Here is a 144,179-nt window from a genome sequence, read left to right as displayed (position 1 = left end):
TCTCTAACTCTCTCTCTTGCAAAATTATTGTTCATGCCAAGTTTATTAAATATATGGTTATGTTGCTACCGCTAAATAAGTTCACCCTCTATGTTCTCGAGGTAGTCTCATGAAAATGCTCACTCTAATTCTCTTAATTCCATTGTTCTCAAAGTTCTTAGGCCATTTCTATTACATAATGTTTGATGACCATTCAGGTGAGGCCATGTGTCATTTCATTTCCAACCTTATCAATAATGTCCTCTCATAGATTTCACTAGAGGGAAGCCCCGAACATCTCTTCTTGCTCACTCCTCATGCTCATGACCACATGGCCCGCTTAAGTTCACACACTCGTTTCAATAAAAGTCGCATGTCATGTTTCACTTTAAAGTTACAATGCTTGCATATCACATAAGTTTAATAATTATTCATTTCTCTCTCTCTCTCTCTCTCTCTCTCTCTCTCTCTCTCTCTCTCTCTCTCTCTCTCTCTCTCTCTCTCTCTCTCTCTCTCTCTCTCTCTTCAAAAACACATAAGAATATTCACGTATCAGGTATTAAGATGTTGCAAAGAGGAAACTTGACTCCTCATACATAAACCACATTTCATTCGTCTACGAAAAACCCATATCTTGGTGAATGCGAGGAATGCAAGCCTCTCTCACCACACTACGATCAAATATGAGTCTCTTAACCAGTCAACCGGTCGGTTATGTAGGTGCATCAAAAGTCCAATGGACGATCCAATTGACAGCCACGCCGAACGGACATTGGTCGTATATGTGTGTGACCCCCTTTATCTGACCACATTCGATCAACCACTTTTTAACCGATCGCAAACTTCATTGTTCGGGAGAGAGAGAGAGAGAGAGAGAGAGAGAGAGAGAGAGAGAGAGAGAGAGAGAGAGAGAGAGAGAGAGAGAGAGAGAGAGAGAGAGAGAGAGAGAGAGAGAGGCTCTCCACTCTCACCTTATTCATAAAAAAAGACCAATGGAAACATGCTCTATCGGAATAAATCTAAAACAATAAGACCTCACTGTTCACAAAAAGTGTTTCTCTATTTGTCCTAGAGCCCGCTACTAAATCAAACTGGCTTATTGAGAAGAGAAAAATTTTTGCTTAAAATTTGGAAAAAAATAGTTTTATTTTGCAAAAATACTTGTTTTATATGCAAAATTGTCAAATAGGAATTGGTGTAAAATGAGTTTTTGGATGTCTTGAGAAATAAAATTTCTCGAACACTACAAAACCTACCCTACTGCTACTACTTTCGCATTCCCTCAACTAGTCTTGCTTGGTGGCCTTTGCCGTACATAATCTGACAGATTTTGGAGCGAAGCTGGTTACTTAACTAGTTGGTTGTGATTGTTGTCGCCTTGGGTTTTGTTGTGGTGACATGAGAAAATGAGTAGAACCTATTGATAGACACCAATAATAGCTCAGCTTGGGAAGAAGCAAGTTGTGTCCCAGAGTGCTCCATATAAGACAAAGAGCTACTAAAGGGGTAATTGAATCGAGCAAAAGGGTTGCAACTTAACGTACTTTGTAATTATTTACAGATTGCACCATACAACCTAGTAATATGGACCATTTAGTCTCTAAATCGTGGAACCATCTTTGAGACACCCATCTTATTCTCAATCAAGCATAGTCAATTAACAGACTATAAAAAATGAACTACACTACAGACCTGATCGTGTACGAATGTCATCCAATTGTGCAAGCCGGCGAACAATGTTTGAATCAAGCTACAAAAAAGCAATGTGAATAGTTAAACATATCGTCATGCAGAGGTGCCATACAAAAGTATGGTGGAGAGTTGGCATTGTGGTCTCTCCAAAAATTATAAGACACGGAAGCCGTGCCCTGCCCCGTAGCGTTTATGTGTTGCGCCAAGCAAACACATAGTCATGGGGTGCTGGATACAAATAACGAACCTTGTAGTGTTGTCGAGTTGAAGTCGCGTGCAATTGAAACGTCCGCTGTTGTGAATATATGTCCTCCCTGTCAGACACAAAACACACGTTAAGACAAATAGAAAAGATGCAGGATATAGATTAAACTTAAAGAGAAGCAGAGCTAACTTTATAGTCTACATCATAGACGTATTAGACTCCTACGTAGTGCGAGAAGTGCCCTAGCTTTGCATCCTAAAACCAATGAGCCAGAGCTTCGTGGCCCAGTCCTTGTTGGGCATATCCCGCAATCAGTGCATTTCAAGAGACGACATTTTAGACATATAGGTCAACCAAGGGAGTGTCATATGTCTTCGAGGGGATTTGACATACGGCCAAAGCACTGCGAAGATTAATGAGGCCTTTCCCTCGAGCCCCCCACTAGAAATCTCCTTGTGTTTAATTTTTCCATGTATGTGTGTTAGGGTGGTAGAAGGTGACCTCCTCGTACTGTGGGACCAACAATGTGCTTGGTTGGCTTTTAGCTGGAGAACAAATACAGCCTTCAGGAGAACGAAAGCGCTTCAATAAGGTCTCCTATGGCAAATTCGCAATGGTGATGGAGCAAGGGGGCATCATCATGTATGCCTCCACACCGGTCCCTTGTCTTACAAGGTGGTGAGCTTCTCATCCATATACGAGAACAACATGGCAATTGTCTCTATCCACTACCCTTCTCGCTGCACGGGCATCATCTTGACATACAACAGTGAAGGGGGAGTTCAATAGAAGTGCAACAAAAGAACGCCTGAATGCTACAACTCCTTCAACATTTATGTAGGATCCAACAACAACAACATTGACATTTTCTTCAGGCTCAATTAGAATAGGAACTTTTGCTGTATGCATTGCCAACAGTCTCATAACATTGGCAAAAACATGTGTTGAACGGACCTGCGAAGGCAATGAGTTTTGGTGATTCGACTCCACATTAGGCCAAATGATCATGGATTGAAATCCGATATCTTCTGTTTCAGTAGCACTAGAACGGACCTCTGCCATGGGTAGACCGCACGAAATATATGATCTTTGAGAGTGCTCATCACGTTGGCAAGCATCCGAAGTACCTTCCAGCTTGATGATCTGCGAAATATAAGCAGGGTTTGAAAGGTCTCTGGTACTCTTTTCCGCTTTTGCCCGGCTTGTTGCTGTTGCACGGGCAAAGTACGTGGAAAAGAATTGATGTGAATCTTGATCAGAATTAGGCATGGGGACCTGTTGCATATCATTTCCATGGACATTGAAGGATGGCCGAGGGCACAGGATTGTTGAATTTGCATGAGCTATACTTGGAGTGGCATAATGCTGGCCATAACTAGTTGTGCCTGTAAAAACAAGCTGAGTAAGGTAGTTGAAGTTGGACATACGGTTCAGTTGGTCACTGGGTCTTGTTGCACATAAAGCTGCTTAACATTGCTACTGGGGGAAGGCGCAGGTAGGCTTATAATTAGGTATCGATGCTTCAGTACAAAAGAAGGCCACAAACAAACCTGTAGACAAAGCACTGAGCTGCTTCGGGGAACCTACGAACTGCTTGTGGAGAGCAATCGAGCAATGTAGACTGCTTTTTTTATTTTATTCACTTGGTAGCTTTTCATGCACAATTTTATTTATTTAGAGCTTTTTATTGCAGCGATGTTTTCTAAAATTTAAATCTGCTGCCACGTGGTGGCTTTTGCTTTCAGATACTGGTGAAAGAGCCTTGGGCTCACCAAGTAAAGAAGGCATTGGATAAGAGGTTAAATAATGAAATCAAGAAGATTCCTCATTAAGAGTCTAAAGGATCCACATCACAGGCTTGGCGGACGAGATCATGAGATCAAGCCCTTGCCTGCTCAACGCAAGTGCAAGACGAGAGAGAACGAGCCTCCTCGTATGAGCAGGCATACCAAATCGAGGAGCGAGTGAGGCAGAGAGAAGTTAGCGAGGACACAGAGAGCATGAGACAACGAGGTATGGCGGAGGAGAGCGTACGTTCGAATAGAGAGAGAGAGAGAGAGAGAGAGAGAGAGAGAGAGGGACCTGGAGGTCCCCAACTTGGAAGCTTGAAAGGAAACCTGTTATCTCAAAGATTTCACCCGTGAAGTCCGCGCTCTCCAACCCAGTCTCGCCTCCTCTTCTCTCTTCTGTCCTCTCTTTTCTTCCTCCTGGCCTACCTCTTCCGCAAACACATAGAAAAAAACATACACACACAACACTGACACAGCCTTGCAATACCCAGTCCGTGGGAAACATGGAGAGAGAGAGAGAGAGAGAGAGAGAGAGAGAGATGCTCTTTAATTACAGTTTAAAGGATTCTATGGTTCAGTATGTGTGTGTATTAGGTAAGAGGCAGATGTGGTGGGGATAATATAAACTTCTTTCTCGTATCTTCTTTTCGACCACTTCCTCTGGTTGGAAGGACTTTGATGTCAATCTCCGAGTGTTCTTGGGCTCCTCGCTCTAGCGAAAAAGATGGCTTTCTTGTAGTTATTGCAAACTTTGCTTGCTTTGCGAACAACGGAGATAGGCAAGTCTCCGCTAATCCACATTCTATGCTTGTACTGGTATTTTTGTTACGCTCATTTGTTTTTCTTTCTTTCTTTTTCAGCTTCCAGAAGGCAGCGGAGAATGCTTGTCTGAAGTTGACAAACTTAGTTGAGTACTTAGCAAGACGTCGGGATCTCATGTTTTTACTGGCTGTGTTTGAGGAAGATATGTTGGTTTTTCGTCACATTGGTCGCTTCCCGCCAAAGCGTATGTACTTGGATAATGGAGCACCTAATGTGCTGAGGCTAGGAAATCCCACTCTTTGTGAGTCTTTGTTTGTATGGACGAGGTAAGAGAGAGAGAAGAAGAAGAAATGTAATGAAATGTTATATTAACGTATTCTGAATGCCAAACGATCTATGAGATAAAACAAAGTTTCATCATGGTGTGACATAAAAGTTAGCATAAAAAAAATGTAACTAAGATTGCTAAACCATTAGAAAGATAATTTTTAGTTAGTTGCCTAAAATATCCTTTAATTAGCTGCCTCGGAAATGTTTTGAGATATAATAAAGTGGTGTGAGATACAACATGGATGTACATAGACAGAGAAGTAGTAGAGGGGATAGTCGGGAGATCCCTCATTAATCAAAAGCAGAAATACTCTCGCATGGGTGGATGAAGCTCTTCTCGCTGACGCAAATGACACATCTTGGCCTCAATTGAAACATTAGAAATGGGTCAACTTCAATCTTGAGTTGATGAGATAAATTGTGTATATGGCCAATCATTCATACTCATTGGCGATGACATGCCATCTTACATAAGCACCACTTTAATACTACTACCACATTATCGCGTTGTACTTGAAAAGACTTAGTGCAATTCTTGCGAAATGAGAACTGGCTTTGTAGTAAGCTTTCTCCTTGAGGATCTGGAAAAGCCTTTCTTTGTCGCTCTCACCAGAGTGATTCACCACACCTTGACGGATCAAATAATGCGAAGGAGCTGCTACCTGAGTAAAGAATTTGATGAATATGTGATAGTAAGGTCACAATCCAAGAAACGCGCGAATCTCATAAAGATTAATTTATTCCGACCAGTCTTTAACCGCTTGAATCCTAGCAAGATCCATCCCGACTCCATCTTTAGAAGCAATATGCCTAAGAAAATGAATTTCTTTCATAAAGAACTTGCTATTTCTACCATTAATAACCAGTCTTACTCGTCGAAGAGTCTCAAAAACCATCTAAATGCTCCGAATGTACCACCTAAGACTTGGAAAAGATAATCCTATTGTCAAAGAAAAGCTCCACACAATGTTGAAGAGGCCGAAAGATCCTAATCATCATATGATCAACTTAAGCAGGAACATTAGTTAGACGAAAAAGCATTACCAGAAACTTGTAGAGACCCAAGGATGTTTTGAAAGTAGTTTTAGGCACATCGGCTGGAACGCCCCCAAACGACTTTGCCTGCTTGGAGGGGTCTTTGTGTGTTTTGCGTTCCTTGAGGTGAGCCATGACTCACGTTGAGTTGTGTTGCGTTGCGTTGAGACTTGCGTTGTGGCTCGGGTTCGCCGTCTCTCGACCCGTGTCTTGTTCCGTCCGTTCGTCCTTTTGCGCCATTTGTTGCGTCCGTTCTGGGGGGCTGACACGGCCTTGGCCAACCGCCGCCGTTCCTTAGCCCCGCGTTGGGTCGGGTCCTCAGGCGCCCAAGGGTCATAGCGTTCCCCCCTCTCCGAACCGTTTATTGGGTAGGGAAGGCCTAACGTGCCTAAGTCGGGTCGGCCCCGAGGTGCCCCGAGGCTAGCCTAGGCGTCTTCTCCTTAGATACATTCGAATCTGGTGATAACCACTGTTTAAGTATATACGGTTGAAAATAGTTCATCCTTGCAACTTGTCAAGAACATCATCGATGCGAGGGATTGGAAACTTTTTCTTTACAATGATCTTGTTAAGTACCTTGTAATCAATATATACATGTCAAGACCTATCCTTTTTTTGGACAAGCAACATAAGGGAAGAGAAAGGAGAAGAAATCGAGTAAATCAATTCCTTTTGTAGCAACTCATTCACGTGTCATACTCTTTTCTTGTTTGGGTGCACTTACACCGTAGGGGGGGTTGTTAGGGCAGTACTTTCTGGAATCAAATCAATGGGATAATTCTCAAGATGCTCGGATGGCAACTCATTTAGTAAAGCTTCATAAAAACAATTGGCAAACTCATTCAAAATTCACGTCGTTGCTTTTCTAATGTATTCAAGCTAGAAGACTCAGACTCTTCCTTCTCCTTTACAAAGATCAAGCAAGCAGAAATAAGGAAGAGCTAAAGCTAATACAAGAGGCATTGACTTGCCTCTGAGCTTTACAATTTGATTACCCCTATTATCTACAGTAATCTTGCTGTTGAACGCATCGAAAATAGCCTTGTGATTCTAAAACTAGGACATGCCAAACCGCATGTCACAACCTTGAAGAGGCTTGATGAAGATCCTCATGGCTCACATAGCCTTGGAATGAAGCGGAAGCTTTCTAATGAAAAGAGTTACCACGTATTGTCCATAGAAGTCGAATAGGTAGCCTAATTCTTTTGTCTTGATCTCCAACTTCTGAACAATCTCCAAAGTAATCAACTTGGCCCATGCCCGAGGATCAAAGAAGATCAATCCCTGATGGTCTCTAGCCATGATCGGTGTAACTCAATGTTGCCCTTCGCATCTCTTGAGCCAAGAGTGTCTGGTACTAGCACGCGGGCTGAAGGGAAAGATTTGCTCATAGATGAATTGTGGTTCTGATTCGAATTTGGAGCAGCTCAAGTGCGCTTAGGACGCTCAAAGTGACGACGCCCTATTATTTCACATTCAAAGCATTGACTTGCAGCCATGATTGCCTTGCGCTCTGTAAAACTGTTATCTTGTGGTAGGAGTGTCTCCCTTGCATTTATTTCGATTGTTATTTTGATTCCAATTTTGATCCTGAGTCGAGGTCGATGGAGTAGAACTGTAGCACGCAGCTAACCACCTTCGGCACAAATGTACACGTAGGTCTGTCCTCAAGTTCATCCAGATGCTTCATGGTTTGTGCCATCTTGGATTGCATAGCAAAAGTCTCTTATGCAATGTCCATCAATTGATGAATAGTGCGAACTTGGAATTTGATATACAATGCTTCTACAACGTCTTTGGCAAGCTCGTCACAAGTCGTTCAGCTTGCTTCTTCAAAGTGACAGTGCGAAAAGAAGTCATCGGCAACTGTGCCTTCCAGAACCTGGAAATCTATATCAAACATCCTCGATAAGGGAGCGTATTCGAAGCAGCTGCTAGAGCCGCCTTGAAGGCAGAAGTCGTAAAAATTGCTTCACAGTTCCTCTTAAAATTCACCCAGGTCCTTTGTTGAATGCCGTTGTTCATAAGACCGTTCCACCAAGATTGCACATAGCCTTTCAAGGAAGTAGAGACTTTGCGGGTCTTCGAGAAATTCCCATTATTAAAGGCAGAATCAAACTTTTGAATAAAAGCTAACGTTTTCTTGTTCTTGCCACCATGAACAGTTTCATATTTCATCGATTGGTCTCCCTCCTTGTAATCATTAAGAGGTCCATGTGGAGGAAGATAATCATAGGTTGGAGCAACAAAAGTTCTTGTGTATCCAATGTGTCCACTATGCTCCACCCCATGCCCAGTCGAACTACCCATGGGAAGTGTTAGGGATGAGTGCCACATTCCACACCATCTACATGGGAATCCCCTCTACCTCTATGCATGCCTAGATATGCCTACACTAGATATGACCCACATGCACGACGACATCACTGATTATGCAGAGAGGAGATGCTCTCTCTAGCTCTATATAAGAGCACATTTGTAGCCACTACCATCATGTAGTTTTTGCATTAATCCAAACTTGTCTTGTATCATGACTTGTTATCTTTGTTAAGTCCTAATATATTAATTAAGCCATCAACGCCACGCTCACGCTACCGCCATAAAACATACATCTGGTTGTTACGTCCCGAGACATTAGGATGGGTGCCTGCAGTTATGTCCGGCCAGTGTGAACATGGCCCTTGGTTATGAAGTCCTATATTTAGGACTTGAGTCTCATTTGTGTGTGTTCTGTGCTGCCCCCGCTCTTGCTTGTGTGCTGTCTGTACCACCGTCCTACAGCCCGCTGCCTACGCGTTGTAGCTGTCACAAGACGGGCACCACGTGCCAATAGAAAAGAACAGACTGAACAAACTTTTAGCACTTCAATAACAACTGAACTGAGAGAGAGAGAGAGAGAGAGAGAGAGAGAGAGAGAGACGACACGCGACACGGAGTGGCGGAATTTCCCCCCAGAGAGTATTGACCCCAAACGTTGGCGCCCCTTTCAGTATTTCTTTATATTGCATCAACACAGTACAAGCCGGTGTCATGAGTTTTTTGGAGCAAGGGATTGCGCATATGTACATACACATGCATGGTGCATCAAATAAAGGATTGCCTATTTTCCAAAGCAAGGTGGTTGCGTGGGGCCCACATGTGTACAGGTAGGACAGCATCTACATAGTGCATCGATTTTAACTATTACCAGTACCAGTGTGCTTTTTCTATAATAATGAGGAGTTGGTAGTGGCGTCGAGAGGTCGAATGGGGTCAATATTTGCACGTGGATGAGTACGGACACAACGTGGGTGTTTTCTTGTGATAATTATGCAGAAAGGTCATCATGAGGACCATATTTTGGGGCCACTTCACGTGGTTGCGGGATGCATTATTGGAAAAAGCTGAGTGCTAGGTGTGCGGATGGATGCAGCAGGGTGACAACTATGAATTGCGGGGTCAGTTTTGGCATGTTCGGGGTCCGTTTGAGGTCATCTAAAAGGCCAAGGGTGCCCAAGTAATAAAGCTAAGTGTGGAAACTGAAAAAACAGAGAGAAGAGCATAAAAAATGTGGAGAGAAGAGGAGGAACAGCCGCAACTGTGTTTTTGCTCATTTTGGAGCCTGTTTTGGCCGTAAACTGCTCATCTGAGGTCGGATTGGAGCACTTTGACATTGTAGACTGGGGTTTTGGGCCGTTCCGGACGCGATGGCGTTGTCCATTTTGCCAAATTCCTCACTGTTTTTCTGCTTTTTTGGCTGTGTAAGTTTCTCCTATGAGCGAAGCTTCTGCTCCAATTTGTGATTGTATCTGGTACATTTTACCCATATTGTGTGAGCTATTTGTTCCATTGGTGTTGGCCCAAGCTCTATTGTATCTAAACATCAGAAGTTCTCCTCTTCTGAGCTGATGTTTTTGGGTGTGTGTGTGTGTGTGTGTCTCTCTCTCTGTGTGGAGTGGGTGAACGGGTAGTCTCTCTCCTCTCACTCCATCGGTGTGTTCCCTGTCTCGGCCAGGTGGGTTGTGTAAGACGAGTGGTGTCCCATAGTGTGTGTGTGTGTGTGTATCATCCCAAGAGTGTGTGTCGGGTCATTATAGAGGCGTTGTGTGTGTTTTCATCCCGCTCACATTCTTTTGGCGCCCCCACGGAGGATCTTCTTCGAGTACCTTCAGCTTCGAGATTCGAGGTTACAGGTTACAGGTACAGGTACAAGTGATTCACACAGGTACAGGTAGCTGGAGTATAGTGATACACTAGCAGTGGAAGTCACTTGCAGTTGCCGTGGGTATGCATCATTTGGCGCCTGCTTGAGCGCATTGTCTGCTGGTATTGTACGTTACTTGTGGAAACTGCCATTGTACGCCTTTGCGGAGCCATACTTGGTTGTATTTGGTAGTCCCAACCATTTCTGAGACTTGGTCTGGAAGATAGTCATTTCTGAGACTTGACTATACGAGATTTGCATAAGCCTTCGTGTGAGGGTCGATAGCGTGAGGTTTTATTGAGCTGGGGGATTCTCAAATGTGGAGATCCTTTCGGTGATACAGGTAGCTGGAGCACCCTTTTCGTGACCTCGCCATAGGCTATGTACTAGTGATTTCTACTTGATGCTCGGGTTCTATTGTTGGCAGTTTATGCATACATATACAGTCTATATTTTGGGTTCACACTGCTCTACTTATGGGGAAGCTCTGTCAAAATTTTTCCAAGTTATGATGGCTGGTTTTTTGGTCTTTTGAGCCATTTATGTTGTTATGTTGCTGAAATTTTGGCAAAATCAGAGGATAAGGCAGGTGTGCTTTCTTGGGAGCTGCATGGTTGGATTTAATGGATGATCAAAATGGCCCTCAATTCACTCCTTTTCATTTAACTCAGAGAATCCAGATAAATGTTCATGTGTCCAGGAAGATCTTTTTCTAGCAGCGCATAGTCTTTATGTTCGGACCAAGAAGATTAAGAGAGATCTTGGAATGTCCTTTGCCTGTTGTAATTCCGATGATTAACTATGAAAACTCATTTAATGTACATGTGTTTGTCCTTATCTAAAGTTGAGCTCCATTGAAGTTTCTGGGAATTGAGTCAGTCAAAAGTTTTGGGTTCTTGCACGTGTGTTCGAAGGGGTTCTCAAAGCATTGAAACTTGGGTAGCCATGGCTTTCTCTTATCCGGAATTTCATGGAAGAAGTGATGAAGATGTGGAAGACTTTTTAGAAAAGATGGAGGTTGTGTGCATTAGCAACCAGATTCATGATTCGGCACAGATGTTACGTCTTCTCCAAATTTGTTTGAAGAGTGATGCACGAGTTTGGTCCAAAGCATTTGAAGAGGAGTTGCATGTGGCTGATCCACCTGTAAGGTTGAGTTGGGATAATCTACGGCATGGGTTGGAAGTGGAGTTTGTGAAGATAGCAAATCCTGATAAAGTGTGGCAAGAAGTACAAGGTCTGGTGCAAAAGGAAGGTGAGCCAGTAGATGCGTACATACGTAAGTTTTCATTGGCATGGGAGCGGATATGCAAGGCCTTAGCACCACAGGTACCTCCGCCTGACATGATGAAGAAGGATAGGTTCTTGGCTGGTCTTTGGGAGAATATACGTTGGAGAGTGGAGCTAAAGAAGCCTAGGACATATGAAGATACACTAGAGGTAGCAAGGAACAAAGAGTGGAAGCTGAGGAAAATGAGCCAGCTAGGGGTGGAGTCGTTGCCCATGAGGTCTGAATTTCAGCCTATGGACTCTTTACAAGGTCGCATGCCAGGGGTTCATCATGAACCAGTGGTTCCTGTTACTACTCAGGTTATGCCAACAGTGGTCACTACATCTGTGCAAGATGATGGGCTAAGGCAAGACATGAGGCAAGTGGTAGATTTAATGAAGAATCTCAACCTAAACATGCTAGGACAAGTGGGAAATAATTGAGGTCGAGGGAGGTTTGCAAATCAACCAGGAGGTGAAGAAAGACCTAGGAATGGTGTTGTACAAAGCCAGGGTTGTCCACGTTCGACGTACGGGACATTCCGTACGTTCCGTACGACTCGTACGTTCCGTACATGAGTCGTCCGTTTTTGTTTTTTTTTTTTGTGGGAATGTTTTGCATCTCGACTGCATTTGAACAAGAGCCCAATGGTTGCATTGACTCAAACCACCATGACCTATGTGCGACGAGGCTTGGGTAGCGGATCTACTATGGCCGCCACCACTTTGGAGATCATGATTCTTCTTTCTTCGGACATTTCCGTTTCCAATGTCCATGGAGAGATCTTTCATGTTCTAACTTGTAAGACTTAAGTTACAAGTATTTAGTACTAAGCAGTGTTAGAAAAAAGCCGGGGTCTAGTGTATTTTAACCGGTTGAAATTATAAAATCCCGGTTAGATTTTGAGCTTGCCTCTAAGAAAACCGGCAAATTTACACAAGTTTTAGTGTAATTACCGGCAAAAGCTTCAAATTTTGACCTGAAAACTCAAGTTTTCCCTTATTTTGATCGGTTAGGAAAAATGTTTGTTTCTAGCCCTGGTACTAAGTACTAAGGTCGATGTCATGACTCATATGATCTATCATGTGTAAGACGCATGATTTTTTTTTGCATCATACGTTACGTCACCGTACGTCTAATTTTTTTTAGTTCGATTAGTACCGCACGTCTTCGTACGTGTACCCGTCGTACGTGACCGTACGTGTCAACTATGTACAAAGAAATGGTAGGTTCTGGAGGCAGACGCCCACATGTTATAATTGTGGAGAGTTAGGGCCACATCAGCCCGCAATGTGATAAGCCACCAAGGATGGGGGGAGACATGTATCCATTGCCAAGACAAGTGCTAACTAGGTCGAATGATTATGGCATCGAAATTAAGGGAGAAGAAGCAACCAGTGGATTAATCCAGGAGGAAAAGGGAAAGACAAAAGTGATAAGTGCAGTTACCTTGGAGAAGGCATCAAAGCTAGAGGATACATTAGTGATGTCTATTGGGAAGAGGACCACAGAGGAAAAGGAAGGAAGAAGTGCCCCAGGTCCTAGTAAGAAGAAGGGAAAGAGCCATGAAGGCGAGGATGTCGAGGCTAAGAGGAAAAGGAGGGCTCGTCGCAAGTTTCATATTTCAGATTTTCCACTAGGGGATGGGCAATTAAGCTATGATTTAAAGGAAGGTCTCACGAGTAGGAAAGCCGATGTTACTTTTGGGCAGCTTATAGAGATGGTGCCTAAGCTAAAGCGACAATGGAAGAGGATGGTTAACCCAATGGAGAAAGAGCCAGAGAGAGGTTCAGTAAAGGTGTTGGCAATGGACGAGCTACCAGACATTTGTCAAATAGTAGATGTGTGGCACAAAAGAAAAAATTTGGGACAAGGTTATGTGGATGGTGGAGCCCAAATATGCGTCATAACACACTCATGCGTTGAGAAGATGGGTCTCAGAGTGACTGGGGTGTCAGGTTTCCGTATTAGATTGGCAAACCATCAAAAAGTAAAATGTTTGGGTGTTGTAAAGAGCTTAGAAGTGGAAGCATATGATGCAAAGGCAGTGGTTGATTTTCATGTGATGCCAGCGGGGTTGGGAGCATATCCTATTATACTGGGCAGACCATGGTTACGTGTAGTGGGAGCTGTTCAAGATTGGCGACGTGGTACGATTAGCCTCTATGGAAAGATAGGTGCCAAGAAACTTTATAATATGGACACAAGGAAACGGTTGGAGGAGCTTTATGAAGATGAGGATGAGTCTAGTGATGAAGACTATTCCACAGTGACTGATGAGGACAGTGATAGCACTACCAGCAGTGATGAGGATGCTGATGTTGCATTTCTTTTGATGGACAAAGGAATCCAGGAGTCTGGTTTAGTTGCAATTGCGAATGAGGTTGAAGATGAAAGTGAAGGGCCTTATGAAGTGATTGAAGGGCTAATGCAAACCAAGGTTGAATTGTCAAAGAAGCAGGAATTGATGACACAAATGATCAGTGGAGACCTCTCAACTATGGAGAAGGAGATATATTTGCAAATGCTGGCTAGTTTTCCTGATTTTTTCATTACTTCATATGAAGAGATCAAAGGGTTCAAAGGAGAAGAGATGCATATAGAGTTGAAAGAGGGTGCTAAGCCAGTGCGGAAAAGGCTAAGACGGATGGGTCAAGAGTAGATGGAAGCCTTGCGAGAAGAGGTAGACAAGTTATTGAAGGTAGGGTTCATAGTCCCAGTGGAGACCACAGAATGGGTGAGTCCAGTAGTAGTCAGTCCAAAGAAGGATGGGAAGTGGAGAATTTGTGTAGATTTTAAGCCCTTAAATGCAACCACTAAGAAGAACCCATATCCTCTTCCATTCATCGATCAGATCTTGGCTTCAGTGGCAGGTTATGAGAGGTACAGTGTGTGTGATGGTTTTTCAGGCTATTTTCAATTGAAGATTGCTCTTAAAGACCGCACAAAAACAACTTTTATTACGCCATGGGGCTACTATTGCTACACAGTATTGCCATTTGGTTTGTCAAATGGACCATCTTTCTATCAAGAGAGAGCAAATTGGGTGTTGGAACCATTCATTGGTAATTGTGTTAAAGCTTTTATGGACGACTTCTGTGTCTACAGCAGTAGGGCTGAACACCATGAGAAGTTGCAGATGGTATTAGCTCGATATGATGAATGTGGAGGACAACTAAATCCAAAGAAATGTCATCTAGCACAGCCAAGGGTGAAGTTATTGGGCCACATGGTGTCAGAAAATGGCATTGAGGCTAATCCAGACAAGGTTAAGTCTATTATTCTTCTTCCATCACCTACGAGTACAAAGCAATTGGCAACCTTTATACACAAAGTGAAGTACATGGCGCAATTTATTCCATTGTCTTCGCAGCTCCTTTATCCATTACAACAAGTGGCAAAGCATGATCCATTGCAATGGGATGACAAGTGCGAAGAAGTGTTTCAAGAGGTGAAAGAGGTGTTAGGGGGGTAGTCAGCCATGCAGGCTCTTGATTGGGAGAAAGTGTTTTATGTAAATCCATCAGCAGGGGATGATGCCATTGGAGCCATGCTATTGCAAAAGGGGAAGGGCAGCCATTATATGAGGCCGGTGTATTGTGCAAGCCGAGTGAAGTTGGTAGCAGAGAGAAAATTCTCGGAAGTAGAGCTAGTGATGGCCAATGTAATATTTGCTTGTCAACGATTTCGTCATTACTTGCTACCACGACCTTTTGTTTTCTTGACAAGTTATGCCTTTTTGCCACAGTTAATTAATGGCACTAACATGTCAAATGTGGTCAAGAAGTGGGTAATTGAGATGCAAGAGTTTGATTTCTCTTTTCTAGTGGAAGACAGTACAAGAGCTACCCTAGCTGATTTGCTGACTTATAAGGAGAATCCCCTCCTTGTTAAGGAAGATGTGGTGAGAAAGGTAGTTGAAGAAGTGCCACAGATCAGCAATGCACATGTTTTGTTCTTTGATGGCTCATACAGAAAGAGCCATGGTGCGGCTTCAGGGGGTATAGCACTTTATGATCCAGAGGGGAAGCTAGTATGCAAGAGAGGGTTCAAATTGGATGCTCATAGTAACAATGAGGCTGAATATGCTACTTTGGAAGCCGGATTACACATTTGTTTGAAGCATGGGGTTAGAAGGTTGAGCATAAAAGGTGATGCCTTGTTAGTGGTGAAGCAAGTGCTGAGTGTGTGGAAGAGCAAGAACAGCTCATTGAAGGAAATGTGTTTCAGAATTAAAGGCATGTTAAAAAATTTTGAGGCATGGAGCGGCAGACACATTGAACGTGCTCTAAATGGAGAGGCACATGAAGCAGCTCAAAGCATGATTGGGAAGCTATTTGTGTTGAGGACCACTTTACCTCTTATAATGGCCGGGAAAGTTTGGCTCAAGAAGAGGAGTTTTTGCTAACAGGAATCATTTTGAAAGACATTCAGAAGTCTAAGAAGTATGGCTTTGTGCGTAGAGCATACAGGTACAAATTGATTGGTGATGTCTTATACATGAAAGGGGCTGATCTTGTGCTGAGACGTGTACCTTGGCGGGAGGAGCTTTATAGAGTGTTGGAAGAGAATCACGAAGGCGCATGTGGCGGCCATTTTGCTCTAAAGATCACCTTGCATAAGATCTTGCATGAGGGGTATGTCTGGCCTAGTTTGCACAAGGATGTTCACCATTAGTGTAGGTCTTACAATAGGTGTCAAGCATTTGGGAAAAGTGTCACAAAACGGGAGCGTACACGAGCACTTAGAAAATCTGAAAATTATAATTCTTTGAAAACATGAGAGAAGGGAGAAGATCGACACAGTATTGGGGACCAGAAGATGGGCTGGTCCCCCCCCCGTAAAGAGTATTCTTTTATTCAGGGAGAATTCTTATGCAAGCACGAGAACCCGAGGAAACCCCTCTGTTCTGTAATCTTAGACCCGAAGGTCGTGCTTTCCCGTAAAGGGCTTGGGCACAAGGCCGTTCCTTCCCGTAAGGGACTTAGGCGCGAAGCCGTGCTTTCCCGTAAGGGACTTAGGCGTGAAGCCGTACTTTCTCGTAAGTGACTTAGGCGTGAAACCGTACTTTCCTGTAAGGGACTTAGGCGTGAAGCCGTACTTCCCGTGAAGGGCCTTCCCGTAAGACGGGAGATTCCTGCAAAACAAACCACACAAACACGCGACAACAATTCGTATGGCAAATCCACAATAGATACCTGTCGCTCTTGCGCGGGAAAAAAAAGCGACTTTCGTGCTTCGTAGTCTCGCGATCTCTTGCGGCAGAGTCTTCTCTTGCTGACGTTGGTACCCCCTTTGAGTGAGGGCATGTGGTGCTTTTATAGCTCCCTGGCCACGGCACGAATAGTTTCTCTTGTAGAGATCGCGGCCGTTTTTTTGTTTTTTTGTGCGCTATTCTACCCGAAATAGGGAGAGAGAATTCGTTGGCTGGTTTGTTGCTTTATCTTCTAAGTGGCTACCCACTTATTAAGTGGACGGCCGACATATTTTAAAATTGGTCTGAACCTGCCCAAAAACTCAATAAAACCTTATAAGTTAAAACCAATGCATTTCACAACACTTCCCAGGCGTCCCTGGATGCAACCACATGCACGAATGCAATGCAAACATAGATTCCTCGCGAGAAAGTGTCTGCCTTCCCGCGATTGTTCTTGCTTTTCGTAAAAAGCTTCATTGAACCCATCTTTATTCTTGTGCTTGCGTTCTTACGCGTATTTTCTTACTCAATTCGGATTTCCTCCTTAGCCTACGGGATGCCCCCTTACTGATGCACCGGTCACCCATCATGTGACGCATCAAGGGCACTCGTAACCCGGCCCTTTCCACCAAACTTATGGAAACTCCTTCGCGATGTTTACCGTCACCCATCAAATGACACATCAGAGTTGTCCGTTCTTGATGGCAGTTCTTGTAGCTACAATCTTTTAACAGTTCTTAGTGCACACAATAAAATATCCTAAAAAAGAGATTAATCATTAAAAGTAAGAAAATAGTCCAATTAGCAACATCCCTCTGGCTTCTAAACAGTTGACCTCAACTGTAGTGCTTGGACATATACCTCCAGTATCTCGGGATAAGCTGCTAATTCCTCCTTCATCATCCACTGAGCATCTAGATTCGAATAGTTCATAAACTTAACCAAATACTTCCGTGTTATCTTTCCGGATTTGAGAGACCGCTCCTAATGACTTACTATCTGCTCCGGTTGGAGTATTTCTTCCGTTTCCTCAACCTCAGGAGGTTCCTCAGCACTAGGCTGGCTTGGAGGCAGTCCCACATACGGCCGGAGTAAATTGACATGGAAAGCATTATGGATCTTCCAATTAGGCGGTAGCGCTAATCGGAACGTGACATCATTTACTCGCTAGGTGATCTTAAACGGCCCATAATAACGGATAGAAAGTTTTACCACCTTCCCCTTATGAGACGCTTGTTTCTTAAGTCTTCCCTTCTCAAACTTGAGTAAGACTAACTGTCCGACTGTTAAGTCTAGATTCCTTCTGTGCTTGTCTACAGCTTTCTTATGCTTTTCCTGGGAGCGTAGAATAGCTCTCCTAACTTGCCCGTAGGCTGTGTCCAAAGCCCGGACAAATTTGTCAGCTGCGAAAATCTTATCCTTAGTTAAAAGGATAGGTGGAAGCAAAGGCTTACCATAAAGTATCTCAAAAGGTGCTTTCCCCATCGATGAGTGTATGGTATTGTTATACGCATACTCGACAAGAGGCAAATATTTCTCCCAGTCAGATTGCCGGTCTGACACATAAGCTTTTAACATATCCAATACTGTGGAATTGGCTATCTCACTTTGCCCGTCCGTTTGAGGATGGTAGGCAGATGAAAAATTCAGCTTTGTACCAAGATTATCCATCAAGGCACGCCAAAAATTTCCTATCATGCAAGGATCTCGATCGCTCACAATAGACTTAAGCATTCCATGATGCTTAAAGATCTGTGCTAGAAAAACCCTAGCCATATGATATGCTTTGATCATTTTCTTGACTGGTATAAAGTGTGCTTGCTTGCTAAACCGGTCCACAATGGTCCAGATCGCATCATTTCCAGTCTGAGTTCTAGGGAGGTCCATGATGAAGTCCATGGCAATACTTTCCCAAGGTTCATTAGGCACAGGCAATGGTTGTAGTAACCCAGGCGTCTTATGCCGATCATACTTCACTTTTTGGCAAACCAAACATTCCCTGACATACTTATCAATGTCTGCTTTAAGGCTAGGCCAAAAGAAATATCTTTCCATTGCTAAGGTCGTAGGGAGAATACCCCGATGACCCGCATAAGGCGAAGCGTGTGCTTAATCCAAGATCTTCTTTCTTAATGGTTCCGCCACACATATGGCCTGATGGTGGTAGAGATAACCGTCCCGGATGGAATAGGGAAACTCATTCTCTCCATGATGTAGCTTTCCCCAAATGGTGGAGAAGTCTGGATCATTCGGATACAAATCCGGTAGTGCTTCTAATTCTTGGAGATACACCGAAGTGATAGCGTTCACCCTTAGCCGCCTAGACAATGCGTCTGCAACTACATTCTTACTCCCAGCCGTGTGAAGGATCTGGAAGTGAAACATAGACAAAAAGTTTGCCCATCTCATGTGCTTTCCTTTGCGTAAGAAAATACCGCAAACTCTGGTGATCAGTCTTGATCACAAAATCCGCTCCTAGAAGATAGTGCTTCCAGTTGGATAAGGCGTGAATCACAGCCGTGAGTTCCTTTTCGTAGATTGATGCATGCAACTCTGCATCCTTAAGCCGTCTGCTTTCGTAGGCCACTGCATGGCCTTCCTGGTTCAACACTGCTCCGATGCAATCGCCTGTAGCATTGCAGTGAACCTGAAATGGTTTCCTTAAGTCAGGCACTATCAAAATAGGTCCATGGCTTAGCAAGTACTTGAGCCGATCAAAAGCTCCTTGTTGTCTCGATCCCCATCTGAAAGGAATCTTCTTCTTTGTCAAATCATGAAGTGGTCCTGCTACATTAGAAAATCCTCGGATAAACCTTCGATAATATGAACATAATCCCATAAAGCTACGTACATCATGTACCGTAGTGGGAATAGGCCAATCTTCTACCACTCGGATCTTGGCAGGATCCATACTCACTTGATTGTGAGAGACTATATGGCCGAGATAGTGTATCTCTGAGAGAAAGAACTCACTCTTCTTTGCATTCACATGCAACTCATGCTTTCGCAATTCTTGAAACACTAAGTCTAAGTGCTTCCGATGTTCCTCTTCTGACTTAGAGAAGATGAGTATGTCATCAAAGAATACTCCCGTAAAAGCTCGATACGGGCTGAAAATGCGGTCCATCATGCGATTGAATGTCGCAGGAGCATTGGTCAAGCCGAAAGGCATTACCAAAAATTCATATAGTCCAAAGGTTGTGCGGAAAGCAGTCTTATGGACATCCTCAGGGGCGATCCGTATCTGATGATACCCACTCTTTAAGTCTATGCAACTAAAGACACTGGCACCCTGCAACTTATCAAGTATATCATCAATCCGAGGGATCGGAAAGCGATTCTTGATTGTGATCTTGTTTAAAGACCGGTAGTCTATGCACATTCGAAACGTGCCATATTTCTTTTGCACCAGTAGAACTAGAGAGCAGTAGGGTGAAGCACTTGGCCGTACTAACCCTTTCTCTAGAAGCTCGTTGACTTGCTTCAAAATTTCCTCTTGCTGAGCAAGACTTACCCGATAAGGGGGTTGATTGGGAGGCCAGCTACCCGGTATGAGATCTATGCGGTGATCTTCCGGGCGTACCGGAGGGAGTTTATCAGGAAGTGTTTTCGTGAAACAATCCTTGTACTTTTCAATAAATTGAAGACACTTAATTTCCAGACTAGAGAGAGAGTCCCTACTAGTTTTATCCTTTGCAAAAATCAAGTAAGCAGAAACACACTTCTTCATTTCTTTCTTAATGGAGATATGGCTTGCGATTGGGAATTGCCAATCTCCTGCATCAGCATGATCTTTATTTTCTTACCCCCATGATCAAAAGTGAGGGTCTTTTCCACATAATCGGGAATAGGTGTCGTGTGAAAGTGCCATGGCATACCCAAGATGATATCACATCCCTCGATGGGTGCCATCAAAAATGATTCGCGGTCCTTGTACTCGCCAATCCGAAGATTGAGCTATCCTTGCACGGGAGTTGCATTGGTTGTCAACCCCTCGAATGCCGATCCGGATGTAGCCGGTGTGCCAAGCTGAGCCGGTGTGAGGCACAATCGTTCCGCAGTATCCAGGGAGATGAAGTTATCCGTGGATCCTGGATCATAAAGAATCAGTACTCGCTGGTTGTTCAAAGACCCCCAGCCCTTCAGAAGTTGACGCTTCCCTTTCTTAGATTCTGTGTTTCCTTGAACATCTGGAATTTAGTTCGAGCTTGGTAGTGCGGGTTCCTTCCTTGCTTTCTCTTGCCTCGTAGAGGCTTGCTCTTGCCGTTGCTGCTTTAGCGGGCAATCAGGTTTCATATGTCCTTTCTCGCCACAGTAGAAGCATCTTCCTTCTTCTCTGAAAGTTTGAAGTTGAGTAGGAGAAAGATACTTAGTTCGCTTGCCAGTGCCCTCTGGCTTCTAAGAATGATCATCGTCTCTAGATGGAGGACGTTTTCTTCCTTGGCCCCCATGGTCATCATAGACCCCTCTTTGCCTTGCACAGTAAGTGCTATGCTCCATCTTTCTGGGCATCCCAGTTGAGTGCAAATCCTCAGCAATGATTGCTGACTCTATCATCCTTTGAAGAGTATCATGCGGATACACCTTCATACTCTTTCGAAGCTGCAGTTGGAGACCCGCTTCGAACTTTCTTTTCTTTTCCTCGTCGGCAATCTTCATGAAGGGAGTGACCTTCAAAAGAATCGACCAATACTTGTCCACATAAGTCGTTACTCTTTCATGTTCCTTCTAGGCAAGCCAATCCCATTCCTTCCGTATGTCCTGCTCAAAGTCAGGCGGAAGAAATTGTTCATAAAATTCAGATTTGAAGCTCTCCCAAGTTCTGGCCCGAGAACCTTCCAGAATCTTGGCTAACCACCAATTACTTCCCGTTTCCTTGAGGTGCATCCCCACATGGCGTAATTTGGATTTTTCTGTGAACTGCCCATTGGTAAAGGCGACTTCCAATTGTCTGATGAAGGACAGTGCTTTGGAGATGTCTCTCCGTCCATTGTAGGTTTCGAACTTGATGTCTTTGTCGCCCGATTTGAAGACTCTCATGCGATGTTGAGACTTGCGACCATGCTTCTTGAATCGAGGCTTATCTTTAGGTTGATGAAGAGTAGTAGTAGTAGCGGCTTCCTCCTTCTGACGCGATGATCAAGAAGTAGAAGTATAATCAGGAGAGTAAGATGGAGATGAGATAGAGATGTTCTTGCTCTCGTCTAGCAAAGAGAGCGCTTTTTCCTGGCCTTTCCTTGAAGTAGGCCTTTCATTCCGATCCGAAGATCCTTTGAGCACCTCGGCACGTTCTTCTTCTCTTGCCTCCTGTGGTCTCACGCCAACAGTGTTGTCTGGATGCTTGGCTGCATCAGTTCCATTCGTTTTCTTCATTCCGCCCAAAAGCTTTTGGACGTCCGACAACAGTAAAATTTGTTGAAACTCCGCAAGCTGAGCTTGCACTTGTTGAAGTTCCTCTTCAACGCTTCTCCCTTGGCTCGACATGGTTCTTCCCGTTCTTCCCGGAATCGTCCTTCTTTGCAGAGAAAGAGAGGAGTCCGAGCTTTGATACCACTGTCACAAAACGAGAGCGTGCACGAGCACTTAGAAAATCTGAAAATTATAATTCTTTGAAAACATGAGAGAAGGGAGAAGATCGACACAGTATTGGGGACCAGAAGATGGGCTGGTCCCCCCCCCCCCGTAAAGAGTATTCTTTTATTCAGGGAGAATTCTTATACAAGCACGAGAACCCAAGGAAACCCCTCCCTTCTGTAATCTTAGACCCAAAGGTCGTGCTTTCCCGTAAAGGGCTTGGGCACAAGGCCGTTCCTTCCCGTAAGGGACTTAGGCGCGAAGCCGTGCTTTCCCGTAAGGACTTAGGCGTGAAGCCGTACTTTCCCGTAAGGGACTTAGGCGTGAAGTTGTACTTCCCGTGAAGGGCCTTCCCGTAAGACGGGAGATTCCTGCAAAACAAACCACACAAACACGCGACAACAATTCGTATGGAGAATCCACAATAGATACCTGTCGCTCTTGCGCGGGGAAAAAAAGCGACTTCCGTGCTTCGTAGTCTCGCGATCTCTTGCGGCAGAGTCTTCTCTTGCTGACGTTGGTACCCCCTTGAGTGAGGGCATGTGGTGCTTTTATAGCTCCCTGGCCACGGCACGAATAGCTGCTCGCGTAGAGATCGCAGCCGTTTTTTTTTTTTTTTGCGTTGCTCTACCCGAAATAGGGAGAGAGAATTCGCTGGCTGGTTTTGTTGCTTTATCTTCTAAGTGGCTGCCCACTTATTAAGTGGGCGGCCGGCATATTTTAAAATTGGTCTGAACTTGCCCAAAAACTCAATAAAACCTTATAAGTTAAAACCAATGCATTTCACAACACTTCCCAGGCGTCCTTGGATGCAACCACACGCACGAATGCGATGCAAACATAGATTCCTCGCGGGAAAGCGTCTGCCTTCCCGCGATTGTTCCTGCTTTTCGTAAAAAGCTTCATTGAACCCATCTTTATTCTTGTGCTTGCGTTCTTACGCGTATTTTCTTACTCAGTTCGGATTTCCTCCTTAGCCTACGGGATGCCCCCTTACTGATGCACCCGTCACCCATCATGTGACGCATCAGGGGCACTCGTAACCCGACCCTTTCCACCGAACTCACGGAAACTCCTTCGCGATGTTTACCGTCACCCATCAAATGACACATCAGAGTTGTCCGTTCTTGATGGCAGTTCCTGTAGCTACAATCTTTTAGCAGTTCTTAGTGCACACAATAAAATATCCTAAAAAAGAGATTAATCATTAAAAATAAGAAAATAGTCCAATTAGCAACAACAAGAGTGTTGAAGCCAGAGCTACGAAAAACCATTATGGCGTTTGATGTGTTTGAAAAGTGGGGGATTGATTCAATTGGCCCATTACCTATCACAAGCAGGGGCAAAAGCTATATTTTGACTGTAGTGGACTATCTCTCTAGATGGGCAGAGGCTATAGCAGTAAAACAGATCACTGCAAAGGATGTGGCAAAATTTGTGTATGATGAAATATGTTGCAAGTTTGGGGTGCCACTGGAGCTACTTTCAGATAAAGGGCCAAGATTTAGAGCTAAACTGCTAGACTTCTTATGCGCGAAGATGAAGATTAGGCACAAGCATACCACTCCTTATTACCCACAGTGTAATGGCTTAAATGAAAGATTCAATGGTGAGTTGGTGCAAATTCTTTTGAAAGTGACAGAGCACCAAGGAAAGAATTGGGATTTGGAATTGCCTAGTGCATTATGGGCTTACCGTACGTCGGTGAAGACAGGTACAGGGTTTACTCCATTTCATTTGGTATATGGAAAGGAAGCACTATTGCCTGTGGAGGTAGAGTTGCCTGCAGTAAAGATGTTAGAGAAGTTTCTTGGGTCGCCTAGTGATGCATTCAAAGAGAGGCTCTTACAGCTACAAGAGGTTCAACTGGATAGGATGAGTGCATTAGAACATTATGGGCAGATGCAGGATAAGGCTTTGGCAAAGATAAATGAAAAGGTCAAAAGTAAGGGTATCAAGAATCATGACTTAATTTTGCGCTACAATAGTAAGCTGGACAACACCTTCCAAAAGAAGTTTCAAATTAAGTGGGAAGGCCTTTTCAAGGTAGTGGAGTGTTTTCCGAATGGTGCTTATCAGCTGGCTAACTTGGATGGGATTCCGCATAAGTCAAGGGTCAATGGATTGCGTCTTAAATTATATCATGCCAGGTCAATGATGGTCGAGCAAGCTGAGCTATCTGTGGATCAAGCACTGTTGGTGAAGGATGAGGAGACTTGTGATGTTGCGAGTCTCATATCGCTTTTTGCTGCTGTTGATCATGAATGATCTAGCAGGCTAGGGGATGGGCAAATTATGTCAAGAGTTTTTTGGAGCAAGGGATTGCACATATCTACATACACATGCATGGTGCATCGAATAAAGGATTGCCCATTTTCCAAAGCCAGGTGGTTGCGTGGGGCCCACATGTGTACAGGTAGGACAGCATGTACATAGTGCATCGATTTTAACTATTACGAGTACCAGTGTGTTTTTTCTATAATAATGAGGAGTTGGTAGCGCGTAAAACTTCTCGAGGAAGCTATCCACGGGCCAACGACATGAGGTGAGCAAGTGCGTTAGATGGAATCTAGTGGCGTCGAGAGGTCGAATGGGGTCAATATTTGCACGTGGATGAGTACGGACACAACGTGGGTGTTTTCTTGTGATAATTATGCAGAAAGGTCATCATGAGGACCATATTTTGGGGCCACTTCACGTGGTTGCGGGATGCATTATTGGAAAAAGCTGAGTGCCAGGTGTGCGGCTGGATGCAGCAGGGTGACAACTATGAATTGCGGGGTCAGTTTTGGCATGTTCGGGGTCCGTTTGAGGTCATCTAAAAGGCCAAGGGTGCCCAAGTAATAAAGCTAAGTGTGGAAACTGAAAAAACAGAGAGAAGAGCATAAAAAATGTGGAGAGAAGAGGAGGAACAGCCGCAACTGTGTTTTTGCTCATTTTGGAGCCTGTTTTGGCCGTAAACTGCTCATGTGAGGTCGGATTGGAGCACTTTGACATTGTAGACTGGGGTTTTGGGCCGTTCCGGACGCGATGGCGTTGTCCATTTTGCCAAATTCCTCACTGTTTTTCTGCTTTTTTGGCTGTGTAAGTTTCTCCTATGAGCGAAGCTTCTGCTCCAATTTGTGATTGTATCTGGTACATTTTACCCATATTGTGTGAGCTATTTGTTCCATTGGTGTTGGCCCAAGCTCTATTGTATCTAAACATCAGAAGTTCTCCTCTTTTGAGCTGAGGTTTTTGGGTGTGTGTGTGTGTGTCTCTTTGTGTGGAGTGGATAAACGAGTAGTCTCTCTCCTCTCACTCCATCGGTGTGTTCCCTGTCTCGGCCAGGTGGGTTGTGTAAGCCGAGTGGTGCCCCATAGTTGTGTGTGTATCATCCCAAGAGTGTGTGTCGGGTCATTATAGAGGCGTTGTTTGTGTTTTCATCCCGCTCACACCGGTACTCCAAACTCTGCACCTTCTCCAGGAAGCATGCTAGAGAATGAGCCCTAACCTCATATTTAAAGGCCCTAGGCCCCAAAAGCAGTTTACAGTGAAAAGCCTTCAAACTCAAAAGCATCTAGTGCAAAAGCAATGCCAAAAAGTTGCCTATTGGAAATACTCTTAGCATGACAAAGAAGCTACAACAATGACAAAAACCAAAATCCAGCCTTCAACTGTGAGTTTGTGGATGCAAATTTCAGCTCTCTCTCTCTCTCTCTCTCTCTCTCTCTCTCTCTCTCTCTCTCTCTCTCTCTCTCTCTCTCTCTCTCTCTCTCTCTCTCTCTCTCTCTCTCTCTCTTTCACACACACACACACACACACACACCGGATTTGAGATATCTACTTCACTATTGTGTGCTCGATTCAAGCTCTAAAGCTCCTCCCTTCAAGCTTTTTGCACAGCCTGCAAAAACTCTACACAATGTACAATGTTTCCTTCACCTAAGGCTTCAAGTCTTAGCTCATTTTGAAGCTCATGCTCACACTGGGAAGGAAGACACCGCCGTGTCTTTGATACCACTTGTAGAGTGTGCAGTGCGTGGGAGAAAAAGAGCAGACACCGAGTGTTGGTGGATCTCAATGTGAGGATTACAATACCTCACTATTCCTTATTGTTTTATATTACCAAAAAATAGGATAAGGATAGAACAGTCAGTATGATGGGTGTCCGGCTAGTTGGCCTGAATCCTTAAACCCTCTAGGCATACATCACCTTACCTTGTAGGCATACAAACATTTAGGCTACAATAACTGGATTCTTTCTACTTTGGATGAGCTTGGTGGAAAATTGTTCATAAACATGGACCCATAGTCCTCATCTTTGACTTTTGACTCAATTCTTGTAACACGACAGTCATGCTTTGGTAAATGTTGTTTCGCACTTTACATGAATGTTGTTGTAAATTTTGGAGTTATTTCTTTGTTCCTTGCATTGTTGGCCTTTTCTTGACGGTTGTGTTGCTTCTTTTTATGACATTATTTGTCAAGTTTGACTTTGATCGTTCTTGTTGCAAAACTTGTGCAAATTGTGTGAAATGCATGTGTAACATGAAGGATTTCTTACCAATGTGGCCAACAAGTAGTGTGTAATGGAAATTGCCTATGACCTTTGAGAGTAGTGGTTTGTAAATTAGGTGAAGCACTTTAGAGAGATTCTTTATGACCATAGCGGTTGACGGTAGCAACATAAACATGGTACTTAGTTAACTTGGCATGAACAATACTTTTGCAAGAGAGAGAGTTTAGAGAACATGACAATAGTTGAGGATCGGATTCATATGGAGCCGGTCCCCCCTCCAATAGGCATTTGTATTATAGTTTCTCCCATCAAAAGAGACTTGGTACAATACAATATTTGTGTTCCTTGTAACCTAGGTGATGCAGTGAAGATGGAAAGCTTCATGCATCACAAGCATAACATAAACTTGAAGAAAGCATTAACTATCCCAAGCCTCAGTCCCAAGGCCTCAAACACCTTCGAAGGTGGAGAGAGCTAGCGGGGAATGAGGATAGGGAAGAGGAAGAAGAAACATTCCATAGGAGAAAGAAGTAGTTCCTCACTTATCATTACTCTTCTTGCTAGCATACATAATAGCATAGTGATGAAGATGGAGAAGATGGCACGCTTAAGCATTGAAGCATGACTCTTGGTTGGATTTGCATTCCATAGCCAAGAGTGTTGGTGTAGGCTTTCACTCTCACAAGCTTGGAGAGGGAGGTGGTGTTCCTCAACTTTCACCAAGTGAGGATGGGTTTGCAAATGAGTGTGTGTGTGGAGTATATCCCCCTAGCACCCCCCCTCCTTGCTTTGGGAGAGTGCTGACCTTTCTACATGTTGCAAGCTCATTGGACCCCTCTCCCCCTAGCCAATCACATGCAGCATGCAATCAAGTACATGGGTAGTATTTTGACAAGTGTCCTCCTTACCCCTTAGAGAGAGAGAACTTGAAAATATCGAGATATTTGTTAGATGGAATTAGAAGCTCATTGGGAGCTCATTGGACCCCTCTTTAGCCCAACCAATAGCATTCAAGCACACCATGTGGTTAAGCTTAGTGAGAGTCTGGCATGTGTCCCATGTGCTCTTTTAGAATTTCCCTAACTTTGAGATTTTTATGCATAGGAAGTTTCTCAAGCAACTTCCTCATTAAGTGTGTAGGTTCTCTTTTTGACTCAAGCATCTTACCTCCCACGCATAGGAAGCTTCTCAAGCAACTTCCTCATTAAATGTGACAAGTACATTAGTCATAAAGCATGACAAGCACCTTCGGTGGAGTTCCCACCTCAAGCACAGCCCTAGCTTGCCTAAGTTTAGGTCGGGTTCCCACCTCAAACACAGCCCTAGCTTGCTTAAGTTTAGGTCAGGTTCCCACCTCAAGCTCAGCCCTAGTTTGCTTAAAGTCAAAGGACTTTTAACACTAACCATTGGAGGTCTTTAATGAAGCTAACCCTAAGGTCTTTTAAGCTTCATTAGTTAACCTTGCTCTTTGACAGACCATCTCTCATTTGGGCCCCTTTACCATTGGCCCCGTGTTGAGATAGATCCGTAAGCACATGTCTATATTCTAATCCTTGTTCCCGTTTATTATCCCATATTAAATGATCAGTTTAATATGAGAAAATAATTTGGGTTGGTTAGATATTAGATATTTAATGACATTACCTCTCTCTTGAAATCATAGTCGTCCTCGACTATGAGGTAAAAGAGATAAATTCATAGTCATTAGTCAATTTGTCTTAGCGGGTAGAGGATCCCTTTTTACCCTACGACATCATTCCAAGATGGATGACTAATCCATTTGGTGCTTGGGAGACATAGCTACCACAAGCATGTCTGCTCTTTAGTCCATTTCATCCTCCCAAGTAGAGTGACAAATTCTACCTGGTGTTTGAGAGACGTCATCATCCCAAACATGATTCTTAGTATGCATACCACCTTAATTTTTGCACAACAAAGAGAGAATTAGTCTTATAAGACAAAAACATTGATCGCTTAAAAGAAACATGTACGTTTGGTTACTCTAATGTAGCATTGTAAGTGTTAACAAGGTTCGTATTATCCTTAAGCTGGATTCCTTGCATCCATATAGCATCTTCAAAAGGATAATTTTTGAACTTAATAAGATACCGTCGGATAATCTTACCATGTCGTAGTACCTTGTCTTCATGTCGAAGGATAGCTTCGGGTTATAGTGCCTCTTCTTGATCTTCAATTTCGGGAGGGTCTTCAATAATTGGTTCATTTGGAGGTTCTCCTTTGTAGAGCTTGAGTAGGCTCACATGAAAAGCATTGTGTATGAGCCAATGGTTAGGTAACTTGAGTTTATAAGCCACCTCATTGATTGGCTTCAAAATTTGAAAAGGGCCATAGTATCTTTTTGCTAGTTTAGCATAATACTTTTGATGGCCCGTAGGACTTTTTCCCGTTGTTTGCCTCAATCGAGCCTTAGGAAACTTAAGTAAGACCCAGTCATTTTCTTTGAACCTTAAGGCCCTGCTGTGCTTGTGAACAGCCTTTTGCCTTAGTTGGGAGATGGATATAGCCTCCTTAATCGTTTGAAAAGATGTTTTCAGGTCACGGCTATACTCATCGGCAGCGAAGATCTTCCCATGTACTTTAAGTAGCAAGGGACTTTTAGGTCTTCCCTCTATGATTGCAAAAGGTGCTTTTCCCGTAGAAGTATGGATAGTATTATTATACGCATACTCTACAAGAGGTAAGTACTTTTCCCATTGTGAGCGTTGATCTACTTCTGTAACATAGGTCTTTAGTAGATCAAGAATCGTAAGATTGGCTATCTCACTTTGGCCATCTGTTTGTTGCTGATAGACCGAAGAGAAATTCAATCTTGTACCTAGATTTTTAGAGAGATCTTTCCAAAAATTAATGGTCATTCTAGGATCTCTATTTGACACGATGGATGTTGGCAATCCATGGTATTTGAAAATCTGTGATATAAAGAGAGTTGCCATTTGGTGTGCCTTAATAGTCTTCTTGACATGGATAAAGTGTGCTTGCTTGCTAAACTTGTCGCCTATTGTCCATATTCCCATATTCCCATGGATAGATTTTGGTAATCCAAAGATAAAATCCATGGATATACTCTCCCATGGTGAATTAGGAATTGGCAATAGCTGGAGTAATCCAGGTTGCTTCCCTCTATCATACTTGGTCTTTTGGCATGCTACACATTTTGAAACATACTCTTGTATGTTCATTTTCATGGTAGGCCAATAAAAGTACGTCTCTACTCCTCGAAGAGTAGGTTGAATGCCTCTATGCCCCGCATAGGGAGGAGCATGGGATTCATACATGACTTTCTCACGAAGGGAGTGGGTAACACATAGCCTATTGCCATGGAGAAGATAACCATCCTGCAAGGTGAATGGTTCCTCTTTCTTCCCCAAAGCAAGGGTTGGCATTATGTCTTTAAAGTCAGGGTCAGTAGCATACTCATCTATCATAGAAGATAGATCATTGTGAGTTGCTATTGACACAACATTAAATTTTGGTCATCGTGAAAGTGCATCAGCCACTTGATTGTGCTTACCAGCAATGTGAGCAATGTGGAAATTAAATTGTGAAAAAAAAATTGCCCACCTCATTTGTTTGTTGGAAAGCTTTGTTTGCGTCATGAAGTACTTGAGACTTTGATGGTCCATTTGTACGATGAACCTATACTCATCGGCGGCGAAGATCTTCCCATGTACTTTGAGTAGCAAGGGACTTTTAGGTCTTCCCTCTATGATCTTGAAAGGTGCTTTCCCCGTAGAAGTATAAACAGTATTATTGTAGGCATACTCTACTAGAGGTAAATACTTTTCCTATTGTGAGCGTTGATCTACTTCGGTAACATAAGTCTTGAGTAGATCGAGTATCATAAGATTGGCTATCTCACTTTGGCCATCCGTTTGTGGGTGATAGGCCGAAGAGAAATTCAATCTTGTTCCTAGATTTTCAAAGAGACCTTTCCAAAAATTACTGGTCATTCTAGGATCTCTATCTGACACGATGGATGTGGGTAATCCATGGTGCTTGAAAATCTGAGATATGAAGAGAGTTTCCATTTGATGTGCCTTAATAGTCTTTTTGATAGGAATAAAATGTGCTTGCTTGCTAAACCTGTCGACTATTGTCCATATTCCTGTATTCCCATGGATAGACTTGGGTAATCCAAAGATGAAATCCATGGATATACTCTCCCATGGTGAATTTGGAATAGGCAATGGCTGGAGTAATCCAGGTTGCTTCCCTCTATCATACTTGGTCTTTTGGCATACTACACACTTTGAAACATACTCTTGTATGTCCACTTTCATGGTAGGCCAATAGAAATACGTCTCTACTCCTCGGAGAGTAGGTTGAATACCTCTATGCCCTACATATGGAGGAGCATGGGATTCATACATAACTTTCTCACGAAGGGAATGGGTAACACATAGCCTATTGCCGTGGAGAAGATAACCATCCTGCAAGGTGAATGGTTCCTCTTTCTTCCCCAAAGCAAGGGTTGACATTATGTCTCTAAAGTCAGGGTCAGTAGCATACTCATCTATCATAGAGGATAGATCATTGTGAGTAGCTATAGACACCGCATTAACTTTTGGTCGTCGTGAAAGTGCATCGGCAACTTGATTGTGCTTACCAGCTATGTGAGCAATATGGAAATTAAATTGCGAAAGAAAATTTGCCCACCTCATTTGTTTGTAGGAAAGCTTGGTTTGCGTCATGAAATACTTGAGACTTTGGTGGTCAGTTCGTAGGATAAATGGAGTCCCCAATAGGTAGTGCTTCCATGTATCTAGGGCATATAGAACAGCTAAAAGCTCTTTCTCATAAATGCCCAAGACTCGTTCATCACTATTGAGCCTTCGGCTCTCATATGCTATGGCATGCCCTTCTTGAAGCAAAACCGCTCCAAGGCAATCATCCAAGCATTACATTGGACCTCAAATAGCTTTGAGAGATCCCATAAGTTGAGAAATAAGTTTCTCTTTAAACTTTTTAGAAGTATTTTTCTCTCTTTGCGGTCCATGTATACTTAACGTTCTTTTTTGTTAAGTCATGTATTGGACCTGCTATAAGCATGGATTTTTCCTATGAAGCATCTTTAGTATGCACTCATACCTTTAGAGCTTTGTAACTCATGTAGATTCCTTGGATTATGTCATCTTTTATTACCTCTACTTTTTGTGGATCCATAGAAATACCACCTTTAGAGATAATGTGACCTAATTATTGAATCTCTCTCGAAACTTACCAGTCCATGTTATTGCCTTTTTGAACTCCTCTTGTGGAGCTTGTAAAGCTCAATAAGGAGGCTTATTAGGCAATGAGCTTCATGGTAAAAGCTCGATTGTATGACCATTGTCCCCTCTATGTGGAGATAGCTCACGGGGGTATCATCATTAAAAACATTTTGGAATCCATTTAGGAATTTAAACAATTCTAATTCCTCTTTATTTCCGTTTTTATTTATTTATTTATTTATTTATTTAATAATATTGTTATTGGTTGAAAACATTAAATTCATTTATAGACTTTCTAACAAAAATCATGTATATGAAAATATAAATTTTCATTAACTTGTGAAAGCATGCATATTTACAAGGGATAGGATACTACCCGACTCATAAACATGTATGTACATATCTCTAGCATAGGAAAAACAAAAGCCTTTTTCTATAAGCATCCTCTTTTGGAGTTTCAACATAGAAACTCAAGGTGGCTTGTTGCGTGCATTTCTTTGGGGACAAGCACGATAGACATGCCCTTGTTGTCCACACTTGTAGCATTTGTTATCCTTACGATAACACTCTAGCTCTATTTCAGAGACTTTATTCTTACCTTTATAGACTCCTTTCTCCTTAGCTTTGTTATCGGTGTTGTTAGAGTTGCCTTTGGAGGAAGTTTGAGCATTAGTCCTCCCTCTAGGCTCATTTTGATCCTTCACCTCCATGGGTTTAGAGTTTTTCTTAACCCCTTGTTGGGAATCGATTTGAGAGGCGACCATAGTATGGTGTATGACCGCCGATATGGTATTAGGTCTTTGTGAGTTAATATACTCGGCCTTCTCTTCAGAAATACCCGCACATAATTGTTGCTCTTGCTCCCCAAAGTCTATCTTTTTGTAGATAGTGGCTTTGAGAAATAAATCCCAAAACTTATCTACATACTTTTGGATAGACTCGTAGGGAGAGAGTTTAAGTTTTGCCATTCTGTGAGGACATTTTCTTGAGCGTTGCTTGCCAGAAACTGTTTTATGATGGAGGCTCTTAAAGCCTTCCATGTCTTTGGAGCTTTTCTTTGGGCTCGTAGGCTATCCCACCATTGTCGTGCGGAACTTTGGTAATGCATAGATACTTGACACAGTTTAGAGGACTCTGTGAAGCCCTCATCACCAAAGGCCGCATCAAGTTGTTGGATGAAGGCCAAGACCTTGTCCATAGCACGAAAGGTGCCAGCATAGGCAAGGAAAGTGGTGTTCTTCCCTCCCTCTTTGAACTTCTTTAGCTTCTTGGACCTTCTCCATACCGGATAGAACTTGCGATGGCCTTTCCTCTTGGGCTCTTTGAGAGAAGAGCCGCTACCTTCATTGGAATATGAGGAAGTTGATGAAAATTGAGAAGAGGGTGACCTCTTTCTCTCCTTTTCCTTTATTTGGTACCTCTCTTCCCTTTTGTGATAACGAGGAGGAGGACTTTGCAGTGATCTTTCCCTCTTGGGGGAAGTTGGAGATCGTTGAGGTTGCCGTCTTCTTGGAGCCATATCTTTGGAAGTATTGGAAGACTCACTTCCTTCTCCTCCTCTTGGTGAAGGCTCTAAAGTAGAGACTTTATCTTTCTTCTTGGATGGAGGTAAGCCCGCTAGTAAACATTTAAGCACTTCGTATGGGTTCTCCTCTTCTCTCACCGTAGAGAGCCCTCTCTTGGAAATCTCATGAAGAGACTTCTCAAGTGCTCTCTCTTTTGGGGGAGTTTGGAGAATCCCATAACTATGAAGTTGTTGGAAAACTTCACCTTGTAGGAATGGGTTTTCCGTAGCTTGTTGCAGCTTAGAAACAAGACATTTGATAAACATGGGAGCATCATCATTAGCACCTTCATGTGCAAAATCAAAGCTATCAATGTTCATTCTACTCTCTTTATTATTGTCAGCCATGTTAACAAAATTTATGTTTATACTTAGTGTATGCTTTGGCAATACAAAACCTTAGTTGCCACTCTTCTTAGCCTTTGAAAATCGGCTCTTAAGTATCTACACCCACGGCTCAAAGTGGTTAATTATAGAGAGTAGAGGAGTAGGTCTAACATAGCAGAGTTGCCAAGGGCTAGCTCCTTTCGGACTTCTTATGGCTCAATAATGGTAAAGCCGTAGGCAAGTCTAAAAAGACTCCATTATTAAGTCCAAAGCTTCCGAGGTGTGCACCATCCCCCAAATAGTGGGCTTAACAAAACCGATATTAGATCCCAGTTCCACTTACTCTATTATAATTAACAACATCAACCATTTATAGGCTACTTAAGGACCTCTCTTCTTAAGCAAGAAAAGAGAAACCAAATGCTCTGATACCAATGTAATGGAATTTGCCTATTCAATGTGAGAGTAGCGGAATTTAATGAGAGTGCTTTCAAGAAATGATTTTGTGAGCATAGAGGGTTGACATAATTGAAGATAGCAACATAATCATAGCAATTAGTTAACTTGGCATAGACAATACTTTTGCAAGAGAGAGAACTTAGAGAACATGACAACAGTTGAGGACCGGATTTATGTGGAGCCGGTCCCCCCCTCCAATAGGCATTTGTATTATGATTTCTCCCATAAAGAGAGACTTGTTACAATACATTCTTTGTGTTCCTTGTGACCTAGGTGATGCCATGAAGATGGAAGGCTTCATGCATCACAAACATAACATAAACTTGAAGAAAGCTTTAACTATCCCAAGACCTCAAACACCTTCGAAGGTGGAGAGAGCTAGCAGGGAATGAGGGTAGGGAAGAGGAAGAAGAAACATTTCGTAGGAGAAAGAATTAGTTCCTCACTTATCATACTCTTGTTGCTAGCATACATAATAGCATAGTAATGAAGAAGAAGGAGATGGCAAGATTAAGCATTGAAGCATGGCTCTTGGTTGGATTTGCACTCCATAGCCAAGAGTGTTGGTGTAGGCTCTCAACCTCTACTTGCTTGGAGAAGGAGAGGGAGCTCTTGCACTTTGCATAGTACACAATGAGAGTGTTTGTGAGTGTGTGTGGGTAAGTATACCCCCTAAGCACCCCCCTAGCTTGCTTGGGTCGACCCCCCCTTGTAGCTCATGCTTGAAGCTCATTGGACCCCTCCAGGCCTAGCCAATCACAAGCAGGAGCCATTACAAGCAACAGGGGTAGCCTTGGGACAAGTGTCCCCCTTTCCCCTTTGAGAGAGAGGACTTGATAAATGCAAAATCAATTAATTAAATATCCTAAATTATCATTGGACCCCTTGGGTGGCCAACCAATAGGCTTCAGGCACACCATGAGGGCAACATGAGGAGGAACTTGACAAGTGTCCTTGCTGCCTCTTCAAGCTGGGGTTTCCCTTGTGTGTGTGTGTGTGTGTGTGTGTGTGTGTGTGTGTGTGTGTGTGTGTGTGTGTGTGTGTGTGTGTGTGTGTGTGTGTGTGTGTGTTCTCTCTCATCCCCCCCCTTGTAGGCTCGCCCCCCTCCTTGTAGGGATCTTTTTGACTTTGGATGAGCAAGCCCCTTAGTCATCAAGCATGACAAAGCACTTGAACTAGGGGGTGTTCCCACAAGCATCTCAGGCAAGCATCTCAAGGCACCTCAAGCACCTTAATCATATAGCAAGTCAAGCACCTCAAGCATGGAGCCAGTCAAGCACCTCAAGCATCTTAATCAAGCACCTCAAGCATGTCAAGCACCTCAAGCACGACAAGCACCTCAAGCAGGACAAGCACCTCGAGCTTAGGCTGGGTTCCCACCTCAAGCTCAGCCCTAGCTTGCTTAAGGTCAAAGGACTTTTACACACATTATTGGAGGTCTTCAATGAAGCTAACCCTAAGGTCTTATGCTCCATTGGTTAGCCTTGCTCTTTGATAGACCATCTCTCATTTGGGCCCCTTAACCATTGGCCCCGTGTTGAGATAGATCTATAAGCACATGTCTATATCTTAACCCTTGTTCCCGTGTATTCTCCCACATTAAGTGATCAGTTTAATATGAGAAAATCATTTGGGTTGGATAGATATTAATTTTTATGACAATTATAAATAAAAGATCGAAGGAAAAAATGGGGGGTTGGGGATGGGAATAAGGTTGGCAGAGAGCATGAAGGATATTGTATTGAAGAGTGCATGTGCGCAGATGCGTGCATGCACAATGTGGTGTGCGTGCAGGAAGGGGAAGGCGAGAGTAGACAGTGTATGGGTGGAGCAAAACTCAACATATGAGTTGCCCCGTATTCTTTGTATATGTACACAAGAATAAGGTGTCAGTGGGTGTGCGTGCATAGCCTGGGTGGCCAGACAAGGCACAAATGCATGTATCCCAACAATCTCTCACTTAAATACAAATGTGCTGATAAGTGGGTCCTACTAGCTCAACTACTAGTATGTACAAGAAAACAAGTGAGAGACTCTCTCAATATACGCCCACTGGCTCGCTCAATTCATCTACATGCAACCGTATCGGCTTTGGTGGTAGGCGAGCGTATGTACCCGCGCTAGAGCTTGCATGTAAATCCCACAAACTACTATGTGTGGTTTGCAAAACTCCACTATGTATCATGCTAGTGTCAATCATCATACCACTGACAGTCCCTGCTGCAAATGCTCCCACTACAGTTGCTAGTTTGAGCCTCGACACTAACAAGTCGTACATAAGACTAGCTGTCACAAATGAATGTGTCCTGGAGGACCATCTCCCCCTCATCCATAGGGACACAATGTGTGCATCCTGATATCACCTCATCGGCCTCTAGCATGAGCATATAAAAGAAACTCGATATCTGTCATCTTGGCATGTACCTCTAGGGAGCACACCCGCTCTACCTCTATCTGCACACACTCGAATGATGCTTGTTGTGTCTCACTGGAGCAATCCCGCTCCACCTTTTGCCGCTACAGAGTCCACTGACATGTCCTGCACAACTAAATGCTCTGTCTACTGAGCATACTGGAGCTCACTCGCGAAGGAGACGCATCTGGTCGCTCGCTCCTCACATTTCATGGTAGTAATGGAGACTATACCATCTTGCACCTGAGAAACTTGCAGTGGGTATACAATGTATGACTTAACACCTCATGGAATGACTAGGCTACCCAACTACATTTGGAAAGACAACTCTCGAAGCAATACCTGACATCCACTGTCTCTCAGCATCTCACTGAGATCAAGCTCTACGTGATCCTAGGAACATAACGCACATGTGTAAGCGTATAAGATGCACCACTGGTAGTAACAGACATATATCTCCTGCACCCTCTATGTCATACACCGAACTATCAGCCAAATGAACACGACCATAACTCCCACTAGCAAATATGTTGAACCAGTCATGGCATGGTGTAACATTTAATGGCCTAGTAACTTTTGTGTAGCGGCAAATAGCATGAACATATTGAGCATTTTATTAGAATAGCTTCCTAATGAGAATAACAAGAGTGCTTGGGTGGAGAGAGCAACAAAAAGTATAACACCTAGATAGATAGCATGAACAATACTTCAAAAGAGAAAGAAATTAAGCAATTGACAACAATTGAGGACCGGATTTGCATGGAGTCGGTCCCCCCTCCAAAACACTTATCAAACACAACATCAATTCCCTCACGGTCTCAGACCCAAGACCTCACACACCTTTGAAGATGGTGAGAGCTAGCGGGGTATGAGAGTAGATTGAGAGGAAGAAGGAGTATTCTTACGAGAAAGATGTACATCTCCTCACATAATCACTCATATTAGCATAGCTTAGCTTAGTAATTAGCATGGTAGAGGAGATGAGCATGCATTGAAGCTTGGCTCTTGGTTGGATTTGCATCACAAAGCCAAGAGTTGTTGGTGTAGGCATCCCTTCTTACAAGCTTGGAGTAGGTGGTAAGCTTTCCATTAAAGCTTGAGAAGGAGAGAGAGTCTTCTTTGCTTCACACATGAGATTGTGTGAGCGTGTGTGTGATAATGGCTTGCAAAAATCAACCCCCTCTCTCTTTTGGTCGACCCCCCTTGCTAATTACTCATGCTACAACCCTATTGGACCTCCTCAGCCTCAGCCAATGGAAATTAAGCAGCATAAGTGATAGCCTTCTGACACGTGTCCCCCTTTCCCCTTTTGTGAGAGCTTTAGGTAATTATTAAATGCAACTGAACTCTCATTGGACCCCTTTGCCTCATGGCCAATAGGAATCATCAGGCAAGCCATTGGGTTGCTGAATGCTCATTGGTCCCCTTGGGAGACTGTCTACTAGTCTTCTAGAGAGCTTAATTCCTATTTGTTCTTTTATTAAGTGTTTTTAAATTAATTAAACTAGATTTACTCTAGCCTAATTCTCATTGGTCCACCTCCATGGCCATCCAATAGGACTTGAGTACACTTTGTGGGCATCTGGCCTAGGGAGCTAACATGTGTCCCTCTTTCCCCTTGTGTACAAATGAAGCTTGTGAGTGTGTGTGGGTGTTTCTCTCTCATCCCCTACTTCTTGGGCTCGCCCCCTCCTACGTAGGGTTTGACAAAGACTTTTTGGGACACACTCAAAACATCCAATTCCCCTAATGTTTGACCTTTGGACCCAACCTTTGAATTTTGGAACCTTAGCATTTTGGAAGTCTTAATGGGTTGAGCCTTAGGGTCTTTTGAGCCCATTGTTGCATAGCTCTTTTGTAGATGGCCCCCCCTTTGGATCCCTATTTTCCCTCCTTTGGATCCCTACCGCGGCTGGTCTGCTAGCTTAACCAATATTCTAGCTTTTTTCTCCCCTGGCACTTTCTCGTATTAAATGATCAGTTTCACATGAGAAAATAATTTAGGAGAATTAGATATTGATTATTATGACATTACCTCTCTCTTGAAACCATAGTCATCCTCAACTATGGGGTAGAGAAGATAAAGCATATTCATTAGTCCTTTTCGTAGCGGGTAGAGGATCCCTATGTTACCCTACGACATCGTTCCAGAATAGATGACTAGTCCATTTGGTGCTTGAGAGCCTAAGCTGCTGCATGCATGTCTGCACATTAGTCATCAGTCTTCCATAGTAGAGTGACAAGCTCTACTTGGTGTTCGAGAGATGTCGTCTCTGCAAACTTGATCTAAGCATGCATACTACTTCATTTTTGTGCACAATAAAGAAAAAGAGAGTCTTATAAGACAAAAACTTTGTTCATTTTAAACATTTGTACGTTTGCTTACTCTAGGGAAGCACTGTAAGCATTGACAAGGTTTAGGTTATCCTTTAATTGTATGCCTTGCATCCATCTAGCATCTTCAAAAGGATAATTCTTAAACTTAATAAGATATTGTCAGATAGTCTTACCGCCTCTTAGTACCTTGTCTTCATGTCGGAGAATGGACTCAGGCTGCAACACCTCTTCTTGGTCCTCGATCTCCGGTGGGTCTTCAATAGTTGGTTCTTGAGGTGGCTCTCCTTTGTAAGGCTTTAGTAAGCTCACATGGAAAGCATTGTGTATGAGCCAATGACTGGGCAACTTGAGTTGATAGGCCATCTCATTAATTGGCCTAAGAATCTGGAAGGGGCCATAGTACCTTTTTGCTAACTTAGCATAGTACTTTTGGTGTCCCGTAGGATTCTTGCCTGTTGTGTGCCTTAATCGAGCCTTGGGAAATTTTAATAAGACCCAATCATTTTCTTTAAAGGCTTGGGCTCTTCTGTGCTTGTCAGCAGTAGCCTTTTGCCTTTGCTATGAGATAGAGATAGCATCCTTAATCTTTTGGAAAGATTATTATAGGTCTTGGCTATACTCATCTACAGCGAAGATCTTCCCGTGTACCTTAAGTAGCAAGGGACTTTTTGATCTTTCCTCTATTATCTCAAAAGGTGCTTTTCCCGTGGAAGTATGTACAGTGTTATTGTAGGCATACTCCACTAAGGGTAAGTACTTCTCCCATTGGGACCTTTGATCTACTTCCGTTACATAGGCTTTTAGTAGATCAAGAATTGTTAGGTTAGCTATTTCACTTTGGCCATCCGTTTGCGGGTGATAGGCCGAAAAGAAATTTAGCCTTGTCCCTAAATTTTCAAAGAGACCCTTCCATAAGTCACTGGTCATTCTATGATCTCTATCTGACACTATGGACATTGGCAAGCCATGGTACTTGAAGATTTGTGAAATGAAGAGGGTTGTCATTTGATGGGCTTTGATAGTCTTTTTGACAGGTATAAAATGAGCTTGTTTATTGAACCTGTCTTCTTTCGTCCATATTCCCGTATTCCCATGGATAGACTTAGGCAATCCAAAGATGAAATCCATGGATATGCTCTCCCATGGTGAATTAGGGATTGGCAAAGATTGAAGCAATCCAAGTTGCTTCCCTCTATCAAACTTCATCTTTTGGCATACCACACATTTAGAAACATACTCTTGTATGTTTGCTTTCATGGTAGGCCAATAGAAATCCCCTTTAGGGTACACTGAATCCCTTTATGCCCTGCATAAGGAGGAGCATGAGATTCATACATTACTTTCTCACGTAGTGATCTAGTAACGCATAGTCTATTGTCGTAGAGAAGATAACCATCTTGTAAAGTAAATGGTTCCTCTTTCTTCCCTAGTGCAAGGGCTGAAATCACATCTCTAAAATCAGGATCAATAGCATACTCATCTATCATAGAAGATAGATCATTGTGAGTTGCTAAGGAAACCGCATTCACTCTTGGCCGTCTTGAGAGTGCATCGGCTACTTGATTATGCTTGCAAGCAATGTGAGCAATATGAAAATGAAATTGCCAAAGGAAATTTGCCCACCTCATTTGTTTGTCGAAGAGCTTGGTTTGCATCATGAAGTACTTAAGACTTTGGTGATCCATTCACAGAATGAAAGGAGTCCCCAATAAATAGTGCTTCCATGAGTCTAAGGCATGTAGAACTACAAGGAGTTTCTTTTCATATATGCCTAGAGCTTGCTCAATAGGGTCGAGCCTTCGACTTTCATAGCCCGTGGCGGCCCTTCTTGAAGCAAAACAGCTCCAAGGCAATCACCACAAGCATCACATTGGACCTCAAATGGCTTTGAGAGATCCGGTAGTGTAAGCACATGTTGAGAGATAAGCTTTTTGAAAGCATTGTTCTCCTTGGAAGACCATTTGTACCTAACGTTTTTCTTTGTTAGGTCATGTAATGGTCCTGCTATTAGTGAGAACTTTTCTATGAAGCGTCTATAGTATGCGCACATACCTATAAAGCTTCTTAACTCATGAAGATTCCTTGGTTTAGGCCATCCTTTTATTACCTCTAACTTTGATGGATCCATTTGGATTCCATCTTGAGAGATAATGTGACCTAAATACTGAATCTCTTGCAAGAAAAATTCGCTTTTCTTTCGATTAACATAAAGTTTATTCTCTCTTAGAACTTGAAATATTACGGGGAGGTGTTGCTTGTGTTCGTCTAATGAATTAGAGTAGATGATGATATCATCAAGTAACACTTCAGTAAAGGTTTGGTGAGGCCTGAATAGCTTCTCCATCAAGCGGTTGAATGCGGCTGGTGCATTGGTCAAGCCAAAAGGCATGAGAATGTATCTGTAAAGACCAAACGTAGTGTGAAATGCGGCCTTTACAATGTCTTGACCAACTATCCTTATTTGATGATAGCCACTTTTTAGGTCAATCCTACTAAAGTAGGTGGACCCTTGTAGCTTATCAAATAGGTCTTCTACCCGTGGAACGGGAAACCTATTTTTGATAGTGATCCTATTTAGTGCTCTATAGTCGACACACATTATGATATCTGCCATCTTTCTTTTGCACTAGTAGTACAAGAGAACAAAATGGAGATGAGCTAGGCCTAACCATGCCCTTCTCAACTAACTCATGCACTTGCCGCATAATCTCCTCTTGTTGAGCTTGAGAAACTCTATAAGGAGGTTTGTTAGGCGGTGAACTTCCTGGAAGAAGTTCAATTGCATGGTCATCATTACCACGTTTAGGAGGTAGCTCACAAGGGATGTCGTCAATAAAGACATCCTGAAACCCCTTTAGAAAATTGGATAGCTCTAATTCCTTTTGATTGTGTATATTTTCTTTTGCTAAAACATTAGGTTCATTTTGAGAATCTTTAACAAAAATCATGTACACGGAAATAGAGCTCTTTATTGACTTGTTGAAAGCTGGTATATGTACAATGGGTATAGTGTTACCCATTTCCTTAGCATCTATATACATACCTTTTTCCCTGAACTTAAAGGAGATTCTCCTTTCAGGGAATTTAACATTGGCAGCCATGCGATCAAACCATGGTGCCCCTAGGATTACATCCTCATGCTTGAGAGGAGAGATAAAGAAGTCCTCTTTGTCCACATAGCTTTGGACATGGAGCCTCGATTTCTCGATTAAGGGAGTGACTGAAGCTTCTTGCCCCTTGAAAGCACCGTCTACGGGTAGGACATCTCCCATCTCGTAGGCTTGTATGCCTAGCTTGGTGGCCAACTCTATAGATAGAAAATTGCGAGTAGAACCAGGGTCAAAGAGAATAAAAGAATCATGTTCTCTTACCTTTCCCCAAGCATGGCATAGAGGAGATCCTTTGTGGTGAATTTCCTTCTCTTGGATTTCGACCAAGGTAGCTCTAGGAGGTTCATGGCGGGTTGTCTTTTGGGGACAAGTACGGTACGCATGCCCTTGCTCGCCGCACGTGAAACAACGGTTATCCTTGCGATAACGCTCAAGCTCTTAAGGAGAGAGTTTATTTTTGCCTTTGTTTCTCTTTAGCTTTGTTGGAGTTGCCCTTAGGAGACTTTTGGACATTGTCCTTCCCCTTAGGCTCATTGGAACCCTTGTTTTCCGTGGGCTTAGGATTTCTTTTAGTCCCCCGTTTGGAAATTGATTCGAGAAGCCACCATAGTATGGTGTATAACCGCCGATATGGTGCGTGGCCTTTGGGAGTTGACATACTCTGCCATTTCTTCAGTTAAGCCCGCACAAAATTGTTGCTTTTGCTCTCCAAAATCCAACCTTTTGAAGACAGTGGCTTTGAGTTGTAGGTCCCAAAACTTGTCTACATATTTGTGAATGGATTTGTAAGGAGAGAGCTTTAAGCTTCACCATTCGGTGAGTACTTTGTCTTTGGCATCGGTGGCCAAAAACTGCTTCATAATGGAAGCTCTTAAAGCTTTCCATGTTCGTGGAGATTCACCGTTGGCCCGTAGGCTAGACCACCATTGTCTGGCAGACTTTTGAAAGTGAATAGCTACATAACATAGCTTAGAGGACTCCGTGAAGCCCTCATCTCCAAACGTCGCATCGAATTGTTGGATAAAGGCCAAGACTTTGTCTGTAGCACCAAAGGTGCCATCGTAGGTAAGGAAAGACATGCTCTTCCCTCCCTCTTTGAAGTTCTTGAGCTTGGACGACCTCTTCCATGCGGCATAGGATTTCCTATGGCCTCTTATTTTTGATGGTTCAAAGGTTGCACCATCACTTTGTTCAGAAGATGAAGAATTTGAGGAAGATGGAGAAGAGGGTGACCTCTTTCTTGCCTTTTCTTGTCTTGATCTTCGTTGTCTTCACCATCACTTTCATAAGAGGAAGAGGATGAAGAAGATGGAGAAGAGGGTGTCCTCTTTCTCGCCTTTTTCTTCTCTTGCTTTTTGTCATCCCTCTTTGAAGTATGGTGTGGAGAAGTTTACGATGGTCTTCTCCGTTTTGGAGGTGATGGAGAGCGTTTAGCCGGCCGTCTTCATGGATCCATCTCCGTCGAGGTGACGGGATACTCACTTCTTTCTTGTCCCTTGTGTGGAGGCTCTTGAGTTCTCCTTTGAGAAGCAGATGCGTCATCAAGGAGAAAATTTTTGAGCCCTTCATAGGAATCCTCTTCTTCTTCCCGAATTGAAGAGAGACCTCTTTTGAAAGTCTTGGAAGGAGGCTTCCTAGGTGCTCTCTAGCCATGGTGGGGAGCTTGGAGAATCCCATGAGCACGAAGTTGCCGTTGCACTTCACTTTGGAGGGATGGATTGCCCATGGCTTATTGAAGCCTAGAAACAAGATAGTTAACAAGCATCGGGGCATCATTAGTAGCTTGCTCATTAGCAAAATCAAAGTTATCAACATTAATTTCACTCTCTTTACTATTGTCAGCCATTCTAACTACTGTACCCGTGGCTCGAATACCATTAATTACAAGGAATAGAAGAGAGGGTCATTCAACGCCAAAACAACACCGGCTCCTGTCAAGCTTCTAATAGCTCAATAGTGGTTAAGCCGTAGGCAAGCCCCGTAGGACTCCACTATTAAGACCATAGCTCTCGACAGTGATGCCCCGTTAAGTGCACAAAGGCAGGCGCACTGCAAGGCTGAAAAATCCCTATTCTACTTACTCACATGCAATTAATAGTACCAACCATTTATAGCTAGCTTGAGGACCTCCCTTCTTGAGCAAGAAAAGAGAAACCTTGTGCTCTGATACCAATGTAACATTTAATGGTCTAGTAACTTTTGTGTAGCGGAAAATAGCATGAACATAGTGAGCATTTCATTAGAATAGCTTCCTAATGAGAATAACAAGAGTGCTTGGGTGGAGAGAGCAACAAAAAGTATAACACCTAGTTAGGTAGCATGAACAATACTTCAAAAGAGAGAGAAATTAAGCAATTGACAATAGTTGAGGACCGGATTTGCATGGAGCCGGCCCCCCCTCCAAAAGGCTTTGTATTATGGTTTCTCCCATCAAGAGAGACATTTTACAATACAATTCTTTGTGTTCCTTCAATACTAGCTAGTGCAATGAAGATGGAAACTTCATGCACTAAGCAAAACACTTATCAAGCACAACATCAATTCCCTCATGGTCTCAGACCCAAGACCTCACTCACCTTCGAAGATGGTGAGAGCTAGCGGGGTATGAGAGTAGATTGAGAGGAAGAAGGAGTATTCTTACGAGAAAGATGTACATCTCCTCACATAATCACTCATATTAGCTTAGCTTAGCTTAGTAATTATCATAGTAGAGGAGATTAGATGCATTGAAGCTTGGCTCTTGGTTGGATTTGCATCACAAAGCCAAGAGTTGTTGGTGTAGGCATCCCTTCTCACAAGCTTGGAGTAGGTGGTAAGCTTTCCATTAAAGCTTGAGAAGGAGAGAGAGTCTTCTTTGCTTCACACATGAGATTGTGTGAGTGTGTGTGTGATAATGGCTTGCAAAAATCAGTCCCCCTCTCTCTCTTGGTCGACCCCCCTTGCTAATTACTCATGCTACAGCCCTATTGGACCTCCCCAGCCTCAGCCATGGAAATTAAGCACCATAAGTGATAGCCTTCTGACATGTGTCCCCCTTTCCCCTTTTGTGAGAGCTTTAGGTAATTATTAAATGCAACTAAACTCTCATTGGACCCCTTTGCCTCCTGGCCAATAGGAATCAGGCAAGCCATTGGGCTACTGAATGCTCATTGGTCCCCTTGGGAGACTGTCCAATAGTCTTCTAGAGAGCTTAATTCCTATTGGTTCTTTTATTAGTGTTTTTAAATTAATTAAACTATATTTACTCTAGCCTAATTTTCATTGGTCCACCTCCATGGCCATCCAATAGGGTTTGAGTACACCTTGTGGGCATCTGGCCTAGGGAGCTGACATGTGTCCCTCTTTCCCCTTGTGTACAAATGAAGCTTGTCAGTGTGTGTGGGTGTTTCTCTCTCATCCCCTACTTCTTGGGCTCGCCCCCTCCTATGTAGGGCTTGACAAAGACTTTTTGGGACACACTCAAAGCATCCAATTCCCCTAATGTTTGACCTTTGGACCCAACCTTTGAATTTTGGAACCTTAGCATTTTGGAAGTCTTAACGGGCTGAACCTTAGGGTCTTTTGAGCCCATTGTTGCACATAGCTCTTTTGCAGATGGCCCCCCCTTTGGATCCCTAATTTCCCTCCTTTGGATCCCTACTGTGGCCGGTCTGCTAGCTTAACCAATATTCTAGCTTTTTCTTCCCTGGCCGCACTTCCCCATATTAAATGATCAGTTTAACATGAGAAAATCATTTAGGAGAATTAGATATTGATTATTATGACACATGGTGTGACATGAAATGTTGCAGACTCATCTAACAGCCATCGGGAGCAAGTGCCATCTCTGTCAGACATGTATCGTGGGTGGAGGCTAGAGGTAAATGTGACATCACCATCACTGGCATATGTAGCCATCTCTCTAGTATGTGTCATAACTCTATGTGCATCACGCATATGTCTATGCTATTGTCTCATGCGTCTAAAACAATAGCACCTAATGTGCCCTCTGAGACCACAATACCAGCATCGCATATGTCAGGAAGATCAAGACCTCCATCTCTCATGAGCTGTCACTATAGACTCAACTGTGTCACACATCATGTCAATGCATACGAGTCAAAAGTGGGAAATCACTCGACCACTCTGTTAATGAAGCATAAACCCAACCAATAGCTAAAAATTGAAAAACCTGTAACCTATATGTTGTAGTCTCGCACTCGAAATATGCATCGATGTGAGAACATGAGGCAAAATCAAAGGAAACTTATAACCACTACGAGCACACCATAAATGCACTCCTGCAAGAGTGGGTACAAGAACACTTAACCTGTGTTTAAGCATCAAAGTGAGAGTAAACACTCCATCACTGTTGAAGTGGGAATAAATTGACCACTATACAATCATGAAACCATGATCAAACTGCATCAAACCTGATGCTCACATATGCTTAAAACCAACTCCAAGCATACGTAATCCTCACTCCTACGAGAGTGGGTACGAGAACACTAAACTGTGTCCAAACCAACAAATCCTGTCCAAGTGAGAGTGAACACTCGACCACTGTCCAAATGGGAATCAAACTCAACCACTAAACCATCATAAAGTAAGTAGCAAATACGTGCAAAACATGGCAAGAATCTAGGGACAAACAGACAAAGTTCCCCCCTGTATTTTGAGAAAAATCTCAAAAAATCTCACCAAAAAGCTGCACCAAAAGACATACATGTCCAAGAAAATAGTAAACATGTGAATTTGCTACCTGTGAGCTATAACTAGCTAATCTTGTATCCACGTAATAAATACATGGCATGAAATTGCACAAACCGTGCAAAAAATTGCTCTCTGGAATGGCCCACACGATCATACATAGTATGCACTACAAGAAAGTGCAAACTACGAGAAAAAATTGTCGAGAATTTGGAACACTGCCTCATTGGTCGGAAAACATGTCGACTGAAAACCAAACATAAAGCACAACCAGTTGCATGTGTTCGAGATTGCTAGCCGAGAGCCGCGCTCACAGAAAAATCTCTCTGATTTGGTCTGTCGGAGCCGCTATGCGCCGGTGTGCGTCGTCGAAAGTGGAAATTGGAGAATCGTCAAAGCCGTAATGGCCAAGTGAAAGTCAAATTGGTGAGGATTGTCCATTGGACCCAATCCACTCCGGAATGGGCATGGGAGAAGTCATTGTCGAAGCTATGCTAGAGCGGAGCCAAATTGCTCTCGTTATGTTGAAGACAAGAGAAACTAGTCGATGCTGCTTTTCACCACGAAAGCGCTTGCCGATGTCGTAGTCGCCTATGTCAAAGAAAAACGTCGAAGTCGTGGCCAAAATTGAGCCGATACCGAGTTGCAAAAATTGGTGTCGAAACCGATGTGCCGAGGCGATGCTAATCGCTAATGCTCAAAGCTGTAGAGGAAGATCACCAAGAGAGTCGTTCAAGAGAAGCGCTCTCAACTGGGAAAAGAATCATCGATGCTGAAAATCGAGTCGATGCCAAGAAACGCCCAAGCTTACTCGCCCATCTCGCACACGTCGTCTGTATGTGTGTGTGCACCTGCGTTGAGAGAGTACGTGTCCGCTCTCTTTGCCGGGACCAAGAGGGTTCTCAAATGCTCTCTCTTTTTTTTTCGTTTTTGCCTTGGATGTCAACTTCTTCTCTCTCTTTCTCTTTCCCTCTATCTTGTGGGGTTGATGATCGACTATGTGTGTGTGTGTGTGTGTGTGTGTGTGTGTGTGTGTGTGTGTGTATTTTGCTACAAATGGGGGCGCGAAGAGCCTTGCAAAATACCCAAAATAGCATAATGCAAACCATAAATAGACAAATCTGCATACCTGACAAATCGCACAACGCATAATCCCTATTGTACCCGAGCAGAGAGAGACAGGGGGAGAGATAGAGCGAGAGAGCACGTGCAAGCACACCTCCTAGAGCGGAGTGCTACACCGGCACGACAAGAGAGGAGAGGGAAGAGGAGATTAGAGAATTGGGTGCAATCTCCCCCCATGCAAGAATGAGCATTTTCCTCTTGCATATATTTACTTATAGATTTTTGAATGCTAAAAAAATGAATACACATTGTCCGCCTAAACATAAAGCGACTATAGCTCACAAATAGCTCTTTAATAATACATTGATAATGAATATGCTATGCTTTGCACATTCCATAGAGCAGCTTCCACCTGTCAGCTGCAGTAAGTAATAAAATACCAATTCGATTACATACCTCTCTGTTGGAAAGCAATTGTCTTCGGTTGTGAAGAAAAGAATCAGCAAAACATACTTGTCAAAAGAGTGATTAGTATTGTGTCAAGAAAAATATCACAGAGTAAAAGAAAATTTATGAAACTAAACAACATTGCTTATGCCTACCGTCATCCACATACTACCTATTCTAGTGTCTCATACCACCAGAATAAGCAGTATAGGTCATACCCTGATGAATCAGGATATCATTGGTCACACTCATCATTCAATAATCAATTGTCATCAATCTCAAGTCCAATTTCACAAATATTGTAGCGACAGGAAATCATCAGATACCAAGTTCAAATCCAATTTCAAATATAACTCCAAATCCAAATCACTTGAATTTTGTACCCGGGTAACAAAATCATACCAGTTATAGTGGTGGCCAGCCATTGCAGCATGATTTTGTGGTCAGTGTTGCCTAAATCGACGAACCTACATCATTAAGAAGTGCCGCCTAAATTGGCAAATCTACACTAATGTTGCCAAAATTAGTGGATCTGCATTTGATTTTGTTGAAAATAATGAACTTGAAATTTTTCAGTGTGTTGCCTAAATCGGCGGATCTGCACGAACAACTGGTGATGCCTAAATCGGTGAATCTACACTAGGATGAGCATTTTCACACTGCCTAAATCGGTGAATTTGTGTGCATGTGACCAATGGATCAAACAAGACATAAAAGAGGAAAATATTTATGACACCACTTTGGAGTATATCAAAGGACGTACAAACCGTTGTTGATTAATGCAAAGTACCTTAGTTCGTGTGAGCATTTACATAGCTTACTGGATGGTATATTGCATTTGAAAATATAGATACTAGTGTGTGCGTGTGGATAGAGGCACAAGTAAGAGAAAGCTGCAACTATCAAACTTACACCAAAGTATAGTTAACAAATCCAAAATGTGGTAACTTTGTGTGAGTAATTTGCAATGAAATAAAAGAATCCTACCTATCTAGAATTCAATTCAATATTAGTGTTTGATTACATATTTAGAACGTACAATGTTGGCCCCTTGACTCGACAATCGTAAAGTTAAAAATAAATTAAATTGGAACAAAAAAAAGTTATCCATAACCCGAAAACGGAAATGTGAGACAACTCAGTGAAAAGGAAAATTATGCAGTTCTAACTGAATAGCACAGATAAACTAAAGTCACCAACAAACACAAAATGTAGGAACCCAGATCCGATGTGATTATATAGCTCAATGTAAGAGACAAAATTACACTGATTACTTACTTACAGACATCTACGATGATTAGCCTTGGAACGAGTAGAAAGGGAGATGGAATTGATTGGTCCAATAGATTATGAACAATGCAAAATTAATTCGATTTGAGTTACTCTTTCCTAGAAGTTTCCATTTAGGATAGAGATGGCTAGTAGGCATATCATATCAATAAGCACATTTTACTACATATATGATAAACAACTATATAACTTAAATCATTAATAAACAAACATAGATTTAAGTCATTAATTCATAATATATATACATTACATCTTACTTGTATCACTAAATGAAAATAATACATAGAATGTATCAACTAAAGACAATACAAATGAGAATAAACTCTAAAATATATTTGCTACATATAATGTCCTTAAGAAGAAAATCACAAAAATGAACTACAATTACTGACGATATTAGTAGAACACACACATTTGGACAAGTATTACATTGTATATATGCTTAGTACACCATGCATTCTCTATATACTTTATTTTAATTTTTTTTTTTAATGCAATTATTGGAGTATTATACAAATAAATTTTATAATTGTAAAAAATATAACATTAGTGATATCAATTACCAAAACATAATTGGGAGGGGGGGGGGGGGGGGGTCACCATTGTCGTGGGGGGGTCAGATGCAGTAGATGAGGGGGAGAGCGAAAAATGAAATAAAATGAAATGTAATATGAATCGTCTTTAAAAGGCCAAAATGACCGATGAAAGTAAAGTGATACAAGCTCGACGAATCTAATGTAACGTTTGGGTACAAAATAAAACAAAGTAAGGTGAAAAACTAAATTAAAAAGAACTAAAACTAAAACCCTTAAAAAAAACATCAAACGAAAATCATCATCATCATCGATGCACGTGGATGCTCGGCATCCGACGTTGTCAGAGAAAGTATTGCATTGGAGTCGTAGTGGGAGGGGGAAGAGTGAGCGAGAGAAATGAAATGAAAGGTTATATTAACCGTCTATAAAAGGCCGTGAGACCAAACTTCATACAATCCTTGTGGATCTAAACCAATGCTTGGGTACAAAATAAATAAAATTAAGTAAAGTGAAAGACTGAAACTAAAAGTCTAAAATCGTAGGAATAACCATCATCATCATCGTCACACTACCGGACGTTGTCGGAGAAAGTATTGCACTGGTCACTGAAGAGCTTTGTCAATGTTTGACTCTGTAAGTGGTCGTACCGGGAAAAAGCGAAGAAGAAGAATATTTTTTAACATCGTGGGAAACTATCCCAAAAGACCTTAAAAATGTATCCGACTTTGTAGGTAGTGGGGGTGGGAGTTTCACGGAGAGGACGATGGGCAACGTCAAAGTTCCTATCTTGAAGCCTCGTAATGATCCTAGACTCTATTGTCATCGTGTACTCCCCAATGGCCTCCAAGCTCTACTCATCAGCGATCCTAAAATAGACTAGGTTGTTGCTTCCCTGAATGTGTGCATCGGTTATTGTAGTGATCCTGATGGTTTTAAGGGTTTGGCTCATGGGGCCACTCAAATGCTTTTACCAGCTCCGTGATTCTTGAAGATTTGATTATTAAGGCCACTACGGAGAGTTTTTTGAGGTGATAATCAGGGACTGCTTGGTGATGCAGTGAAAGAGATTATGAGAGAAAGAGAGAGAGTGAGTCGGATGGTCCGTAATCGACTGAGACACACACACACACGCAGAGAGAGAGAGAGACGCTATCTTGCATGCACCCACAAAACTCGAAGTTGCAGCTGGTGCAAGCTAAAAAAGGGGAGGCTTGACTCGTTAACGGTTGTGCTTCGATGCTACTGCAGCATGAAAAGAGTAGGTAGATAATGGCACAACTCGGTGTGTGGTGGCGAACGAGAGAGAGAGAGAGAGAGAGAGAGAGAGAGAGAGAGAGAGAGAGAGAGAGAGAGAGAGAGAGAGAGAGAGAGAGAGAGAGAGAGAGAGAGAGAGAGAGAGAGAGAGGTGCCGATATCTTGCATGCACCCACAAAACTCGAGTTTGCAGCTGGTGCTGGCTAAAAAAGGGGAGGCTGGACTTGTTAACTGTTGTGCTTCGATGCTACTGCAGCATGACAAGAGTAGGTAGATAATGGCACAACTCAGTGTGTGTGGTGGCGAACGAGAGTGAAAGAGAAAGAAAGAGAGAGAGAGAGAGAGAGAGAGAGAGAGAGAGAGAGAGAGAGAGAGAGAGAGAGAGAGAGAGGGGGGGGGGGGGGGGTAGTCGAGGCACGGTGCTCGTGAAATGCCTTGCATGGGTGTTGGTGAGCTATGAAGGCGAGAGCAAAAATGCACGAACTGCTGTTTTCCTTTGCATGCAAATAGGTGGTGCAGATCAGGTTGTTGAGAGTGCACACATGTCAAGCGGGTCTGGTGCATTAATGAGTTTTGAGCCTATGTCACTTTATCCAAAAAGCGTGGGACTGCATGTGCAACCATGGGCTATTGTGTCTACCTCAGAGCTTGAGGGTGAGCACTACCTTATCTCGACACCACTCCTCAAAAGCTTGGCGCTATGGGGTGGTCCCTATTGCACGGCCGTACTGCGGCTGCTTTTCTGCGGCTCATCTCCAACAATCAACAATGACAGGGATGTATCCCTACTGCATCCGACTACCGTGTTCATGTGGTGAGGTGCTCTTGTGCGTTTGTGCAGCGCCCGCAAGTTTCCCCCTAGCATTGTTGCACGCCTCTAGATGAACAAAGATTTGAGGTGGTAATCCACCACTTCCATGTCTAGCCTCGGGTTGCAAGAGCGGTGCTCATTCGTCAGCAGCGTAGTCGCACGACATTGCTTGTTCAACATAGAAGCATTTCTTCTTTCTCTCCGCTATGGCTTATCATTAACTTAATAAAATAAAAAATTTAGCCCTACGAAAAGGTTGTTCCCACAATTGGAAATAAGATTAGACATCCTATGAGAGGGTTGTTCTTCTACACCTACTACGATCGCCAACACTGTGTTGTTCCATGTTTCTAAAATTTTGACATCCCTCTTTGGCCACCCCACTATCGCTATTTTGCAATACATTAAACTTCCTTGTCCTCTTTGTCTTGAGTCTTAGATAGCTCTTCCATCAAGCCCAAAAGTTAAGCTAGGCCAAATAAACTCGCTTACCCCTAATCTCTTCTCTACCACATTCTTATTACCTATTTCTCATCCTTTGGTGAATAATTCCTCAGAGTGTCTATTCTATAATGTATGAGTATCTCTCCCAACATTTTTGATCCCGTAAATTCTCTCACGTACTAAAATTGATATAATGCTACAAAGAATATAAAAATTAACAAATGATGATCTCCATAATGCTATAAATTCGGGCATATAGATCAAAATTTGAATAACTTAGTTGTAAGGTATAATTGTGATGATCCTTTCTATGGGTGTGACGATCATACCACCAAGAGCGTTTTCTCAAGCTATGATACCACTGCTACAAACAGGAGCGCGAAGAGCCCTGCAAAATACCCAAAATAGCATAATGCAAACCATAAACAGAAAAATTTCATACTTGATGAATCGCACAATGCATAATCCATACTATACGGAGCAGAGAGAGATAGGGGGAGAGATAGAGCGAGAGAGCACGTGCAAGCACACCTCCTAGAGCGGATTGCTACACCGGCATGGCGAGAGAGGAGAGGGAAGAGGAGAGGAGAAAAGACACAAGCACTAAATGCAATCTCCCCCCGTGCAAGAGTGAGCATTTTCCTCTTGCACGTATTTACTTATAGATTTTTGAATGCTCAAAAATGAACACACATTGTCCGCCCGAACATAAAGTGACTGTAGCTCACAAAAAGCTCTTTAATAATACAATGATAATTAATATGCTATCCTTTGCACATTCCATAGAGCACCTATGAATTTTCCAATTGTCAACTGCAGTAAATAATAGAATACCAATTCCATTACATATTTTCCCTTACACACACTCTTAGAGAGAAAAAAAAAAATTGACTTGTCTTTGCCCGATTTCCTCCTGCTGTTCGATTTATGTGCAATTGCCGAGTGTGTGTGTGTGTGTGTGTATAGTTACCTCCACCACACAGTTTGTTGCCTTCATTGCAACTCAACTCCCTCCGGCTCGTGTGTGTGTGTGTGTTTAAGTATGAAAAATCCCCTCATAATTGAACCATACTTAAACAATTGAGTTAGATAATATATTAAATAACAGTATTTTAAAACAAGATGTCATAAATCATTTCATATACACCAATACAACATTTTGTATCTAATGGATAAAATAATCATTTAGATCAAAAATTTAATCTTTGATCACTACAATATAATATCTATATCGTATGTGCCCATCCTTTGGGATGAGCTTCCTCTACATCTACATGTAGAAGGATCCAGCTGGTACATTGGACAATCTTTCGTTACTGCTGCAGTTTTTGTTGTAATCCCAAGGAAAGAATCTCTTACCTGCCACCATCCAAGAAACACAAGCCTGTCAGAACTAGCATTACTTGGGAAGATAGGTGTCAACGACTCCCTCCCCTTGTTATTGGTGTCAAAAATTACAACACAAAATACCACCATAACAAAGATCTAATATCAAGTTTGAGCCATTTATTTATGCTAATGTTTACATCTTTTAATTCTAGAAAAAAACTGGACAGCATCTCCTTTGTAAATTGGATCAATTTTCAAAAGTCCAGTCTACTACCATCTCTTCCGAGACCCCCACTTGAGGATTAAGGCTCTTTTAATTTGAACGAATTTCAAAGTAAAACATTTGTGTTAAAAATTATGTACGTATCCAAGAGCATCAAAAAGTACTTTGTAATTGTGAAGTCACCACTATATACTTACCTTCATCAGAAGTGATTTCTTGCATACAAAGATAGAAGTACATGTCTGCAAGGTTATTTGCTAGGTGGATGTTTAAGTTCGACCGCATATTATTTACATACAGATTGTATTTCAAAAGTTCCAGTCATTACCACTTCCTTGAAGATCTTTACCAGAGGCATAAGCATATTTATATAATTTGATTGATCTCAAAAGATCGATAATATCTTAAGCTATTAAGTAAAAATCCAAAAATAACCTAATCTGTGTAAACTAGATCTGAGTGTCGAGCTACAATCCATGGAGGCAGCCCAATGGAAGTTGTATGCACCATATAAGGTTGATGTTTAATTTCTTTCGTAAAGTCAGCCTATAAAGTCTACAATCATTATTAAAATAGAAGAGAGGTAGCATCACTCCAGCTTCTGGTAGTGAAGAACTCTAACAAAAAAAATTTGACAACATACCCTTTGTAAAACGGATATTATTTCAATTTTCCAATCAATGCCATCTCTGTTGAGACCCTCACATGAGGTTTTAAGGCTCTAGCAACCAATACATATGTGTTATTTTCGAGACAAAAAATCCATCATGCAAAACATGGTCATGACAAATTTTGAAGTCTACAGACAATTCTCTTTATGATGCAGTAAACTAGCTATGTATGTTCAATCATCAGTAAGACCAGTCATGCACAGTCAAGAAAGCCCAATGGTCATACCTATTATGCTAATGATAGTCATTCCACATCCATACATTTATTTTGCCAAGTTCCGAGAACAAGAAAATATCTCTGTGATAAAAAAACCAATGCTTAAAATTGATTAACTCCAAGTCTAAAGGTTCATTTAGACCAATCAGGTCACCCCATTTCCGTATTGCAACTCTGAGTACCAAACCCCAAACATAATCCGATACATAAACTTTAGTGTCGACTTTCAGTAACCAAATGACTAACGTAGTTAGTCCAGGTAGATATCAGTGCAAATGGATCCCCAACTCCGCTCCCCATCAACTCAGGCAAACTCACATCAGTGAATAGAAAATCCAGAAACTTCAAATTATGCTAAGTACAAAACCTGGAAATGGACACTACTACTTGCAGCTTTCAAATGTTTTTCTTTCTGAGAACCCTTCTAAGAACTTGTTACTTATCAAAAACTCAAAATATACTGAGTAGGTGCAACTGCGATCGTGTCAAATCGCTCATTCACAGGTATGCAACAACATATCAGCATCAGCAAAGTCTCCAGTATCAACTCAAGACATTAACTATGCAAAAGGATACTGCCGCAAGCAAAGCACCAAGGTATGGCGAATTGGAACTATGTATGCAAAAATTTCGGCAGCGTTTCCTTTGTATATGCTCAGTCATTTCAAAAAAGACCAGTCAATGTCATCTCCCATGAGACCCTCACATGAGGTTGTATGCAACGTGACAATCATTTTCATAGACAAAGAGTGTCTTTTATTTTAGTTTTATCCAACCTTGTTGCATTCAGGTCAATTGATAAGTCTGGTAAACCATTTGAACTCTATATGAATTGTATGACATGAGAAATAAAAACCCATATTTGTCATTAAGTTCAACTGATTAGTAGTGAAAACCAAAAACCTTGTATACTTTCTCAACATCATGAGCAAAAAAAACATGTTTTAAGATAATCTAACTACGGACTGAGTAGGTGCAGATGCACCTACCTGGATGTTGTATATGCCTTGAGAAACCGCCATGGGAAGCAAGGGTAGCTTTTCCACTCCAATCAACAAATTGATGTGCTTATGTGAGCAAATGTCCGAGGTTTCTCAACCATAATTTCAGCCATAATTTCATTTTTCATGTCAACCCACCACACAGAAGATAAACCTTAGTATAACGTCCAATCCCATCCTCTGGTTGCGTGTGTGTGTGTGTGTGTGTGTGTGTGTGGAGATAGAATCATGCATGAAGATGCTCGTATGCAAGAAACAAGACTGCAATAATACAAATTGTTGAGGAGTCAGGACATCCTGTGCCAGCAAGCTTAAGCATGGTGAGATAAGTGTCTGTGATGTACATACCTTGCAAGGCAGAGACTTGGTGTGTGTACTGTACACGATTGAGAAGGGCGGGCAACACCTGGATGCATCCTCAAGCCAAGGGATCCCACCTTATGATAGCAACCCTTCATACCATGCGCTCGTTGAGCATGAGATAGAGAGACAACTGGGGAGATATGGCATGTGTGTGCGTGTGAGAATGCGGAGCACAACTTTCCCTAGTGTGGGGGAAGATCATGGCGTGTCCTGCCAGAGCTCGAGAGCAGAAGAGGGAGATAAGGGGAAAGAGATTATGAAGAGCATGTAACCAGAAGATTCACAACCCGCTATTTGTAGAATGGATATCGCTTTCTCAAAGCTATGCTCCATCTTTAGAAAATACGCTGGTATCACTAACTTATGCCATCTAAAGTTAGCAGACAAGTAGGTAGGTATAAATCCAAGGGGGTTTGGTAAGCATGTGCATGAATTAGGAAAGTATAAAGAATCCAAGGGCACTTCAAATCCTAGAAGGACATAGCTAGATGTTGAAAATTATGAGGCATGTTGTCTAATACACAACTATGTTCATAAAATAGGTTCCACGGGGATATGCAAGGTGATTCTGTGACCGCTCTATACTCAAATTAGCTTCCCGACTAGGTACGTTGAAGGTAGTAAGCATTCGATGTGTATGATGCGGATGTGGATCAAGAAAAGAACAACCTTGATGTAAACTATTTAGTGAAGATGTGTGCGCTCCTTGCCGCACTGTAGAAGCAAGGGACTTGCCAATACACCGTGTGCGAGCCACAAATGGCTCCAAGCACACAACAAGCCTAAACTAGCAAGCTCAAGAGAGCAAAGGGTGTGTCACTCACCGCTCTACGCTCGCCTTCGTGGTGGATTCCTTGCCGCGATGAAGAAGAAGCTGCAGTCGTGCCGCGCTCAACCGCTTCGCCGCCGTCGTGCCTTCGTAATGCTCGATCGCACACACACTCTCCCTCTCTCTCTCTCACACACACACACACACACACACACACACACACACACACACACACACAAGGAGGTGAAGAAGAAGAAGATGGAGATGGAGATGGAGCAAGAGCACTCTTCTATTGCACAAATGAGAGAATGAGTAAAAATTAGGTTTAGTTGGCTTTTATATGAGCTCACCCCATTCACACTTGGGCGCCCATGCTTAGCCAACTAATCCCTTGAATGTCCCAGTTAGAGTGCGCCTCTCATCGGCGATCACTCTTACCCTTTTCCTATTGGTCCGACAAGCCCGGTACCTGACTCTAAGTAATACAACGTTTATAGATCATAGGGTGTCCGTGTGCCGTAAGGGTTAACATGCCCCCCTTCCTGATGTAGATTCCGTCCTCGGCAGCTATTGAGTTGAAGCTGGTTCGTCGAGGTGGAAGAGCAGTCGACATGGATGTGCGTAGCCTTCTTCAATCACTGCAAAATCAAACAACATTGCCACAGTAATTGCATTCTCATATACAATTAAAAATCACATGCAATTTTAGACAGACAAATTGATTGGTAACAGAATTTTAGACAATTTGTCAGCAATGAACATTAAATTGCAATGTAATCAAATGCATAAACAGATGTAAAGGTAAAAAATTAAACAAGTCTGGGGTCGCTAATTTGACGGTCGAAAGGCACTAGAGATCGAATATTAATACCATGGGTAAGCTTCTTAATTTTCAGTGGTCAAGTAAGTTGTTTAATCGCGAGAGCCAAGTATTTGATGTTCGAGGGCTGACTAGAGGCTATATCTAGAAGACCTTGTAGTTAAGCTACCATAAAAGGAATTTCTCATGAAATCATCGCCTGACTGATTACCTTTTCTTTGACCCCCCAAGGTCTTTTCACAGTGATTCAATTATGATGTGTGTGCTTATTTTGTATGCCTTGGGTTTTTTGCTTTTCAAGGAAAAGCGCCCACACTGGGAACCTCTAGGGCTCTAGTACCATAGGCGATACTTGTGAGTGAAGTACCAATTTAAGCAGGGATTTCTCTTCCAGCTTAAAATTTTACATTGTGGCACTTTGATTTTTTGTTTGTTCATTTTCAGCATTTTAATTTTGTAACTTTGGGGGGTCATATAACACTGTTACCCTCCCCAGGCTCATCACATTAGTAAACTCCCTTTATAATGCTTAAGCTAAAGGTCAATAGGGTTAAGCCCACTAGAAAGCCCTAGTACATTTCATACAATGCTGCCTAAATCGGATTAAGAACCTAAGTAACCATTGCTTATTAGGAAGGCATTCCCCATGGTATTAAGAGAAGATTTCTAATACCTAGCTTGGTCAAACTAGCTTAGTCGAACAAGTTGAGTTTTAAACCTAGACAACTGATTATGACAAAACATTACATTGAATTAAATGTTTGATAGTAAGCAAATGCGCTGAATATTATGCTACCAATCACAATCAAAGCAGACAATCATAGATGCAAAAAGATAAGGGCAATGCTAATGGACATAAAACACCTGTTTGTGTCGATGGTCACGCTTGATTTGAAGTGTGAACGAGAGAAAGGTTCCATGAAGGTCCAAATCCTATCAATAGCAACACGCTCCTGTACACACTAGGAAACAAAAGGAATACCTCCAGAAGGCACATTAGTGGGAAAAGAGAACTTCGCTAATCACTCAACTCTAAAACAGAAACACTCCTATCGTACTAATCTTACCTACCCTCCATCACTCAAGTGATGAGGATCAAAGGTGTTTTATGGCATAGGTTTATGTTTTACTGTACCAGATGTGACATGTGTAGGTCTGAGTCAATGTTTTGACTTTTAATGTGCATACTCGTTTGCTAATTGCTCTTGCTCTTTTTTTATTTTTTTGTGAGTATAAAGCTTTATATGTACATTCCCTAAGATTGGGAGATATAGAGGTCAGGGAGAAAGGTTGAGAGGGAAACAAATGAATGATGATTGTCAGCAAACACTCCCCCCTTCTTTGGGTTGATCATACCATTTGAAATGAGCTTGTCACCCTTTGAAACCAATTGTTCCAGTTGGTAATAGGTGAGGATTTTTGCCAGTAGTTTTCTATTACCCTAGGTGCCTCGTCAAGTTGCAAGGGTGGTAAGGTACTCTCCCAGGATCGAACTTGAAGTGGTTCATCAGGTGATTCTTGAACACTGGGAGGTGTGGATTCTTTTGTAGCTTCATGGAGGTCCACTACTATAGATGGAGGCTGTGTAGAAGCTTTTACCTCTATGGATGTATTACATGAGGAGCTAGAAGCTTCATGGGACTCCCCCCTTCCTGAGCTAGGTGGAACAAATCGTTCTTTCTTTGGTACCCAAACTAGCTCGGGAGCGGGTGTGTAGCATTCTGTGATTTTTTTCTTTCCACGATCATTGATTCGTTTTGGAGCTACGGGATTGGGCTCACTTGGGTCAGGTAATAGGTAAGAGCACAATCTACGTTTTGGCACCCAGATTTGATCATTTCCTTGATAGTAGCCTTGGGCTTCCAATAGTCGTTTAGGGATCCATCGCAACATTTTCTTACTTTTCTTGGAGCGAGTTGTACGTTTCTTACAAGGCTTCTGTTTTTTAGCACTAGCTATGGTCACTAAAGAAGCTTTAGGGACCCACTTGTATGTTTTCTTCGTGACATTAGGATGAGTCTTGTCGGAAGCGATATGCATTGCTTGTAGCATATTTAAGGGTACAGGCATTTCATCCCCCTCGGGTGTTACCCAGGTCGTCCCCCTATTTCCCCAAGTGTCTATGGTTGCTGCTAGGTGGACCCAATCCACATTGTCCGACTCAGTCATCCCAGGTAGGATATCCATATAAGGAGAATCTTGGCCAATGTTTGTATCCTTCTTACAAGTGTAACAATATTGTAGTGGGGCCGAGTGAACTGTGGTGTCAGAGCGATGATCAATAATGGTTTTACTCCCTAAGGGGTGTACCTTACCAGTCACCAAATCCACTCTAAGGACAGAGTCTTGGAATTGCAAATAGACATGATTTTTAGACCAATCATGAACCATTTGTGCTTCCCTCATGAATGGTCGTCCTAAAATCATTTCATATGACATAAGGTGTTTAGAGAAATCCATTACAATGAACGTATGTCGTACCTTGTGTCCTAGAACTTTGATCTTAAGATCCTTGAGCATCCCCATAGGTTTGGCTATGGTACCATTTGCCATCTTTACCACAATGTTAGTAACATTGGCGGGGTTTTCCCATGGATTCCCAACAATCTTTTGTAACGATGCTAACTCCCGCACCACCATCAAGAATTCCCTTTATAGTTAATCCCTTGGTAGTGATGGGTAGGGTCGCATTAGACTCGTCGCCTTCAAAATACTGCCCTAATTCGTTAATGGGTACCTCGATCACAGACTCGTGTCCATCTAAGTCAAGTGATTGCACATGATTTTCCTCATCGATCATAATCGAGTCAGGGCTATTTGGTTGCACAAACTGCGGTAATCCCGTTCGTAGCTCTCCGTTAAGGAATGCTCGAAGTGCAAGGAATAACTCAGGATCTCCATACAGCTTTGCTATGATCGTGGTTCGGACCTCAGAAGACATGAAGTCCACTAGTTTGGCAACATTCATTGGCGTTTTGGAGGGTGTAGGTCCTTGACTAGGAACTGGTGAGGATGGAATCTCATATTCCTCAATGGGATCACGTATTCCTTCGTTAAACATCCTTTCCAACAAGAAGGGTGTATGCTCACTTTCTAATGTCCCGTCCTCACTCCCTTCTTGGATGATACTAGATATGGCTAACGGTCTATGGTTCATGTGGGGTGGATGAACTTGCGTGGGAAACACTGTGTCATGAATTTTGACATGCATGGGTTCTGGTTCTAGTTTCCTTTGAGTCTCCTCCACTAAACCTCTTAGATGTTTCACCTGCTCAATCTCGTCTACTGGGTTTGGGTACGTCCCGATCTTCTTTTTACGATTCTTCCCTTTTTGCCCCTGCGGTTTATCTTGGGGGTCTTGGATTGGATTTGGAAACACTTGTGGTGTTTTCAGAGGCTCTTTATGGTTTTCTCTTATTCGGTTTTCATTTGGTTCCATGTTACGGTTTTCTTTGTCGGTCTTTCCTTTGTGGTATTGGTTCTAGTCTCCATTGTCTCGATTGAATCTGAATCATCCTCGAGGTCATTCATATACACGGGGTCATCTCCTGTTCCTATGTTTGTTTTGGAACTTGGCTTTGAATTTCCCGTATTCTGCGACCTCTTCCTTCGTGTCTTCTTTTTCTTTGCTTGGATAACTGACGCGGTATCTCTCTCTTCGAGGATATGGCCTGGCCCTTGAAGCATGGACCGTGTAATCGCATAAGCGGGTGCGACGGGTGGTATTGGCGATGTCACACTAGCAATTTCGACCAAATTTAGGGGTGTGATTTTAGGCGCATTTGGGTTATAGGGGCATTGGGCAATCAAGTGATCTATGCCACAACGATTACATGTGAGTATTGGCATTGCAGACGTGCTCCCTTGATTCATTTGCATCTGTGCAGCATTCTTTTGCAGCCTAATAGGGCACTCCGCTGCCCGATGTGGTCCACCACACTCGTAGCATTGAAGAGGTGGCCTCCTAGCTTGGGTGTTGATATTTTGACCTCTGGATGCGAGAGCAGCAGCTTGATAAACCGGCTTGACTTGCCCCCAACAATCTTCCATGTAGTATATAGGACACTCTTCCAATGTATCAAGTCCGTAGGCAATACTAGTGTCTATTTCCTCCTCACAGCCATCTACATAAGCATTTGATGGCTAGCAACCCACTTCGTTCATAGGGGCGACTCTTGGATGCAGGGGCTGCGGTCCTAGCACAGGAGGTGGTAGCGGTGTAGCTTGTACAACATTTTGAGATCTAAGGACTTGTTGCGGTAGTTGCTCAACAGGTGGAGCAGGCATCAATACAGGAGCTCGAGGTGCATCCATCCAGGCTACAGGTGGTCTATTTGCCATCATACGTTTGATCATTAAACAATCCTTAGCTTGGTGACCATACCTACCACATGCATTGCAAGTTCCATTAATTTTTACTCTAAGCGTAGGGCACTCACTAGTGCTATGTGGACCTAAGCAAATGGAACACCATTGTTGCTCCCTTCTTGGATACATGTGACTATTTTGAGGGGGTCGATTATCCTTAAGAGACTCTTGGATTACCTTGGTGAGGTCTGTCAAGAATGTCTCAAATACCTTTGGCTCATTGGCAATGGGCTTTGCAGTCATCGGTTCATACTCAATGGCTTGTGAGCTAGTGGATCTCGTGTCAGTAGACACCCTCATGCCTGCTATCATCAAGTTGTCCTCTAATTGGATTGCATTGGCAGTGACATCTTCCCAGGTTGTGATACCTCTAATCACTAGTCCATTATAGATTCCTTCATTCCTCAACCCTCGAATGAATCGATCAAGCAATTGGTTATTGTTGAAGCGCTCATTTACAGGGCAGCGAGAGTTTAAGTGCTTTAGACGACTAATGAAGTCCCTTACTGACTCTCCTTCCTTACGTTCGGCCTTCTGTAGCTGAGATGCTACACCCCAAAGCACACCTCCTCGTATGTACTCCTTTAGAAACAACCTTCGAAGGGTAGGGTAGATTGTTTTCTCGTCCACCCTTAGGGTTCTATACCAATCTCCAGCCTTCCCACTTAATGTCAAGCTTAAGGCATTGCAATTATGTAGTTCGTTGCGTTCCCCTAAGGAATCACATACTTGTTCAAACACTTCAATGTGTTTTCTAGCATCTTCGTCCCCATTGAATTTTTGCGTGAGTTTGGCAATTTGTATTGCCTTACTTCTAGGCTCTCTATCAGATGCATGACGCATATTTTCCGCGATAGATCGACCTATGGTTTGAGCAAACGCCGCCAAGTCACCTATGTGAGGAGGCAGGGCCGGTGGAGGTACTCTTGGAATCATATGTGGGAGAGGGACGGGTACCGGTCTTGGCATATGTGTGGATGATGCAGGATATGGAACATAACCGAACATAGGTCCACTCGGATAAGGGCTAGGGAGCGGCACTCGAGGAGCATGAACAAGTGGTACAATTGGAGGTGTGGGGGCCATGTGTGCATAAGGAGCTAGAGGCACATACGGTCGAGGCCCCATATTAGGTACTACGACACTAGGTAGTGGCACTGCGCTAACCGTAGATGTCATCGGTACATTCTCTGTCAGGCTTATCCCTGGAGTGAGCACTGTGTTTTCCTTAATAGAGGGTTGAGCCAAGTTAGGGAAGCTAAAGTTGTCGCTCGGAGGCTCAGATTGCATAGAGACCCCAGGTGAAATGACGTAAGATGGGTCCATGGGGCTCATTAGAGGAGTCTCCATTTGTGATAGAGTAGGCTGTTGAGCCTTGCTCGTATCCAAAAATCTCATGGGGCCAGTTGAGAGTATATTTACCCCTCGGTTTTGCCTTTCTGATTGAATAATGCCATGGATAACATTACAGATCATTTTCTGTTGATCTTCGATGCTCGTGGCACTAGAGGTGGATTGTAAAATATCTATCCATCCTACATGGTAGGCGTGGCCAGAGTGTAGATCCGTCAACACCTCAGTGTGGTGGTCGTATGTCCAATGATCATTAATGAACAATCCTTCTAGAGTCGACGTGTTAACGGTTTCTTGTGAGGTAGAAGCAATGTTGCTCCCCGTGGTTTTACTTGTCACCAACGGTACTCTAGAGGGAACTTCTGAAGGAGGCAGCTCAACAGGGCCTTCTTGGTAAGAAGTTGGCAGGATATCCACATGGACACTCTTTGGGGGTGTGGGGTCCACGTGCGATGTGAAAGGAGAGTCCACTTCCCCACCCCCTTCGTGTGCTTCATTTGCATCAGGTTTCGAGCGAGTAGCTCTACCTAATGTTTCCATGAAACGGCTAAACATACTAGTACTAGGCTGTGGAGCTTCGGGAGGTGCATGGCCTTCTCTCTCAGTGTTTTGGTTAGGGTATGCTTCCATGATTTCTGAGTCGGAGGAGGAATCACTAGCGGCTATTTTAGGGTCTTGGGTGGTGCTACCTTGTGTCCCCGCTGAGGGTCTAGAGCGTATCGTGGATGGGTAATGGGTGTCCGTATGAACAGAGGCACCCTCAATATGCTCGTGTTCTAGCACTCGCCCAGAGCGTAAGTGCATGTGCTTTTGATACCCTAAGGTGTCAAAAAGCTGCTCTATGAGGCCTTGTGACTAGTTTTTTGCGTGTTTTTTGTTTGTTTTTTTGCTAGATTTTTTAGAGCGTGTCGTGGAATGGGCCGTGTGATAGCTCGAAACGAGCGTATCGCTAGGAGGGACGCGCTGTGCTTTACAGCCCACCGTTTGGTTCTATTTTGCTCCAGAAAAGCCCGAAACAGTCTTTTCCTAGCTAGGGAACTAGGCTCCAAATAGCAAGTCTAAGGGTTCAAGTGGGAAGAGAAGGGAGGAGAGTGGAGGACTTGTCCCACATGCTCTCATTCCCTCTTGAGGAGGTAGGGTATATATATAAGAGTGAGTCTAGTATATATCATAGGATTGAGGCTTGGGCCTGGGCTTGGGGAAATGATCTCGATCCCGATCTAACTTTTATACAAACCAACCCGTCCGTTTTAAAACTCATGTTTTTTATTTTCGAAAATTTAACCTCCCCCTCACCCGCGTTTTTATTTTTCGGATTTTTAAAAAATATATATATATATTTTTTCTATTTTTTTATTTTTTTTAAATGCAGAAAATGCAGAAATTGAAAATGCAGAAAATGCAGAAATTGAAAAAACGCAAGAAATGCAGAAAATTGAAAAAACACAGAAAATGCAGAAATTGAAACTTGACAGAACCAGAAAATGCAGAAAATGCAGAAAATGCAAAAAACGCAAGAAATGCTAACTGTGCAGTGCAAACCAGAAAACGTAGAAAACGCAAAAAACAGAAATCTCCACACAACTACACACACTCAGTCCCTGCCTTTCCTATGATAGAAATTGCACCACAAGAAAGCGTAAAGTGCTAACCGAGCTTAGTGTAGGACATATCCTCGGCAGCGGCGCCAAAAATGTGCGCTCCTTGCCGCACTGTCGAAGCAAGGGACTTTGCCAATACACCGTGTGCGAGCCACAAATGGCTCCAAGCACACAACAAGCCTAAACTAGCAAGCTCAAGAGAGCAAAGGGTGTGTCACTCACTGCTCTACGCTCGCCTTCGTGGTGGATTCCTCGCCGCGATGAAGAAGAAGCTGCAGTCGTGCCGCGCTCAATCGCTTCGCCGCCGTCGTGCCTTCGTAATGCTCGATCGCACACACACTCTCCCTCTCTCTCTCTCTCACACACACACACACACAAGGAGGTGAAGAAGAAGAAGATGGAGATGGAGATGGAGCAAGAGCACTCTTCTATTGCACAAATGAGAGAATGAGTAAAAATTAAGTTTAGTTGGCTTTTATATGAGCTCACCCCATTCACACTTGGGCGCCCATGCTTAGCCAAATAATCCCTTGAATGTCCCAATTAGAGTGCGCCTCTCATCGGCGATCACTCTTACCCTTTTCCTATTGGTCCGACAAGCCCGGTACCTGACTCTAAATAATACAACGTTTATAGATCATAGGGTGTCCGTGTGCCGTGAGGGTTAACAAGATGTTATGTATCTAGACGGAAGTAATTATGAGGTAAGCCCGCCCAGATACTAGATCTTTTGAAATTTTTTTAGTTACCTCATCTATTAATTGTACGTCATTACATGGCTTTGTAAAACCATTTAAACCTTATCACGAGTAGGAAACTATGAATGTGCACAGATCAGATCCAAATGTCATCAAGCAGTAAACCATATAATATTTACTAAGTTAGAAACTGTGTGTGTGTGTGTGTATGTGTGTCCAAAACCAGACCCATTCTCTAAACCTTAAAGGTTATGTGTATAACAGAGGCCATTCTGGTTCATGTCCAAGACTAAAGCACCAAAAAGGGAAGCTCCGCCAAGGGTTAGCCAAGGACTTGTCAACTAGATAAGTGTGTGTGTGTGTGTGTGTGTGTGTGTGTGTGTGTGTGTGTGTGTGTGTGTGTGTGTGTGTGTACACAACCACCACACACCCAAATTCTTTTTATTTTCTTGCTTTCCAAATTCTCCCAATTGGATCGCTACACTCATGCTACTCCAATTAGCCTATTTTGCCAAGCTCGCAAGCCATCGGCTTGAGTTCCAAGCTCTCTGCTTGGTTCTTATTGCAAGCCTTTTGTTTGGTTACACTCGGCACTGCTCGACCTACTTAGTTCCCCCTTACTCACTTAGCTTCTTACTTGCCCAATTCTACTGCTCGATAGCCTGCTCAATGCTTTTGCTAAGCTTTGAACGATTGCTTTGCAATTTGGTGCTCACCACAACAAACTTTTGTTTCCAAGCCCTGCAAAGAACCTTTCATCTACTCTATTTCCTCAAGCTTTTGCTTGCTCACGAGTTGCTCACACACCTGCTCAATGCCCGATTGCTTCAAACTCTGCAACTACTCGAATCATAGGCATTCCGACCTTAAGTTGCTCTGCTCTCTACAAGTGGCTTCCCTTTGCTCATGAGCTCGACTTACTGTAGTCCGATTTTGTGTGTGTGTAAGACCATCACACACTCAATCTCTCGGATTGTGCACTCGAGCTCAAAAGCTCCGGTTGGTATGACCTACTTTGCTCAGGCAAGCTCACAAGCTTTCAATATTTTCCCTTATGAAGCTCGTGAGCTCCAAAACTCTCCAAGCTATGGTAGTGTGCAGACTTTGCCCCTTTCTCTGTAGATTCTTTTTCCTACTAAGATTCTCTTTGAGATTCTCCAAGCCCCAAGAGGGGTTGTGCACGCAGGGGAAGCCGAGATCCAAGATCTCATCAATCCACTCCGATGCGGCTCCGATCCGCACCATATCTGCCACCACCGAGCTCAGGTACAAGCTCCTAGCTCCACAATAGCCGACGAGTTCCGTCGCTTCCGTGTCAATGGCACGGATGCATGTGTGCGCGGTGCAATGTGCGTGCGGGAAGGGGAGAAGGAGAGAGTAGACGATGTGTGGGTGGAGCAAGACTCAACGTATGAGCTACCCCTTATTCTTTGTATATGTACACAAGAATAAGGTGTCAGTGGGCGGGCACCCATAGCCTGGGCGATCGGGCATGGCACGGATGCCTATACCCCAACATGTATCATTTAGGGCATAGCCCTATATACGATCTTATAGTCTAGCCGAGGGTTTTGGGCACGCTTCAGACACGTTGGTGATATCAAATTTAGAGAATTAATGCAGCTGCAACAATGGCAAACAATTGCTTAGGAATGATGACATGTGGATACCCATATGGATGAAAGTAGTGTAGATTGAGACCTTGAAGATGTACATGACATTGTAGTGCTCTTTGAGAGATGTTTAAGTTCTCATTTATGTATGCAAGTGCTAAATTTTGATGTGAGCTTTGACTCGCCGATGGGGTTTTGTGACATGTTCATGCTCAATTTTGATATGCATACTTGATATGTATGGTCTAATGCTCCATTGTGAGAGATACCCTGGCAAGATGATGTTTGAAGATGATTAGATACACATATGTGACTTATGCCTATGTTGATGCTCTATGGAAAGATGCATCTTTGTGTATGTTCCTCAATGCGAACTATATTGTTGATGCCAATTTATGGCATAGGAGCTACTTTTGGCAACATTTTGCTCTTGACAACCCTCTTAAAGTACTAGTTTGAGTAGCATCAATTCAAACCATTTGTGGTTGCATTTGGAGCCATCAAGAGCATTTTGGTTTATATGTATTGCATGCATCCTATTGTCATTTGTGCCAATAATATGGTTGAAATTATGTCATATTTTGGGCTCTTTACCTTAATGAAGTTTAATGGTACAACTTGTTGGTGTGGAAAGAGCACATGATGTATTGATTAGGTGTGACTTGTTGATCCCTTTACGTGGAAAGTCACAAAAGCCTGAGTCTATGTTTGACAATAATTGGAATGACTTGGATGCCTTATTTTTTGCTACGATTAGATTGCACCTTGTAGAGTCCATTTATGTTGACGTTAGGCACAAGAGGATAGCTCATGATGTGTGGTTGAGATTATTCTCTATCTATAATCGTGTGAGATATAAGTCTTGCACTCGTAGAGACTTGGTGTGTTGGCATTGAGATTGTCAAAGACACGTTAGGCAACATTGTTTTACGTGTAGGAGACAACACAAAAGATAATGGAAGCATTGTACAATTCCTTTGACAACTATTATACATGTCAAGAATGGACATATGCAACTATCTTAGGTGATTGAAATGATACTCATGTTTTGGATGGAGATGCATTTTATGTATCTACCCACATGCTTTTTTGTTAGCGATGGATGATGGCTTGATGTGTGATTGGATCTTGGATTTTGGATCGTCTTTTCATGTTACTCCGCATCGGGAGTAGTTTTGCATCATATGATGCCACAAGAATGGGCTTGTCGAGGTTAGGTGATCAGTCATGTGAAGTTGCACGTGTGGGAGAATTCCATTTGGCATTTCCTCTTAGCTCTTCATTGGTGTTGAAAGATGTTAAGCATGTACCCATCTTTTCAAAGAGCTTGATCTCAATGAGTCAATTAGATGCTTTGGGTTATCATGTGTCCTTTGGTAGCGAGTCTTAGAAGATCTCTCAAGGGTTTTTGGTCATAGCGAGAGGTAAGTATGCAAGTTTTAGAGCAGTGATACTCCATTATGTGATCACCTTGGGATGGTGTGTTGACAGGAATTTATGTGCGTGCTCGAGGATACAAGGAGATGTTGCCTCCCAGGGCATGTACGCAATCATAATGGAATCTCAATTGAGGCACATAGGCTGACCATACAAGAGTAATGAGACTTGGTAATGAATGGAATGACAAGGATATCGGTTGTGTCGATCCTCGTGATGTTGTGTTTCCATGTCGGCCATTGGATGGAAATGTTGGACATCTACATATAGGTTTACACGATGTGAGTAGGCTTGGACAACAAGCCAAAGTCTCAATGGAACAAGTATGCACGTTTGTGCATGTGCCTAGATGTGTTGCTAGGTATGCCCACCCACGCATAGTGTCAAGCGGACATTTAGAGGATTGTCCTCTTGTGACAAGGCTATGTTGTAGGGTGTCAAGCTTTAGTGGGAGTATGCCATAAATATGATTTAGTCATAGATAGCTAAAGTCTCAATGGAATAGGTATGCACGTTTATTGCATGTACCTAGATGTGTTGCTAGGTATGCCCACCCATGCATAGTGTCAATGGATTGTCCTCTTGTGACAAGGCTATGTTGTAGGGTGTCAAGCTTTAGTGGGAGTATGCCATAAATATGATTCAGTTAGAGATAGCTTTCATAATGAGACCACTGGATCATCATATGATTTGACCATGATAGGAGGTCATGGGAGGTAGTGCTTGACCTCTCAAGGTACTTGGGTGATACTCAAGAATTGCACATATTCTATGATGTGCATGGAGCATATGTATGTGGTTATACAGATGTGACTATAAACATCAAGTTGTTTGCTTCCAAACTTTAGTGGCCTCTACGCCGTTGTGAGTCGATGGGCATACGATAAGGTTTCACATGGTTGCTCTTACTTGAAGGCACATTAGACTTTAAGTGGAAGGTTGTCGGGGCTAAAGGTAAAGTGGTTGGTTGCCCAATGTGGACACACACACATGCCCATCACATATAATAGGTATATGTGATGGGGCTAAAGGGCGAGTGGCTGGTTGCCCAAAGTGGACACACACACACCTACCCATCAACACACATAGCGTGTTCATTCTTTGATTTGTCTAAGGATTAAGATTGGAGGAGCTCACCATTGGAGCTCTGGCTACACAATCTCTCTCTCTCTCTCTCTCTCTCTCTCTCTCTCTCTCTCTCTCTCTCTCTCTCATTCTTGTACTCTTTGTAGCACACACCGTGAGTGCAACAATTCCCACAAGGATTTTTTAAAGATCAAACCAATCCCCATTCAAGAAATCCTCATTCTTTGCAAGGTATTGATCCTAAACTAAGGTCTTTAAGACAAGGCCATGCGAAACATCCTTGCCGATTCTAGACAAACCAACCGCCGTTCTGGCTCAAGCCTCTTTGGAACAAAGGGTCACATTTAATGATTTTCTTCCACTGATGAAGTTAAGATAAGGATCAAAGTTTCCTCTTGCATCCTTCCGCTCCCAATCACCTTGCCTTCACCAAACATAGAAGCAATGGCAAAGTTCTCACTGTACTAAGAAAGCAATAATTTTTGGAATTTGCAAGTAGATTTTTGGAGACCCAATGGAGATTCGGGGAATGTTCTTGTTGGGACAACTTAAGGTCAAGACCTTATAATTTCACATAGATTTGACAGCTTTGCGGATGCTTCGTATTCCACACAACAAATCTATGAACATTTCTACTTTTGTGAACGTGGCAACTTCAAACTATATCCATTTGTAGCCATACAAAACCACAAAGTAAGGCATATCATAGAGCCATGATCCAACATCCGAGGTCTAGCAAATCCTATCTCATAAATGCACAAGGCCACCCTTTTGCAATTGGCTTGATTACACCATTGGTAGCCTACCACAAGCCCTCGAGGCAAACTTACATAAAATAGGCAAATGATTGTGGTTGATGGTGGAAGATGAGCGATGGATGTTTTGTTATGGGGATGGATTTGTGAACATGTCCCTATCTCTTGCGTTTGCTACTTTCACTGCACTTTTTAGAAGATGTCTCTCTCTCACGTCTCTAGTAATTGGGCCTACTTTCTTTGTCGATCAAGTTGGAAGATGAGCTATGGTCTTTTCAGCCTGTGGATGGGTTTGTGAACAAGTCTCATCTCATGTAACATATATATTGACAAACATTTTCTTGCCCTTTTGGATAGAACACTCATCATACATCAACATGTATTCTATTGCCTTGATAAAAATTAGTAGAAAACACCAAATATGGCCAACACTTTTGCCTAATACTTTTATATTGCTGGTTTAGAAAACAAAAATGTAATTTTAGCATTTCTTGTCTCTTGCCTCGTTGCAAACAATCTTACTCTCCTTTGTCCCACCTGATCTCTTTTACAAGCACATGCAAAGCCACTACAATTTCAAGAACTTCATTATGAACAACCATTTGTATTTTATGACCGCTCAATTTTTTAATTCAAAAGATATACTACTCATCTCTATGGAGGCATTCAAATCCAAATATACACATAGAATATTTTGCATAAACCTTTTCATACAAACACATAGATTCTCAATAATAAACATTATATCTTTCTAAAGCAAAATAGGGAAATTTAAAATGGGGAAACTTAACTCCATGTTCTTCTCCCCAAAATGAAAAATGTGGCCACACATGGGAGATCGGTGTGGATTGATTTTGTCCGAAAGTGAACAAGCCTAGGGATAATGACGGAGGGCTCTAAGAGGCTTGAACACTCTATTAGAATCTTAATGACCTACACCTATTGAGCGTACTCTTCAATCAATACCATAGCAAAAAGAGAGCTTTTCAAAGAGCTTCTTCAAGACATAATTGATGAGGAAGAGCACCACACTCTGGCATACATGTGCATATGGGTGTTTATTCGTGTGGCAATACAATGCTTCAAAAAAGCCTTAGATTTCATTGTGGATTTTCTTTCCCTAGTTAGTCACGACTCTATCACACACTTCCAAGATTCACACCTTAAGTTGCTCTTAGAGCAATTGACATGCAGCTTTTATGTGGGTTTGGGATTGACAAGCGTGGGATAGAGGTGTGGAACAAATTATCATCATTTTCGCAGCTTCATATGGGCTACAATTTTGATGAATTTTCTTGGCCTTTTTTAGCCTACTAGGCGGACTATAAAATTGTTTTGTTGGGAATAAGGTCTTGAGCCCCAACTAAGAGGCATGATCATCAACATAACCACACTGCAAGAAGAGAGACACAAACAAAACACAATCCTTTATTCAACTAAATAACCAAACTAGTAGAAGAGAGACGCACAATAAACCTTAGCTTGGTCGTACATCCTTCCTCTCAACGTCTCGAGTTCAAATCTCAAACAACGTTAAACAATTCTCTAATTATAGGCGGTAACTGACGGCGCCCGTCAAGAGCAAAATGCCGTCAAGGGAAACCCGAGTTAAATTATCTCTCAGGTTAAGGGTACGCAGGGGCTAGTCACTGGTCAGGGTTCTTTCATGGTCTTTGTCTGTGTTGCTGTGTGCACATTCTCTTTTCAAGGAAGTAGCGAACTTGGTCTCTGTGGATCGCCCAACCTCAGAGGTAACGCTCTCTTCTTCTCCGCATCGTTTCTTCTGGCTTTTTTTTGGGGGCGTCTTTCGCTAGGGTTTTATACAGAACCGCTATGTCTTTGTACCAGAGGGCTGAGGCAAAGTAGCCTCGAAGCTTGGGTTACATTGCAGACCGTCGTAAGATGTTCAGGCTTGCAATCCGCAGTACACTGGTGCTGTTTTCATTCTCTCCTGCCCAGTTTCGAGAGTGGTGATACCCCATTTCTGAATAAGCTCAGGTTTTCAGTTCGGCTTACTGCCCATGTGCTTCTAGGTTTTCATGGGTGCAAAAGAGCTGGGCAATTAGGTAGGCCCATGGCTCCTCCCAGGAAAAAGGGGGCTAAAGGTGCTTCTGCTGCTGCTTCTCGACACATTTGGAATGTCGGCGATCTTGTGCTTGCCAAAGTGAAGGGCCATCCGTGGTGGCCTGCTCGGGTAATTTCTCCTCTATTCTTTGCATGTAACAGTATTGAGTTCTTAATATGCTTGCGACGATACTCAATATCTTCCTAGTAATAGTTTGTCTTCTCGAGATCACATTTTTTCCAGCAGATCAGGATTAATCTTATAACCGTCTCCTCACAAGTTAACACGCTGGTAATTTCAGGTGAGTGATCCAGATGAGTTTGGCTATCCTGCAGATCGGCGCAAAGTATTTGTGTATTTTTTTGGCACCAAGCAGATGTAAGTGATCCTCTCGATTCACGTGATCTTGAGCAAGGCAGTTAAAAGGATATTGTTCAGTCAAGTTAGTTATGTGGTTAATTCAGTAAGGCATCAGGTTGCCTGCCATTGTTATGGTGCATTCGGAAAATATTAATTTCTAATTTTTTAAACCCATTTTTGTTTGTCTTTCTTTTATTTTTGGTAGAGGGTTTGTTCAGCCAGTAGATGTGAAATCATTCACCTCGGAGACAAAGAAGAGTCTGCTTGCTAAATCACAAGTTAAGAACACAATCACAGATTTTAGTAGAGCTTTAAAGGAAATATGTGAGGCCAGCAAAGGGTTAAGTGAGCGTAACGACGATGGTTCACAAGTTTCGTTGAATGAAGTATCAGATACAGCAATCGAAGAGGCTGCAGAGCAAGAGGAAGTAGATCAGGTTGAGGAGAATATCAGCAGTGCGTCAGTATCTCGCGGACACAAACGGAACACTGATGTGCTGAGGGGAACGCCTGTAGAATCTTTTGAACGAGAGACGCGAAGTCGTGCTCATCTTGGAAACGGCTTGGAAACTCGGCAATCTGCAGAGAAGGCTAAAGGTTTGGCAACTCATGAGCCAAGCAAAAAACGGAGGAAACTTCGTGCAAATAGTGAAGAGCCTGACAGGAGAAGCTTAGCCGCACCAAATGCAAAGAATGTACTTCCTCGACGGCGGCTGAGTTCTCGACATTCTCGAACCTCAGAGGCTTCTCTGTCTGATAGTGTAGCTGATCACAAAGATTTTCCCAATCAGGTGGCCATAGATTGCCATTCAACAAGAGATACTGAGGTGTTTGCCAATCATAAGGAGGTTGAGCTGGAACATCTTTCAGAGAAGTCAGCTGAATGCCTTGAGGTGAACACTTCGCCCCAGAGCAAGCATATCAGCTCTCCCGCTAAGGATTTGCTGGAGTCCTCTCATAATTCAGATGTAATCAGTTTTAGGGCAAACACGATTGAAGTTAGTCATGACCTACTCAAAATCTCTCCCATCCATGATGCTGTTGGGACACAGAGAGATTCAGATGTTGATGGTGCTCCGCAGCAACTACTGAAAGAGAAGGCTGAAGACGTTGTCCTGCAGACCCTACTTCCAAAGAAGAAACGAAGAGCTTCCAGGAGACTTGAAAGAGACCCTGAAAATAACAACATTGTGGAAACAGTTGAGCAGTTGCATACTGCAAGCTTACATGCCCAACCGCTGGAGGCACTTGCAAAATCTGTTCCTAGTGAATATCAACGGAGGAAGAGGGCTTCGTCACTTGTGCAGAGTCAGGTGCTGGATTCTCAGGTCAGTTCTTTTTATTCTTTTAACCTGGTAGCCACAGTAAGTTAAATATTTACATGTTCTTTTGAGGTGCACGTCCCTTATTTGTTGAATTTTTTGGTACTTCTTTTTCCAATGAAGACAGCTGGAGACGACTCAAGGGAAGATGTTGCCGCACTGAAAGGGGAGAGAAGAGCGACTGTTCTGGATATTTGTGGTCACCTTGAACTTCAGCCTCCAGCAACCACAGCCCTAGAACAGTTGGAGCCTTTGGAGGCCTCAAGCTCAAGGGAGTCTCCACAGCTTGATGAACCATATCATGCTGTTGCTAGATTGAGCAAGGATTCTAGTGAGAGAGATGCTCTTGCAAGGGAAGAAAAGGTGGTGGATATAGCTTCTGCTGACAATCATTTAAAAGCTGACAATATTACGGGGGAACCTCTTCTGGACAGTCAAGATGGCGAGTCTCATGCGAGCACCTTGAAAGAGTCTTTCGGTTCTAGATTTACGGTAGAAAGGGATATTAGTCTGCCACCAAAAGCCGATAAATACCGCATCAGAAGCAGCATAGCTGATGGAGAGGCCGCTCTACCTCCGTCAAAGCGAAGACAACGTGCACTTGAAGCAATGTCTGCTTGTGCAGCTGAGGCTGCAGCTGTAGAGAGCAGCTCAAAGGTGGACCAGCAGTTTGATTTACCTGCTGCTGTGCCATCCAGCAATGAAAATGAGATACAAAGTATAGAAAATGAGGAGCCACAATCACATCTACAAGCCAGCCCTCAAATTCCACTTGAGAAGCGGCAGGATTGTGATCAGAGTACGCAGAATGTGCTGGTAGAGCACCAGAACTTACCTGTGTCTCAGCCACGGGATGAGGTGGAAAAGTTGGCGGAAATTTCATCTTTGAGTGAGCAGCACATAGCGGGCTCTGAGACATTAAAGAGTTCAGCTAATGGGGGGCTACCTTCAAAGAAAGATGCTGACTCCACTGTTTTGACTCCAAGGAAAGGAGAGAGTGGAAAGTCTAAACAGTTCAAAGGTTCCAGTTCCAGTCATGGAAAAATATCTGATGGCTCAAAAGTTAGCACGGACTTGAAATCAAAGCTCAAAGCAAAAATCTTGGATGCAAATCAGGACAAGTCTGGGCTTGATAATATTGCGAAACATCAAGAGCATGTTGCCAAACAGACTGCCTTAAGTCAATCAAGGGGATCAGGGATTTCTAGGACGCCTTCTGAGTTGAAATCAGGCTTTAAGGACTTGATCAGGTCTAATAGTTCCAGTGAAAGGAGCCGCTTGGAGATTTTGGGAGCATTCAGAACTCAAGAAGAGTCAAACACTAATAAAGTGAGAGCAGCGTAAGTGCTACTTTGAGCACTTGTGTAAGTTATTTCTGGGTTGCTATTTCAGGTTTTAAGCTTTTACACTACAACTGTGTTTTCCAGTGTTGAAGCTGCCAAGGAGGCTCAGAGGGCTAAGGAGGCGCTAATGAAAAGGCAGGCATTGTTCTCCAAGTCAGAGTATTCAAATGATTTAGGAGGGAGTCCTTCCCCTGGTGGAAGTTCTCTTCTAAATTCCCCCGGTCATACTTTACTTGCAGCCAGCTCTGGCATGGTTCCTCGTGAGATGTCGCAACACATAGTTGGACGTGATCCAATAACTGGTTTGGATCTTTTTGGGACTATGGGACAGGATGCAAGAACTAGCCCGAGCTTGAAAGATGCGACTCTTGTTGGTGATACAGAAGCATCAGTTGCTAGGGACACTTTTGAGGGAATGCTTGAGACATTATCCCGGACTAAAGAAAGCATTGCGCGAGCCACACGACATGCTCTTGAATGTGCGAAGTTTGGCATTGTTGACCAGGTACCTCTTTCTTGCATTCTTTATGATAGGCTTGCCGACAGGTGTGATCTAGTAGTCGAGTACTTGTTTGGATTATGTTTCCTTTTATTCTTTGTATGTTCAAATGGGGTTTACATTTTAGTATGTTCTAATATCACCTATGTTTGGGAGTTCTTAATATACTTTTCAATTGAGAAAACCATTGATATGGAATTTTGTTTAAAGTTTATTGCATGCCAAACATCTAGTTATTGGCAAAGAGAGGAATTTTTATTCACATAGTGGAGTTGTTTATGTCAGCAAGTGACATTCTACACAAGCATGTGGGTTTTTCTTAGCGAGAAAGCAGTGAGGTCAAGTTGAGGTATGCATTAGAGATGGGACGATAGAACATCTTGTTATTTTTTAGTAATTACAAAGCTATTATTACAAAGGTCCACATGAAGGAGGTATCCAAATGTTGAAGTGCACAAGCCTGCTGTATCTCAAAGCAAAGCATTAAGAACATATTCCCTTAGCTAGGAGACCAAATCTTTTGGAGGGGAATGTTTACTTACATCTTATAAGGGCAAAGGTTGGGAGAAAAGCCCCATTTTGAAGAATAGGATAAGGAGAGTGCGTTGTCTATTCATAAAGAGATCGTTCATGCTTTGATAATAGAATGTACTTCTAGACAAGCAATCTATGAGGGTAGAGGTAAAGTAATCTTGGAAGTTGTTGTGGCCGAAAATTTATATCATGAGTAAGAACATGGATTCTTGAAAATCCCACGAGGGGACAAGGTTTCTTGCGTAGAGGATCCAACATTCATCTAGCATCGGTTTGGAAGATCGCAATGTAAGTTAGTAGTTGGGTATGATGTAGAGTGTGCAAGTGCCATCACATGGATAAAGATAGGGTAGGATGATTTATTTAATAGTTTTTTAGCTATTCCTTTGTACCAAGGGATGCTTTGTTGTTAGATGTACAATTGTAGCCTTTATGCCACTAACCTTGTGGTGAGACCAAGTTTTAACCTTGGGGTGAGCTATGGAGGTTTACAACAACTCTAGTTACACAGAGAGGTCAAATCTTGGCATTTTTTGGGACCCAAGTGTTAGAAAGAAAAGTATTGTTATTTTCTCTGATCGTTTTAAAGTGTCTTGCTGATTTGAACAAGGTCAAAATCAACCTTAGTATAAAAAAACATTAAATAAAGGTTTTTCTTAATGTTATTTTACTTCAGAGTGGGAGAGGTTACATCCTTATGAACAATAAGAAGATTTTTGTAGAGGAAGGATTATTTCTCCTCTCGGATAGAAAGAGTATTCATCCTCCTCCTTTGAAGGGTAAGACACAGGATTGGAGAGAAGAATGGTTATACTTACTCTCCGATTTGTGTGTGTACAAAACGATTTTCGTATGAATTTGCTGATGTGTCAAGCCACTGAAGACCTGGCCGGTTGGGGTTTCCCAGACTCAACCCTAGTTGACTTGCAAATCTCGGTTGAGGGGCCTTCAAACACGTGCCCAGGGCTCATGCTTGGGCATGCTCTCGCTTGGAGGTGCAAAGGGTGGAGTATCGATGTACTGTGTTAAAGCAATATAAAGAAATTCCGAAAGGGGCGCCAGGGTTTGGGGCCAATGCTCTTTTGGGGTGGAACTCCGCCACTACCCGTTTCGTGTGCTGTGCACTCTCTTTCTCTTAGTTCAATTGTTATTGAAGTGCTTAAAAGTCTGTTCAGTTTGTTCTTTTTCGTTGACACGTGGTGCTCTCCCGTTATAGTGGTATCATAGCTCCAATCATGTGCTTTTTTGAAAGCATACTAGTTCCATAGAGCAGACATAATGGAAACTATGGAGTTGGATGAAGAAGAAAAGACTCAAGAAAGAACCTAAAAAAATCTCTCATATTTTTGTCAAAGAATCTGTCCCTGCCCCGGATTTACTAGTCACTCCATCCTGAATCCATTGTGCATCGGGCGCGGTCTTGTCTTCATTGCTTTGTCTTAAGGGGCATAAGCCATAAAGAATGTCACAAACTGTTGATGTGTCAATCCACTAAAGAACGGAGCCAACTTGCAGATCTCGACTAAGGGGCCTAAACCCTAGAAGCAGCAACAAAAGTTTTACCAACTATTTTTAAAGAGAAGTCTCAACCAACTTATGGTACCTCGTTCAATGGGAGTCCAAGTGACCAAAGGCAAAACAGCCCCCCCTCCCCCCCCCCCCCCCCCCCCACACACACACACACACACACACACACACATTAATGTGCAAGCAGATGATGACGTGTTAGGCATGTACGGACTTCCGTGAATCGCGCTGTAGGTTGTTGCCGTGGTAGGCGCATGGAATTCCACGTTTTACGTTGATGACGTGGTAGTTGTACGGATTTCTGCGTTTTCAATTGCTCCATGCTTTTGGAAGGTTAGACGCTTTTAGAACTTGAAGCTTTTCATGTAAATTGCTTGTAGAGGCCAAGGGCCTTTAAATATGACCTACGGGGCCTGGGCTCTCACTCTGGCAGTCTACGTGCGGGAGATGCAGAGTAGAGCCATGGGAGTTGTACGTTGTTGATGCGATATAAAGAATTACTTCAAGGCTTGGGGCTAGTGCTCTTTGGGGGTAGAACTCCGCCACTCCTCGTCTCTTGTGTCGTGCATCCCTTTCAATTTAGTGCTATTTGAAGTACTTAAAGTTGTTCAGTTTGTTCTTTGTCGTTGACACGTGGTGCCCGTCGCGTTACAAAGAACCCAAGACCACTTGCAAGAGGAGGAGGAGATGAAGGAGGAGTTTGTCTTGACAAACCCTACGCATTAACGTGGGTGGATTTTGATTCCGACAATTTTGAAAAAAACTTAAGCTTTTGGCAGAGTGGGGTATCCTAAAATGCTTGCCACGAAAAACCCTAGCAGATTCAAACTTGAAACTATTGGACATCTCTCAACGGGGCTTCCTTCTTGAGCCGATAACCTTGGAAGCCCAAAGTGATTACTATATCTTGAGGCTACCATCACCTTTACAGGAACACTGTTTGACCAAGCCAGTTTCGATCATTCAAGAGCTTATGGACTGTGTTGCGACCGGCTACGGCTACAAACTTTTGGAAGAAATCCAACCCTAATTTTTGGTGCAAGTTTTATGATGGAAAGCAAGATGTCTTTTCGAGCTCGACTGATGTCGAGAATGTTTTTCTAGTTTGATTTAATAATTTTTTGAATTTTGTTTGATAAATTGTTTGGAGATCCTGTTTGGAATTTGTTTGAAATGGATGGTTTTCGTTTTTTTAAAAAACTTGTCTTGGTGCCGGTTTGAATTGTTTGACATTGGTTTTAATATTGGTTCGATGATCGATGATTTACTCCTGGGAGGAGTATTGAAGAGAATTGATGCTTGTGAAAGCTTGCACATACTCATGGCTCAGACCCTTGTGGTTATTTACAGGGAGAGTATTGATGTTTGAGAAAGCTTGCACATACTCATGGTTCGGACCCTTGTGGTTATTTACGGGTGGCTGTTACTCATAACCCGGACTTGGATAGTTATTTACGGGGAAAGTATTAAGAAGTCTAAGGAGTGGTTACTCTCAACACCACCAAGCGACGTAGGCTGCGGTTTGGGGAGCGTTTGGTTGTAAAAGGCCTTTATATCTCATGGCTTGGACCTCTTTAGGTTATTTGCAAGAGGAGTGTTGAGGAAATTGTTGAACAGCTCATGGCCCGGACCAGGATGGTTATTTGCCCGTGGGGGGGGGGGGGGGGGGGGGGGGGGTGTTCATTGGCGAATGTATGTTTTTATCTCTTGTAACATGCATCCTGTATTGGATGCGAAGTGGATGGAGGAGGAGGATCTAGCAGATACTCCTCAGATTTTGGAACCATACCTTGAAGCATTCGGTTTAACATAGTCTACTCCGATAGAACCCCGACTTCAGCGAGGGTGAATCTAGTGTAGCGGGTTTGCACAAGAGGGGAGTCACTTCGCTCCTTTGTCAACGGATTACCCCAATTTTTGAATAGTCACTGATGTCCCCTTTGGGTTTCATGGATACTACTGGGTTGAGTAGTATTTTGCTGTGTAACTTTATGACAAGAATTCTCGAAAATGAAAATGATTGATTTGTACTTGACTTGTTTGAGTGCAGGAACTGGAAGACGAAATGACTGCAACATTTCGGTCTCATAAATCTCTATAGACATGATTGCAATTCAGACATTCGTGGGGTCTGGAATGGATCTAGATGCGATTACTAAATACATTGCCGATGGTCATGGTCTGAGATTTGGAATGAATTTGTCCGAGATTTGTCATGTGATGTATTGTAACGTGACTGTCGTTTTGTACAAGTGCTAGATGTGTCGATCAGTGTCTACTAAGACAGTTTATGGCCTTTGTTTGTTTTGTATGCGTAATCGAGGGCGATTACAATTCTTTCAAGAGGGGGTATGTCACAAACTGATGACGTGGCATGTCCAACTTATGGACCTTTGTCGAGGGGCCTAGGTGCCATTAATAAGAAGCGAAGAGCATGTTGACGTGGGTGCTATACGAACTGTTGTAAAAGGCGTTGGTTGCTGACTTGGCAAAACTGTACAAAATTTCTTCGATTTTTGTGATTTCTTCGATTTTCACTGGCTGCGTTTGGCAACGCTAGCTTTTGGGAGACATTGCTTTTGAAGTTTAATGCTTTTGGGGCTCTGCTTTTAGCAACCCTTGTAAAACCTTATAAGTGACCCTAGGGGGCTCACTTCTCAGAGCATCTGGACGCAAAGTCTAAGAGCGAGCACCCGCAGGCCCGTTGTACTTTGCTCATCACAGATTATTATAAAAATAAATACCGAAAGGGGTGTCAGTCTTTAGGGCCAATATCTCTTGGCATGGACCTACGCTAGGCCGTGTATTCTCTTTTGGTTTTGTCAGCTAATTTGAAGTGAATCTTTGCTGTGTCGCGGCAGAATCTTGACTTGGGGTGTCCAAGTTTGCTACAACTATAGCAAGGGGTTGATAGAGAGAATTACAAAAATGGGGATAAACCACCTGCTGCGTCGATCTATGTCGAGGCCGGAGGGAACTTGTCTGTCCCAAATGTTACCTGAGTTGCCTTGACGATGCAACACTCGTCTTCAGGTGTAAGAACCAAGTTGCATTGATTCTCACTTGCTTCTTCATAAGCTGATTGGGTGTCTTCGTCCAGTTCTTTCCTAGATGGCGATGAAGGTACTACTTTGTGGTGAAGCTTGGTTAAGTGCCTGTGGCTCATGTCAATTCCACCAAATAGATTTGCCATTTTTCACTACTCCATGGAGAGAGAGGTACTTGTCGAAGTAGATCCTTGGGCTTAATTGCGGAGCCATACGCAGAGGTTCTGAAGATTTGGCCCTTGAATTTTCCTTCTTGAAGCATTTGCCCGAGTGCTCTTGTAGACCTGTAGTCCTTATGAGCCTTACCTGCGGTTGAAGTAATGTATGTTTGGAGCTATCTTCAAGACATATTGAATGTCAGCCACCTCGTTGACCGAATAGATGAAGTCTTCCTGATTTCCTTTTTACCATACAAGTCTTGTGCACGAGTTTTCATGTCTTCTATGCTAAAGGCTTTTTGTTTAAGGCAATACCTTTGTAACTGAGGAGGCAACCTCGTCAAGGTTGACCATCCAAAAGACGGCCATTGGAAAAAATACATTCGAAAACCGTTGGTTGTACAACTGAAGAGTATTTGTCTTCTACAATTGCAAGTGGCTCCATACCGCCAAAATCTGTGCCTCATAAGCAGGTGTGAATCTAGGGGAGCAAACAATTGTTTGAATCCCACCCACATTCTTCGACGGTGGTGCTTGTCCATGTGCGCATTCCTCTTTTGATCTCGGAGGCTTAGTTGAAGTTGTCACGAAAGAAAGTGGCATCAAACTACCTAGTTGTGGCAAGCGCTTTCTTCTCGTTTTGAGGCCTCAAGAAAGTGTTGAATATTTCGTTATCTTTTTGTTGAATGTTCTTCCATAGCGGTCAATTGAGAGTACATGTGTTGAGGTGTATCGTCCGTTGTGTCTAAAGTTGTACCGAAAGTAGAAGGTATCCCTCCTTCATTCATGCAGTCGATCCCACCTTCACACAATCCAAAGGATACCTATGGATGCTAGATGTTGTCATACATTCCTACCCTAAATCAAGGCATGTTTGCCCTATAAGCCCAAAAGCTCTTGTGCCATAAGGTCGAAAAGCAATTGGCCATATGGATCGAATCACCTTGGAGGCCTACCAAATTGACTTTGGGGTTCCATATGACACGGGATCCTTGCCTAAAAATCAAGGACATGGTGGCATTTGATTTGTATGTTGTTGCATTGGCTGCTACATTTGAGTGGCCATTGAGTTGGATCCATTCTCGTCAGACTGATCTTTGAGGTCTCTTGGGATTGTTCGTATGTTATCTTCATAGCGATGCAAGCGAAAAATCAGCATTGCAAACATGTAAATGTCGATGGCTACCATGAGTCGATACTATGCATGATGGAGCTGATGGTTATAATGACTTGTGGGTGTGCCTGGAACGGGACGGGGATCACGTGCCACCTGAAAAGAACAGATCGAGACAAACTTTTCACACTTCAAACAATTGAACAAAAAGATGGGGAGAATCGACATGAGACATGGAGTGGCGAAGTTCAACTCCCAGATTGCAATGGCCCGAAACGATGGCGCCCCTTTCGGTATTTCTTTATATTGCTTCAATCGGGTACAAATTTGTGGCTCTTCTCTGCTTCTCCACGCGGTAGATTGCTAGAGAGAGACCATGACAAGCATATAAAGGCCCTTGGCCATCCAAAAGGAGTTTTGCTGAAAAGCATCGAGTCTAGAAGTTGTTGGTCCAAAAGCATGCTCCCAGAGGGCTGATTGTACAACATGCCACTTCAACAAGTGTTGACGCAAATCGCCGTGCAAATTGCAAGATTCTATACATGTTAGGTGCAACAGAATTGAAATGGCGAGGATCTAGTTTTACACTTCCACAATTCTTTACTTCTTTCCTTGCGTTAGTGATTCCTCTTAGCTTGAATGATGGTTCCTTTTACCTCTCCCTGGAGAGAGGGAATGAGAGAGTGCGAAAGAGAGAGGAGGAGAATGACACCTGTTGGGGTCCCAACCAACCCTCTCAAGGGGCACCCACACCGTTGCCGATCTGGTATTTTCTTTTGATTGCATAAATGGAATGTACACACATGCAATACCTCAAGCGCAAGCTCTATTGACTTGAATGATGACTATCGCCGTGGTAACTCCTCAAGATGAGGCACCTCCGGGGTTGATTTGATGCATCTTTGGATCCTTCTCGATGTGGGATTGCAGATGGCCACCAAGGGGCTGATTTGCACTCCCGATATGAGAGGAATGAAGGGCTGAAAACGCAGATTTTGATTATGCCGATGATGGACAGCAATGGAGCACTCGATGGCGGCGAGGGAATGGTCGAGGGGAGGCTCAATGGGTTGCCAGAGTACCGGACCGCAACGGAGAGGGGCTAGCGGTCATGGATGTGGGCCGATCCGAGGGCTGCAAACTGAAAATGCTAGCGCTGAATCTGCAAATTTGATGGCGCTAGGGCTGATCTGGCAAGGGAATGCAAAAATGTTGAGGATGTAGGTTGTTGCAAGTGCGCTGGACTGATTCTAGCAAAAAACGCCAAGGTTGGAAAACATTGGCTGATGTGAGCAAAAAATGTTGTATTGTTCTACTCCTTGCAAGCACTGGGCAATCTGATGAAAAACCTTGCTCCATTTGCTCCCTCCTTGGGCTTAGGTAGGCTCACACCCACCAAATAAATCATTAAAACGCTTTATTAAAATTTAGGCCCGGGGGGGGGGGGGGGGGGGGGGGGGGGGTGGTCAGTTTGTGTTAAATTGTCGCACATTTGACCACCCGGGAATCCCATCGACTCGGGGAATGGCTCGTTGGATTCCTCTAACCTAGAACTATATGCTCGTCATGCGAGATGCCATCGTAGTGTAATAACATCTGTCAAAACGCATGTACAAACCATTTATGCAAGAAGGGTCCAAAAGTGGAAAACCTAATCTAATGGATTTGTCGAGGGGTGTAAGTCTTGCGAACAAGCTCACAAAATTCACCGGTACTAATCCTCTCAGGATTCTAGACATTCCTATCCAGGAAGAAAAGGAAAACTGGCTTTGGAAGTTGATGAAGCATATCCACGTGGCACACGGAGCCATGTGCACGTGACATCCCCTCTTGCTTAAGGCGAGGTATTGGTAATGAACTCCATGCATGCCACAAGATGGTCTCAGATGAAGTTCCTCAATGATGTCCTCCAAATGACTTTTGAGAGAGGCTCCCTTGGGTTATGTGGAAATGTCCAAAACACGAGGATGGTGATGATGTATCTACTTGCAAACAATGGATCGCCTCTTGGATCAATGATGCCCTTGTTGGTTACCGACAAACAATAACCTTTGCTGCCCAACTCGGATGGTGTGAACCAAACAACAAACCAGATAGATGCTGATAGAGCGAATCGTTGGATATGCAAACCCGGATGTCCACGAAGGTTACTGGCCAGCCTATAGTGCCCTTACGTTGAAAGATTGGCGAGAGCAACGCCTAATGGGAGATGAAGATGGATATGTCCTTTGGAATGCCCATGAACCATGCCAAGTCCTCTGTCTGATGTCCCATGAAACCGCTAAGTAACTCCTCAAAGATATAGGCTCCACTTGGGGCTTCGACTAGATTGCCCTATGATGGAAGCTCTAGATGAATCCTCGTCTCTGCAACGGATGTAGATGCGAATGTAGGCTCACGATACCTGCGAACTCCCGCGTGGCTGCCTCGGATTGGAACCCTTTGGACTGGATTGACGGCTATTGATTGCTAAGGAGATGCAGATATGTGGACTTCATGTGCTGCCAAAGATGTGTACAGATCGATAACAATGCAATGCCTCTTCTGGAATGATGGAATTTTGGAGAGATGGTTCTTCAAACAATGCCAAGACTCCGAAGCTATTAGGTTGATTTGGATGGTGCCTTCCTTTGTCGTCATAGGCCGTTAACAAATCTTAATACTTGTAATCAATACCTTCATGTTTGGAATGCATGTTGTCAATGATGGGATCTGTCATGTTGAAGAATTTACGATTGCAAATATTCATGCTAGGATTCCTTTATGCCGAGGTGGTGGAGTTTGCGCAAAAGTCAACTACCCTTTCGTTGGTTCAGAACAACTGTTGTAACAAATTGTTGACGTGTCAAAGCCTATAGAGATGGAGCCAACTTACAGATGCCGGCCGAGGGGCCTAAACCCTAAGAAGAACAAGTAACAGAAGAAGTCCTACCAACTTATGGGGACCCCGTTCGATGGGGCCCCAAGTGACAAAGGATTAAAATAAAGCAGGACCTGTGTACACACATAGAAACTGACGACGTGGCAGAATTTCGAAAATTGCGTTGACATGATGACGTGGCAGGTTGTACGGAATTCCGCGTTTTGCGCTGGTTGATGACATGGCAGGCTGTACGGATTTCCGTAAATTACGCAGGCAGCTTTTTGGCTTTGCTTTTGGACCAGATGCTTTTGAGTTTGAAGTCTTTGCATTGTAATTGCTTTTTAGGCCAAGGGCCTTTAGATATGAGGTTAGGGCTCATTCTCTGGCATGCTCCTAGAGAAGGGTGCAAAGTCTGGAGTACCGGCTTGTACTGTGTTGATGCAATATAAAGAAATACTGAAAGGGGCACCAAGGTTTGGGGCGGATACTCTCTCGGGTGGAATTCCGCCACTCCGTGTTGCGTGTCGTCTCTCTCTTTCAGTTCAGTTGTTATTGAAGTGCTAAAAGTCTGTTCATTCTGTACTTTTCTATTGGCACGTGGTGCCCGTCTTGTGACAGTGGTATCAGAGCATTAGGCGTGTGCTTTTCTGAAAGCATACCGGTCCTACAAAAGAGCAGATAGAGCTATTGGAATTTTTATTTTGAGGTGTCTTCGCCCTCCAACCCAGAGTCTGTTCAGTCTGTTCTTTTCTATTGGCACGTGGTGCCCGTCTTGTGACAGTGGTATTAGAGCATCAGGCGTGTGCTTTTCTGAAAGCATACTGGTCCTACAAAAGAGCAGACAGAGCTATTGGAATTTTTATTTTGAGGTATCTTCGCCCTTCAACCCGGAATTACTAGCCACTCCGTGTCGCGTGTCATCTCTCTCTTTCAGTTCAGTTGTTATTGAAGTGCTAAAAGTCTGTTCAGTCTGTTCTTTTCTATTGGCACGTGGTGCCCGTCTTGTGACAGTGGTATCAGAGCATCAGGCGTGTGCTATTCTGAAAGCATACTGGTCCTACAAAAGAGTAGACAAAGCTATTGGAATTTTTATTTTGAGGTATCTTCGCCCTCCAACCCGGAGTCTGTTCAATTTGTTCTTTTCTATTGGCACGTGGTGCCCGTCTTGTGACAACTGTAACCCTTGGTATACAGTGTTTGCATTTCCTACGCTAAGGCGCATGGTCCTGCAGTTCCATGAGTATGGGAAGCGTCCTTGGGTGAAATACAACACAGACTCAAACACTAGAGAGAAAAAATTTCAAAGATTAGCATTAGTGCAAAATCACAAAGCTTTGATACCAATTTCAGGTGAAGCGGAATTGAAATGATGTCCTTTACTTCTTTCCTTGCGTTAGTGATTCCTCTTAGCTTGAATGATGGTTCCTTTTATCTCCTTGGACCCGGTGGGGTCCCAACCAACCCTGTCAAGGGCCCCGCATGGTGTTGCCGATGTGGTATTTGCTTTTGATTGCGTCAATGGAATGTACACACATGCAATACCATAAGTGCAGACTCTACTGACTTGAATGATGCCACTCGCCGCGGTAACTCCTCGAGATGAGGCACCTCGGGGGACTAATTTGCTGCACCTTTGGATCCTTCTCGATGTTGGATTGTGGATGGCCACTAAGGGACTGATTTGCACTCTTGATGTGAGAGAAATGAAGGGTCGAAGACGCAGATAACAATGGAGGCTCGATACTGGCGAGGGAATGATCGAGGGGAGGCTCAACGGACTGCCAAACTATTGGACCGCAATGGAGAGAGGCTAGCGATCACAGATGCATGCCGATTCGGCGAGGGAAGGGTTGCTCACGGCAAAGTACAACTCTGGAGGGTCTTGTGCTTTGACTTTGCGTCCCGATGTTGTGCAGAGTGAGGCCCCAAGGGCTCCTTATAAACAGTACAAGGGTTTCCTAAAAGTAGCTCCAAAAGCACTTCTCCCAAAAGTGCTAAACCCCAAAAGCATCTGCTCCAAAAATCTCATGCCAAAGTTGCCCAAAATTGCCAAGAGTGCATAACACGAAAATCCGTACAATCTGGCACGTCATCATCAGCAACGCAATTTGCAAAATCCCGTATGTCTTGCCATGCCATGTCAGTGCGATTTACGGAATCTCTCTTAGAGTTCAAGCTTCTGTCTTTGAGGGTTTTGGGTCCCTTGAATGGTGCTCTAAGTTATTTAAGTTGGTTGGTTCAGCTTCTCTTGTCCACTCAGCCATTTCTCTTCAAGTTGGGCTTTCCACGTCATCACTTTGTGACATAGGCCCCATCGGACGGAGTATCATAAGTTGTTGGGGTTAGGGTTTTTAATTCTAACCCATCTTTAAATTTGGGCCACTTGGCAAGAATCTTTTTTTTGCTTCTGCTAGGGTTTAGGCCCCTTGATCGATATCTGCAGGTTGGCTAGGGTTAGGCCCAAGGAGTCCTAATCCTTTGGGACTTTAGTGGCATGACATGTCCGTAGTTTGTGACTCTCCCCCTTCTTGAAAGAGGAGTAACTGTTACGATTATATCTGTAAAACAGCTCAAGTTTGATAAAAAAAATATCCGAGGATTATTTTGAGGGTCAATCCCGATAGTCATTCAGCCAGATTGGAGCTCTTGATATTCTTGCGTAGCAAAATTAGCAATTACACCTAGACCGCGTTGATTTGTAATGGATGCCTCGATGCACATAAGTTACATACGGAGGCAATCTCACCCAATTAGGAATATATTTAGTGGCTGGCACATCACGATGCAACACAAATGCTTACACATGCATGTTAGAGGACGCAACAAACATCACCTGAGTGTTCCTCCCAGACAAACGGTCTTAGGCACGAAGGTACTCAACGACTACCTCCTCACCCCCCCGCAACTAACCTAAAAAGTTTCGGGCCATGAGTTTAGAGGATTGATATAATTAAATGCTCCCCAGACTGCAATTTGCATCGCTTGGAGGCTTCAAATACAACTAAACACTTCCTTGACCTCTTGCTTGCGTCGTCCAGAGGTTTTCCAGCATACAACTAAATGCTCCAAAGACGACCGACTTACATCATTCAAAGATTTTCCAGCATACAACTAAATGTTTCCCAGACCATCGGTCTGCGTCATATAGAGGTTCCACACCAAACCATCTCGAGAAAGCACGAGCCAAAGATATTCAGAAAACAACATCAAAGACCAAGTATTCTCAAATTGGCACCAAAACAAGTTCAAAACAAATAAAATTTATTCCAAACAAATTTCCGAGCAATATTTTCAAACAAAGTTCAAAAGTATCTAAATACAAATCAAACTCAAAAGCATTCTTGGTGTATCTCGATGAGTCGAGCTTGAAAAGACCATTAGATGTGCTCCAAAGTTAGGGTTAGGTTTCTTCCATAAGATTGTAGTCGACGATAGTATGGTTCATAAGCTCTTAAATATTCGAAATTGGCTTGGATAGAGAGTGATTGTGTCAATCCCCAAAAAGGGTGATTTGACCAAACACGTGGATACCTGCTGCAGCTCAATAGGAGCACTATCGTGAATAGGAAAGAAGAGAGTGTTGGCTCTCGCGAGAGTAGGCGGACTAAAGTTGACTGATAGCTGGATGCGCGGACACAGTATTTGCTTGTTGTGCTCCTAGTTAGAGGGTCGTTCGTTTTCGCATTTGTTGGTGTCTTGTTTGGTGATTGATGATTCTAGGGTGCGCTTGCGAAATCGATTCAACACCACCTTCAACGATTTCGACCCGCCGCTGGACCCTGAAGAAAGGACCGTTATCCTCCTTAGTGGGGAGGCTCGCAGGAAGCGGCTGCCCTCCTGGGTACGTCGTGATCCGCACTCGAGGAATATAATTGTAGGGCACGTGTCTGAGGCGAAGTTCCTCGGCGAGGTGGTCACGCCCATAACTAGTCAGCGAGATGGGTCTCTCAAGGGCACGACTCTAAAAGTGTAGATAAATCTGGCCTCTCGTAGTCCAGAGGAAACTAGTGACAAAAGTGTCTATCCTAGGAGACTGGGTGCATAGTCTTGGTCGTTCTTCTTGTGCACTTTTTTGGTGTATGGGAGCGGCCGGGAGTGCCCAACCCGACTCCTAAAACAAAACAAAACAAAACAAAACAAAAATCTTGGACAGAGAGTATTCCCATAGCAATGATGGCAGTCCAATGATATAGCGATCACACTGGGCTACAAGGTTATCGATTTGAAGAGAGACACCCGAAGATAGATGTCTATGAATTTTTAAGTTGTAGTCTGTTAGGGTTTCTGTGGCAAGCATTTTAAGGATACCCCAGTATGGCAAATGTTGCACTTCAAAGGAAGATGTCATGTAACTTCGGGTAAAAATTTTCTTGAAAGGCTGCCAAGTGCTCGAAGTGTGCGGCTTGGTAGCTATAGACTTCCACCTTTGCATGGCATTGGCTGTGAGAAAAGCAACGAAAGAACTTAGATTCTTCTGAGTAGTTCCCCATGGCATATGTTGTCAAACTACTGCAAGGCCTGAAAAACTTCCCTTGGATCTTTCTCTCTTGTAAAGGGGGGGGAAAAGCGTTATCTTGCTTTGTCTCCTCTTGGAAGGACCGATATGCTTTCAAAAAAGCACACGAGTGAAGCTGTGATATAGCTGTAACGAAATGGGAACCACTTGCCAATCTTAGATGAGAATCATGATCATTGTAACTTATTTAGCAATCACATCCAAATTGCACTGATCTTTTAACGGATGTCTTGATCTACTAAATCTTGTTACTATCACATCAGATTACCTCATGTGACCAACATAAAATGTTGTAGTCATTACTTCCCTTTTCTTGTGAGCCAGGCCCTGTTCCAAAATGAGTATCTCTTCCCTCTCTGCCACTTCTGGTTGCTCGTTTTGTTAGACTTACACCACTTTGCTACTTCACATAGGTCTAGGATATACTTGTACGGCTAGTATGTCTCCAGGCTGGCCACCCATAGTCTAGCTTGTACCTGGTCCGGCCGCTCGAGTTTGGGGCCGGCCGCCTACTTTGTCTGGGCGTCGTCACATATTTCTCATGTATAGTTCTTTTCGTGTTGGGGCGTGGGGGATTTTTTCCAGGCTTTGCCCTACCTCCCCTTGGGCACCTATTTATGGGGCCAGGGGGTACCCACTTCAATCATCTGGTTATTGTGTATTGGGTCTTCTACTCATGGTAATCATGCGGGGGGGGGGGGGGGTGATCGCCCCCTCTGCCTACACAACGTTTTTGGTGTCTACTCTCTCTCTCTCTCTCTCTCTCTCTCTCTCTCTCTCTCTCTCTCTCACGCCTTTGCATATGCGCACTCACACGTTTGGCTCCCTATCCACACATCTTTGGTGGATAGGCACTTACCACTTGACCTCGACACGTTATATCACTTGCTTACACATGAGCATCTACATGGACTTAGGGAGTGGATCTTGTATCTCTTCTTGGACAGGTTCATTGCTTGGATCTACAGACGTGAGTGGGACTTTAGTTCTTTGGACTCTCTTGGAGAGTTTACCCATGAGATGCGGGAGATCATGCATATCGTGACTACATTCGGAGTAACCTAGAGCTTGGCTTAGATGGTAGTGCAGTTGCTCTTCTACACTCCTGATAATTTGGATTGCTACCCTCTAAGTTGCTTACACTCACCCTCGGTAACCTTACAACAGACTTATCCCCTGACCTTGGCAGTAGGCCACTGTCACCAGGAGGTGTATTTTTCCTGTTGCCTTCCGTAAATAAGTACTAGATATTTTTATTTTTACTTGTTTTCCTCGGAACCCTTGAAAAGGTGCAAGTGGACATTGCATGGCCAGTGTGAAACGGTTGTGGCCGAATAGGTTTCTCAGAGCGGGAGTTTGGGTCGGTCAGTCTGGGACTGGTCGGGCCAGTTAGCATTGAATTCTGATGAGTATGGAAGCCTGTGTGCGCCAAATGAAGTCTGGGCCACTCGAAAAGTCACTTACAACTTTATAAGTGAGTGGGAACTAGGGAATTAACTGAAAGGGGCAAACTGGACACTTGGCAATTGTAGAGCCATTTGCAGGACACCTCAGCTGGAGGGGGCGCCCATTTGAGGCTGGGGTTGATTTTTGCCCAAGAAAAGTGACCTACAATGTGTGTGTGAGTAGTGGGTGCAGGTCTACAGGTTTAATGGAAAGCTTGCCTTCTCCTCTGTCTCATGTAGGGCGATGACTTGCTCTCGTGCATCTCTCTCTCCCTTTTGGCACATATGGTAATGCCCCACTAGTTGGGCTACTCAGATGAACATGTACAGTTCTGGGGGTTTATGCGCGTTTGCCAAGGCAAGAGCCTTCTGAACAGGAACCGGGCTAGCTAATTGCTAATCCCCCACAGGTACGCACAGTTCCATCGCGAAAGATTGCGAGTTCGGAGAGTTTTCTCGCGTGAAAACTCGTCCAATTCACAGGGGAACTGTCCCATTGTGTGCGGGAGCCCTTGGGACACGCGTAGGCGTGTTCGCTCCGCTGAAAACGATCCGAAACAGCGAATTACAGCCTGCTGTGTTTTTCTGCAGGTTTAGGGTTTCGCACCTAAACTGCAAGGGAACACAAGGGGAGCCTCGTGAGAGCCTTGGGATGCGTGTACAAGCTTTTGGGCACCCGGCAGTGAAAAACAGGGAAGTACAGCCCGCTGAAATTCTGTGACAGCTCACCAGAAAGCTTCCAGATAGCGAGGGAATCTGTCCTAGACAGGGGTTTTTGCGTCGATATGTTGCCAAAATCAGGTCGAAAACCTGCGTTTTCAGCCCTCGCCAGGTTTGGACAGCTTTGTGAAAGCTTGTGCGAAGTGGTTGGATCGTCTACCTTAATTTGAATAAAGAAATACCGAAAGAGGCGCCAGTCTTTGGGGCCTACAGGGTGTCGGTCTCGTGTGCGCAGTGACATTCTAGTCGCTGGACGCAACTGTGTTCTCTTCCCTTCTCAGTGCTTTGTGTAAAGTTAACAGGTAATTGAAATAGTACCGCCCTCTACGTTGTACAGGCCGGTTATATGGTTCCATCGACGGGATAGTCACTTTTTCTTCAAAAAGTGCTGCGTGGATTGTTGTGGGTGAAAGCAACACAGAGCTTGTCGTTATGGCAGAGAAGAGAGACCAAGTACCTGAAGAGGGATCTTCCTCACATGGCATGGAGAAAGTTCCTTCAACTCTTCAAGAAGAGGACAGGTTGTTTAGAACTCAACTGCGTTGCTGCATGGACATGTTTCAGCAATTGGCTAACAACCCTAGGATGCAGGAGTTATTACAGGCTCCGACACAGGGTTTTCAGCCTCCTACACAGGGCATGACTGACCCGTTGCAAGAAAAGGAGATTTCCAATGCGCAGAGGACTCATGATGCTCGAGGGAAAGCCCATGTGGTTGAGCAACTACTGGTGTCCAATGATCCAAAGCAACTTGCTTTAGCTGGACAAGAACCGTTTGTGAATGGTCAAGGGAGTAATGAACACGCTATGCGTCAGACCCTTCCATTACCTAATACTTATGCTGATATTGTGCTAATTCTTTCAATCTTTTGCGGTGCGTATGCCCTATCAACTACCTCATTTTTGTGCTAATTTTTTCGATTTAATGCTTCTTTTAGTTCTAGGCTTCATTATGGCTGAGTCTGCCCTTGATCTCCGGAGTCATGACAGAAACTCAGTACGTTGAACTTTGTGTTGATGTATGCTCTTGTGTGTGTGTGTGTGTGTTGTGTGTTGTGTTTGGGAGCATATGTTAGTACCTAGTTCTACACCCACTATTGGGCATTGACGACGCTAGTGGGGATGTCGTGGTATTTAGTCAATACTATGCATGATGGAGCTGATGGTTATATTGTCTTGTGGGTGACTACCATGGGTCTGTACCTTGCACTTTCCTTTTAAGGGTGAATCTGGGCCTATCCTGGATTCATCTAGGTATATTTTTTAGTCGTATAGCGGACATGCAGACTTCACATTGTGAAGTTTTCGTCCGAGTTACGACCAGTTGATATTGTGCTAATTCTTTCAATCTTTTGCGGTGCGTATGCCCTATCAACTACCTCATTTTTGTGCTAATTTTTTCGATTTAATGCTTCTTTTAGTGCTAGGCTTCATTATGGCTGAGTCTGGCCTTGATCTCCGGAGTCATGACAGAAACTCAGTACGTTGAACTTTGTGTTGATGTATGCTCATGTGTGTGTGTGTGTGTGTTGTGTGTTGTGTGTTGTGTTTGGGAGCATATGTTAGTACCTAGTTCTACACCCACTATTGGGCACTGACGACGTTAGTGGGGATGTCGTGGTATTTAGTCAATACTATGCATGATGGAGCTGATGGTTATATTGTCTTGTGGGTGACTACCATGGGTCTGTACCTTGCACTTTCCTTTTAAGGGTGAATCTGGGCCTATCCTGGATTCATCTAGGTATATAATACTTATCCTGGTTATTTTGGATGTGGTTGAGTGTTTCAAGCTATGGCTGGACCTTCCACAGGTTATATGCCAGGGAATGTGTTCGGGACAATGCAAACAGGCATGGGTAACCCTATGTACGCGAACATGGGTGTCCAACCAGGTTTTCAAGGTGCCTACGGCCAGTTTCGAGTGCCTGGAACACAATATGGTATGGCTGGTTTTTTGCAGCCATACGTACAAAATGTAGATATGACAGGTAAAACAGTTGATGCGAGTGCTGGAATGAACACTCATGGAGCACCACTGTTACAGGCACCTGTTTATGATAATGTGGCTCCTTTGAGTCAGCTGAAGGATTACAAGGAAGGTGGGCAAGGAGTGAAGTTTGAAACTTTTAGAGGAACTTAGGACCAATTGAAGGCTTTGACCTTCATACAACAGTTCGATGCAGCTTATGTTGGAGGAAACTTCACGGAATCTTCAAAGATACGCAAGGCTACCACTTTCTTGAAAGGGAATGCGCTTCAATGGTGGACCGCATTGTTGAACCAGGGTCAAGCCCCATCAACGTGGGTCCAATTCAAACAGCTTTTTGCGCCTGCATGGTTGACAAACACTTTTGAAGTGGATGTGATGACACAATGGCACAAGTTGAATGCTAAACAGTGTGTGAACTTGGAAGAGTACAATAAAGAGTTTTGGGCCGCACTGTTGCCAGTCACCTCTTACAAGTTTGTGCCATTGTCAGAACAGATTGAGAAGTACTGTTGCGGATTGCCCAAGAAAATCAGGGACTATTGCACAAAGACTACTGTCATGAATATGTTTCAGTTGATAGAGAATGCAAGAGTGGCCAGCAATCTGTCGAAGGGAGATTCCGATGGATTTAATAACCACAAGAAAGGGTCCCAGGGCAAACAGTTTTCAGCCAAGGGCAATGTTGCAGCAAAGCCTTCTGAGCCTCCCACTAAGAAGCCCTCCACTGAAGAAGGTGATACGTCCAAGAAGCAGTCTAAGTCTTCTTCGGGACGAGGACAAGGACAAAAGAGGCATTTTTCTGGCAAAACTTTTGAAGAACGGAAAGCTCTTAGGGAGGCCAAGAAATGCTACATTTGTGAACAGGAAGGACATTTTGCAAATGAATGCCCACAGAAGAAGTCACAGGATAAGGATGACAAGTCAGACCATAAAGCGAAGAAGCCGAAGCCAAAGCCAAGTGCAGGACTTGTTCCAGATTTGGTTGGAGACCAGCCAAACACAGATGCCACGGAGCTGTGCAGAGCTTGGGGCAAAGTTAGAGACCAGACAATGCTGGTTTTCCTTGATCTAGGAGCCCGTGCAAATTTCATATCACCAGAATTGGCATCAAAGTTGGGCATTTGTGCAGAGGAGATGGGTATGATAGGGGAAGCAGGTTTGGCATGCCCAGGTCATTCAGAGCTTGTTACTCCCATTTTGGGGAAGCTTTGTCTGCACATTCAGAGCTATGTGGATGCGGAAGAATTTCATATTATGCCACTTGAGGGCTGTGATGTGTTACTGGGTATCCCATGGTGTTACAGGTTGCATGCTATGGTGGATACTTACAACAAAAAGATTACCCTTGTACATAGAGAAAAGACTCATGTCCTTGATGTAAAGCTTAAAGGCGAGTGTTCCAATTGTTTCTGCTTCTGCTATTTCATCTGCAATAAAGAATCATCTTTTTGCGTACTTGATCTTTGCAAAAGAAGTACGTCAAGTTGTATCTAACTTGTCTACCTTGGATAAAGACATGTCAACTTTTTTGAGTGGTTTCAGTGATTGTTTTTCGGACTCTTTGCCAGGGGAGTTACCTCCTGAGAGACCTGAGGATCATACTATAGATCTTGTGCCAGGTTCTAGTCCACCGAATAGACCACCATACAGGGTTAGTGCAACCCAGCAGAAAGAGATTATGAGTCAGGTCAACGAGCTTTTAGAGAAGGGGCTGATTCAGCCCAGTTCATCCCCTTTTTGTTCGCCTGTACTCTTAATGCAGAAGAAGGATGGCTCATGGCGCATGTGCATTGACTATCGCGCCTTGAATAAGAATACCATCAAGAACAGGTTCCCCATACCGAGGATAGATGACATTCTTGATTGGCTTGAGGGAGCGTCATTGTTTACAAGAATAGACCTAAAGAGTGGGTACCATCAGATACGCATTAGGCCAGAAGATGTCCACAAGACTGCGTTCAGGACAACATTTGGTCTCTGTGAGTTTCTTGTCATGCCATTTGGTCTCACAAATGCTCCTGCCACGTTTAATAGAATGATGGACAAAATTTTTAGACCACATAGAAACTTCGTGGGTACCTTCTTTGATGACATCATTGTCTATTCGAAGTCCGAAGAGGAGCATAGGGATCACTTGACTGCAGTTTTCAATGAGTTACGTAAGAACAGGCTACTTATTAATGCGAAGAAGAGTGAATTCTTTTTGCAAGAAATTCACTTCCTTGGGCACATTGTTTCAAAGGATGGGGTACGCATGGAACCCGCTAAAGTGGAAGCAATTAGATCATGGCCAGACTTGAAGTCTGTACATGACATCCGAAGCTTTCTAGGCTTATGTTCCTACTACAGGAGGTTCATCCGAAATTTTGCTGAGATTGCTTCCCCACTCCATGCACTACAAGGAAAAGGAGTTACTTTCAAGCGGATAGCCAAGGAAATTTTAGCGTTCAAACACTTGAAAGAGAAGTTGTCTTCAGATCTGATAATCATTTTGCCAGATCTTTCGAAACCTTTTGTGGTTCAGTGTGATGCGTGTGGCCATAGTCTTGGTGCAGTTCTAATGCAGAATGGCCGAGTAGTCGCATATGAGAGCAGAATTCTTTTGAAAACTGAAAGGAACTTGCAAGTCTATGAGAAAGAATTGTTGGCAGTAATTCATGCTCTCACTAGTTGGAAACACTATCTGCTAGGGGCTGATTTTGTTGTCCAAACGGATCATCAAACCTTGTGATATTTTCTCACACAGACGAAGTTGTCTGAGAAGCACATGCGATGGGCAAACATCTTGTCAATGTTCCATTTTCAGATTGTGCATGTGCAAGGGAAAAAGAACGTGGTGACTGATGCGTTGTCACGAAAGCCCCAAATTTCAGCAGTGTCAATTCCGTACCATTGTGAACTAGACGAAATGAAGACACAATATGCTGAAGATTCAGATTTTGCAAGGATCTATGACCAGCTTGTTGATGGGCAACATCATGAGCACTATATGCTTAAGAATGACTTTCTCATGATGCATGGAAAGTTATGCGTTACTAAACAGTTACGGCCAAAGATTTTGATGGAAAGTCATGCTCCACCTTATGCTGGGCATCGTGGAATTGATGCGACAGTGAAAGGGGTTGAGGCATTCTTCTATTGGCCAGCTTTGCGTCAAGATGTTGACACATTTGTAAGATCATGCTTAGTATGCCAAAAAGTCAAATTTGACAGACAAAAGCAACCGGGATTGTTGCAGCCATTGCCGATCCCAGATAGGCCATGGGAAAGCATAGCAATGGACTTTATCTTTGATCTTCCAAGGACGCAAACAGGCAATAATGGGATTTGGACTATCATTTGTAGGTTCAGTAAACAGGCCCATTTCATTCCTGTGAGGAAGAAGATAAAGCTAGAACACATGGTCAAGATATTTATGAGCAATATCTTTAAACATTACGGGATGCCTCAGTCAATTGTCAATGACAGGGATCCACGTATGACGAATCTTTTCTGGAAGGCATTGTTTGAGAACATGGGCACTACGCTAAAGTTCTCTTCTTCCTTTCATCCGCAAACTGATGGACAGTCAGAAGAGGCAAATTCTACTGTTCTGGACCTGCTCAAATGTTATGTGTCAGAGCACAAGGCAACTTGGGAACACCATCTTCCATTGGTTGAATATGCTTACAATAACACTGTGCATACGTCAACAGGTAAGGCACCATTTGAGATAGTGGAAGGAGGGAAGAAAGTCCCGCCCATTTTGCAGACTAAGGACAAGATTTTTGAGGCAGACAAGTATGTGCAAGATATGGATGAAACATACAGGAAGATAAAGATTGCTCTTGAGAAGACTCAGGCTAAGCAAAAGAAAGCTGCTGATCGTCACCGTCGTGAACTTGTATTTTCACTTGGTGATTGGGTGCTTTTGCGCTTTGAAAAGGCCATGTTAAGGAAAAGGAAAGGCAAGGAACGCTTGTTTCCTAAGCTCAGTATGCGATATTATGGTCCTTTTCAGATTTCAGAAAAGATCAGCGATGTAGCTTACAGATTAAAGCTACCAGAAGGCTGGAAAATACATAATGCTTTTCATGTGAGCCTTCTAAGACCCTTTGTTGGTAATGTGCTTGATGAGGAACAACCCGAAGTGCAAGAATTGGATGAAATCCTTGTTCCTGAACAGATATTGGCACATAAAGAAAGAAAGGTTAGAGGAAAGGTTGCAAGATGCTATTTGGTGAAGTTCAAGAACTATCCATCGTTGGATGCCAAATGGATGGAAGAGTCTGAATTGGTTGATTTACCTCAGCTATTGCAATTGTATCTTGAAGCCTTTCAGATGGAACCCATAGTGACTTGATGTAGCCTTTTCTGGAGCAAGGCAAGAGCATGGTTCATGATGCTCAAGAGAGTAGTTAAGCAATTGTATCTACTCTTTCCATACAGAATTTAGCTAGAGAAGTTTGTGCTTGAGAGTACACTAGAAGACTTCTATGCTTGATATATGTGTCGTAGCCAGGTTGGTGGGATTGTTTAATCGTCCAACGCTACATTTCCGGAAGCATGTATATCTTGGATTCCCATCATAGAATATATGTGATATCAGGAGATACTGCATGTATTATTGGCATGCAAGTGAGGTCGCTTGCAGTATTTCAAGGGTGGGGTGTGTCACCAGGAGGTGTATTTTTCCTGTTGCCTTCCGTAAATAAGTACTATATATTTTTATTTATTTTTATTTTTACTTGTTTTTCCCGGAACCCTTGAAAAGGTGCAAGTGGACATTGGATGGCCAGTGTGAAACCGGCTGTGCCCGAATAGGTTTCTCAGAGCGGGAGTTTGGGTCGGTCAGTGTGGGATTGGTCGGGCTAGTTAGCACTGAATTCTGATGAGTATGGAAGCCTGTGTGCGCCAAATGAAGTCTGGGCCACTCGGAAAGTCACTTACAACTTTATAAGTGAGTGGGAACTAGGGAATTAACTGAAAGGGGCAAACTGGACACTTGGCAGTTGTAGAGCCATTTGCAGGACACCTCAGCTGGAGGGGGCGCCCATTTGAGGCTGGGGCTGATTTTTGCCCAAGAAAAGTGACCTACAGTGTGTGTGTGTGAGTAGTGGGTGCAGGTCTACAGGTTTAATGGAAAGCTTGCCTTCTCCTCTGTCTCATGTAGCGCGACGACTTGCCCTCGTGCATCTCTCTCTCCCTTTTGGCACATATGGTAATGCTCCACTAGTTCGGCTACTCAGATGAACATGTACAGTTCTGGGGGTTTATGTAGAGTTCTGGGGGTCTACAGGGGTTTTTGCGCCGTTATGTTACCAAAATCAAGTCAAAAACCTGCGTTTTCAGCCCTCGCCAGGTTTGGACAGCTTTGTGAAAGCTTGTGCGAAGTGGTCGGATCGTCTACCTTAATTTGAATAAAGAAATACCGAAAGGGGCGCCAGTCTTTGGGGCCTCCAGGGTGTCGGTCTCACGTGCGCACTGACATTCTAGTCGCTAGACGCAACTGTGTTCTCTTCCCTTCTCAGTGCTTTGTGTAAAGTTAACAGGTAATTGAAATGGTACCGCCCTCTACGTTGTACAGGCCGGTTATAGCCACTCCAAGCTCATTCACATTGAGAGCCACACCGAGATGCGGTTTGGTGGCGTTGTTGGCGCGGATTCTGTTTTCGTTGACACCGGAGGATTGGAGGCAGGAGATACAGGCAAGACGGTGCAGACAGCTTGGTCTGACCATACCTCTTATGAGAGGCCCTTCACAGAGCAAACTGTTAGAGTCTGGCTTTCCCCTCATCTTGGATTACGCTACGTACTGACAGGACACCATCCGGTGGTGGTCCGTGCAGTCTCCCGGTGATTGTTGCAGCTTACGATAGCTTCCACAGTGCAGACTTCTTAGTCTGGCTTTCTTTGATTCTGAGGGAGTTTACGACGCAGATGACTACATTTGGCCTTCTTGGAGTTTTACACAGCTTAGCCACCTGGCCACACTAGATTGCAGGTTCATGCATTGAGAGGCTTCTCGTCATTCTCATGACGATTCTTGGGCTTCCCCATTTTCTCCAGACGGTTTGAGTACATACACCACAGATCCTATTGGGCAGGACACTTGCAGGTCTATTGGCAATTCTTTTACGACAAAGAGTTGTTTTCACACTCAATTCGGGACCTTCAGCAGCATCTTCACCTTGTATCACAGCAGTTTGCTACAATGCTCGTGACGGTACTTTACCACGGAGATCTCTTGGCGGACGGGACACCCCAAATTGCTGCTATACTCACGGATTTCGTTTGAGTATTGTCCTTAAGTGGACGTTGCAACAGACATCTTCATCATTTGCCTCACTTCTTCGGCTTCAAGCGGTTTGTTCAGCATCTGGTGTTGAGAGGGGGTGTTAGACTTACACCATTCTGTTGCTTCACGTAGGTCTAGGGCATACTTGTACGGCTAGTATGTCTCTGGGCTAGCCACCCATGGTCTAGGTTGTACCTGGTCCGGTCGCTCCAGTTCGAGGCTGGCCGCCCACTTTGTCTCGGTGCCCTCATATATTTCTCATATATATTTCTTTTCTTGTTGTGTCATGGGGGATTTTTTCCAGGCTTTGCTCTACCTCCCCTTGGGCACCTATCTATGGGGCCAAGGGGTACCGACTTCCATCATCTGGTTATTGTGTATTAGGTCTTCTGCTCATGGTAGTCATGGGGGGCTGATCGCCCTCTCTTCCTACACATTCCGTTTTTGGTGTCTATTGTCTCTCTCTCTCTCTCTCTCTCTCTCTCTCTCTCTCTCTCACGCTTCCGCACACGCGCACTCACACGTTTGGCTCCCTGTCCACACCTTTGAAAGGTCTTAATGGATGCATTGTGAATCTTCCAAGTATTTGGTAACTTCAGTATGAAGGATACATCGTTTATCTTTTCTTGTATTTGGAAAGGTGCATAGTACCACATGAAGGAAGCGTTGGTAGCAGGAGCAGATAGCACTGGTAGTTCTTGCAGGTCGCGAAGGAGAGAGAGAGAGAAGAAAATCGTACGCAGGTCTTGGTGTGTGCTTATATGACACACCTTTCAATGTTATCTTCTATTAAAAGTTTAGGGTACACACTATAGGGTCACTTAAGTGACCCTAGGGGTGGTTCACACCCAAAGAATAAATGAATGTATACAAGGGTGGCCAGAAGGCCTTTAGACCCAATAACCTCCCAATAAAGGCTCGATGTGATACCCTTAAGTAACTCCCACTAAGTGCAAGCAATGCCGATGTCATGCCTTAGCAAGACACTTAGTGAGAACATCTGCGGGATTATCCTGTGTTTTGACCCTTGTCAGTGTGACAAGACCATCTTCCAGCACGTGGTGTATAAAATGATACCGCACATCAATCTGTTTGGTACGAGCATGGAACATGGCATTCTTAGCCAAGCATAGAACACTCTGACCATCACAACCAAGCAGTGGAGCATGAGCTGGAAGAACAAAAGTCCTCACTGGACGACCAAGCCAAATGGCTTCTTTTGAAGCCTCTGTTACTGAAATATATTCAGCTTCTGTAGTGCTCAATGCAACAATCTTTTGCAATCTTGAACACCAAGAAATAGCTCCACCAGCCAATGTAAAGACATAACCACTGGTAGATTTCCGAGTGTCAAGATCACCTGCCATGTTCGAATCACAGAATCCCGACACTGACAATGTACCCTTTCCATAACATATGCATGTGTCCTGTGTACCTTTCAAGTACCTTAAATTGCTTTTCATTGCTTCCCAATGTGGTTTGCCAAGGTTAGACATAAACCTTTCAAGTACCTTAAAATGCTTTTCACTGCCTCCCAATGTGGTTTGCCGGTTGTGTAGCAACCATGGCATACATCAAAGACCCACAAGCTTATGCATAAGGAATATCTTTCATAGCATGGGTAGCTGCAACATCTTTTGGGCAATCATGCTTGCTAAGCTTTGTGTGTGGAGGTAACGGCACATGAAGAGGCTTAGTATCAGCCATATTAAATCCCTCAAGCACCTTTTTGATGTACTTGTCTTGAGAAAGGAATAATAGATGCTTCTTTCGATCCCTTGCAATGCGCATACCCAAAATATGTTCAAATGCACCCGAATCTTTCATAGAGAAAGCTGAATTTAACTCCTTTTTCAAAGCATTCAAAGTTTCCTTATGCTTGCTTGCAATCAACATATCATCCACATATAGGACTAGCACAATAAGACTACTATCGGGACCCTTTTTAGTGTAAAGACAGTGATCTGCATGACTGCATTTGAACCCATAGTTGAGCATAAAAGTATCAAACTTTTTGTACCATTGCCTAGGGGCTTGTTTCAGCCCATACAACCTGCGTTTCAGTTTGCATACCAAATGCTCTTTCCCTGGAATGACAAAGCCCTCAGGCTGCAACATGTATAGCTCCTCATCCAAGTCACCATGTAAGAAAGCAGTAATTACATCCATTTGATCCAACCTCAAATTAAGAGAGCACATAAAGCAAACAAAACCCGGAGCGTAGTCATCTTCACCATAGGTGAAAAGATCTCTTGGAAGTCTATGCCTTCCTTCTGTGCATAACCCTTAGCAACCAAACGTGCTTTGTGCTTGGGTTTGTCATCAACACATTTGACCTTATAAACCCACTTGTTAGGAATAGCCTTCCTACCTTTGGGCAAAGGCACTAGCTCCCATGTATTGTTTGCATACAGTGACTTCATCTCAGGTTTCATAGCAAGCTCTCACTTAGTTTTGTCTTAACAAGACTGGGCCTCTTTGTATGTAAGAGGCTCCCCTTCATTTGTTAACAAAATGCAATCCATAGATGGATGAAAGCTTTGTGGTTGCCTTATAACATGTGTAGACCTTCTCACCCAATGATCTGCATCAATTGGTAATGGGTCTACATCGTCCGGAATGTGCACATCATCAATTGCTGGCTGATTTTCAGCATTACCTCGCTGCTGTAATTCATTTTCAGCATGCTGGTCATGTGGTATAATCCCATTTTGTGCATCTATTTGTCGTTTATTATCTTCTGGCAATTGCACAATAGGTTGCTGCTCATTTTTAGCATCAAAAGGGGTCGAATTTTCAGACAAAGGTGGCTTTATGGCTGGCTGGTTTTGCTAAAACTTGACCTTCTTTTTGTCAATGTCTACATGCGTAGCATGTTTCAGCAATTTAACCTCATTGAAAACTACTTCTCGGTTGCGTATTATTTTCCTGTACTGAGGTATCCAAACTCGGTAACCCATCTCTCCCTCATCTCCATATCCCATGAAGATACCCTTGATAGATTTCCTGTAAAGTTTGGTCCTCTGATCAACAGGTACATGCACAAATGCATCGCAACCAAAGACTCGTAAATGGGGTATCCAAACTCGGTAACCCATCTCTCCCTCATCTCCATATCCCATGAAGATGCCCTTGATAGATTTCATGTAAAGTTTGGTCCTTTGATCAACAGGTACATGCACAAATGCATCGCAACCAAAGACTCGTAAATGGTCACATGAAGGCGGTTTGCCAGATCAAATCTCTTTAAGCATGCCATTATCTAACGCACGATTCAGTAAGCGATTGTGCACGTGAACTGCAGTTTTAAGAGCCTCTCCCCAAAACACTTGAGGGAGGTTAGCCGTGGACAACATGCACCTCACTCTCTCAAAAATTGTGCGATTATATCTTTCAGCCACACCATTAGATGATGGATTATAAGGGGTTGTCAATTCCTGCTTAATACCATACTGTTAAACTCACGTGATACATACTCTCCTCCATTATCCGTCATAATAGCTTTTAATTTCAAGCCCTTTTGTGTGGTCACAAATGCATGAAACTTTTTGAATGAGTCAAGTACATTACTTGTACTTTTTAGTACATACACCCATGTCTTTCTACTGTGATCATCAATGAAAGACAAAGTACCGTGCACCTCCATGTGAATTCATAGGCATAGTGCAAACATCAGAATGTACTAAATTAAGAACATGCAATTTGCGAGAGACACTGTAACAAACTGATGACGTGTCAAAGCCTAAAGAATGGAGCCCACTTACAGATGCCGGTCGAGGGGCCTAAACCCTAAGAAGAACAAGTAACAAAAGAAGTCCTCCCAACTAATGGGACCCCGTCCGATGGGGCCCCAAGTGACATAAAGGATTAAAATAAAGTAGGATCCACAAACACACAAAACTTGATGACATGGCAGATTTTTGAAAATTGCGTTGACATGGTGACGTGGCAGGCTGTACGAATGCTGATGACGTGGCAATCTGTACGAATGCTGATGACGTGGCAGACTGTACATATTTCCGTGATTTACGTTGGCAGCTTTAAGCTTTGCTTTTTGGACCAGAAGCTTTTGAGTTTTGAAGGCTTTTCACTATAACTGCTTTCTAGGCCAAGGGCCTTTAAATATGAGGTTAGGGCTTATTCTCTTGCATGCTTCTTGGAGAAGGTGCAGAGTCTGGAGTACCGGCTTGTACTGTGTTGATGCAATATAAAGAAATACCGAAAGGGACGCCAAGGTTTGGGGCCAATACTCTCTGGGGTGGAATTCTGCCACTCCGTGTCGCGTGTCGTCTCTCTCTCTCTCTTTGAGTTCAATTATTAATGAAGTGCTAAAAGTATGTTCAGTCTGCTTTTTTCTATTGACACGTGGTGCCCGTCTTGTGACAGTGGTATCAGAGCATGAGGTGTGTGCTTTTCTTGAAAGCATACCGGTCCTACAAAAGAGCAGGCAGAGCTATTGGATTTTTATTTGAGGTATCTTCGCCCTCCAAGCCGGATTTATTAGCCACTCCCACCCTTACTTCGTCGCGCATCGGGCGCGCTCCCGTCTTCACCGCTCATGTCTTACAGGGCATAAGCCAATTAAGATCACTTGCAAGAGAAGGATCCATATTTGTTTCAAGTCACTATTTTTCTCAGAAGCACTGCCGTGCAGATGTTGATGTCTACATCTATCAAGCAGCATACTCCAGGTACTTGGCAAGCTTTCAAGAAAATTTTTGCTCGAAGTTATATGGTTTATGACATCTTCCTTCGGAGTGCAACTTCTGGCAGAGCGGGGTATCCTGAAATGTTTGCCATGGAAACCCTAGCAGATTATAACTTGAAATTTCTCGACATCTCTCAGTAGATGTCTCTTCACGAGCAAATAACCTTGGAGGCTTATTGTGATTGCTATCTTGGGACTACCATCGCCGCCAAAGCAACAATGTTTTTCCAAGAGCTGACAGACCATGCTGTGCCTAACCCTAATTTTTGGTGCAGGTTTCATGATGGAAAGTCAAATCTACTTTTCGAGCTCGACCGATGTCGAGATTGCTTTTTAAGTTTGAAATCTGTTTGAGAACTCGTTTGGTGATCGAGTTTGGAATTTGTTTGAAATGGATGCTATCTGTTTTGAACCTGTTTTGGTGCTGATTTGAAATGTTTGACTCTAATGATTGGTGATTTTACTCCCGGGTGGAGTAATGAGAAATGATGTTTGAGAATGCTTGTTCATACTCATGGCCCGGACCCTCGTGGTTATTTGCGGGGGGAGTATTGAATGATTGAAGAGTGCTGTTTTACTCATGGCTCGGATCCTTGTGTTTATTTACGCGGGGAGTATTGTTGTTGTGACTCCTGGCCCGGACCTGGATAGTTATGCGGGAGGAGTATTAAGAAGTCTGAGCAGTGGTTACTCTCAGCACCTCCAAACGACGCAGGCTTCGGTCTGGGGGGCGTTTGGTTGTAAAAGGCCTCTATATCTCCCGGCCCGGACCTTTTTAGGTTATGTGGGAGGAGTGATGAGGGAGTCGTTGAATATCTCTCGGCCCGGATCTTGTTAGGTTATGCGAGAGGAGTGTTCATCGGCGGCTTTATGTTTCTATGTCTTGTAACATGCATATATAAGCATTGTGTTGCATTGTGATGTGCCAGCTATTGAATATTCCTAATTGGATGAGATTACCTGGGTATGTAATTTTTTCTAGTGCGTTGACACCCGTGGAAGATAAGTACGGTCTGGGTGTGATGGCAAATTTTACTACACCGGAATATCAAGAGTTCCAATCTGGACGAAAGGAGAAGCTAACTCCTTGATCAAAAGAGCAGAAAGGAGAAGCTTACTCCTTGATCAAAACAGCCAAAAGGAGAAGCTAACTCCTTGATCAAAAGAGCAGAAAGGATAAGCTAACTCCTTAATAAAAAGAGCAAACTGATTGTCCCTCAGAATGACCCTCAGAAATTTTTGAGCTAGCTTGAGTTGTTTTGCAGATATGCTGTAATCGCGGACGATTACTCTTTTTCAAGAAGGGGAGATGTAACAAACTGCTGACGTGTCAAAGCCTAAAGAATGGAGCCAACTTACAGATGCCGGTCGAGGGGCCTAAACCCTAAGAAGAACAAGTAACAAAAGAAGTCCTTCCAACTTATGGGGACCTTGTCTGATGGGCCCCCAAGTGACAAAGGATTAAAATAAAGGACACACAAACACGCAAAAACTGATGATGTGGCAGATTTTCAAAAATTGCAATGGCATGGTGACGTGGTAGATTGTACGGATTTCCGTGTTTTGTGTTGGCTGATGATGTGGCAAGTTGTATAGATTTCCTCGATTTACGTTGGCATCTTTTGGATTTGCTTTTTGGACTAGAAGCTTTTGAGTTTTGAAGGCTTTTCACTGTTACTACTTTTTAGGCCAATGGCCTTTAAATTTAAGGTTAGGGCTCATTCTCTGGCATGCATCCTGGAGAAGGTGCAGAGTCTGGAGTATTGGCTTGTATTGTGTTGATGCAATATAAAGAAATACCGAAAGGGACGCCAAGGTTTGGGGCCAATACTCTCTGGGGTGAAATTCTGCCAATCCGTGTCGCTTGTCGTCTCTCTCTCTCTCTCTCTCTCTCTCTCTCTCTCTCTCAATTCAATTGTTAATGAAATGCTAAAAGTATGTTCAGTTTGTTCTTTTCTATTGGCACGTGGTGCTCATCTTGTGACAGACACCATAGGAATAAGAGAACTTCACTTGCTTGTCATAGATACAATCATTACAAAAATCAAGGCCAGGGCCTTTTACATCAAAGTTTCCCAAAGAGGAGAGAACATCAAGCCCTTTTTCACTCATATGGCCAAGCCTTTTTTGCCAAAGCTCCTTGTGAGAATGAACTACCTCTACCAAAAACTTGCCAGGTAATGTCTTGCAATGTAAATAATAAAGAGTTCCCTTCTTGCCGCCCTTTACAATCAGTATAGAGTCTTTTAGCACTTTCCAAGAGCCACCACCAAACATAGTATGATAACCGTTTACATCTAGCTGCCCAACCGAAAGTAGACTTTTCTTGATGTCCGGTACTTACTTAACATCATGCAAAATCAGCTCTTGACCATTTTCAAGTGCCAAGTGTATAGTGCCAACGCCCTCAATCTCACATGCATGGTTATTGCCAAAAGTAAACTTTACCCAGACTACCTGCAGTGCATGAAGCAAAAGACTCCAAAGATGGAGTAACATGAAACAAAGCATCATTGTCTACTATCCAATGATTGTGACAAACCATCGTGTGCTGAAAGTAATGCATCGATTACCTCTGGTTTTGTGATATATATATCACTAGCCATTGCCACACTATCATCATAAAGGCATGTGTCAACAACAAGTGCAACATCCGTATCAACAATTTCTTCAATGACAACACTCGAAGCAACATTTGCCTTTGCAACTTCCTTGGAAGAAGAGTCACGATCATCACTTTTAGCATTATTATAATCCTTCTTCTTCTTGCCGTGCTGCTTCTTTCTTTCAAGTTCCTACTTGTAGTACCTGCAATCGGTATTTTTATGCCCTTTGCGTCCACATTGATAGCATGTAACATCTTGGGACTTACCCCTGCTCTTACTCCTGTTCTTGCCTCTATTGTTGCATTATTCTTCTTTTCAGACGTGCATCTTACATTATACACTGACCTGTTGCTTTCACCGTTGGTCTTTCTTCTAATCTCTTCATTGAGAATAGAACCTCGTACACCATCAAACGTCAAAGCAGCATTGCTGCTCATAGAGACAACCAAAGCAAAGTCATCAATAAAAAGATAGCCTTGAGCTTATCACCAAAAGCATGCAAACCAGAGTCTTGCAATTGACTCAAGACTCCTGTGAAAGCAATCAAGCTTGGACTCATCCAACTCCATGTTTACAAGCTTTTGCATAAGATGCACTTGATTCACAGGACTTGTGTTCTCATACGTATCTGTGAGTTACTGCCAGATAGCATAAGCAGTATCAAGGCGCTTAATGTCCGTGGGCACATTATCAGACCCCGCCATCTTGATGTAAGCAATTGCTTTCTTGTTAAGTCTAGTTCAATCTTCATCTGACAGCTGCAGGTTTCACTTCCAAAAGTGCATCATCGCAATCTTTCAAGAATAGGATTCCTTGCATTCTATCTTTCCACAAGTCAAAGCCAGAGCCATCAAACCTTTTGATTTCAAGGAGAGACTTCGACTCGCTGCTTGTAGACGCATTAGAGGCCATTTCGGTGCAAAAAGACTCGAAAATTCACTGCTGTATTTTTATGACAGCAGGCTGAAAACTGAGATTTTAGCCTCCTATGGGCTCAATTCTCAATGTACAAGAGCAAGGGATGGTAATACTGTGTTTCTGGCACTTTACCACAAGTGTGTAGTAGTAAAGAAGGATAAATTTCAGCAATAGAAGCTGAAATTTCAGCACACAAGTAGGAAATACAATCCTTGCATGAATGCTCCCACTTCATCAGTATAACCAAAATGAATATGCATCAACCTCAAATTTGCAAATGGATTAAAAGCTGCTGCAAAATGTATTTTCAGCAATACATCAACTCAATGGCGAGCATCCCGTATGTAAAATACATAAATGTGCGCCACATAACCTTTCCGATGCGTATAAACATGCGTTATCACGTAATTTCTTGAAAAACTCAAGAATAAACCTCAAATTCTCTTCTCAAACTGTCCACAAATTGCAATACATGCACAAATGTCTGCAAAGTAATGAAATTTCAGCAAAAGCCCCAATTTTCCTCAACCGGTAAATGCAATTTCCACCTGTAAAGCATCAAAATGCTATGGAATTGCTGAAATTTCAGCCACTTGTAAAATCCCCTTTCTTTTGTGATCGATTTTGCATGCTACTCCCTGTAGTATCGCGAAACAAGACCCTCACAATCTCAAGGCTTCATCAACAAGCTGTGGCTGTAGTGAGAGGAGAGAGAAAGCTGAAAATCGTAGAGAGAGAGAGCGAGGGCTGAAATAGAAGAGAGAGAAAATAACTGCTGTTGCTTCTCGACGTAGAGACGTGCACGAAGCAAGGCTCTGATACTAGCTTGAAGTAAGCGTTGGCAGTAGGAGCAGATAGCGTTGGTTGTTCTTGCAGGTTACGAAGAGAGAGAGAGAGAGAGAGAGAGAGAGAGAGAGAGAGAGAGAGAGAGAGAGAGAGAGAGAGAGAGAGAAGAAAATTGTATGCAGGTCTTGGCGTGTGCTTATATGGCACACCTTTCAATGTTATCTTTTATTCAAAGTTTATGGTACACACTATAGGGTCACTTAAGTGACCCTAGGGTTGGTTCACACCCAAAGAATAAATGAATGTATAGAAGGGTGGCCAGAGGGCCTTTAGACCAAACACCACATACTTAGCTTCGAGAAAAGCCTCATTTACCCTTCCGCTTTTGTAGGCGCGCATTCTCAAACCGAAGTAGCACCCAATCATTTTCTCTTAGTTGCAAGTCACGTAGATGCTTGTTCGCTGCCTTCTTATGCCGTGCTTGAGTCTAATCTAATACCTCGCGTACCTTGGCAAAAGTTTTGTATAGATAGTCTATTGATCTGCTTCAAAAATCTTATCTTTGGTGGTGCTCAGAATGGGTGGAACCTTTCTGACACCCTCGATAATCTCAAATGGCGCTTTTCTCGTAGACATGTAATTGTGTTGTTGTAAGGAAACTTCACTAAGGGCAAAAACTTTTGCCATTGAGTCTTCTTGTTAGAGATTTATGACTTTAACAAGTCTAAAACCATTGAGTTGGCCATCTCCGAATGCCATCTCTGTGTGGATGAAATGAGGAAAGAAATTTAAGCCGTGTGTCTATATTCTTCCATAACTTGTAAAGCGGGGATCTCTACCTGACACGATAGATTCAGGCATACCATGTAATCTGAAAAGCCATGTGTCTATATGCTCCCATAACTTGTAAAGTGGGGATCTCTACCGAACACGATCGATTCATGCATACCATGTAATCTCAAAAGATGTGAGACAAACAACTTAGCCAAATGATCGGCTTTTTCTTTCTTCTTTACTGGCATGTTTACTGAACCGATCTATGATTGTCTAGATGCCATCATGTCCATTGTGAGTCTTGGGAAAGATAAAAAATAGAGTCCATTGCTATACTCCCCCAAGGTCAATTGGGAATAGGTAAAGATTGTCGTAGACTAGGTGCCTTGTGGTTGTCAAACTTGACCTTCTGACACACTAAACACCTGCGAACAAACTCATTCAGATCCTTTTAAAGCCTTGGCCAATAGAATACTTTTACACACCTTTCAAGGTGCTCTCGATGCCTCTATGCCCATCAATAGGTGGATTATGGCACTCTATCAAGATCTTGTTCCTCAACCCGTGTGACACACAACATGGTCTTTCGCATTAAATAACCTTCCTTCAAAGCATAGCTTGCAATTGTCTTCCCACTCTGTAGCGATCAAAGATGTTTGCGAAGTCTGGATCTATGGCGTATTGATCGATCATATTCTCGAAGTTTTGATGGTCTATCACCGAAATAGCTGATCTTTGTGGCTTTCGAAACAACGTGTCTGGCATTGAATTCTTCTTTCTCATAACATTGACTATTTGAAAGTGAAGCTGCGGCAAAATGTTTGCCCATCTCATTTGCTTATCTGAAGGTTGTTTCTTGGATAAGAAGTATGCACGACTCTGATGATAAGTGAACATTGTAAAATTTGCTCCAGGCAAGAAATGTCGCCACTAAGTAACAGCATGTATGATTGCTAAAGCTTCTTCTCGTAGATCTGTGCAACCCTTTGTGGTGCGAGTCTCATAAGCTACACTCTTGCATTAAGACCATTCCCAAACCGCGCCCACACGCATCAAGTAAATAATAAGTCTGGGTCCGGACATGAGTATCCTTTGATAAAATATCCTATGAGGATTCTTTGATAAATATCCTATAGCACTTGGAAGCGCCATCTTGCTCCGTCTGCTCTTTGGTAAGACCTATATGCTTTTAGAAAAGCACACGCCTGAAGCTGTGATACCATTGTAACGGGACGAGCACCACGTGCCAACGCAAAAGAATAGATTGAACAACTTTATGCACTTCAAATAACATTGAATTGAAAGGGATGTAGGACACACGAGACAAGGCGTGGCGAAGTTTCACCCCATGAGAGCACTAGCCCCGAACCCTCGTGCCCCTTTCGGAATTTCTTTTTATTGCTTCAACTCAATACAAGCCGGTACTCTGTCCTCTGCACTCCCCCGCGGAGACGTGCCAAAGACTGATCCCATGGCGTTGAAGGCCCTTGCCCTTGCAAAAGCAGTTTACATGAAAAGCATAAAGTCTTAAAGTATCTGGTCCGAAAGTTGATATCCAATAGCTGCCAGCGAGTTTCACAGAAATCCGTACATCTACCACATCATCAACGTAAAACGCGGGTGTCCAAACAGTCTAGGACGTAACCATGTCAGTGCTAAATCCGGAAACTCCATATTGTTGGTGAGAGGGTCTCTAACATGCAACGCTACTTCTTTATGGCCAAGCTTGTGATTTTTTGTTGCTAGATGGCGGTGCATGAGAGAGAGAGAGAGGAGGAGGATGCTCGTAAACTTGCACCGTTGGCTTCTTTCTAAACTCCATGCTACAGGTTGATTATTTCAATATTTTTTAATGTTATGAGATTGTTCCAAACTTGCTCGATCACTCATTTTAAAGGATTTTAACTTGGCTTAAAAACGAGTTAAAATGGTGGTTTTTGGCCAATATGCAACATGTTTGCTTTGTTGTTTCCACAGTCCTTCCGACTTAGTCTGCTTGCTCCTATCGAGATGTATTTATACTGTGTCTGTTTGGCCACTTTTTTGGACGATCGTAGTAAAAATGTTAAATCTTGACTTTTTTGAACAAATTAAGGACACCATCTTATGCATGTGCTTGTTTTGACGCGTTCTCCATCACAACCTTAGAGGGATCTCGGAATCGTCAACATGAAGAAGACCTGACCTCCTCGCCTAACTACTCTCTAAACTACTAGATCCAAATGAGGCCGTTGATCAACCACGAGAGGCACGGGATTATAAACGAGAAGCACGAAGGAAGAGTCGCCAGAAAATTCCCGTTCATAAAGATTTGAGAGCTATTCCCAAGAAGCGGTCTCGACACCACAAGAAGAAGACTTTCAAAGCTAGAGATAAGGATGTCAAATTTGAATACTACAACAAATGAAGCATTGTCAATAAAGCTCTTTGTCAATTCAAAGTAGCCTTTGCAGATGGTAACCTCTCAGAATAATCCAAAATGCACCACGTTAGCATGTATCTTAAGAATATAGCTAGCAACTGGTGGCTAACACCAATTCTTGAAGGGCACAAGCCCAAAAATTGGAAATAGTTCAAAAGCATTTCTATGCTCGTTGGGGGGGAGAGAGAGAGAGAGAGAGAGAGAGAGAGAGAGAGAGAGAGAGAGAGAGAGAGAGAGAGAGAGAGAGAGAGAGAGAGATCTTCCTCACACAAGAGAAAATAGAACCACCCATGGAGCAGTTCTAGCGGCACAAGGACTGGATGTTGCCATTACACCCGTCATAGGCCAACTTTGGTTGCATTGTCAGGGATATGTAGGGCGCAAGGACTTCTACGTCATGCCTCTCGAGGGGTGTGACGTCCCATTGGGAATCCCTTGGTACCACAAGAATGGCAACTACAGGGCAAGAAAGGCCACGTTGAAGAATGAGAAGGGTAGAGATATTATTCTTGATGTAAAATTAAATGGTTAGTCTGTCCTACTTGTATCGGCGTCGGTCGTTTCCTAATCAAGTCTTGTTTACCTGATCTACTTGAATAAACTTAATGAAAGTAAGAGGTTCAATATGTCGGACTTAGAGAAAGAATGACGAGACTTTTTGCAAGCTCAAGCTGATTATTTCTCGAAGGGTTTGCCTGGAGAGCTACCTCCTCAGCGACTTGACGATCACACGACTGATTTGATTCCTCGTAGCAAGCCACGAAACCGGCCACATTACAAAGTAAGTAGAACCCAAAATGAGGAAATTATGAACCAAGCGAGATAGCTTCTTAAAAAAAGAGCTAATTCAGCTAAATACATCATCTTATTACTCGCAAATGTTTCTTTCTATTAAAGAAAGATGGATGTTGAAGAATGTGCATTGACTATAGAGCTCTAATCACCATTAAGAATAGGTTTCCAATACCCAGGATCGATGATATACTGGACAGGTTAAAGGCTCCACATGCTTTAGCAGAATTGACTTGAAAAGTGGTTATCATTAGATCAAGATCGCTTCTGCAGATGTATACAAGACCGAGTTCAAGACGTCCTTCAGATTGTATGAGTATTTGGTGATGCTTTTTGGTCTCACAAACGCTCCTACAATGTTCAACATATGATGGAGAAGATTTTTAGAGAGTACAAGTCATTTGCGAGAATCTATTTCGACGACATCATCGTATTCTCCAATAGTGAAGCACAACACAGACACCATCTCTTACAGTTTTTTCAGGCATTACGCCAACATAGATTGGTGGTTAATGGGAAGAAGAGCAAGTTTTTCTTACCAAAGATACACTTTTTGGGACACGTCATCTCTTCCAAAGGTGTAAAAATGAACCCGACCAAAGTAGAAACTATTTGAGATTGGCCAGATTTGAAAAATGTACATAAAGTTTGTAGCTTTTTGGGCTTATGTTCCTACTCCAGGCATGTCTGTCGGTGGTTTGTGGAGATTGCATCTCCCCTACACATTTTGACTCGAAAAGGGGGTCCCTTGCGTGGGGACCATAACAAATTGCCCATTCAAGACTCTTACGGAAAAATTGACATCTGGTCCTATGTCGATTCTACCAGATTTGCAGAAATAATCTAAAAGCCACTCCCACCCTTAGTCCATCGCATCTTCCTTCAGCATGCCGCTTTTGGCAGAGAGGGGTATCTTCAAATGCTTGCCACGGAAACCATAGCAGATTACGACTGGAAATTTTTGGACTACCATCACTGCCACAAGAACATTGTCAGTCCAAGAGTTTATGGACCATGCTGCGGTCGGCTACAACCTTACGGAAGAAATTGAACCCTAATTTTTGTGCAGGTTTCAAGACGGAAACCGTGTCAACTTTCGAGCATGACCGATGTCAAGAATGCTTTGATTTAGCAATTTTTTGAATTTTGTTTGAAAACTTGTTTTGTGATCTTGTTTGGAATCGGTGTAAAATGGATGGTATCTATTTGAAACTTGTCTTGATATCGATTTGAATTGTTTGTTAATACTGGTTTCAATGCTTGTTGATTTACTTTCGGGAAAGTAGTAGTGAGAAATGTTCTTTTGGTATTGTCGGAATCTTGGAACGACGCAGACGGGATGTCTAGAGAGCGTTTCGTTGTATGTTGCAAAACCTCCGAACGACGCAGACGGGATGTCTGGGGAGTGTTTGGTTGTATGCTTGAAACCTCCAAGCGACGTAGTCTGCGGTTTGGGGAGCGTTTGGTTGTATCAGTCTCGAGCTCATGGCCCGAGCGTTTTTAGGTTATTTGTAGCTGCATACCGAGTGCTCAATAATACTGTTCGTTATGTTTTGTAACATGCATATATGAGCATTCGTGTTGCTTTGTGATGTGCCAACCATTGAACATTTCTAATTGGGTGAGATTGCTTGGGGGTGGGTACATAATTTTAGTGCATCAAGACACCCGTCAGAGATCAACACTGTCTGGGTGTGATGGCTAATTTTGGTATGCTAGAATGTCAAGAGCTTCAATCTGGAATGAGAATATATACTCCTTATTGGATGAGATTTTTTGGTGAAGTCAAGGATTGTCACTGGGATGGGCACCACGTGCAGACAGACAAGAACAGATTGAAAAATTGTAAGCACTTCAAATAACAACTGAACTTAAAGAGATGCACGACACATGAGACGATGAGTGGCGGAGTTCCACCCCAAGAGAACACTCGTCCCAAACATTGGCGCCCCTTTCGACATTTGTTTATATTGCTTGAACTCTGTACAATGTTGGTACTTGCGCTTTTCACTCAACTTGGAAGAGTGCTAGAGAATGAGCCCTTTGCACATATTTAAAGGCTCTTGGCCATGGAAAGCAGCTGCATGAAAAAGCTTCAAACACAAAACCTTTTCCAGAAAGTAGTTGCATGAAAAGCTTCAAACACAAAACCTTGTCCAAAAAGCTAGCGTTGGAAAACTGCCCAACGCAAATCACGAAAATCCGTTCACTTGCCACATCAGCAACTGTCAGGGAGAAACGCTGAAGTCTGAACAGTTTGGCATGTCAATAACCAACGCAAGATTTGGGCGTTAGTACATCTGCCACATCATCAGCTCTATTTGTGTGTGCATGTGTGTGGGTCCTTCTTTATCTATAGTACCTTGGACCTTATCAGAAGGGGTCTCGTAAGTTGGTGTGAATTCTCGTTAAAAATAGGCCACTCGGCAAGACTTTGCAAGTTCGTAAAACTTCTTTTGCTTCTGTTCCTTCTATTGCTTCTCCTTAGGGTTTAGGTCTCTCGATCGAGATCTATAGGTTGGCTTCGTTCTTTAGTGGCTTGACACGGCTGCAGTTTGTGACAACGACCCATGATATCAAGAGCTTCAATCTGGAATGAGAATATGTTAGTACCTAGTTTACACCCACTATTGGGCACTGACGACGTTAGTGGGGATGTCGTGGTATTTAGTCAATACTATGCATGATGGAGCTGATGGTTATGTTGTCTTGTGGGTGACTACCATGGGTCTATGCCTTGCACTTTCTTTTAAGGACGAATCTGGGCTTATCCTGGATTCATCTAGGTATATTTTTTAGTCGTATAGCGGACATGCAGACTTCACATTCTGAAGTTTTCGTCCGAGTTACGACCAGTTGATATCGTACTAATTCTTTCCATGTTTTGTGGTGCGTATGCCCTATCAACTACCTCATTTTTGTGCTAATCTTTCCGATTTAATGCTTGCTTTAGTGCTAGGCTTCATTATGGTTGAGTCTGCCCTTGATCTTCGGAGTGATGACAGAAACTCAGTACGTTGAACTTTGTGTTGATGTATGCTCATGTGTGTGTGCGCGTGTGGTGTGTGTTGTGTTTGGGAGCATATGTTAGTACCTAGTTCTACACCCACTATTGGGCACTGATGACGTTAGTGGGGATGTCGTGGTATTTAGTCAATCTATGCATGATGGAGCTGATGGTTATATTGTCTTGTGGGTGACTACCATGGGTCTATACCTTGCACTTTCCTTTAAGGGTGAATCTGGGCTTATCTTGGATTCATCTAGGTATATTGATTGTCCCTTGAAATGACCCTCGGAATGACCCTCGAAATTTTTTGAACTAACTTGAGTTGTTTTAGAGATATGCTGTAATTGCGGATGGTTACTTTCTTTCAACAAGGGGGATGTTACAAATTGTTAACGTGTCAAGCCACTGAAGAACGGAGCCAACCTGCAGATCCCAACGCAAGAGCCTAAACCCTAGCAGCAACAGAAGAAGTTTTACCAACTTGCAAAGTCTTGACGAGAGGCCAATTTTCGAAGAAGTTCTCACTAAGTTATGGGACCCCATCCAATGGGGGCCCACATGACCTAAATAAAGCAAGACACACCTTGCGTAGAAACTGATGGCATGGCAATAGTACGGAGTTTTCGGATTTTGCGTTGATATGATGACGTGGCAGATTGTACGAACGCCCGCATTTTACGTTGATGACATGACAATTATACAGATTTGCGTGAAACCCGTTGCTAGCTCTTGGGCATCAGGTATGGACCAGATGCTTTTAGACTTTATGCTTTTCATGTAAATTTGGAAGGGCCAAGGGCCTTTAAATATGTGCCATGGGCTCAGTCACTGACACGTCTCCGCATGGGAGTGCAGAGGACAGAGTACCGTCTTGTATTGAGTTTAAGCAATACAAAGAAATACTGAAAGGGGAGCCAAGGTTTGGGGCTAGTGCTCTCATGGGGTGGAACTCGCCCACTCCCCGTCTCGTGTGACGTGCATCTCTTTCAGTTGAGTGTTATTTGAAGAGCATAAAGTTGTTTAGTCTGTTCTTTTTTGTTGGCACATGCCACATGGTGCCTGTCCCGTTACACTACCTACCCACTGTGACCCATAGTTGCTCGAAATAGGTCTTAGACGGCGAAACATTATTGGATTTTAGACACGTGCTTTAGAACAGTTCATTCTTGTAGAGGTCTTTGATTAGGCAAAATTATGTGGCTTTTGACACTGCCCATTTTGATTTCCGCTGTGTAGTGACCCAACCAGGCCCCCCCCTTCCCCCCTCCCCCCCCCAAACCTTCCCAAAAAAAAAACTACCACCCTTCCACAGCCTTGGCAACACACACGCGCGCGCACACACACACATACAGGATTTCCGATTCAAGCTGAATTTTAGAAATTCTGAGCCAGAGCTTAGGGTAGATGCTAGAATTTCAGGGTGATGGCTTAGAAAATTTGCAGATTGTGGCGGCTTCAAGTTGTATATATTGGTTAATGAGCATTGTTGAGTATTTTGAGACACCTCTCTATGGTATACTATTTAGTCTACTTATTTATATTCCCTTTTCCCGTTTTGTCCCTTGCGTTTCTCCGGTTTTCCAACTGTTTCCGTTTCCTCATTTCCAAAACTAGTGGCGACTATGTTTTGGTCATCCTCTCTCCCATCCTTCATCCTCTTGTCCATTGGTCACCTCGTAGTGAGTCTTTTTGATGTTCCCAATGCTTCTCAATTATGCCCCATACCTTCTTGGGTGGGTTTCCTCTTCGTAGTAGTTTGGAGGTGTGTGTCTCTCAGAGGCTTTGGTGGATACCCTCTCTTCCTCTTTCTTCTCACAGTAGTTTCCAAGGCACTTTTTACTCTCACTAGGAGGGGTTTTTTCTCGTTGCGTTTTTTCAAATTTTTTATGTTTTGGCTATTGGCCTTTTTAATTGCCTATCATTGCTTCAAGGAAAAGAAGAGTTGCAAGTAATCCTCTATTTCTTGGAGCATTGCATCCTTGGGGTAGGCACCATTTTGGGTGCTCCAAGGGCGGTTAAGTATGAGAATGTCTGCTATGCTTTTCTTCAAGAGAGCTTTTGAGAGAGAAAAATGAAATGTTCTATTAAATTCAAATGGTCAAAATGACCTATGAGACCAAAAGCTTACATCCATGTGTGACTCTGGTATAGTGTTTGGGTAATATAAAAATAAAAATAAAAGTAAATGGAGGTATGTAAGTCTAACCTACATTATCAACATCCTCATCACATAATACATCAGCTCAAAGCATATGCGGAGGGGTTCAATCATATGTGGGCTATTGAGGTGCACAATGGAGAAAGTATACAATGGTGATCATCCCATGAACTCTCTCATGGGTCTTTGCAGTATGGCCTCAATGTCCTCCATGGTCGGCTCTTTTTTTTTTGGGGGGGGGGGGGAGATGTCGCTCGATTTTTCTCTGTAGCCATGCGCGGGGGCACACACACACACACACACTTTTTTTTTTTTTGTAAATTTGTTTTGATTAATTTACCTGTGGGAAACCTCAAGGCGAGGAAAACCCACCAAAAAGATCATATACAAAGGGAAGAACACTGAAGTGCTCTGCGATACAAAAGCACTAAAAGCAAACATAGAAGAGCTGCAAGGTTTCCAAGGATATGTCCGCAATGTCAAAGGCAAAATGAAACGATTGCCTTAGCGAAAACTTGAACGATGGAAAAGGATCTGCATCATGCTGGTGAAAGATGCGGAGATTGCGGCGGTGCCATAAGGACCATAGCGACCAAAATCTGACCCATGCGAAGAAATGGTTCCTTCATAATTTCCTACCTGCAGTAGTAGGTAATCTGTTCGAGAATTACCGGATACCAGATCAATAGTTGACCTTCCGGCTAGTTAAGCAAACCAATTTATCTCAAGAAACAATGTTTCAATTTGATCCTGCTCTCATAAATACTCGAGAGTGAGTAGTCCCGGTTAGACATAACCATACCTCGTGCAAAAGAGCAAACAAGCACAATGCACTTTATGATTTCCGCAAAGATGTAACTTTGATTGAAAACGTGCCCTCTCACTTAAAGTTCGAGGGTCTTCTTTTCAAGGACTAAGGAGTTAGATTGAATTCCCTTACTCCAAACTTTCTATGTTCAATGGTTCCCGTCCCACTACAGGATTAGATTCTATGTACACTGAGGTATACACTTTCAGCTTGTATTGCTGACTCCACCTTCTGCTGCAAAGTATCTTGCAGATGCGTCTACAAAATTCGGCCAAAAGTCCTTCGTTGAATTTCATCTGTCCTTCCTCAGAGAGGGTCAAGAGTGGAGCTACCTTGGCAAGAGTGAACCACTACTTGCTTGGACTTGCTCGTATTTCTATTGGGCAAACCGATCCCAATCTTCTTGGATGCCTTCCTCAAAGCGTAGAGGAAAAAAATTTGTTCAAAAATTCAGCCTTGAATTGAATCTAAATCTTGTTGTGAATTCCTTGCAGAGCTTTGGTATACCACCAAGTACTTGCAATTCCCCTTGAGGTGTTTGGTCACATGCCTCACCTTCGACGCTTCTCAAAAATTGCCGTTTGCAAAGGCAACTTCATACTGTCGAATGAAAGCTACCAAGCGGTAGCTTTCGGGACATCTTCCCTTCCGTCAAAAGTATCAAACTTGACCGGAGGGTTCTGAGGTCTAAAGAACTTCATATCCTTCCCAAAATGACGGGATTTCTTGGCTATGTTTTTGGTTTGATGTTCATGGATATCTTCTGGGTTTTGAAGTATCTTGAGCATTCTGCTCCTCAGATTCTTTAGGTTCTTGAGCATCATGCTCTTGTCACCTTCGTAGAGAATCCCTAGTCTTGTGTCGACTTCTTGCAAAGAGAAAAATTTTCCCAACTCTGCGAGCTTTTTCCTACAGGGCTGAGGGTTCCGCCTGCTTACTTCTCTCTTGGCTTGTCATGGCTTCTTCCCGTATCTTCCCAGAGTCGTCCTCCTTTACAAAGAAAGAGAGGAGACCATGCTCTGATACCACTGTCACAAACGGGAGCGCATAGCAATATAAAATATACTCGAATAAATAATATTTATCATCTTAATATTGAAGCCAGAGGATATAGAGAGAGAAATAGAGTGAGAAGATCGACACAGTACTAGGGACCAGAAGATAGGTTGGTCCACCCCCCTCGTAATAGTATCTTTATTACTGAGGAGAAGTCTATACAAGCACTTGAACCGAACGTATTACCACGTTTGTTCTAGAATAAGACTTGATGGTTCCCGGAAGCCTCAGCTTCCGATTCCTAGGGCAAAACCCTATTCCAAGGAACTTCCGTTCCGTATTTTAAATCCTTGAGAACCAAGGTTCTCTCCTTTGGATCTCACCTTCCAGACTCAGAGCATGACATCCTTGCAACTCTCCTTTCCAACTCTGTTTCCAGAGTCCTCTTCCCGCAAAACGACTCTGCTTTCCCGGACACGAAGTCCTTACTTGGGAATCCCAACTTCCGGATCACAACTTGAGAGACTACCTCTCTCCGATCCATGGATCTACCTCCAAACTCGGGTATGAAACCCTTGGGCTGATCTGCCTCTAGTTCCTCAGAGCGCTTTTCTTCTGCAAAGGCTCATGCCTTCCTCTGCTCCTACTCCCTCGCTAAGAGGAAGTACACGTGCAAATAAATACTCAGAGTTCATAACATGAAAATCTTTCCCTTAAAGTCTCGACGGTCGAAACGCAACTCGGTTCTCGAAAAGCAATTCCCCGAAAGAGATCTCTACATAGAAAATCCTCTCTTCCAATCCTACACACAAAAGAGGTGTGTTCTCGGGTTCCTTATCGTAAATCAGCCCCGTCTATGACGTTTATGGGCTGAAAACACAGAAAAACAGCAACTTGTCGCGATGGAAACACGTTCCATAGGCACTTCTTCGCGAGGGAACTCACGCACTGGGTCTTGGTGACATCGAGTACACTTGGAACAGTCATGGGCATCACCGGCAAACGTGTTCTTTGCGGGTGAACTCTGTAGCAGCTTTACCTTCTTGCAAAAACTGATCCTCCCCTCTGAGTGAGGGCATGTGATGCTTTTATAGCTCCTAGCCACAGGCACTAAAAGCTGCTCGCGTAGAGATTGTGGCCGTTTTTTTTTTTCATTTTTTTTCCGCTTTTGCCAAAAAAAGAGAGAGAGAAAACGCTGGCTGATCTGTTGCCTTATTTATCAGATGGCTGCCCACTTATTAATTGGGCGGTCGGTGTATTTTAGAAATAGTCTGAATCTACCCAAAAACTCAATAAAACCTTATAAGTTAAAAAACAATGCTTTCACAGCACTTCCCAGGCGTCCTTGGATGCAATCACATGCACAATTGCAATGTAGACATAAACTTCCTCACAGGAAAGCATCTGCTTTTTCGAAAAGTCCCGCTTTCTAAAAAAGCATCTGTTTTTCCTCAAAGTTTCCTCTGAACCCATCTTCATTCAAGTGCTTGCTTTTCCTTGTGCACAATTCTAACACAGTTCGGAATTTCCTCCTGACTATGGATATTCCCTTTCCGATGCACCCGTCACCCATCTTGTGACGCATCAAGAATACCGATCACCTAGTCCTTTCCTACCGAACTTACGGTACAATCTCCTTCACGATGCTATGTCACCCATCGTATGACGCATCAGAGATGTCCGTTCCCGGATGGTCAGATACTTCTTTCCAATGCTCCCTGTCATCCATCCGATGTGACGCATGAGAAGTATCCGTTTTTGGTGGCCTTACAGATATTCCCGTTCTGAGTGCTCCCGTCATTACTTTGAACGACGCACTAGGAATACTCTGTACTCGGATGTCTCCAGTGAGAAAAACCCTCACTTAAAATTCCAATAATTCATTTAGAATTATTTTTCCTAGTGTTCCAAGTGAGAAAACCCTCTCACTTATAAATCCAATAATTCATTTAGAATTATTTTTATGTCAGATAAAGCCAATTTAGCAAGAGAGAGAGAGAGAGAGAGAGAGAGAGAGAGAGAGAGAGAGAGAGAGAGAGATTTTTCAACGTCGGAGAAGGATCCTATGAGGCCTCGTAGATCTATCCGATGAGTTTGGAACTCGAGACCTATTAGTTCATAGGGAAATGGGAGAACCAATCTACCACGCTCGGCTAATGGCATGGTCATTCTATTTTCCTTTTTAAATCCCCCCCCCCCCCCCCCCCCCCCCCCCCCCCCCCCCCCCCCGCGGTTGCCCCACACACACACACACACACACAAAGAAACACACCCACACACACGCCATCTCAGGTGCGAATGACAACAGAGAAAAGCACAAGGGGAGGGAGAGAGTACATGCCATGCTTGGTACTGATGGCACATAGAGAAAAGCATTAGGGGAGGGAGAGAGTCCATGCCACTATGGGTGGTGATGGCGTGGTAGAGAAAAGCATAAGGGGATATGAATTATCATCATTATACACATTGATGCGCGTAAGTGCTCCACCTTCGTTCACTTAGGTGTCTTGGAACTCGTCGGTGATTCCTCTACCACTCCATTAGACAGCCCATTTTTCTCGTCTCCTTGCCTTCTGTATTTTGGGCAACTCTTGTATCTCAGTTGTGCGGTGTGAGCTCGTCTCTTAAGTATACTACTACAACAGAATGCGCAAGGGAGCCAATGATCCAAAGTTCTGTTAGCTTGTGTCGACCATAATTGTGTACCTTGCACCTTCTCTCAAAGGAGAGTTTGGGCTTTTCTGGACTGATCGTGTTGTTTGAACATCACGGTCTATGATATTCATTCATTTTGAGATTAATATTGCTTTTACTTTTTCTGCGAGGCAGGTTGTTGACATAATTGCGCGAAGGCTAGAGAACGAGCCAAGCTTCCACCGACGAATTGATTTATTTTTTCTTGTGGATTCAATCACACAAGTATCTGTATCTACACAGGGTATGCTATTAGATATTTGTGTAAAGCTAAGTACTGCCACAATCAAACCTTATGTTTCAGCTGTTGTGCAGGTGTTGCCGGAGCTGCTTATCCAGCGGTGGTGCAGGATGTTCTACCTCGTTTGCTGCAGGCTGCTGCTCCTACTGGAAGTGTGGCTCGTGAGAACCGGCGGCAGTGCTTGAAGGTAAGGGGCATTGTCTTAGTGTTAACGGAACTAAGAATTTACAAATAAAGAGCTTTTAAAGCATGGATCATGTAAGTAGAAGAAGGTATTTTTTTGGTTTCTGCGTGGATTTGTTACTGTCAAGCCTATCTTTTCGAAGGGAAAGTAATAGCTTTTGCAAAATGGAAAGGCTATCTAAGAAACAAGGGAGGGAGGAAGGCTGGAGGAGAACGGAGAGGGGGAGAGCGAGAAGGGAGCTTTGTGGCTATTTGAATGTGGATTGCCACTCGTGGAAAAACAAGAGCAGGCACTAACAATGTTAGTTCTTGTTTAGTTGGAGAAAATTCCAACCTCTATAGTCTGGAACATGGTAGACTTGATTTTGTATCTGGGAACGCCTTACCTATTGCCTTGAACTTGCCATTTAGTTAAGAATCCCTGACCTGTAAGCTACTGGTGTTCCCTTACCTGGTTCCTGCCTCTGAGAGGACAAGCAAGGTGTTCATGAAAAAGTTCCATGGGTCATGTCGAGTCAGGAACTGATGATTGCTTTCAGACAGCAAGGGTATTGCTATTATTCTAAGTTGTATTTTAGTCATCCCCTCGCAATTCTTGAATTAGTTTGAGGAGAGCGATAGAATACAAGAATATTGAGATTAGAGCGTTCATGGAAGGCAGAAGGACTTTGTTGATTGTTACTTCGCTCGTATCTAATATGAAATACACTTGTGCTCTTTTTAACAGGTGTTAAAGCTTTGGTCTGCACGTAAAATCATGCCTGACTCTGTGTTGAAGAGCCATGTGAATGAGTTGGAATCCCATAATGACGATAGAACAAGTGGTGTCTCACTTAGGCGGCCTGCCCGCTTTGAACGTGCGGTGGATGATCCAATTAGGGAAATGGAGGGAATGTTTGTAGATGAATATGGAAGGTCAGCATTTATACACAATCTTTTCATTCAGATGCTTAAGCGATGGCTTCTAATAGTTGGAAACTTATTATATTTGCTTCAACAAAGGTTGCTATATGCTAATACTTTATTCTGCTTTTGCTTCGTACATTAATAACAGCAATGCAACATTTGGCTTGACGGGACTCCTCAGCTCTCGTATGTTTGAGGATGATGAGGAGGCCTCTGGAGGGGGCAATCAAGCAGAACCTAAGCTCCAATCCCCTGCTAATGATATGGAAGAATTAGCAGATGAATGCCCCGATTCGTTGAAAAAGCACCGGCATATCCTCGAAGATGTTGAGGGTGAATTAGAAATGGAAGATGCTTCACCAGAGGGGGCTGTGCGTAGCTACAGCTTTTTAGGAGGGTTTCAATCGCCACCTTTACCTTCTGAGCCCCTGCCACCACCTCCGCCTCCTGATTCTCCCCCTCCATCGCCGCCACCGCTGCCCAAGTCTCCTCCACCGCCACCATCTCCTCCTCCTCCTCCTCCCATGTCTCCGCCGCCTCTACCACCACCTGCTTCACCACGATTAAACACATACACCTCACCATTTCTGCATTCCTATGGATCGACTTCATTTACAAGCATACCCGCTTCCCAGCTGTCGCCAATTGTGACACATTCTGGAGTAGGTCCAGGCTATAGCTTGTGTGGAGAACCACAGACTGTTTTATCCTTGGCTGGTGCACATCCCCTGCATGCAATCACAAATGACGAGAATTCATACGATCCACATCAGCAACAGTTTACCTCTCAGAACATCCAACAAACCTCCTCTCCTGGCGGTGCACAGATCTTAAGTGCTGACACTGCTTACGGTTCCCCTTCAAGCTTCATGATGACACAGAGTTCTCAGCCCTTCACTTCTGGTGTGCATACTTCTTACAACACTTCACAAGTCCAGGTATCTCATCACGGAGTTAATTATCCACAAGCAAAGTATTCTCGATTGCCATCTCCGCCGCCTTTACCTCCGAGGCTAATGCGGTATGGAAATTCAAGGGCAATGCACCAGTCCTCACCACCTCCATATGAAAGACACAGAAGCTCAGTACATGCCAGACGGGGGGAATATGAGCAAAGACATGTGAACAATGATCATGAGAGGGGGGATTATGATCACAGACATGTAAACCATGATCATGGGAGGGGACGGTTTGACGATGGATACATGCCTTCCCATTATTCAGGTGAATTTTCTCCCATCCATCTCTGTTGGTTTTTCTCGTATGAAGCTATGTTTGTGAAGCTTTTGCTGATTAGTCTTTTATAATTCGTTGACAGGTCAAGTCACCTCTCAGAATGACAGCTCGTATAATCGAAAGTACTCCTCACACGATTCAAGGCATAGGCCAGGATATGTTCGTGGTCCATCTTCACATTCGTCAGGAATGCCATCACAACCGGCATTAGGGATTCCTGTGAATGCTGGAAGTGCAGAAATGCCAAACGCATTGTATACAGGCCATGCAGCAGGAATGTCTGGAGGCTTGATGCATGGTGTTTCAAGTAAGCATACTAATGGGAAGAGACTGCAAATCTTATACTTTCTTGGAACATTTTTCTAATGCATGCATGTCTCTTGATCATGCAGCAGATCAGTCGAAGGTGGAAGTCCTGGGTAGACAGAGAAGCTCGACCTCAAGGTGGGGGCCAAGCTGAGTCTGTTTGGATAAGCCACCTGCTTAGTTAGACGTTAACATGCAGCTCTCTGAGCCCGGTGAGTATGCAATCGATTTTCTGTTTTGCAGTGAAGAAATTCATGCCTTCGTTGTGATGCATGGTGCGTGTCGGATACAGGAAGAACATATACGAAGACTCTCAAGGTTTTCTAAGGAGATGGAAACCTTTAACCTTGTAAGTTCAGCCTCTGACAGCTGTTAGGGCCTGGTTGGTTTTGGTGGGAGGTGTACATATTGTACTTTGTGTCTACAATTGCGGATGTATACAAATGATTACGCTCATTGGTTGGAGGTCAATACATCTCATTCTTCTTATTCACACTGCTGAGAATGCTGTCTTTTTTTGTGTTGGTCCGTCGTCCTTCACTCCTTTTCTTGTGCGTTGTCCTTGACATCGTGTTAATGGTTGTCCTCCTTGACGTCTGTTATGCTGTGGTTTACCCTCAATATTTTGGTTTGAATTGCTGTGTTGTTGATGGTGTCTGCAATTTATTGCGCTCTTGGGCATCAATCTTTTGGGTCTTCCAAATAAACGAGATGACTAGCCAGCCCCTAATGAGAGAGGATGAAGTTGAATATGTTTTCTTGTTCAAGTGTATATGCAACTTTCCTTATCAAGAAGCATAAAATTTGCCACTGCTCAAATAGAAGATTGGAGTCACGTGATGTGTATCTTCTCCTTATATATTTGTTGAGAAATTAGTCCGTCTGACTGTCAGTGCAATCAAGGTGTTTACACTGTCGGTTTTAGAGAGGGAATTAGGGTGCGTTCTCCATATCTTTCTGATCTGAATTCAGGATAAACATTAAGGAGCCCGCTTTTTCTGAGGAAAATTTGGACAGATCATACTCTTCTGAATGTAAGTTTCTTTTTTCTGCGTGTTGGCTGTCCATATCATAAAACAACTGCTTGCATTGTGCTGCATTTTCTTCAATCTTGAGCTGCATTATGAGGTAGCACCTGTTTTCAAGCTTGCACAAATAAATTACCCATGGTGCTTTTTGTGATTAGTTATTTGGCAGACGACTCTTCTGATTATGAGTGCAAAATCTATTAACGTTATACATTCTGTGCGAAAGCATGGATTTTGTGTAATGTTCGTACTGAGTACAAAGTGATGACCCTAGTGGGGCTGTTGCAGGAGTATAGATCTGATGTTTACATCCTTTTTTTGACCAGTCAGGTGGGCTGTAGTTTTGCAGATGATACGGATGTATTGGACTAGGATTTCAGTTTCATTCTATTGTTTCTCAACGTACTAGTCTCTTCAGTTGCAGGACCTGACAGGCTTTACGTTCTTGTTTTTCTTAAAAACTTGGACCGGTTTGTAACAAAATGGAGTTGAGCAGTCAAGTATTTGAAGGACGTAATGCTCTAGAATTTGGCGAACAAACTCAGCTGTAGGCGAGTTTTTGAATAATATTATTTAGTATTAGTTTCCGAGTTTAAGGAATTACAGGAATAATTTTTTTTCTGCACTGTGGCATTTGCACCTTTAGGAGATGCTTGCCCTTTGAGCTTTGGGGAACTGGGGTCCAGGGATTCAACATTCTGTAAGGGGTGAAGAAGTTACCTTCACAGGTAAGGTTTGTAGTTGCTTCTTCTCCTTCACTAAGAGAGGAGTTTAGCAGAGGGTGGTCCAGCGAAATCATTTAGTAGTAAGCATTTTCCGATCGTTATGGAGCGAACTGCAATGACGGATTGAGTGGCTGAATTGCCGTATCTGATATTGGGGCAACAAATTACTATGCATTTTCTGATTGTTATGGAGCGAACTGCAATCACTGCTTATGAGTGGCTGAATTGGTGTATCTGATAATTGAACAACAAATTTGTTCATAATGTAAGGCATTAGGTTTGAACCTATGAATCTCTCGGTTATTGAAGCGATACAAGTGACAAGGGGCTGAACATATTTTGCTCCAGGAATGGAGGACGCAAGTGGTCTATGGAAAAGGTCTGCCGTGTGTACATCTGTGGTTAGGTCTTGAGGATTTTTTACAAAAGGAACAAATTTCCTATGTAATGTCAAGACTCTCTCCCCCTATTATGTGCTTATATCAGACCAGAAACATGGATGATAAAAATTCAACGGTATTTTCCTTTTTTTATTGAAGTGCTCCACAGGTAGCGTCAGCAGTGCGGAACTAGTTTAAAATCGGAAAGTCTCAATTACTCGAACTTGTATAGTGACAATTGAGGATGAAAACATAGTTACATATTTGGAAATGAAGTTTGTAGAATGTAAAAGCTAAATATGTACCGCTTTATGAGATCCCGAGAACTTGATGCTTGAATTAATTGTCACGCTTGTTGTGCAAATACTCTTCCTAGGAATGGAATAGTTTTGTTGGTGCTTGAAATAATCATTATTAGTCCCACTTTTGTTTGAATTCCTCCTCGATGCTCGTGGATTTTTTTTTTCCTAGCAGGAGAGAAAAAGGACACTCCGAACTCTCTCGATGTTTACATTAAAATTTGAAGGATTTGCTGGTTTTGACTATGAAACTTGTAAATTTAATTAATTTTCTTGAAGGCAAGCTTTAGAATCTTCTGGAGATTTTGCAATTTTAGCTGGTAAAAACTACAAGGAGCAAAGCCTTTTTTCTTTTGTGCATTGTAGGAGGATGGATGGGGAGACTACTATGCACATAAAGAGAGAGGAACGAGCACGCAAAGATGGTGATAGAATCAACGTCATTCAAGTCTTTAACATGGAATTTCCGAAATATTAACGAAGTCTCAAACCATTCTATATCCATTCTTAAATATAGATACCAACCATTCTATATCCATTCTTGAATATAGATAACAAAAATTTTATATCCATATGTCATTCACATCTAATTCTTGTACACGAATGGGGACTGAAATCTGCAAAGCTAATTCCTTGTACTCCTTTTGCAAAACATGTTGTGAGACTTGCTTGCAATTACCATATGTAGAATAATGAACTTGGCTACATCTCTGCATGTTTGCTTGTAGTCAATTCTCAAATTGATTTGGCCTTGTACTTGCTTATGTTGCCATCAAGATGATGTTCCATTGATAGACCACCTTATATTGAAGTGCTTTTTTTGAACCTGTAATTCTTGTTTGCATCAACTTCAGCTAATTTCCTTATGACGTATTTCCATGTCACTCTTTTTAGAAAATCATCAAAGCATATGGGATCTAAAACTTGGATGCTCTTCGCAATGGAAAGCTTTGATGCTACAAATTTCTCTATCTTCTAGATCTTCATGATTGGAATCACTGTTACCTTATCATGTCCTTTTAGCTACGGTGTTACCAGATGACACAGAAGAACTTGGCAAGAGAATGGGCTATATGAGGACTTTTTTCTTGGGTATTTTAAGAAGTCAAGCCTCTTTAGTATCAAGAAAGTAATAAAATGGAAAATTTTAAATTCAAAGGGGAAAAGGTGGACATGTAAGCTGAATTCAAAATGGCCTTAAAGTTTATATCAATCTCCACTCAAATTGGAGATTTTCTATAGAATTTATAAAGGCAACAAATTTTAAAATTCCCACTTCCTTTATTGGGAAGAAGAGCTTACACACCCAACGCATGGGGCACATCTATTTGTCAACAATTTAATCCCTTTGATAATCTCATGGCAAGTTGAGAGGCATGCATTATCTTTGTGATAGGACAATGTATAGGGAGCTCACATCGTGTGTGCCAATAGTGTGTGGATACTAGATGGGTGCCTACAGTGTGTAAACGGAGTACATAGCTAAGGTATAATCATATTGATATCTAAATATAGTGTAGTAAATACGAGATATCCTATCATAGAAACAACAAAAGAGACTAGGATGCTATTATACATAGTTCGGCCTATGATTTTTAACTTGGATATAGGGCAATAGCAAGTACTCTGCTAGGGATAAAGTTTTGAAGGACAAAACCCTTGTTGACAGCTAGGGTGTTCTTTTAGAGGGCCAACGACGAAGAGGAAGGGAAGGGGGGAAGAGAGAGAGAGAGAGAGAGAGAGAGAGAGAGAGAGAGAGAGAGCGAGAGAGAAATATTTGAGAGAGCTACAAATAAAAGCTGTAATGAAAAATGAATAAGAATTATAGAGGAATGAGTTAAGGACCCAACACATCACCCGCCATGTCTCTCCTCCAAGACAAAACCGTAACAAATCATACAACCTCTCTAGTCAACAGTGTTGAAAAGTTTGAGGATGTTCAACAACATAGACTTGCAACAATGACAATGATGATGTCGATCTATTCAAGTCTAAGGGCAAACATCAAGAGCATCTAGATTCATAGTGCTTGAAAAGAACCCGTTTTTAAAACCTAGAGAAAACTACATGTAAGAAATATTAGAGATAAATTGAGTATATTTGAAGCTTATTACATTGGATTTCTCTAATTTTGTAGGTCTCTCACCTTCAAATTTTAAACTTAGACGTAAATCTCAAATTTGTAGGTGGTCTTACACTTAACCTACTTTTAAAAAAAAAAGCATTGATTAGAATGAGTTTTCAGGACATTGAGACATTGTCATCAAACGGGAAGTGAAGTGCTACTTGAGCCGCCTTAATTACCATGTCCTAAGAGAATAGTGTAGAGCTTACATAAATGCATTAGAAAGGGAATGGGGTGTACGAGAACCTCCTTATTTCTCTAATTTTGTAGGTTTCTCACCTTAAAGTTTAAAATTTAGACGTAAATCTCAAATTTGTTTGTGGTTTTACACTAAACCTACTTCAAAAAAAAAAGCATTGATCAAAACGAGTTTTCATGACATTGAGACATGCTCATTAAATGGGAAGTGAAGTGCTACTTGAACCACCTTAATTACCAGGTCCTAAGAGAATAGTGTAGAGCTTACATAAATGCATTATGAAGGGAATAGGATCTAAGAGAACCTCCTTATTTTCCATAGGATTAAAAATGGGATTATGGTATGGGCAAATGGTGGATACCATGTGGATTGAAACGGTAGGTATGGCATGGCCTAAAAGTGAATGGTCAAACTTGTAAGCTTAGAGGTGGTGGGAAATAATTTTTCTGAATATAAAGAAAAAATATAAATAAAATAAAAAATAAAACATTTTTCATAAAAGTAAAAACCAATCTCTTCTCTCTCTAGTGGCTGCCAATTTCTCCCCCCTCTCATAAAGGGGGGTCCCTACAAACATGTGATAGTCATTCCTTCCCTCTCTTTCTACTGTACTATCTCTATCTTCTTTTCACTCCACGATGCAAATTGCATCTCTTTCTTCAATGTCACTTAAGGCTCTTACAGAAGAGTTTTGAATCTCCCTTCCCTCGTCAAGCTTGTTGCATTCTCCTCAATGGTAGCCACCACCTATTGAAGCTCTCCATTGCTATGTGAACTTCACTTCACACATCTCCCTAAAGTTGTAGATCTAGAAAACAAGAGCCTACTCCTAGAGCTTCTCTCTTGTGTGGATTTACTTTTCTCAATAGTTTCCCTCCTGCTTCTCCATTTAGCTCTTTAGAACAAATTTACTTTCCTCAAGAGCTTCTTTGGTCCTTCTTTCCCATTTAGCCAACTTGCAGGTAGAGGGGCACAACGTTGGCAACCGAGACCATGTGTGCATAAACCAATCATAAATTTCTTGATGTAGGTGGTGCTATTTCCTTCCATGGCATGAGTAGGTGCTCAATTACCTAAGAGTGTTATCGACTCAATTTCTTGTGGCAATGTACGAGACAACAATGGTCATTAAGTTACTATCGACTACATATGATTTATGTGGGTGACAATGCAACCAAGCTCAAGAGGTGTACACAAGGTCTCAAGGAGACACATAGCTTCTCAAACACACCATTGGATGGGAAGAAACATGGAGTTCAAGTAAACTCAAGATGGTAAGCGGCTAGCGAAGGTGCAACATGTATATGTAGCTTCACAATTGGCACTAGGGATAACATTGAATGAACTGAAGTTTCTTGCAAACTGTAATTCCACTTTATGAAATTTTTATGATTATTTTCTACTTTCACCTCATACGTTACTTCTAATGTGTGCATGATATATGTTGTTTGTTCATTCTTGCAGATGTTCTTTCATATGATTTTGTAGAGTGGGAGCTGCGAGAATCCTTCACAAGGACCTCTTAAGCCATCCACACGGAACTTGGAAAATTACTATGTATTAGTTGTCTATCCTCTGGGCTTGCCTCATGTGACATCATTTTTTATAGACATACTTATGTCACATCTAGGCAAAATGGGTATGGTAATCTATCTCCCATTCACCAGCCAATCCAAGAGAGTTTGGAATGGCCTATGCCAGGCAATACATTGATAGTAGCAACCAAAGGGAGAATGGAGGCATGCAACCATGAAATGTACCTACGGGTCCACAAAGCTACGATAACACGGTTTATGTCTCTTCTTGTGTTTGCGTAGATATTTTGATTATAGAATGTCCATACGACACAAACAACGTGGATTTGAAAAGGGTGCAATGAACGACTTCCTTGCAGTTGGATGGGAGACAAGGGGGTCAACTACTAGGGAGTTAACATTAAGTGCCGTGTAATTGGGAAGAAATTGGTGTTCAGATACCATATTACAAAGCAAAACTTGTTAGTGATCTTTTTCTACAGAAGGTGGAAGCAAATGATGGGAGTATGGGAGGCTTTTGACTTTGATGTTGCTCCTCAAGAAACTGCTGACCTTCAAATATGTCTCCATGATGATGCGGTGCACGACATCTTTGTGAATAACGATTGACACCTTGGCCATCTTTGTGAGTATCTTAATTTGAGATATACATTGTCCAAGTTGTACATCTTTATTGTGAATGATAAGGTTGTGCGGTCTAAAAAAGAGAAAAAGCTTTCTTTGTGAGGACGTTGAGTTCCCACAATGTATTACTATAAAAGCTAGTAAACTAATGCAAACTTTGCTCCCATTAATAGATACAATGTTTTGAATCTCATCTCTAGGCATATTTGTTCATTTTCAAGTTTTTCTAGAGCGTTCCATTTTTTGACAATTTTCAACTTGACTGATTTTTGCGAATACCAACACCTTCAAATGCTGTCTCATGTTGTTTTGTCGTGAGTTATTTTTTAATTTATAATTTTTAGCTAATTTAAGGGTTTTTGAAAAAGTTTTTAAGTGAATTTGGGTATATAAATCACTTTCTAAGTTGTTAAAGTTCATCGCTCACATTCACAAACCTCTAGCTCTAAGCTCTCTTGGCATGTTCCTCATGCATGAACACATCGCAACATTGTTTAATGTGCACACTCCTCATGCAACTCTGTTACCATATACATATGGTAGTGATGTGTGTGAACACACTTAGGACCACCGGGGCATTTTTTCCATCACTAGGAGGTTTTTCCCCCCGTGCATTGTATATACATCACTCTAGGGCTAACTTATCTTTCCATTGCACACTAAGTAATATACTCTCTATTGTATGCCTTGAGATTCCTTCATCTTATCCAGCTGTGTGTGTTTTCCCGCAACCCTAATTCCAACAATTGGTATCAGAGCAGGTTGCGTTTTGATTCAGGCTCATTTTGGCCTCCGTTTCCATTACAAGCAGTACTGCACAAGCTATTTTGTCATTTTGTCTAGAATTTTTGTAAGTGCCGTTTTTTGCATAATAGGTCCCTTATAATCTTCTACATTTTTGCGTTAGATAGCACCTGCCATTCCTCCTTCGTTTCTCCTCTTTTCGGGCAGTTTTCACACCAGGTACATGCATTCGCCATGGCTGAAAACAACACAGATGTGTTCAAGATTTTTGTTGCGCAGGACAGATTGGATGGGAAAATTACCCTATGTGGGCTTACATGATGCAACATGTTCTCATGTCAAAGGGTGTCTGGAATATTGTGCAGGGCATTGATGTACGTCGTGGTTCTGAGGATGTAGGTGATGTTGAGGATGTTGCAAGTCTTACTGCAAGGATTCCTGATGTTAGAGTTTTTTTTCCTATGGCAAAACAAGCTCAGTGGGATGTAAAAGATGCGCAGGCTCATGCATTGATTGCATTGTCTGTGAAGCGCACTATTACTCCTCACATTCATTCAACGAAATCTCAAAACAGGCTTGGGATATTGTGGATGGTCTTTATGCAAGTCGCAATGAGGCTAAAATTGCATTGCTGCGTAAAGAGCTGGAATCGAAGATTATGCACGAGGAAGATGACATGGACACTTTCCTTGCTGGTGTCAAGGATATCAATGAGCAAATTATTTTTGCAGATGAAATCATTCCAGACAACTCCTTTCTGCAGACTGTTCTTGATGCCTTGCCAGATTCTTACCAGACTTTTGCTAGTACTTGGAGACTTATGAACCAAGGAAATCCTGAAGTTGTCAAGTTTGATGCATTATACACATTGTTGTTGCAAGAGTCACTTTCCTAAAAAACAGGACAAGACAACGTGCAGTTGAACATGCTTTTATTGCTGCTCAAAGAAAAGGTGGTAACAATAATTTAGCCACTTCTCATGGTTCTTCTGCGAGTGGAAAATCACATGTTTCTAATGCTTTTGTTGGCATTAATTCATATGGAAATTTTGGTGATAAGGGTAAAAGAAGATGCATTGCCATTATTGTAAAGCTAATGATCACTTGATCAAGTAGTGTCCTAAGTTGAAGGACAAAGAGGCTGGTTCCACTATACACATGCAGCTATTATTAAGTCTTTTGTGAAAGGAGACTGTGATGCTGCTGTTAATGCAGAATGGGCTTTTAGTGTAGAGTGCACTTATAATCCTGCTATCCATGATGCATGCATGTCACTTGCTGTAGATTCATATGTGTGGTATTTTGACAGTCGTGCTACAAAGCACATTACAAATGCAAAAAAAAAGGGTGGCCACAAGGGCGCGCAGATGAGCCATCCAAAACTGTTGGATGGGCCATCTGTGCGCCCTTGTGGCCACCCTTTTTTTTGCATTTTCTAGCTTTGTTTGCCCCTTAGGATGGCAAAAATGTTAATATTTGATTTAAATTTAACTCTTCATGGCCAAAACCACTTAACTTAAAACACATGGATAAACTGAAAAGCCAAATCACTATGGAGACAATAGACACAACTCTTAATCATTTTGTCATTGCAAAGTCATCTGAAATGATGTGAACCTCTACAACTTCTTGAATAGCCTCCAACGCTATTGCTTGCATTTTATACTGATTTCCATAGCTTTGAAGCACCTCCTTCACGTGTGAGCATATTTTTGATGCATGGCCATGATTCAAGGGTTAAGTTTTTTATTTTTTATTTTTTTAAAGTGTTGAACTTTTGGGTTGTTTTCAACAGCTTCTAGATTTCAATCGGCTCCGAATCTGTCTGGGCTTGTCTCACATGAATTTGTTCATCTCATCGCGTTCTTCGACCATCATGTGATGAGAAAAAATCATATCTTGCTCGCATTTTCAAAAAATCAACGTGCAAGTTGACAATTTATTTAAAAATGATGTAAAACATACATTTTTTACTTTTTTCTTAATCTACGGGCTCCAACGAGCATTAAAACCATGGAATGTGAAAATACTCAAAGAACCATTGTTTCTTATTGTGTTAAGGACTATATTTCCTACATACAAAATTTTCCCAAAATCTCGCCCTAACACCTTCAAAAGTGGCTTCCAAGGAGTGTACTCGGTCAAAATTTGAAACTGAAGAAAAACAATCAGAATGAACTCCTAGACTGTGTATAAACTTTAGAATAACCAAAATTTCCTTAAAAAAAAAGTTATGCTAAAAATTTGAAAATAGCCTCCCATTGGACTCCCCACAACGATAGAAGTCAAAGGGTTCAAGGAGAGGTATGGTGTCACAAGTGCATGGTGGGAATCTCATCGAGATTTATTCCGTCAAGATCTCTTGTACTTTATCATGTCTTCTCATGTACAATCTTACCAAAAAAAAAAGACACTTTAAATGACTACAAATCTTATTTAACTTATCAAACAATCTAAAATATGGTAGACCAAGAGTGCTCTTACACATCAACAAACAAAAAAGTCCAAACTTCTTCTCATTAACTTTGATAAACATACATTCGTGAACAACTTCCAAGGGGTAGTGCAGTCATAGTTCTTACATCCATTCCATGACATGGTATGCTCATGGGGTGACCTATCATATAAAAATATCTCTGGTGGGGGTGCCCTCATGTTAGGAAAGGGTGTGCTGCTGATGAAAAGTTGTTGTATTGTCCTCCTAGGGATCTCTCCATGTTAGCATAGTGATTTTTGGTGTAGTGGGAGCCACATTGCTTGAGGAGAGCTTTGTGCCACCGTAAAAGCTTCATGTTATGCTAGTTCCTTGAGCCATTCTTGCATTAGGATGAGATTACCCACCTCTAATAAGGATGGATTTGAAGCACCTACCTGCAAGATGTAACAAAGAAGGATGTTTTAGAGGAAAAGTGGTGACACTTGACCTCTGTAACCTACACCCACTGTTTCTTGTAATGTCACTGTTTTGAGCTGAAGAGCTTGACATTCGTGCATCCACGAATGCAAAGAAGCACCTGCACCCATACACAACCAATTGCAATAGCCTAACAAGCCTACTTCTCCCCTCCCAAGATATTGAAGAACCATACACATTCGTCTCACCGACAGTATGACGATCTTGGGATGACCTCTGCTCACCCTCACGTGCGGCCTTCGGTGCAAACACCGCGGACAAGCAATATGTACACTTTTGTTGTGCGGACTACATGGTGGTGGAGGCATACGATTTGTGATGTCCGTGAGCACCATGGCAGCTGTTGCATGAGGAAGAAAAGAATGAAAAGAAAGAGGGGGGAGGGAGAGGGAGGAACATGGGAGGAGAGAAGGGGGCAGAGGGGGAGAGGGAGAGAGAGAGGAGGAGGAGGAGAGAAGGGGGTAGGGAGGGAGAGGAGAGGAACATGGGAGGAGAGAAGGGGGCAGAGGGGGGAGAGGGAGAGAGAGAGGGGAGGAGGAGGAGAGAAAGGGGTAGGGAGGGAGAAGAGAGGGAGAGAGGAGGAAGGAGGAGGAGAGAACAAAGGTTTTTTTTTTTTTTTGGGGGGGTTTTGTTTTTGAAAAAGTGGACTTTTAGTGTTTGTAGGTTTAAAAAAATGTCAAAAAATGATTTTTTGATGTGTATATATGTTGGGAGGGAGTTTTAAGTAAAAAATAGCTAAAAATAACTTTTTTGAAAAAAAGTCAAATTTTGGCTCTTAGTGACCCACGTTTTTGCTGATGTGGCCACACCCCTTTACTCCCTTCACTTTCGAAAAGCTAGAGAGAGAAAGTGACCTCTTAGGTCCACATCCTACATGTGTCTAAAAAAAAGGCTAGAAAAGTCTACTCAAAACTAACTTCTTGAATGCCCTTGTCCCCTTAACCCTACACAACATTAGCCTTAATCCCTAAAAATTAGGATCCCTTACAAGGCCCATGTAAAGTCCATATTTCTCATAACTGTATTAAAGCAAAGTCGGAAGTATTTATGTGCTTCAAATTTTTTTTGGCTATGACTGAAAATGTCTTGAAATGTACTATGGGCAACCTCTGTTCTGATGATCGAGGGAGGGAGTACTATGATATGTCTCATACAAAAGGGTTATGCACAACAAAAAGGCATACATTATGAAGAGACTTTTGCTCCCACTTGTCGTATGACTACTCTGTGTTTTCTATGTGCATTGGCAGCTTATTTTGGTTGGGATGTACATCAATCAGATATTGTTATTGCTTTCTTGAATGGTGATATATTTGAGGAAGTTTATATAACACAACCTCGGGGTTTTGTCAAGAAAGGACAAGAGGATAAAGTGTGCAAATGTAAGAAAGCTTTGTATGGGTTGAAGAAATCTCCTGGTGCTTGGTATGAGAAGGCTGACACTCATTTGGTCAAACGAGGCTTTTGTAACAGTCCAACAGAAAGCACATTGTATGTAAAGCGTGAGTGTGATGTACTTCTCATTGTGGTTCTCTACGTGGATGATTTGCTGATCACTGGACCAAATGAGAGACATATTACAGAATTTAAAGGTGATTTGAATGCTACTTTCAAGATGAAATATTTGGGGCTGTTGCATCATTACTTGGGTATACAGTTTAAGCAGTGTGATGTTGGGATTGCCTTGTGTCAGAAAAGTTACAAAGAGACATTGCTATGTATATTTGGACTTGAGGATTGCCAACCTATTGCCACTCCATTGGAAACAAGTTTGAAATTGAATCTTCATGATGATGGTGATCCTGCACATGTCACTCTTTACCAAACTGCTGTTGGATGCCTCATTTATGTATGCAACACGAGGTCGAATATTCATTTTGCAGTCTCACAGGTCATCAAATTCATGCATAGCCCTGGGTCTAAGAATTGGTAGGATGTCAAGAGATTTTTTGCTACTTGAGTGACACTTTATATCTTGGCTCGTTTTATCCTAAGGGGGGGTCATTGTCGCCAGATTTGCATGCTTTTTTGGACTCAGATTGGGCTGGTTGTTTTGACACACGAGTGTCCACAAGTGGTTTTTGTTTCATGATTTGCAGCTCATGCATATCATGGTTGAACAAGAAGCAACCTAATGTGGCCACTTCTAGTTGTGAGGTTGAGTATAGGGCAGTCTTCACAGCTACAATTGAGTGTGTATGGCTCAGACGCCTTATGGCTGATTTGGGTGTTGGACATGACACTGCCAACACTATCTACACTGACAGTCAGAGCACATGGGTAGTTGCGAGGAACCCAATTTTTCATGCTCGCACAAAGCACATTGAGGTGCTTTACCACTATGTTGAGGAGAGTCTCTCAGCATGAGAGATCAGCTTGGCTTATGTGCCAACGCATGACAACCTTGGAGTTCTTTTCACAAAAGCATTGTCTCGTAGAAGTTTGAATCTTTCCGCAAAGCTTTGGGCTTACTCCTCTTTGTGGACTGATCATGTCCTTAGGGCATGGCACTTCCCTTTACTTTATGTGCCAATGTTACCATTGCATGTGGTAGTGATGTGTGTGAACACTCTAAGGACCGTCGGGGCATTTTTTCGCTCACTAGGAGGTTTCCCCCCCGTGCATTGTATATACGTCAATCACTCTAGGGCTAACTTATCTTTCCATTGCACACTGAGTAACACACTCTCTATTGTGTGCCTAGAGCTTCCTTCGTCTTCTCCAAGCTGTGTGTGTTTTCCTGCAGCCCTAATTCCAACAAGCTCGACAAGGTTAGCCTTGTAGATCAAGCACATGACTTGGTGAGTGCGTTCAAGGGCTTTATCAACATGATGCATGCCACATCCAACTTACTTTTAGAGGCCTTCCAAAGATTTCCCTACTACATGCAGGAGCACATGGCCGAGTATGCAATTATGTTTGAAGAATCTGATATGGTGTGGCTGCCAACAAATTTACTCAAACACCTCTATGGGAATAGCAAGAACTTTTCTTTTGTCTTTTGAGGTATGTCAAAGAGCTCAATGAATGAGACTATAAGAAGGAGGATGAGGATGACCTCACAGAGACTTGGCAAGGGGTATATAGGCACCCAATTCATAGCTTGGGACATGGTTCTTGATTTGCTTATTCTTGAGTGCATCAAAAAAGAAAAATCAAAAGAAAAGGCTAGCAAGAAGGAATCTGTATGAGCAGATGGAAGAACCATGGCACTTGTTCTCTTACAACAGCCCAAGTTTGTCGAGGAGGAAGATCAAATGATAGAGGGAGATGACGTGATGGAGGAAGTCCCCGAATTCCAATTACTAAGTTTGCATGTAGTGGTGTGGAGGGTCATCAATTTATTTTCCTTGATGACATTGAAAAGACTCTTGGAATCAAAGAGGACGAGTCACTCTTAATGGTCACTATCTATGCAGGTATGAAGGATCCAAATGGAAAGGACGAAGTGGTTGTTAAGTATGGAGCCTGATTTACCCTTGTAATTTTCTGTGGTAAAAGCGCACATTTGTAAGGCCCCCATTATGAGGAGAAGCCATCGTGCGTGAAGGAAAATCACTCATTGGAAACCAAAATTTTCACGGACAAGAATCAGGGGCAACTTTAAAGGCCCCCGATATTTTTTTTTCGCCGGAATATTTTTTTTGTGGGAATATTATGGCCGGACGGCGGTCGGAAAGTGGTCGGAAAACAACCGGTCGGTTGGCCGGTGGTCGGTAGTCAATGGCCGATGGCCGGTGGCCGAATTCAAAAGCGGACTTGTCTTCTCAAGGGCGGCCACACATGGGCGGATTGGAGGGTCCGATTTGAACTTATTCGCACAAGGGTGGGTACACATGGTTGTCTCTCATAAGAGAGGGCAGCCCTTTTGGCCTATAAAAGGAGGCCATTTCTACACACATTTCATAGTGTGAAGTTGATGCAACAAGGTGAGTGTGAGGTGGTGAGAGTGAAGCAAGGCGGGAGCTCCATTAAGGGTATAATCCCTTTGTAAACTACTTCTTGTTTTGAAGTACTAAAGCCATTGAGTGGCTGCTTTCCCATGGACGTAACCCACATTGGGTGAACCACGTATATCGTATGTACTCTCTCTCTCTCTCTCTACTCTATAATCTCGTGTATATAAATCTGTCTCTCTCCATTACGTAATCTACTCAATTATCTATTTAGCTACGTCTTATTTCCTAACAACTGGTATCAGAGCAAGGTTTGCTCGTAGCTAAATTATCTCAAGGAAAGGATTCCTTGAATTGAGTGGGAATTATGGCGGAGGAAGGGAAGCTCAAGATTGAGAAGTTCAACGGAAAAAACTACCAACATTGGAAGATGAAGATTGAAGACTATCTCTACCAGAAGGACCTCTATTTGCCACTAGGCGGTCTTGCGAAGAAGCCCGCAACAATGGCAGATGAAGCATGGATTGTCCTTGATCGAAAGGCACTGGGAACAATCCAGTTAAGCTTGGCGTCAACAGTGGCCTTCAATGTTTCGGAGATGAAGACCACGGAGGACTTGATGAAGTCACTTGACGACTTCTACGAGAAACCATCGGCATCCAATAAGGTATTTCTTATGAAGCGCTTGTTCAATCTAAAGATGGCAGAGAATGGTTCAGTTGCAGAACACCTAAATGACTTTAACACAAACATAAGTCAACTTCGATCAGTGAAAATAAATTTCGATGACGAAGTGCGAGCTCTCCTTATACTATCATCTCTACCGGATAGTTGGGACAGCCTTGTGATGGCTGTAAGTAATTCTATCTCTGGCACAAATAATCTTAAGTTTGATGATGTTGTGGGTGTTCTCCTAAGCGAGGAAATGCGAAGGAGAAGCACAAGAGAATCATCAAGTGCTGCACTATCAGTGGAAACAAGAGGAAGGCTTAAGGAGAGGTTCAAAACCCAAAAGGGTCGTGATCGCTCAAGGCGGAGCAAGTCACGCACAAAGTCAGTTCTTGAATGTTGGAACTGCGGCAAGAAGGGCCACGTCAAGAAGGATTGCTGGTCCAAGAAGAAGAAGGAGACAGAGTCTCAAGACAACAAGCCAACATCGGAAGCCAATGTGGCAGGTAAAGTAGAGCAAGATGCTCTAATTCTCTCATTAGACAATGTGTCTAATTCCTGGATAGTAGATTCCGGGGCTTCATTCCATGCGACACCACACAAGCAACATTTCCAAGACTACACCAAAGGTAATTTTGGGTATGTATACTTGGGAGATGATGAAGCTTGTGAGATTGTCGGCAAAGGTATAGTTTCTGTCAAAACTGCTAACGGAAATGAATGGAAGCTTAAAGATGTTAGGCATGTTCCTTCTCTTCGCAAAAATTTGATCTCTACAGGACAATTGGACGATGAAGGTCACAACATTGCATTCGGAAACAAACGGTGGAAGATCTCAAAGGGATCTTTGGTGGTTGCCAAGGGTGAAAAAGTCGGTACACTTTACTTGTGTACTGTTAGCACGCAACCTTCAGCTTGTGCAGCAACTACAGAAGTTGACAGTGCGGTGTGGCACTACCGACTTGGGCATATGAGTGCCAAAGGAATGCAAATCCTTCAAACAAAGAAGCTTCTACCAGGTGTGAAAGAAGTGGACTTAGAGTTCTGTGAAGATTGTGTTTATGGTAAACAAAAGAGGGTAAAATTTCAAAAATCAGGCAATGAAAGAAAAAATAAAAAACTTGAGTTGGTTCATTCTGATGTTTGGGGTCCTGCAAGTACACCATCACTTGGTGGCTCATTGTACTATGTAACATTCATAGACGATGCGACTAGAAAAACATGGGTTTATGTCATGAAGAATAAATCCGATGTATTTTCCATATTTCAAAGGTGGAAAGCCTTTGTGGAGAATGAAACAGGTACCAAGGTTAAATGCCTCAGATCCGACAATGGAGGCGAATATTGCAGCCAAGCTTTTGTGCTAGCAATGGCATTCGGAGGCAAAGGACAACCCCAAGGACAGCTCAAAAAAATGGGATTTCGGAAAGGATGAACAGGACAATCATGGAACGAGCACGAAGCATGCGGCTACATGCAGACGTACCGCTTGAGCTTTGGGCGGAAGCTGTAAGTACGTCTGTGTACTTAATCAATCGGTCACCCTCAACGGCATTGGATGGGGGAGTTCCAGAAGAGGCATGGACAGGTAAACCGGTGAATTATGCATTTCTCAAAGTGTTTGGGTGTGAGGCTTTCATGCACATAGATAGAAGCCTAAGATCAAAGTTAGATGCAAAGTCCAAAAAGTGTTTCTTCATTGGCTATGGAGAAGGAGACTTTGGGTATCGCCTATGGAATCCTGAAGATGGTAAAATCTTAAGGAGTAGGGATGTAATTTTTAACGAACAAAATATGTACAAAGATTACTTGGAAAGAAAACAAACAAAAGAAACAGGTGATGAGTACATGGAGCTTGAGGACGGTGAAGACTGAAGGACTGCAAACGGTGACAATGTGCAACAACGTCAACCAAATGAGGAGCCTCAACCTATTCCCCAAAGATCTACAAGAGCAAGTAGACCTCCAGAAAGGTTTGTTCCTTCCTTCAACCATCTCTTGATCTCAGATTGTGGAGAGCCGGAATCATATGAAGAAGCTATGCAACATGAATCCAAAGAAGAATGGACGAAGAGCATGCAAGTGGAGATGGACTCACTACATCGCAACCAAACATGGGAGTTGGTTGAGTTGCCTAAAGGTAAGCGGGCACTTCAAAACAAATGGGTGTACAAGCTAAATGAAGAAGAAGGTGGGAAGAAAAGGTACAACTCTAGGCTTGTGGTAAAAGGTTTTTCTCAAAAGAAAGGTATTGACTTCAATGAAATATTTTCTCCTGTTGTAAAAATGAACTCAATTAGGCTTGTCTTAAGCCTTGTGGCTGCTTATGATCTAAATCTCGAGCAAATGGATGTAAATACGGCATTCCCTCACGGTGACTTAGAGGAGGAAATCTACATGCTTCAACCAAAGGGGTATGAAGTAAAAGGTAAGGAGAAAATGGTTTGCAGATTAAAGAAGAGCTTGTATGGTTTAAAGCAAGCATCAAGACAATGGTACTTGAAGTTTGATCGATGGATGTTGGATCATGGATTCACAAGATGCAACTCGGATCACTGCGTCTACACGGAGAATTTGGGAGATGGGAAATTCATCATCCTAATGTTGTATGTTGATGACATGTTGATTGCAAGTGCTAGCATGCAGGACATCAAAGACCTAAAAGAGGAGCTGTCCAAATCTTTTTCAATGAAAGATTTAGGTGCTGCAAAGAGGATACTTGGTATGAAAATATCAAGGGACAGGACGAAGAAGACAATAAAGCTATCTCAAGAAGATTACATCAAGAAGGTACTAGAAAGGTTTGCAATGCAAAATGCAAAACCAGTTTCTACACCTTTGGCTGGTCATTTTAAACTAACGAAGGATATGTGTCCAAAGACACAAGAGGAGATAGCCTATATGTCTAAAGTTCCA

General features: G+C 42.9%; 1 protein-coding gene across 4 annotated transcripts; it reads left to right on the top strand.

Moving 5' to 3' along the window:
* Positions 1-72,394: 72,394 nt before the first annotated feature.
* On the top strand, positions 72,395-126,619 carry LOC147451692 (uncharacterized). 4 transcript variants are annotated; one of them, XR_015188816.1, is made up of 14 exons: positions 72,395-72,550; positions 72,648-72,731; positions 72,833-72,993; positions 73,166-73,242; positions 73,430-74,552; positions 74,670-75,886; positions 75,974-76,394; positions 123,390-123,498; positions 123,570-123,682; positions 124,406-124,593; positions 124,733-125,808; positions 125,903-126,127; positions 126,213-126,338; positions 126,419-126,619. XR_015188816.1 is itself a non-coding variant. In XM_086517581.1 (14 exons), the coding sequence occupies exons 2-14, from the start codon at positions 72,874-72,876 to the stop codon at positions 126,500-126,502; spliced, it is 4,818 nt and encodes a 1,605-aa protein (XP_086373707.1). In that variant the 5' UTR covers positions 72,395-72,550; positions 72,648-72,873; the 3' UTR covers positions 126,503-126,619. The 4 variants fall into 4 exon arrangements, 1 of the variants encoding a protein (XP_086373707.1); XM_086517581.1 differs by having other exon boundaries at positions 72,648-72,993; positions 126,213-126,264; positions 126,326-126,338; XR_015188818.1 differs by having other exon boundaries at positions 72,648-72,993; positions 73,618-74,552.
* The last annotated feature ends 17,560 nt before the right edge of the window (positions 126,620-144,179 follow it).

This window comes from Adiantum capillus-veneris, chromosome 8, assembly GCF_014529385.1.
Source record: "Adiantum capillus-veneris isolate H3 chromosome 8, ASM1452938v2, whole genome shotgun sequence".
In the NCBI taxonomy this organism is placed as follows: domain Eukaryota; kingdom Viridiplantae; phylum Streptophyta; class Polypodiopsida; order Polypodiales; family Pteridaceae; genus Adiantum; species Adiantum capillus-veneris.
This window is presented reverse-complemented; position numbering and strand designations above follow the sequence as displayed.

What these genes read in the sequence shown, in the direction of transcription:
- LOC147451692 (XM_086517581.1), top strand. Translation starts at nt 72,874, where the DNA reads ATGGCTCCTCCCAGGAAAAAGGGGGCTAAAGGTGCTTCTGCTGCTGCT. An exon ending in AGTTTGGCATTGTTGACCAG is followed by an intron (nt 76,395 to 123,389) that starts GTACCTCTTTCT and finishes TCTGCGAGGCAG; the next exon opens with GTTGTTGACATAATTGCGCG. An exon ending in ACCGGCGGCAGTGCTTGAAG is followed by an intron (nt 123,683 to 124,405) that starts GTAAGGGGCATT and finishes TCTTTTTAACAG; the next exon opens with GTGTTAAAGCTTTGGTCTGC.